The sequence below is a fragment of the Chelonoidis abingdonii genome, chromosome 19 (genome assembly GCF_003597395.2).
Source record: "Chelonoidis abingdonii isolate Lonesome George chromosome 19, CheloAbing_2.0, whole genome shotgun sequence".
NCBI lineage: Eukaryota > Metazoa > Chordata > Testudines > Testudinidae > Chelonoidis > Chelonoidis abingdonii.
The window spans coordinates 10,134,010-10,278,188 of NC_133787.1; the positions used below are offsets into that span (position 1 = coordinate 10,134,010).

At 41.8% G+C, this 144,179-nt stretch overlaps 2 protein-coding genes across 6 annotated transcripts in view; one reads left to right on the forward strand and one right to left on the reverse strand.

The window, feature by feature from the left end:
• The first annotated feature begins 30,204 nt into the window (after positions 1-30,204).
• ESRP2 (epithelial splicing regulatory protein 2) lies at positions 30,205-93,713 on the forward strand. 4 transcript variants are annotated; one of them, XM_075073700.1, is made up of 17 exons: positions 30,205-30,312; positions 30,498-30,650; positions 31,565-31,693; positions 62,072-62,185; positions 63,431-63,545; positions 64,286-64,384; positions 64,514-64,574; positions 66,159-66,269; positions 68,588-68,720; positions 69,129-69,171; positions 70,004-70,305; positions 73,556-73,777; positions 75,316-75,514; positions 76,830-77,025; positions 77,832-78,009; positions 88,797-88,908; positions 93,224-93,303. In XM_075073700.1, the coding sequence occupies exons 2-16, from the start codon at positions 30,516-30,518 to the stop codon at positions 88,884-88,886; spliced, it is 2,127 nt and encodes a 708-aa protein (XP_074929801.1). In that variant the 5' UTR covers positions 30,205-30,312; positions 30,498-30,515; the 3' UTR covers positions 88,887-88,908; positions 93,224-93,303. The 4 variants fall into 4 exon arrangements, with proteins under 4 accessions (XP_074929801.1, XP_032636841.1, XP_032636842.1 ...); XM_032780950.2 differs by having other exon boundaries at positions 30,205-30,304; XM_032780951.2 differs by having other exon boundaries at positions 30,205-30,304; positions 75,316-75,502.
• Positions 93,714-137,800: 44,087 nt separating this feature from the next.
• NFATC3 (nuclear factor of activated T cells 3) overlaps positions 137,801-144,179 on the reverse strand; it is a 163,502-nt gene continuing 157,123 nt past the window's right edge. For both annotated transcript variants that reach the window (XM_032780949.2, XM_032780948.2), the window contains one exon: positions 137,801-141,259. In XM_032780949.2, the coding sequence (XP_032636840.1) occupies positions 141,153-141,259 (107 nt within the window). In that variant the 3' untranslated portion in view covers positions 137,801-141,152. The remainder of the gene's footprint in view (positions 141,260-144,179) is intronic.

Sequence of the window (144,179 nt, forward strand, 5' to 3'; positions counted from 1 at the left end):
TATACAAAGAAAAGGCAAGTGTTCAGTCCAAAAGCACAGCTAAATATGTAGAGCCTGTTTCCTGTCCAGCTGCAAATGATTGCCCTCTGTCCAGGTCTGTTTGTGATTTACTTGGCAATGGACACTCAGACTTTAAGGTCAGAAGGGACTATTATGATCATCTAGTCTGTCCTCCTGCACAACGCAGGCCACAGAATCTCACCCACCCACTCCTGTATTAAGGCTCAGTTTGTTTTCTTCTGGACTATCAAGGACATGTTCCAGCAACTCTTATACACAGAGTTAGCCCTGCTGACTTAAACAGGATAATATTTTACTGCAGACTGCTTGCTTTAATTTGGTTACATGGTTCAGGCCCAATGTCACTTAACAGTTGCAGATGTCATCACCATTAGTTAGAGCCTGCAAGGTGCTTTGAAAATGTACAAGTCTAAGAGTGATTATAAAGAGATCTATGAGTATGTGTAACCAGGACATCATATGAGTTCATATATTTACTGTAAATATTTAGAATAAAGAATATTATTAAATAGCAATGAACATACAACCCATTTGCTAATGGAAAATTGGCTACCTCCTGTTTAATCTCATATAGCTTCTTCGTCTGTTGCTGTGACATATTTCCGTGGAATGAATAATTGATATATCTTTAGACTAGTACTGGGCTTAGGCCTGAAGTGGGAACGGAAAATGTGCCATAATATTTTAGTTATGAAACTTGCCTGAGGTCTGTTCTAGGTGTCAACCTGCATTCTGATATCATTCTTAGTCAATTTTATATTAGATTTCTGTAGAGCTGAATATGGGGGAAAGCGGCAGGCTTTTTCTAATATGATCATTTGGGTGTCCCTCTAAGATACTAAAATCATGAGGCTACCTAAAGTTTTTCTAAATAGACTCCCAATTCTACATGTGTAACCTACCTTTCATGTTCTAGATATAGTGAGATGCAATCTGAGTAATAATACTCTGCCACCTTTTGTTTCTGAGTAGTATCTTGATCAGTGCAGAATTCAGCAGTTCCATTTCACAGGGGTCTATGTAAGCCTTCCTTTCATTTCACTATCCACCCATGAAGTAGCAGATGAATTTCAGTGACCAGCTAACATTATCCAAATTCCCTTAATTACATCATGAAATCAAGCAAAATAGACACAGAAAAATACCTGAAACTGAACCTGCCAAGACTCTTACCATAATTTTACTGAACCTATTAACATGGAAAGGGGAAAAAATGAATGGAGTAGTTTACTATAATATTAAAGCAGGTGTTTTTATTTTTTATTTAAACAGCATATAAAGTACACGCACAGATTACTATATAAGACTGCCAAAGACGTTACTAGTCTATTAGTGGTGAAAATTAAGCTGTGTAAATATTCATCCAAGTACATGGAGTATTTTTATTAGAAAATACTTTCTACTGTTCAATAGTTGTACAGATTGCAAACTCTCCATTTACTGTTCCCAAAACCACAGACTCAAAGCGTAAAACAGATCCAGGTTCTCTCAAAAAACTTGAATATCATTTTAAACCAGCTAACATACAGACCATGGGCAGCAGGAGAGGTACATGTGGCCTCTTGTATCAGGTGTATTGAGCATCTGCTGTACAAGTTCCTTTACCATGTTAAGCGAAGACCAAATTCAAAGGTGGCTATAACACCCTAGTATTGGGTTTGCTATAAACCACAACTGACTACTGAAGGGGAGGTGGAAAGAGAGAGAATCCCCCTGAATCCTTTGACATCCCCAGGATTGTCAATCTATCATCGCCCATGTATATGAATGTCTCAAGTCTGATTCCCACAGCATTATTCTATATATAAACACAGAAAGAGAAATGTAGGACTGGAAGGGACCTTGAGAACTCATCAAGTCCAGTTTCCTGCTCTCTGGCAGGAACAAATAAACCCAGACAATCCCAGACAGGTTTGTTCAACCTGTTCTTAAAAACCTCCAATGATGGGGATTCCACAATCTCCCTTGGAAGCCTATTCCAGAGTTTATCTACCCTTATAGTTAGAAAGTTTTTCCTGAATCTCCCTTACTGCAGATTAAGCCCATTACTTTTTGTCCTACCTCCTTCAGTGGACATGGAAAGCAATTGATCACAGTCCTCTTTATAACAGCCCTTAACATATTTGAAGATTGTTAACAGATCCCCCCCTCAATCTTCTTTCCTCAGGATTAAACATGTCCAGTTTTTTTAACATTTCCTCACAGGTCAGGTTTTCTAAACCTTTCATCATTTGTGTTGCTCTTCTCTGAACTCTCCCTAGTTTTTCCCACATCTTTCATAAAGTGTGGCACTCAGAATTGGACATGGTACTCCAGCTGACGCATCATCAGTGCAAGCAGAGTGGGACAGTTACCGTCTGTGTCTTACATATGACATTCCTGTTAATACACCTCAGAATACTAATCTTTTTCGCAGTTGCGTCACATTTTTGACTTACATAGTTTGTGATCAACTTTCAGCAGTACTACTACCTCTCCAGTTATTCTCCATTTTGTAGCTGTACGCAGGGCCGGTGCAACCATTTAGGCGAACTAGGCAGTTGCCTAGGGCGCCAAGATTTGGGGGCGCCAAAAAGCAGCGCCCCCCAAAAATTTTTTAAATGGTTGCAGCGCCGCTGCGTAGTCTGAGCTGCCAGCGGCAGCAGCGCCTGCAGCCCGGCAGCTTAGGGCCGCCCCAGGGTCAGCGGCAGCCGCGCAGGCCCGGCCAGCTAGGGTGCCCTGGGTCAGGAAGCCGCGCAGCGGGCCCGGCAACCCAGGGCATCCCCGGGTCAGCCGCCCTGCCGGCGGTCCCAGGTGGAGCCGCCGCGCGTCGGGCCGGGCGCTCCCAGGTCAGGGAAGCCCGCCGCGCAGTCCGGTGGGCCCGGGGCGCTCCCGGGTCAGGGAGCCGCCGCGGCGGTCTGGCAACCCAGGGCGTCCCCCGGGTCAGGGAGCCACCGCGCGGGGGGCGGCGAAATGTGCCGGCGCCTAGGGCGTCAGAAATCCTAGCGCCGGCCCTGGCTGTACGTTTGATTTTTCCTCGTGAAGTGAAGTGCTTTGCACTTGTATTTACTGATTGTCACCTTGTTGAACTCAGACCAATTGTCCAATTTGTCAAGGTTGTTTTAAAATTGTTTGCAACTCTTCCCAGTTTGATGTCATCTGCAGATTTTATATGCACACTATCTACTCCCTTACCCAAGACATTAATGAAAATATTGATTAGTACTGGATGCAGGACTAACCCCTGCAAGACCCCATAAAATATACCCTACCAGTTTGACAGCGAATCATTGATAACTACTCTTTGAGTATGATCTTTCAACAAGTTGTCCATCCACTTCATAGTAATTTAATCTAAATCACATTTCCCTAATTTGCTTATGACAATGTCATGTGGGACTGTGTCAAAAGCCTTACTAAAATCAAGATACATCACTTCTTCTGCTTCCTCCTGTCCACTAGGCCAGTAAACCTGTTAAAGAAGTAAATTAGGTTGTTTTGGCATTATTTGTTCCTGACAAATCCATACTGGCTATTTCTTATAATCTTATTAACCTCCAGGTGCTTACAAATTGTTTAATAATTTGTTCCATTATCTTTCCAGTTAGGCTAACTGGTCTATAATTCCCTGGGTCTATTTTGTTCCCTTAAAGATAGATACTATGTTTACCCTTCTCCAGTCTTCTGGGACCACACCTGTCCTCCACTTCTCCTCCAGATAATTGCCAACGGTTCAAAGGTTGCTTCAGCTAGTTCCTTAGGTACCTTAGGATGAATATCATCAGGCCCTACTGATTTGAATACATCTAACTCATCTTAGGAGGGAGCGAAAGCTCAGTGGTTTGAGCATTAGCCTGCTAAACCCAGGGTTGTGAGCTCAATCCTTGAGGGGGCCATTTAGGGATCTGTGGCAAAAATCAGTCTGGGGACTGGGCCTGCTTTGAGCAGAGAGTTGGACTAGATAATCTCCTGAGGTCCCTTCCAACCCTGATATTCTTTAACCTGAACCCTATTTTAGGTTCTGTTCTTTCCCCCTAGTTGTTAATATTAATTGTACTGAGTATTTACCATTTTAGTGAAGACTGAAGCAAAATAGGCATTAAACCCATCCATTGTCTTGATGTCACCAGTTATTACCTCTCCTTTGCTGCTAAGACACCTTCCTTCATCTTTCTCTTGACCCTAATACATTTAAGAACCTCTTCTTCTTGCCTTTTACATCCCTTGCTAGGTGTAACTCATTTGTGCCTGAGCCTTTCTGATTTTGTTACTACATGCTTGTGCTACTCCTTTGTACTCCTTAGTAATTTGTCCACATTTCCACTTTTTGTGGCATTCATTCTTGATTTTCAGGTCATTAAAGAGCTCTTGATAAAGCCATAGTGGCATCTTCCTATTCTTCATATCTTTCCTAAAAATACAGATATGTAATTGGATGTTTCTGCTATTATGCGGGGTATGCTTTGTATTGCATGTGAAGGTTAACACAGCCATTTGAACACTATCCTTGTATTTTTTAGGGAAATCTACTTGTTTTGGTACATTTGGGTCCGACCCCCGCCCCCCCCCCCAAAAAGTTCTGGGTACCTGAAAACCTAAAAATAATTCTAATTCCTAGGTGTTATTTGACCATCTTCTTCCAAGAGATTGAGGATAAATCGAATGAAATAACAAGAAGGGAAAGTAAAACTCCAGTTGACAGCCCTTATGCAATTTTGAAGTATAAATTTCTGATATGATGCTTAATTAAATAAATAAAAATCACCGGATGCTGGTGTTTGCAATTGTGAATGATCTTTGGGCAGAGCAGTGGGCAGGCAATGACAAGGTAGGATAGGTGCAGTTAAGCATTGCATCCTTTAGCCATTTCATGTGGGGCTGTGATCTACTCAGAGCTCACAGGCTAATCTGGATTAATGTTTGGATGGGATAGTGAATTGCTACTGGTTATCTTCTTATATAAATATATATATAATTTGAATTTTATACATAATTTGAATGTTTGGAAATTTTAGCTGTGATGTCAACTTTGGAAAAAAGTACCACAGGGTTTCTTCTGTGAGGTGATGGCATCTTCCATCTGGTTTAGTAGTAAATTAGTGCCTGCAGAGTACTGCAGAGTACTGCTAAGGGGCACTGTGCTGCTACCAGTGGGTGCCATTTTTTGGATGAAATGTAAAAACGAGTTCATGGTCATGAAAGATTCCACTGCATTTCTCACAATCGGACGATGGCATCTTGGCCAAATGCCAATATAGGCAAATAGATCCTGCCTACTTAAATTCTTCTCCCTCCCACCCCACTTCCTGTACTAAATTGATATGTAGGGTTGTGTTGTGCTGTAAAATAACAGCAGCATTCCACCCAAGAGAATTCTGCCATTCACTGAATGGTAAAGTGACTCCTACCTATATAGTTTGAAGAGAGTTTTGGAGCTTCAGGGTGAAAGGTGTTGGTATATAAAATGGAAGTCATTAACTATTATTGATAACTTTGGTATATGCACTTAGTCAACCATCAGACCCAGCAAGGATGATCTACATTGACAAAGAAGAACTGGAAAATGTAGAAGACTTTGCCTATCTTGGCAGCCATCTCTCACAGAGGGCAGACATAGGCGTCAAGATTCAGCACAGAATCCACTACATCAGGCTTGCCTTTGGCAGACTGTCTCACTGGGGGTTCAACAATCACAACATCAGAACACACACTAGACTTTTAATTGATAAAGTGGGGGTAATCCCAACTCTCCTCTGCAGCTGCGAGACTTGAGTGACCTATAGAAAACACCTGAAAAACCTGGTATGTCAGCACCAGCCTTTTCTTTAGAAGATCCTTAACATAAAGTGGGAGCATCATCACACTAATGTCGTGTCCTCACAGAGGCCAACATCTTCAGTGTTGAGGCCCTGATTATCCAGCACCAGCTGAGGTGGAGTGAGCACTGTGTGCGCATGGCTGATGTACGCTTACCAAAACAACTGCTGCGTGCCCAACTTACCAAAGGAGAAAGGAAATGGAGAGGCCAAAAGAAATGCTTTAAAGACACCCTCAAGATAAACATCAAGAGACGTGGCATCGACACCACACGCTGGGAGACAGTAGCCCAGGACAGGGATAACTTGTCAAAGAGGGAACGTCCATTTTTGAGGGAAATCACCTTGGCCTGGTTGCAGAAAAATGCCAGAAAAGAAGAGACAGATAACTGTAACAGCCCAACCCTAACTTTCAACAAAATATGGAACATCTGCCCATGAGCCCGTGGCTCAAACATCGGACTTCTCCGTCACCAAAGGTCTCATAAAAAAACAAATACCTGTGAAAGAGATCATCCTCGACCTTGAGAGATCGCCAAAGATATGCACTTAGTGGTAAGAACTGACACTGCAAAATAAAATGAAAAGGAAAAATGAATAGCATGCACTCACTTTTGCAATACCTGCCCAGTGGCAGAAAGTATCTAAGATGCAGAAGTGTATGAGTAGAGTCATAGCATTGCTATTGTATATCTGGATAATGGAGGTAGGACACTATTTTATTAATTAGATTTAAAATAATTAAAATGATGCCTATCTAATACTCCTATGTGCTCTAAAATAACAATAAAATCCCAGCCCTATGTAAGTAGTAATTTCCAGAAGAACTCAAGAACTTGGTCTACACTACAGACTCGTGTCACTACAAATATTTTGCTCAGGGTGTGGAAAACCCACATCCCTGAGCAATGCAGTTATACTAACTGAACTGCTTGTGTAGACAGCTCTATGTCGTCTGGAGGACTTCTCCTGTTGACATAGCTACCACCTTTTAGGGAGATAAAGTAGCTACCTACTCCCGTTGACATAGGTAGCATCGTTACTAAGCGCTACCCTTGCGCAGCTACATCGGTGCACCTGCACCACTGCAGTGCTGTATGTATAGACAAGCCCACAGTCACTTACAGAAACTCCTTTCTATGCTTCATCATTGTGGGAACTGTATCCTGAGCCCTCTCCAAAACCCCTTAGACAAAGGTCTTTTGCCTTATGTCCAGAACGTCATCAAATTCAGGGCTATTTCACATCAAGGGATTAGTACATTCTAGAGCTCTCACAAAGAATGTTCTGCCACCTATCCCCTTTTTTATAAATTGGGATCAAGGTCAGTGCCTTTACTGGCTGCAGCTGAGACAAACACAGCCTGGAGCAAGAGGCCACCCCTGAGGTAGCCTGTTTATGGCTTTAAAGATCATATCCAATACGTTAAACTTCATTCAAGACTCATGGTCAGCCAATGCAGATCCCAGAGCAGTGGTATCACAAACAGTGTTGCCAACTCTCATGAGTCTCATGATAATTATTGTTTTTCTTAAAGCCCCAGCTCCTGGAGTCTAGTGGATGTGTGAGGATTTCAGCTTTCATTCTTAAAGAAAAAAATAAGTTTCTAGACCAGTGCACCCTAAAGGCTCACAAAAGTAGAAGGCTAATACAAAGAACACCAAATCTATTATTTTTACACAATCTCATGATTTAAAGCCAATCTCATGATTTTTGGTGACCCTGACTCATGATTTTTGAACATTTGAGGTTGGCAGTACTGCCCATACTGCCAGTGAAATCCCTTGGTCAGTAAGGAAGCTGCTGCGTTCTACATCCATGTTATTTTCCAAATGGTTTTAAGATGTAGTCTCAAACATAGCCCATTGCAATAGTCTAATCTAATCTGTTAAGGGCTGGACAATGAATAGCAGGTGCCTTTGTACTATTTCCCCAGATAGAAGCTGTTTAAATGCAGGAACATTAGTCATAGGGGGAAGGGTATTGTAATCAGGTGCTGCATGTAGAGGGAGTCTCTCCCTTGGAGAAAGTAATGTTGGAATAGGTACTGCTCCTAAGGCCTTGGCTACACTTGCAAGTGTGCAGTGCTGGGAGTAATAGCTGTCTTCGTACAGCTGTGTAGGGAAAGCGCTGGAGTGTGGCCACACTGACAGCTACCAGCGCTGCAGTGTGGCCACATTTGCAGCATTTGCAGCGCTGTTGGGAGTGGTGCATTATGGGCAGCTATCCACAGAGCACCTCGTCCATTTTGGCTCCATGGGTTGTGGGAAGGGGGCGGAGGGTGCAGGTCATTCTGCTTCCTGTCCCAACGCCCCGTGATGCATCGCTCACATCCCAGCAATCCCTGTTTTTCCGTCCACGTTTGGCACCATCTTGACTCTCTCAACGGTTTCTGTGCAGCGCGATTTCTGTGGGAAATGGAGCCCGAACTGCTGAGAGTATGCTGATGAGTCTCGCCAGCACATCACGTTTGGCAGTTGAGCTATTCCTTATGATCCAAAGTGATGAGGAGTCCGACGATGATAGCGAGTCGCCTGACGTGTACGACACGAAATTGCTTTTGCATTCACGGAAATGCTCAGCACTATGGAAACGCCGCTTTTGGGCTCGGGAAACAAGCACTGAGTGGTGGGATCACATCGTCATGGAAGTCTGGGATGATGAGCAGTGGCTGCAGAACTTTCGGATGAGAAAAGCCACTTTCATGGGACTGTGTGAGGAGCTCGCCCCCACCCTGTGGCGCAAAGGACACAAGATTGAGAGCTGCCCTGCGGTGGAGAAGCGGGTGGCTATTGCAATCTGGAAGCTGGCAACTCCAGACAGCTACCGATCGGTCGGGAACCAGTTTGGAGTGGGAAAGTCGACCGTTGGAATCGTGTTGATGCAAGTTTGCAGGGCCATTAATCGCATCCTGCTAAGAAGAACCGTGACTCTGGGAACATGCAGGACATTGTGGATGGCTTTGCACAAATGGGTTTCCCTAACTGTGAGGGGCGATAGATGGGATGCATATTCCTATTCTGGCACCACCACACCTAGCATCCAGTACATTAATCGGAAGGGTATTTCTCTATGGTTCTCCAGGCGCTTGTGGATCACCGTGGGTTTCATTGACATTAACACAGGCTGGCCTGGAAAGGTGCATGATGCACGCATCTTTCGGAACAGTGGCCTGTTCAGGAAGCTGCAGGCCAGGACTTTTTTCCCAGACTGGAAGATCACAGTAGGGGACGTTGAAATGCCCATTGTGATCCTTGGAGACCCCCTGCTTACCCATTAATGCCTTGGCTCATGAAACCGTATACAGGGAAGCTTGACAGGAGCAAGGACCGGTTCAACTACAGGCTGAGCCGGTGCTGAATGACTGTGGAGTGTGCTTTTGGCCGTTTAAAAGGGTGCTGGAGATCTCTGTATGGGAAGCTAGACTTGGGGGAAAGCAGCATCCCTGCGGCTTATATCCGCGTGCTGTACCCTCCATAATATTTGTGAAGGGAGGGTGAAACATTCAGTCAGGCATGGACCTCTGAGGTTCAACGCCTGGAGGCTGAATTTGCACAGCCAGAGAGCAGGGCTACTAGAGAGGCCAGCACAGGGCTTCAAAGATTAGAGATGCCTTGAGGGAGGAATTTGAGGCTGAAAACCAACAGTAATGTTTGGTGCCTTGCACGGAGTGAAGTGCAGTGGTTACAATGTTAGTAGGAATCTGTTTTTCCTAAGCTGATTTGCAATGCCTGTTTCTTTCCTGGGCTAAAGGTATCTTTTGACTTTCTGCAATAATAAAGACTGTTTTTCAAAGCCAAGAATTCATTTACTTGAAAAGAAAATAACTTTATTGACAGACTCACACACATTTTGGGAACCTAAAAGGGCAGGGGGGTGTGGTGGGGAACTGTACAGTCACAGGTTTGAATATGTCTGTCTGGAGTGCTGTGCAATGACTGCTGCACTTCAGGATGCCTATATACTGCATGGTGATGGGGGTTGAGTGCAGAGGGTAAGGGTCATAGTTCTCAGGGCTGGTTTGGTGAATGTACAGGTGTTGGAGGCAGCTGATGGTGGTAAGAACCTGGATGCTGGGGAAGGGGGTTTGAGCTGACATTGGGGCACAAGGGAAAGAGCTTTGGCACGGGGTGGGGGCCAGCTCGGTAGTGCTCTGCCTGCATGTCTACGAGCGCCTGGATAGAGTCCACTTGGCGCACCAGGATGCTTATCAGCTGCTTTGTGCTTTTCTTCCTGGCCGCTGCGTTTCTCTGGCGGATCCTGCTTTCCCTTTCCCTCCAGTCCTGCAGTTTTTGATTCTCTCTGGCAGAGTGATCCATAACTGCTTGCAGCAGGTTGTCTTTGCTTTTTCGCGGCTTCTTCCACGAGGTTTTGGAGTCTTTCAGCTGTTGATAACACTGGCATCCAAGAAGTCAAGGTTGCTTGTAGAAAGGCAAAAAAGGCAACAGTTAACAGAGGCAGCATCGTTTATATCTCAGACAGTTATTCTCACACAGTGAAGGAGTTTACAGTCTTCACAATAGCATAATTTTCCCATGCCAAAGAGAGCGCACATAACCCAAAGGAGCCCCGAAATGGTGAGTAAGGGGGACTGATTGCTTCTGGGCTGCACTGGGGTTTTTGTGCATTGGCAAAAGCAAACAGCTGCAGGGGGCACCTACACTGAACACTCTCCCAACATTTTCCACAGGAGCTGATCCTGGAAGATATCTCGCTGCTGCGGGTCACCTGGGAAGAGTGGAAGGGTCTTCTACAGCAACGCAGATTCCGCCCTGGCCCCTATGCAGCTTGCCTGTGTGCAGCAATGGTCCCCCCACCCCTCGCGGCACAGTGGCGCGGATGCATTAGCCTGACTGGGACAAGGACCACAGTGGCTCTCTCAATAAACTTGTGCAAGCGCATTGCCCACGCTCTGGCAGAAACTTTTGAAGAGATTACCGAGGCCGATTACCGCAACGTGATAGACCATATCAATAGGCTATTCCACATCTAGGCATGCATGCATGCAGCCCTGACCCTCCCTCCTCTCCCGAAACATTTCCATCCTGAAAATACAAGCTGCTTACTGGGAACCAGCTCCTGTTTGTCCTCCACCAAGTTCCAGCTGCTGGCTACCTTCCTACTGGCTTGAGAAGAGCTCCTGGCTGCACGCCTCCTGGGACTCCAGGGTGTCTCCCCCCACCCCAGTACCCTCACTCTCGGTTTCCTCCTCCCCCCGCTCCTCCTCCTCCCTCCCCACTCTGAAGTGTCCATCATGGTCCTTGGATTGGTGGTGGGGTCACCCCCAAGTATCGTGTCCAGCTCTTTGTAAAAACGGCAGGTCGTGAGGGCAGCGCTGGAGCGGCGGTTTCCCTCGCGGGCTTTGCGGTAAGCACTCTGCAGCTCCTTCACTTTAACCCTGTACTGCAGAGCATCCCGGTCATGGCCCCTTTCCAGCATGGCCCTTGATATCTGCCCATAGGTATCATAATTCCTACAGCTGGAGCACAGCTGTGACTGCACAGCTTCCTCCCCCCAAACACTGATGAGGTCCAGCAACTCGCCATTGCTCCATGCTGGGGCTCGTTTGGCGCGTGGAGGCATGGTCACTTGGAAAGATTCACTGATTGCACTCCACACCTGGCTGAGCAAACAAGAAGGGAATTTTTAAAATTCCCAGGGCATTTAAAGGGCGGGTCAACTGAAGCCAAGGCAGTAGAGTTAGAACTGATGAGCAGAGTGGCTGAACAGGCATTCTGGGATACCTCCGAATACCTCTGGAGGCCAATAACAGCGCTTTTGGTGGGCACACTGGCGGAGCAGCGCTGCATCACCAGCGCTGCAGTTGTTATTCCCCAGGCAGAGGTGGAGTACATGCAGTGCTGTAGCCAGGGAGATACAGCACTGTATGTGCCTTGCAAGTGTGGACGGTGAGTAAGTTGCAGTGCTTTAAAGCCACCACCAGCACTGCAACTCTCCAGTGTAGCCAAGCCCTCAGGGGTGTGAAAAACACCTCTCTGAGCGCAGCAAGTTACAGCGCTATAAAGCACCAGTGTAAACAGTGCCCCAGCGCTGGGAGCGTGGCTCCCAGCGCTGTAAGCTAATCCCCTCGGTGAGGTGGAGTACAAGTGCTGCCGCGGCAGCACTTTGGAGTTTCGAGTGTAGCCAAGCCCTTAGTAGGAATGCAGAAGTGTTCATACCAGAACAGACCAATGGTCCATCTAGTCTCTACTAGTGGCCTGTATTGGATATTTAAGAAGACATATAAACCTGGCCCACTGTGTAATATAGGAACATAGTATGAGTGAATTGTGTACGCAAGTTCATTTTAGATCAGATTTTTATAGATATGGCATAAAATAATCTGTTACATTAAATGTCCTGCTTTTATTTAGAGGACAACAACAGTTCCATTTTCCAGCTCTTTTTTGACTCCTAGCAATTTGACAATGAAGCCATTGCAATGGTTGAAATGTAATTTAAAGCAGTTTAGTATGTGTATTTTAGAAATTTTTCCAGAGATCCAAGTTTTAGGTTTTTTTCCTCCCGTTATCTTCCTACATAGACCATGATTTTAAAGTCACAACCCGTCTGTAGATCTTAATCAAAGACACTGGGCCAAATACAGTCATACATTTTATTCTATGTACGCAAAACTCCTGCTAAAGTCAAAGATGTAAGTTTCATATGGTAATCAAGGGTGTAAAGAGGGGCATCTAGGTTTGAGACCCTTCTCCCATGCAGCTATTGCTATCTAGAACAGCCTCTCTGTATCTCTGCCTCATCAATTGTCCATTTCCAAATCCTGCCAGAAAATATATTTTTTCCTTGCCTGTAATTTCTCTCTGCTATAATATATTAAATGCGGCAGTCCTGTTATTTATAGCAAATCTATAAAGCATTAGAGGATTTTTTTTTTAAACATAAAAGTCACAAACAAAACTGTAGCATTGTATGGACTATGACAGTGCTCTCAGGTTATCTGACCTTGATTTCCTACAGCAGTATGTATTGTGGGAAAGAAAAGTGAAAACTCAAAATCTGTAATAAATAGCAACTCCTGTCACAGTGGATGGCATTGTGGTTCAAGCATTAGGTGTGCAATACCCAGACCCATGGATTTGACTTACAGAAGGGTTGGCTTTCCTTTCCCGAGGCAGATTCTTACCTGGAAAAAAGAAAGAAAGAAAGAAAACACTTTATAATTTCTGTATGCAGTGTTGTTCTAGCCATGTTGATCCCAGGATACTAGAGAGACAAAGTGGGTGAGGTATATTGGAGTTTTATTGGACCAACTGCAGCTGGGGAGAGAGACAAGCTTTCAGCTCAAACTTACATAGAGCTCTTGTTCAGCACTGTATAAGCTTGATTGCTTGGACTGCTTGTCTCTCCCCCCAACAGAAGTTGGTCCAATAAAAGATTTTACCTCAACCTCCTTGTCACTTTATAATCCTATCAGTCTTGCACAAACATTAAAGATCCCAGGGAACTTTTCTAAGAATAGGGATTTTCTCCCGTGTGCTAGGACAAGAAGTTTCCCCTCCCACTGTTGTGTAGTGTGTTGTCTGATAGGCAGCAGAGAAGTGGCTGTCTGACTGATTGTGAGTATATAGTGGTTATGTAAATCCCTTTGAGTATGATCTTGGGAAAGAGAGCTAATCCCCACAAAAAGGTGTTGCTTTGCAGAGCTGGGAAAGTGATTTCTCCATCTCAACCATCCAGGCTCTTTGCACAACCAGGCCATAGGCCAAGGCCACCAAGAGTGGGTTCGGGCCCCGGTGAAATAATTTTTTCAGGCCCCGCAGCAAGATCATACTGGCAAAAGAGGGCCGACGAAGCAGGGCCCCAGGCCCCCTTCCAGACCACTGGACCCCGGTAATTTGTACCGGCTTCCCCCCACCCCCCTCTTGTCAGCCCTGACCATAGCCCCTATAGCAGGGTATAGCTATAGCACACAGGTAAATGCTGCCCGGTGCTTTCCCCCACCCTCTGGTTTTGGCCCAGTAGATCTATAATGTGTATAGATCCACTGAGCAGGATTCCCCCCACCCCACCCACTTAGAGATGAGCTGTGGCTATCCACTATGTATATCTCTGATGCCCTGGGGGATTTAAGATATCCTGTGTAGATTTGCTTCTGCTGCTTTTACCCCTATGTGGCTAACAAGTGACACTTTAAAAACATGGAACATTTTCCACTGCATTTGGGCCTATATGCCCAGAAAGGATGCGCCAGCATTTTGCCCATTGGAATCAAAGATCTTATATAACAGGTCACTTGCTGGAAGATTCTCTGCACCTTGAAGTCTTTAAACCATGATTTGAGGACTTCAATGGCTCAGACATAGATTCAATACAGGAGTGGATGGGTAAGATTCTGTGGCCTGCATTGTGCAGGAGGTCAGACTAGGTGATCGTGATGGTCCCTTCTGACCTTAAAGTCTATGATTCTGGAAATGGTGTTAGTGACACACCTAACGCAGATCTCTCTGGAAAGTCTGAGTAAGCAAATGTTCTTTGTGTGTGTAGCACAGAGCCTAAGAACAGGAATTTGTCTATACTTTACAGCAGTGCAGCTTCAGCGATTAATGAAGATGCTATTTATGCCCTCCCATCAACACAGCATTGTCTACACTGGGGGCTAAATTGGAATAACTATGTCGCTCGGGGTGTGGAAAATCTTGCAAGACGTAGTTATAGTGACATAAGTTCCTAGCATAGATCAAACCTACCAAAGTTCTCAGTATTCTAATATGCCAATTTTTAAATATTCAATTGTTTAAAAAACAAACAAAAAATCCTAGAGGCAGCATAAAAATGCTTCACAATTTTTAGTTGCCATGATTACAAAATACTTTCATCTTCATCAATTAAAGAGAATGCTGGATAAGTTCCTACCAAAAACAATTACTCATAGCTGCTCCACCTTACTCCCAGTTTAAAAAGTGTACCTCAAAATGAAATGTCTTTACTATCCAGAAGCCTTAGATGCTGCTGTAATTTGTAAAATGTATCATAAAATCACTTATAAATACCAAGGAATAACCTAAAGTCCTGGGTCTTTATAGGACTCATGGAATAGTAACCACCATTACCTCTTTGCTTTCACTTAAACTCTCTTACTAGCCCATCACAATAGGGAATGGCTACAAAGCAACCAACCATGATTTTATGCCTTGAATCACAGGGAGTGGTAAGTCTAGTGGTTGCATAAACTCTGCAATGATTCACCAGCAGGAGAAGCTTTTTAATATCAATACTTTGCATGCGTGGGGAATATTTGCACAGCTTCAGTTTCACGACTAAGGATTTCTGTGCTTGGTTTTTATAGTGTCTCTACGTGTTTGAAAAAATGTTCTCTTTCAATTTTACTATGCAACAGTAACTGCAATATTCATAAAAATTCCAGAAATGAGGCATCTTCCTATCTTTCAGGACTGACAACAGTGTAGACAAAGATAAGAAGTTAATTCATAAATGAACAGGACAGGAGCCAATAAAATGCGCAGCCCAGCAGCTTTACAGGCTTCTTTATGCTGCCCTGCAAATATATCTTGAACCTTACCAGGAGGAATCATTATTACTAGGAGTAAGCAGAGGAGCTGGGTTTGAACCTGTAAATGGGTTGCAAAAAACGCCCCCTCTCTCATTAACATTTCCCGGAACCATCAGTAACCCTAAAGAAATGTTATTAAGTGTTACACATCAAGACAGGCCAGAATCTCAGTGTGAACACCATTGGCCACAGCAGTATATACACAAAGACAGGTGACATGCACTGGCAGATCATCTGCAGGCCAAAGTCTTAAGATCTAGTTGTTTGTTTATGTCTTTTTTAAAAACCTCCAGTTACTCTTAGGAGCAGAGTCTCTATACTCATAAAGCTGCTCTACTCAGGAAACACTCTCCTGGTGTTCATAAAGGTGTGGCTTAGCTCCCTAGCAATTCCATGGAAACAGGGGTGTAGCAATATAGCCTTAAGTAAAACAAACAGGCTTTGTGGAAGTCAAAAAGCAGAGAATGCAAGCTGTTCACATCTCCTTGATTAAAGCAGCTATTCTCAAAGAAAGTAGGCTCCACCTCATCTCTCTACTCCCAACAAATGTGTCAGATTTGAATGTTTTAAGTCCTGTGCATTGGGATGCAGTGCAAGGCAATGTTAAAAAAACCAATGTTCTATGCAATCAATCATTTTTACAGGATATCTTATCAAGGAAATAATTTCAGAATTAAATCATCATAAAAAACTAAGTTAAATCAGGGGAACAGATCTACAGCCCTTACTCAGTAAACCCATTGTCAAGTGGCAGAGTTACAAGATAAAACCCTACCTTTCCCCTCCCCCTCAAGCACCCTTTTTTGTACTAATATCATTGGCCTTGTCTTCACAAGGAAAAAAGGTAGGGTTCTCACACTGTAAAATCCTGATGAATACAATGCAGTTTGTAGTTTACTTCAACCTGCTAGTGTGTTTAAAAACTACAAATTGTTTTCTCTTTGCTACGATTGTAGGACTTTATCAAATAATATTTCACTGTTTTAAAAGTGTTCAAATTTTTTTAGATCAGACTTGTTTGTAATAGTCCCTTCGAAACTTGAAACATCTTTTTCTACAACAAAATAGATTTTCCACCATCTTTTAGAGGAGCAATTTAGTAATACAGACTTGTCACATGTGGGTTACTCATAAAAAATGGGTGGTTATCTTGGAGTTTTGATTTTTTGAAGACTATAGGTCACAAACATTTAATTTTGGAAAAAAAATAGATATAGGTCCAAATTTATCCTTGGACTCCGTTGATGTACACCAAAAATGAATTTGCTCAATAAAAAAAGTGTTTTTGCCATCAGATAAAAGGAAAAAAAATAAAGGCAAAGAAAGTGCTAGGCTTCCCAATGTTACTTAAAATGTCACTTAAATTTACAATATAACACAACATTAGACAGATAAGGTGGGTGAGGTATAACACAACACTGGCAGGCTTTTCAGGAAGAGCAGGTATGGCAGAAAGTATGTAGCTATGTCACCATGTGTTTGGTGGCTTCAGGCTCTTGAATCTCACTGGAGCTGCTTATAGATTAAGTTACAGATCAGATGCTACATAGAGATGGACAAACCTGCTAAGAGAGAATAAGAACCTACCACAGTGTCATGGCCATCCCCATCCTTTGAACACTTGGGATGAACCTATTTGATGCCCAAATTTTGAATTATTTCCCCTCCTTTAAGAAAAAAAATATTTTACAAGCCTCTGCCTTCTCATTTATAGTTGGCACCAGAAGTAGAAATACCAAAATACAACCTGAGCCACTGTTCTCATGCTATTGCTAGCCCCACTGGAAACAAGAAGGAATAAAAATCTCACAAGAGAATGTTCTCATGATCTTGCATTCCAATTTTGCAGAGCAGGGGTTTGGGGCACCTCCACATTCTTTATTATTTATCAAAACCAGCCCTCTGAACCATGTGACACTCCCCATCACAAGTGGGATTAATGTTAGTGAACCATTGTAGGGTATTTGTAGAATACACCAGCCTTCAAATGGTTTGATGTGGAACCTATAGCCTTGTGGGCTGTTTTAAAAGCTTGTTACTAAAACTCTAAGAAGCCTGATAATTTTGGCTGGCAGGGTTTTTTCGGAGTTATTCTGGGCTGCAGAGCTTCAAATTCCAAATTTTGTTTTGAATGAAGCAAAAACACCTCAAAGTGAGTTTCAGCCAAACCTGCTAAGTTGTGCCTATGTTCCACATGAAGTCCATGCAGGCTCCAAACTGGGCCAGGGTTACCTGAAAAATCTGAATATTGCATTGAAACCATTCAGCAAACCTGGGCTGAGAGTCTGAGTTTTCAATCAGACATGAAGCTGGGCAAGTTTCATGTTGTGGGCGGTTTGCTTGCCAACACTTTCCACAGATCTGTTTGTCATACAGTGCTCGGCTTTGTAATATCAGGGATTACTATTAGTAAATGCAAAGGCATATCCTTTTCCTTTCCCCTGGTGCAGGGCAGAACACAGCCATGATCTAGGACAGACTGGAACAGCTACTGTAGCAATCCCTTTGGTTCTGGCATCCAGATGCCTCTGGTTCATATTCTGCAAGCAACTAGGTGGCTTCCACCTCCCTACTTACAGCTCCAGGTGCAGAGAGGAGCAGCTAGCGAAAGGTCAGCAATGAATGCAGGATGAAACATTGAGAAGAGAGGCCTCTGCAGCCCAGGCACTCTCCCCCGCCCCCAGCATTGCCAGGCACACATACTCTGCCCACCATGTAGTCTCAGGCTCTGCCAGACACCACACCCCTGCCATGGGGACTGCAAGCATTCCCCTGGCACTCCTTCCGTCTACCATCTTCCACTGATCCTCTGCACCAACACTCAGCAGACAGGGCTGTGTGTATAGAGCACTCCCACCACTTGGCTGTAGGGCATGTGGCAGTAGCCAGAGCCTCCCTAGGAAGAGTAAACCAGGCAGCAGCAGCCCAGTGTGTGTGGAGTAACCCCCCTTCACTTTGACATACTTTAGGCTTTCCGCAGTCATGCCTACAAGCCAAAAGGGACCCACTGTGAAGAAGAAGAAGTGGACTGTAGCCCACGAAAGCTTATGCTCAAATAAATTTCTTAGTCTCTAAGGTGCCACAAGTACTCCTGTTCTTTTTACTGCGAAATAAGTCCAAGAATCAGACAGCTTCTATGTGATAAGGGCAGTCTTTAGGTTTTTATGAAACAGACAAGTTGTAGTTTATGAATATTTCACATTGTAGTTAAAACACTTACAAAAAAAAAAATCAGAGAAACAACCTAGCCTATGTTGTATTTCCTGTCAAACAAGGGTATGCCAGGCTAGCAGGGTGGCAGAGAAAAGAGGTAGGCTGGCATTGGCAGGTGAAGCCACATAGAAGGTTTTTGTCATGGTATCTCCTTAGCACAGCTCCAGTTCACTAGGGACAAGACGGGTAGAACTCCCAGCACCTGTTCGCCTTTCGGTGAGTTATTATCAATGTTTACAGAGCAATTCTGGTGGTTATAAAGGGATAAAATGCACTGAATTGCATCATGTGACATCTTAAGTTTCAAATTCCTGCACTGCGCAATGTGAGGGCTCTGCACTGGCACCCCTACCTTGCTACATTTACTCACTATTCCATATATCATGCCATTGCTTGTGAGCAATTCACATCACCAGGTAATATCAGCCCACAAGTAGCAGTTACTAAATTGCACCTGGACTAGTATGCCATAATGGATGAAAGTCAGATGCCCACTATGAGAACTATACGTGCCCTGGACACTCTTGCATGTTCTACTCATGCAGATGTACAACAGAAGATAAGTTTCTATAGGCTTCCAGAGATGGATTTAGACCCATTCTCAGGGTCTGCTGGTAACCAGGCTGGTGAGAATGTGACCCAATACTTTTGGGACCACAGTACTTCTTTCAGCCCAGAGGTAGTAAAAATAAAAAAACAGATTGTTGCACATAGAGCAGTGGCCTGAAGCAGTGTGACAAGTTTTCCCCCATTCCCAACCAGACAGAAACCAGTGCAGAGGGCACCAGGCATGTCTGACAGTCTGAATCTCAGGTATGAGACCCAAAGCATGGAGCAGCTTCTAGGGGTGGAAAGGAATGAAATTAACATACTGAGGATGGATGATCAGTGAGTAGGGGGAACTACTGAGTGATAGGCACCCTCCTCAGGTAAACATCTTAGTCATGCCTGTTGGAGTTGCCCAAAGTTTCACTCCTTAGCACATTCTGAAATGGAAGTTCACTAAAGCCTAACAACTTAATGTGAGGATTAAGTTACATTTATATTTGTGCTACCCAGAGAGAGAGAGAGAAAATGAAAAATACCTTATTCACATAAAATCACATTAAAAACTATTAAAATAAATATATACATAAAAAGATATGAATAAAATAAAGCAAAATATGTCTTCAGCAAACGTAAAACATGGATCATTAAAGCATCATCATCACCAAGTTCACTCAAAATATTGTTAACACACTAATTTAACCCAAAAGTGTTCAAGTTACAAGTCAATTTATAAATGGTGTAATCAATCCACAGCCAGGCCACAATCAGTGTTCAGAATAGCCCTAGCACATCGCCTTGCTCATCTCCAGCCAATCTGTCCTAATGAGATTTCTAAATGGCTAATTTTGCTTGACTCATCAAAAAGTTAGACAGGAAGCTGGATGAATGAGCATGGTATCTCACTCTGAGAATTAACAGGAGCTTGGAGTAAACCAGTCTCAAACCCCAAAAGCTGCTGCTGGGGAAAAAAAAAAATAAAAAAATAGAAAGAGGAAAAAATGAAACACCATGTCTGAAGCCAAACAAAAAGGGGTCCTGTGCAGACACCCCAGGGATAATATGGTACACAAAACAATTGGTTGCTACCATGCTATTCAGGAACCTCCACTAAAAGTCACTGAAGTGCTTAGGAAGAAAAAGGTTGTACAATGTCCTTCAAGCTGGGGACACAGGCATCCTCCCAGCTGAATCAGGGAGTTCAGAGAAGATGGCATAGTGTCGCACCTTGACATTTATACCATTGAGCTGCTTCTTGGTCATGACTGAAAAAGGAAGATTCGCCAAACCCTTCCAGGCCAACCATCTGCCTGGTTGCACAAAGATCTCACCCACAGAAGAAGAGACAGATAATGGAACACAGGTTTCCCTCCTGGAAAAACAGTCTCTGCAAAAATTTTCTGCAAATACCGACCAGCCCACTGAGGGAGCACTGCCTGGAATTCAGAGAGGACCTTAACCAAGAAAACACATGGATCAGATTCTGGTCTGAACAGCAAGAGCTGTCACTGTCCAGCTAGGAACAATCAGATGGGACACCTTGGTCAACCCAGCCGGAGTAAAGGCAGAAAACAGGCTCTCGGAGGAGAGAGCTTCAGAGGGGAAACGTGGGTTAAAATAAAGCAACTCTCCCAAGAGTCACAAGATAGAAAACACCTGGGCTGGCTGCACACATTGCATTAGCAACCAGGCATCAAATTATAGAATGGAGACAAATTTAGACTCTAATCGACCAGACACCAACAAAAATAAGTGACTTTCAGGCCAGTGTGGAGTCAGAGTATATCAAATGCTGAACAGACTGGAGGCAAAAGGCCACCACCCCGCTGCCTAAATCAGTGAGCCTGGCCCCCATTATCTAATGGCAGGAACAGCAAAGCAGGGTGCAACAGTGGTAAGACTTCAAAAGATACGGTTAGAATACCTCTGAATCTGGTCATAATGGTCCACTGGAGGATCCAGAAACACTAGCTGGTGCCACAACATTGAGACCACAGATAATTGGCAATGAAAACCCATCCCTGAAAAAGAAGTTCAGGAAGGAGCCAGCAGCATTTCTGCACGTGGCCTTACACCTCCTCCTCAGACTTGTCCCAGTTACTTAGCACAGTACTTCCCAAATTTGTTCTGCTGCTTGTGCAGGGAAAGCCCCTGGTGGTCTGGGCCAGTTTGTTTCCCTGCTGCGTCCGCAGGCTAAGCTGATTGTGGCTCCCAGTGGCCGTGGTTCACTGCTCCAGGCCAATGGGGGCGGCGAGAAGCCATGGCCAGCACATCCCTCGGCCCGTGCAGCTTCCAGCTGCGCCCACTGGCCTGGAGCAGCAAACTGCAGCCAGTGGGAGCCGCGATCGGCCGAACCTGCCGACACGGCAGGTAAACAAACCGGCCCAGACTGCCAGGGGCTTTCCTTGAACAAGCAGCGGAACAAGTTTGGGAACCACTGCCTTAGCATATATTGTTCAGAACCAAAAAAGACTCCCCAACACCTTAATCATGGAGATGCCCCATTGCAGTTGTTGGGGCAACAAAGGGGGACCGCAACACTGCAAGAGTCCAGTAAGATCAAATTGCTCTTAGCCCAGTTAGAGCATACGGAAGAGGATTGTTCATACAATCGCAAAGTTCCTGCACATCCTGTCGGACATGATGAAAACTGAGATATCATCAACCTAGGCCATCAGACAAACTGGGAAAGCTCCACTGGCACAGTCAGACAGCTGAGGAGGTGCAGGAATGGCTCCAGACTAAGAGCATACAGCAGTAGTTTTAAACCTATGGTCTGCAAACCCCTGGAGGTCCGCAGATTATGTCTAAGGGGTCTGTGAAAGGTTGAAGATTGTTGTTATCATAGAACAGTGGTTTTCAACCTGGGTCTGCCTATTTTTGTCCATATTTAGAACACATTGAATTATAAGAAAGGGATACATGGGGGGAACCTGAGAAAACTATTCACCTCTGAGTAGTTAAATCAAATGGGAATGAAACAACAACAAACATACACACACCCTTTAGGATTTATCAGGAAACCAAGGCCTGAAAGAGGTGTGTAAAGCTTTATTTGACTGATCCATGTCAAGACAGTCTCTCATGATCACCTAGATCTCTGGCTTCATTGACAAGTGCTAAATTGCTATTTGGGTGTGGTACTTTTTAGTTGGGCAATCTTGACTTCAACTGCATGGATTTATTTATTCACTTGGGGCCTTTATTCTCCCATCACCAGCACACTGCAGAGCTTGTTCTTAGCCCTCCTTGGACGAAAGGGGCATATTACACACAGCTTTCAGGGAGATAGTGAGAGATTTTTTTCAAAGCTGCTTAAGAGATTTGAACACCCATTAGAAGTAATGGGAATTGAGTGTCCAGATTGTTGATGGCTTTGAATATCTCGGCATTCTGTTGTTTGCAAAAGGACCCAAACTGTTGAAACCTTTACATTTCCATAGGGGAAGGATGTGATCAGTACAGTGTAAGGATATGCTAAAGTGTGCGAGAACATATGCAAAAGTGAAAAACTTGCTGGACAAAGATGGCAACTTCTCACCTGTTTATCCATGTAATTAAACGTTCTAAATCTGTCCATTAAACACAGGGTCTGAAACTGCACAATCCAAGTTGTTCATCATAGGGACATCACCTGTTCAGGTCAATCTGATTTTCTATTCTATTCTAATATATATTAGAAGGGATATTGATCCAGCTGGTCTCTCAGCAACAGGATGTAAAATTTATACCACTGAAGTCCATTTAAATTGCACTGTTAATAGAGCAACGGGCTGGTGCATATTATGTTAGTGAATGAAAGTGAACGTTCTTTTTTTTGAAGAAAATGTACTCTTCTCCAAAAAGTTTAAGAAGTTAGAAATGCACTGTCCAAGTTTGTACTTGATTTTTTCATTAAAAGTGTAATAGTTAGGGGTACAGGTGGAAGCATGTGGGGTGGGGGGCAGATGTGGGGAACTGACGTTAAGTCTAATATACAAAGAAGCAAAGCAAATTTGTTTCTGTGAATCTGGTGTCAGATTCACAGCCCTAAAGGCTGATGTCCTCTATTTATCCAGAGAAAGAAAGAGCTTTCCCCAACAATTCCCCATTCATGAGCTTCAGTCCTGTTATGGAATTAACATCTTCAAATGATTTCCATTTTCCATGTCTGACCTGAAACCATCAAAGAGGTTACCAAATGAGCAATCTCACAAAACTATCACAACAAATTGTAATCTCTTTAAGGCCCAGCGGCTAAGAATGGGACTACACACCATCACTTGTTCACGTGGGTCACTGATTAGGACTTGGGCTAGCCTAGGCCACATTTGAACCTGTGACTTCGATATGAAAGGCTCAATTTCTGGTTTTCATTTTCCTTCTGCCATCTAGTTCCCACAAGTTTGTAGATGAAGGCTAGAAGACAACAGAGCTAACACTGCAAAAAACTAAATCATAAATATCTGTTCAACTGTATAAGTGAATTTGCTTTTGCAATGCTGGCCTCCATTTGATTTTGCTTTCCACAAACATTTATTTAATCAAACTTTACTAGCATGAATGTTCAGAGAAAGTGAATTTTCAAAATCAAATTACTGATTGATTATTTAATTATTTCAAAATCAAAATCATAATTACAAGAGTAATTATACAGGAAGTACTTATACACTTACCCAATCATGTAACAGAAACAATACAAACAGTACAAAGTGACTTGCCTGACCAAAGTTCAAATATGGAATTGTTTGTGAACTATTTGCAATCAAGCTACAGAGTAAAAAGACACCCAGAAAACTGTGCTGAAAATATCTGAATCATAAATTATTTAGAGCAGTATTTCCCAAACCTGGGATGCTGCTTGTATAGGGAAAGCCTCTATTGGGCCAGGCCGGTTTGTTTACCTGCCATGTCCGCAGGGCCGGCCGATCGCAGCTCCCACTGGCCGCGGTTCACTGCTCCAGGCCAATGGGAGCTGCTGGAAGCAGCATGGGCTGGGGGACATACTGGCCGCCGCTTTCAGCAGCTCCTATTGGCCTGGAGCAGCGAACCATGGCCAATGGGAGTCGCAATCAGCCAGACCTGCGGACGCAGCAGGTAAACAAACAGGCCTGGCTCAACAGGCGCTTTCCCTACACAAGCAGTGTCCCACGTTTGGGAAACACTTTTTGATTTAGAGGAAATTCTGATCTACTCACAGACATTGCAAAAGGAAAGGGAAAAGTCTAAATTCACTGAATAAAGTATTCATAGCAAACTATTTATTTAGCTCAATTATGTACCTATAAGAATCTTAAGTAAAGGATTTACTTCAGAAAAACAGCTTGCTGCTGGGATGTATGCCTGTTTTCTGTTGATAAACTTTCGATAAAAAGTGAAGATTCAAATCTGCCTGGTGTTCAACCCTGATGCCTTTTTTCATTTCCACTGGACTGATACAGAAAATAATGTGCTCAGTGTATAGTCAGACAGTGCACTCCAAAGGTAGCCAATGGAGCTATGCATGTGCATAAAGTTAACAGGAGGAAATGTTTCCAGGATCAGGGCATTACAATGTTCGTCTCCCCACACATGAGAAGGGAAAGGAGCTGTGTAAAATAATGCAGGAAATATTTTAGAATTTTTTTTTTTAAATTTTTTTTTTACAGTGCTAGTCACCCATTTTGTTTTATTACCGCAGTATTAGCATGCAAATCATACACTGAGTGAGCATATGCACCGTGCAGTTAGAGAATGTGTACACAGTGAGTGCCTGCTGTAGTGCTTGATAGAGAGCAAAGGCATCCAGTGCCATTCTCATGAGGAAGTCATGGTTCTGGAGTATTTCTATGTATTCATATACTTTTGTGAAGGTCTTGTGAAGGCAAGCATTTGGGAGGTCTCTACCTGCATTAATCATGGCAGAGCTAGATAGCACAGGGAAAAACTGATGTCTCAAAACATCTGAGACAGTCACTTAAGGAATACAGTTAAGGATTTGTTCTCATGCCTTCTTAGGATAGTTCCTTGTCAAAAGAAGGATGTCAGGAAAATCCTGATCATGTTGACTTGTCCACTAAGAATTAAACCAAGCGTTTGAAAAACAAAAACAAAAGACAAACCTCACCAGCACAGAAAGGCTCATCCTAGAGGCAAGACAATATTGTTACTGCCCACATTATCCTTGTTTTAGATAAATAACAAGACTTTGTACTTAATGAGTTTAGCACATTTTATTGATAGTCATCAAAGTGTTTTATGAGGTAGTATCATCGTCTCCCTTTTCACAGCTAAGTAAAATGGGACATAAATAAACAACTTGCCCAGTGTTACACAAATTGGGACTAGAGGACGATTTGAAAACTTGGCTTCATTTAAGTCAGTAGCAGGGTTACTGGCTCAATTTTTATAGTGGGTGTGCTGAAAACAAAAACCACATATTGGTTGTTATTACTACTTCAAACCGGGGGGTGCTACTGCACCCTCAGCACCCCTAATTCCAGCATCTCTTGTCAGTGGGAGTTTTTACATGAATTTCAAGGGGCCAGGATTTCATCCTTGATCTTGTCTCCTAGCCTCATGCTCTCTCAACTAGACCATAGGTACAAGAGTTCAAAGTCCTGGGCTCTCAATTCAGTACTTGTCAAAAGCAGTGTAACTTTAAAGAAATGTTTTAAACTTTCAAGGGAATGTAGAGTACATACTGTAAGAACTGAAGTTTTCAGTGCAGATTTGTCTAGTACATCATAAACCATCTAATAAATCTCTATCATTATAAACTCATGTGATAAAACTGTAAAACAACATCTCAATTTTCCAGGATTGCTTCATTCCAATTGCTAGAAAATAACTGCAGCACTAAACTTGGAACAACAGTTATGGGCTATCTTTAAAACGTTTTCTGCAGTCAGTAAAACTTGTGGGACATTATCCTTATGTGTAGCCTGCAAACAAGAACCTCTGCAAATATGACTACCAGAATTAAAGCTAAAGGTGAGCAGTCACTCTTTATTTCAGCCAGATCTTGGTTACAAATTAACTTTGCTGGCACTAAATGCACAAGGGCTTAGCACATGTGTTGCTTCAGGAAGTGGATCCTGTTGCTGTTTTCTGGAAACAGACTATAGCATTCCTCTGAGTTTTCAAAATAGATAATATTTTATAGATTATTATTTTGAGTTGTGTATGGAGATTGTGTGTAGAAGGGAAATGAGAAACTACCTACATAATCTGATATTTTGAAAACATCTGAAATGGTGTGGAAATCAGTGTTGTTTAGATGCTTTTTGTAAGACTGTTTGACATAAAATTAACTGGAAGGAGATAAGTGTAGAGAATGTTTTCTCTGTGAGTTGTGTGTCATCTGGCCTTAAAATGTATAAGATTTCCTTTAAGTCCATAAAGCAATCTAAGTCACTTTTGAAAATGGAGCTTAACTGCCTAAGTCATTTAGGCATCTTTGAAAAAGTTTTACCTATAGTTTTCTAATGATTTTATTGCCTGTTCCAACATCATCAAGCTACATGAAAGCTGGAGTTGAGGGGCTCTCATTTACACTGTTGTAAATCAGAAATAACTTAATTAATTAGGTTATTAGACAGATAAGGTATGTACAATGCGATAAAAACCGTGCAGCAGAGTCTCAGAGCCCAAGCTCAAACATCTATGCTACCATTTTATTGCTCCACAGTCCAAGTCAGCTGACCTGGGCCAGCTGCAGCCATGCCACAGGTCTTTTGTTGCAGTGTAGACACACTCAAAACTCTAACCACAGCTCGGACTATGTGTAACAGATTTGTGCACATGATGCACAAAAAGAGGAAACCCAAACATAAAAAAAGTGAGTATTCTAGCAGAAACTACACTGAATACTAGGCAGATGGCTCTTTTGAAGTGTCTTTCTGGAAAATCAATTCTGTCTATAACAATATCAACTTTAAGATTACCTGTAGCAGCTCAGTCAGGGTAGAAACATTAGATAGATGCTGAAGAGGAATTTTGTACAAGAGGTTTTGCTGAAGTGTTGTGTGAGTTGCTACCTTTCCCAATCTGGTTTCAAATGCAGTCCACAGCCTAGACTTTAGGCTCACTCCATTTCTGGAGTTGATTTTGCTAAAAAGAAATTAAAAATAACACAGGAAAGTTCAGCTCAAAACTTCTCAGTGGGCATGGCTATTACTAGAGTTCTTTCCATAGGGTTCCTCCGTCCACATACAAGAAATTTTCACTTATCCACCACAGCAGGACCAACACCTGCTAACAGGTAGGGCATTTCATGCAAACATTTCAGACAACCCTATTACTTGCTGGTACATCTTTGTTTATAACAACAATGGTTGGAATTAAAGGGATGGTCGGGTTGATTAGGTACTTACTGGATATCTGCATAACTGGAATCTTTCCCAATTGGATGTCTCTCTTCATAACCTACACTTTTTGTGTATAATTGTACAGAGATGGCCTGCCGCTACTCCCACTGAAAACAATAGAGTTTATAGTTTTGATTAATGATTTCAGTGAGAGCAGGATGATCCCCATGTGTACATACCCACGCAGTCTCAAATGGGATTCAGCCTGTAACTGTGCTCATATATTGCATACAGAGTAAATGATAGGCTTCTATCTGTCTAGAGCAATTATTTTCAACCTTTTTTCATTTGCAGACCCCTAAAAATTGTTGAATGGAGGTCGGGTGATCAGACAACAAATGTGAAAAAATGGGATGGAGTAGGAGTGGTGGTAATAGGAGCCTATATAAGAAAATGACACAAAAAACGGGACTGTCCCTATAAAATCAGGACACCTGGTCACCCTAAACAGAAGAGGTGTGGACCCCTTTGGAAATCTTAGACATAGTCTACAGAGGAGTCCATGGACCACAGGTTGAAAACCACTGGTCTAGAGGAGTATGCCATCTCATTGCCATAATATCTGACCCCCTGATGAAATTATGGAATTATAATTCTATTGCATTCTTGTCATGTACTAAAGTACAGAGACAAAGACAAGCACAACCCCAGAACATGATAGCGAAGATATGCTTTTTTCTAAATTCATATATTATGGATGCAATAAGGTTTTTAGACTGTTTGTCCAAAGATTTGTGGGTATTTATTTTCTTTGATGGGGTGGATACATGTCCTTAAGACTGCTTCTCAAATAGCAGCATACTTGATTAGCAGAAGCAGCAATGGCAGAGGCTGAAGGGTAGTCAGTTACTTGCTCTAACTGGTATATTTTGTAATTCCAGGAGTTAGTCCTGTGCATTGTGAGATTTCGCTGTCTGGCTTTTACTATGTAAATACTTGCAAACTAAATTATATACATAGGCCCCAATCCTGCAAACACTTAAGCAGGTGCATAATTCAACTTTATCATGGGCCATTCAATTTTAATCAATTAGAGTAAAGTTAAGTACAAGTTTAAGCATTTGTAGGCTGTTTCTGTCTTTTAAAGCCTAAAAAATATATAATAGATTGATTTAGATTTTTAAAGCTAAATTTTCTCTATACTTTAACAATCAGACAACTATGAATAAATGTACAACTCTGCCCTTTCCCAGTCAATTATCACTATAGCTATACCGTTGTCTTAAATAAAATTTATCTGGCACCCATCAACTTTTATCAGAGGGCAAATATAGTTTCTAACTGAAAACACCTTGAGTAGTCCTATTGGACTAAAGGGCAATCTTTGCACTACAAAAATGATCGTAGAACCACAGAATTGTAGGACTGGAATGGCCCTTGAGAGATCATCTAGTCCAATCCCCTGCACTCATGGCAGGACTAAGTATTATGACCATCCCTGACAGGTGCTTGTCTAATCTGCTGTTAAAAAATCTCCAATGATGGAGATTCCACAACCTCCCTGGGCAATTTATTCTAGTGCTTAACCACTCTGACAGTTAAGAAGTTTTTCCTAATGTCCAATTAGATACACAATTCACCATGAGCGCATTTCCAGCAGTGGTAGCAATAGCTGAAAATGTTGCTAAAGAGTTTGTTTATTATTTTAAAACTAGAGCAGGGTTAAGCAACAGGATGCTAAAATCATCTGAGTCCTCCACACTACAAATTCCCCAACTGCTACTAGTGGTAGCGAATTGTGCATCCAATTTTAGCCAGAGTAGACACAGTTAATGGAACTACTTACAGTGGCAAAGTTCTTCAATTCTTATTTTTGGTGTGTTTCCCTCAGTTTAAAAAGAATTTTTCCCAGTTTGTTTTCAGTAAAGAAAAAAAAAGTTACATATGGTTACACAGAGAAGAAAAACTTAACTATTGTAATCAGGCTGCAAGTAATAGTTACAGAACTGCTCAGTACAGGGTGGCAAGAAGTTAAAAGATTTCCGGAGTGCCTTACACTTCAGGCATATATCAAATTGTTCCATGCATACCCCTATGTCAATACAGAATTCTGTTGACTATATTGGGATCTGCCTTTGTGGACAACATTTAAGATCAGGACCTAAATGTACGATATTTCCTGGCTACAGTGTTACACCCATTCAACATCTTTCCCTTATAATATTGCATTATGAAATGTGTATTTATTTTTGTTAGCTGTCCCTGGATATGTGAATACACACCCACTGGTACATTGCTTGAAAAAACATCTAGATGTAAGTTGAAAGAAATGCTTCAGAGATCAAACAGCATACCATGTTAAAGCAGCTATATTAATAAATACTTAAGACTTCCACGTAGGTAGATTCAGCGCAAGTGAAAAATATCCCTAAACAAACAAACCAACAAAATTGTGTAGCCAAACACCTTTAGAACTGAGTGAACAAACCAGAGAGGCCTCATGTCTCTTTAACATTCAGCTGTATGTTGCATTCCACTCCCTGGTTGCTGATAAAGGAATCCTGTAAAACTGAAAGCAGGCAGGTAAAGGCACTTCCTGGAGGCAGAATTAAATAGAGAATGGGAGTTTTCCTCTGATCTCTCTGAAAAACCAATCAGGCAGGGTCAGTCAGGCGTTGATTCTCCCTATGTCCCTCCTACACCTTTTCCAAAGACCCAATGGCTTTGTCTCTTTGGGAGATTGACTTCAGTCACATGGTCCGAATCAAGGGCAGGTAACTTAGGAGAGGAGGAAAAAAAAAAAAAAAAAAAAAAAAAAGCCCAAGGCCGGGCTGGGTTACTGCCATGATGTTAGAGGGAGAGAAACCCACAGCTTGTTAATTTCACCTCCCAATCAGACCCGGGGAGAAGGAGATCATTGAGAACAGGTAGAGCTGTAAGAAGTTTTCTCCATTTTTGTCTCAGCCCCTCTTCCCCAATAGCGCGCTCTCTTCTCTTGATGTTATTACTCCTTGTCCTTTTATTTCCCCTTTGATCACTTGGAAGAAGGGGTGAGTCTCTGTGGGATTTATTTTATTTTCCTTTGTCTCTTTTTTTTTTGACCTGTGCTTTTGATTGTAGTTGTTTCCCCCTGTGGTCATGACGGCTTCGCACAGTGACTCTTTGGTGGTGTTGTTTGGGGCAACAGCTGGTGCATATGGGGCTAAACTGGGTTCGGATGAGAGGGAACTAATTCTCTTGGTGTGGCAAGTTGTGGATCTACACAGCAAGAAGGTATGGCTTCAAAGTCTTGATACAAGGTTGTGTTATATACGTACCCTGCAAGCAAAGCAGCCCCCCAGCCCTGGGTTGGCCGGGTGCAGGCATTATGGTCAGTATCACATATCCACCTCAGCTGGGGCTGTTTGTTCATTTCACAAATGCACCAAAAGGGAGGGAGTGGGGGGAAGTTAAGTCTACCGAGGCCTTTTGCTTTATTTTATTTTCCCCCCCAAGATTTTTTAGAATTAGGTTACTTGTTTTTCTTTAAACGTTTGTTTTTAATGTTAGATTTCCCCCTCCTTTTCGGAGGCTTCTAATCCTCTTTCCCTCCCCCCCCCCCCCCATGCACGCTTGGTATACCAGTCTGCATAGTTTAATGGAAACTGTCTCCATAAGGAAAACAGATCCTGAATGGCCTTGATTTTGTTTTTTTTTCCCTAATGATCAAGCTATTTTTTAAAATATGTATCTTATTTTAGGCCATGCCAAAGGTGTATTTTTTATTTTTAATTACTGTAATGTAAATGAGTCAGAAGCTGCTAGATGTAAAGTTTTGTTTTTAATCCCTACACACACAAATGTACACAATTGTCAATTTTGTTGAGCAGAGTCTTCAAATAGTGTAAAGCTATATGATCTTCCCACCAAAACTAACAACTATAGAAGGAACCAATGCTGAGTGGAAAACATGTTCTCCCCATGAATGTATAAGAACCCATAGCAAGTACTTAGTGTTGGGAGTCTCTTCTCCTGGGGCAGGAGAGAAGGAAAAGTTGAGGGGGACTTTAATTTGTGAAATTGACAAATACATCTTTTGGGAAGTGATACTGGACCTCTCCGACCTTTCTGCTAAGCAATTGAATGCATTGTAATAACGAACTCATTCCATTGCTCCTCACTTTTCTCCCCCGCTTACATATTTTCAGGTAGGGACATTGCACAAATCCCTGGTAAAAGCAGACAATTTGGAGCTAAATGACCAGTGTCGAGAAGTGAGTGGCTTAACACCAGAGGGACTGAGCAAAGCTGAGCCTCTGGACCGAGTTCTCCAACAGGTGAGGACCAACAAGGGCATTTAAGGGTTAACTCTGGGAACAGGCTTGAACTGATGCAATAAAGCAAATAGACTTGGTTTTGCCTTTCAATTTGAAATCCCTAGCAAACTGTTTCAAAACTAGCAATACCTCAGTCAAGGTTTGCCTCACAGAGAGATGTTGAACTATGTGAAATTGGATTCTCAGAGAAAAATGGGAATAGCTCAAGTACATTGTGGCAAAACTTTTGAGTCGGTGTTCTTGTTTCGAGAGTTTTGACCCATATTTTCAATTTATTCTAATAAGCCCATGTCCAATTTTTACACTAAAGTTCTCTTATTCAAAGGTTAACAGGATGTAGCAGAATAATTAACACATCAGAAATTATTAGGGTACTAACAAAAAATTTTCAGAGAAGTTTGATCAAAGAAATACCATTATACTAAAGATACAGATTCCTAAGATTATCAGTGCTAATATAAGACCTTGTCTTTCTCATGTTGTGAAAAAAAATTATTTACTATAAAGGTAATTAGTCGCACATACCAAATTATAGTTTCTGTAAAATACCACACATGCAGAGTGTGCATGACTTTTCTCTAGAAAGTTGAACTGAATGATCTTAAATTAATAGATAGTGAAGTGCTTAATTATAGTGAGAGAGAAGTTGAGTTTGGATGTCCAAATGCATAATACAAAAATCCCTGCCTTCTGTTTATAAGCTTGTTTCTGCTGTTGTTGAATTTTGCTCCTTGAAACATTCTGCATCACCTTAATTTCAGGCAATATGATAACCTGAAAATTCTTATAATCCTTATGGGTTAAAGAGGCAGCTAGTTACTTTAATTTTTAGTGTATATACACATGGCTTTTTTTGTCTCTCTAAAATATGATAGCTTAGTAAACTGAACTTGACTGGAAAAATACAATAGTGCATTTTTGTGGAGTATATGAAAACTGTCTTTCCACGCCTTGCTTGAATCATTGTGGGTGTGTTTTGAAAGAGAAACTTGCTTAGGCAGTAGGACAGGTTCATGTTGTAACTTCTGGTGACACATACATAACTTGGCAGAATAGGAACTAACCTTACTTGATACTGAATGGTTAACAATTCGCTGTACCCGGACTAAATAATTTCTTAAATATAAATACACAACCCTTGTGCATTCAACATCATTTATTTTTCAAAATTAAATATGGATTACACTCTTTGTTTTTTCTGTTACACAAGTTTCACAAGAATCCAGCTGGGAGTGCAAAGTGATTTGTATCGCTTCAAAATAACTCTGAGAAAATGTAAAGCTGCAGGTTTGAGCTTGTCCTAGATCTTGCACTAAAGGCATCTGGAACAGCTTAGCAAAGTACACCCTGTTTACCTTTATAGCACACCCTTTAATTATACTCGATACTTTTATGAGAGATTGTATCTTACTGCCGTAAACTGCGCTGTAGGTGGGTCTACTCCAGCATATAAAGAGAAATATTAGCTTTTGTGTATGGGTGTGGAGGAGACTCTTGCAAAGTATTTTTTTTTTTTTTTTTTTATTTTCCATTTTGGGTGGCATATCTTGGCAATTGAGGAAGAATGTTTTTGTGATTAAAGCATTGGAGTGCAACTGCTGGGCTCTGTCACTGTCTTTCTGTGTGATTTTAGGCACTTCACTTAATCTCAGTGCCTCAGTTTCCCCACCTATAAAAAGAGAGTGACAATACGTTGAAGTCAGATATATGTTATGAGGATATATTAATTCATGTTTTTGAGATAGTCATGTGCTATGGTAGCAAAAGTAGAATCTTTAGTCCACAATTACAGGAGCTGATCCCTGCATGTTGTGTTAGGTTCTTAAAAATTACTTGATGCCTTCTGGTACAGTAGGACCCTTATTGCCTGAAATAATTGGGGATTGAGTAGTTCATTAAATGGAACATCTCAAAATTATAGTAAATATGGTGCATAAATTGCAGTCAGGTGCACTGCATTGCTTTCTTCTTGTCCTTCAAACCACTCTGAAGTGATTTTTCAGTGTGTTCAAGGAATCAGAATGTGAAAGGATATCAACTTGCTCTTCAACATTTTGTTGTGTGTGGGTGTTTTTTTTATTTTTTCAACCCCTATCAAGAAAAATGGTTTGTGTAACTGGATATTCATATGATTGGTGTTTGTAAAATCAAGGTTCTATTGTATTGTCAATGAAAGCAGATTTTTAAAAAAAATTTAGATTATTTTTCTAATCAAAATGCACTTTTAAAAGTGCAATTAGACAAAGTGGTTATTTAAAAAAAAAAAAAATTATACCTAGATTGGAGGCCATGTTGTAGAGAACCTGCAATTGATCAGTCTACTAAACGCTATTCACCTCTGGAGACACTATTGCAAACTCTGCAGAGGGAGGGTGAGATCACAAAGCTAGTCGTCTTCATCTGGTCCCTCAGAAGCCCTCCCCACAACTTTATAATGACTGGCATTTGTTGCTGAAAGTAGCCCAGCGCTGCTGTTTCTAGTCAGGAGCATTGGCAGCACTGGGAAAGGGAAGCTTGCACAGTAGCAGCTTGCATTGTGAATGAGCCTCATCTGAGTGCCCTCAACTCCTACTGGCTTCAATGGGTACAGATAGGGTGACCAGACAGCAAATGTGAAAAATCGGGATGGGGGTTGGAGGTAATATGAACCTATATAAGAAAAAAATCCAAAAATCAGGACTGTCCCTATAAAATCGGGACATATGGTCAGCCTAGGTACACACCACTTCTTTAGACCAGATCCCAAATGCTCTGCTTGCAGAAATACAATACAATATAATATAATAGTACTGCACATTTATTCACTCACATTTTAAAAAGCATGTTTGGTTTTGAATTAGATGCATGGGTGGCTATACAACTTCTATTAGCAATATATTTAAAATAGAAATCTTGCTTTTTGGATTGTGACTGAAATAATAGACTGTTTTTCCAGTATACAAAGCCTACAGAGAGACTGTAGCTTCAGGGGAAAAAAAATCTTACACTGCACTGCTTCTTCCTAGTTTGAGATTTTATATAGTGTTTTTCATATATATAACTCCATTCTGAAAAGCTAAAGGTAAATTTAAGTGTCTTGCACTTAATTTGCCCTTTGCATAAATCTCAGCCATGTAATCAAGAGTGTCAGTGCTTGTTAATTATATACTGTTCTTCCATTGGATTCCCAATCTCTGCTTATATTGGAGAGAGACAATTTCCAACATAAGTATGCTGTATATTGTAACTTTCAGCCTTGCTTCAGGCATGGACAAAAATGGATGAATTGCAGGTGGCTGAGCTTTTTCATTAAGCCCGAAAGGATTATTTTTGTTGTTGTTCTAGCAGAATTCAAATGACTGACAGCAGTTCTCCTTCCAGCACTGACACATGGTCCAATAAAAGCATGTGTTGTGGTTCAAGTTATATATTACTAGTGGACTAGGCTTTAACAATTTAAGGAGATGTCTTTAAATCAAAATTGGACTTTATTTTTTTTTTATGCACTTAGAGTGGTAGTGCAGGAAAAACTTTGTATTTGTGTGGTCTTGAGTAAACTAGTTATATTATTCTACAAAGTTTTTTGTTTTATTATTTTAAAAACAGTATTTGAAGATCAAAGGGAATCTTCAAATAATGAATATTTTTAGTGTGCATGATATGTTCAATTTACACCGTGTCTCTCTAATTTATTTGTCCTTGCTCATAGTAACAAACTCCAATGCCTGTAGATCCAAGGGCTAGATTGCATTCTATGATGCACAGTAATATAGTGTATACAGGTATCTTTTTGTCTTAGTGGAGGAAATTCTGTTAGGGATTCCCAAATCCTAAATTTGCACCCTTTTAGTCAGTTTGCTTTGTGTAGTCAGTGAATTCAAAATGGAAATGATTCCAAAACATAACTTTTAAGTACGACATCCTTACAGTCTTGGAAAGCCTATGATCTGCTCCTTACTGGTTCGGATTCATTGTCCTAGCTTGAGAGTTTCCTTTCATATTCAATGCAAGTTTAGTATTAAGTCTCAAACTCTTCTAAAATAATAAATATCTCAGTAAGTTGAGTGCGTATAGAGATTAATTTCCAGGCCATATAAAATCAAACTGATATTTTGTTTTTAACTAAAATTGTCTTGCACTCTACAAATTTTTATCTTCCATACTAGAATCATATTGCGCAGTCTGACCTAATGTAGTTACAGTTTTAGGCAGTCATATGGTATAGTGGAACTGAACATCTCAGAAGACAAAACAGATTGGAAGCTCTTTGCACAATACTTCTTATCACAAATTATATGCACTAGATCCAGTGATGTAAGCTTTTAAAGCAGTCATTGCCTATAAAGAAATGCCCCATCAAGTACCTTTTGAAATATAATCAGGTAAAAAATAGCTGTAGCTCTCCTACAAAGAGGAAAGCGTCCTAAGTACCTGGTCTAGACATTAAAAGGAAAGTATGGCCAGCTGTGGACTTTTTCTTTGTCATTCTCATGCCATATTTCCAACCTCAAAAGTTCAAAATTTGTGAATTGGAACCCCCCCCCCTTGCAACAAATCATGAGTGGCTTATGAATCATAAGACTTTCCTTAAATAATAAATTTTTGAATAATTTTTTTTCCCTTCTGGTTTCTGAGCCTTTGAGATGCACTTACTTCATATTTTCAAGGTTTTCTTTGCAACCAAGAGAGCTAGATGCCTACTTTTGCTTGTAAATGAAAGCTGGGATTATCATGCAGTGTCCTAATTCCAGCAGCTAGGGCTTTGAGGAAAAAGGAGCTACTGTGAGAACTGGCGACGCTGCCAATATCTTAACTCCTCCACACCCCACTGAAGGCATGACCTAAGTCAACTTTATTCACCTTGCACAAGCCTTATTGCTTGTCATCCTGAGAGAGGAAAAAGCTGAAGAAAAATTAGTAATTATGGTGGAGAAATACCTGCGATATGAAGACACTTAGTGGCTTCCATTCTCAGTTACTGATTTCCTTTGAGCAGTAGTCACAAAGCAGGAGTTTTCATTGGGAGTTGTGTATGTGGCTCCTTTTGAAAATGTTCCCCCAAAATTCAATTATGGAACAATATGAAATCATCTTTTAGTTCCACTCAAATACTTGCCTACTGGACTGTCCTAAACTTGCTGGCCTTTCATCATATTATATATTGCAGCAAATAGACCAGGGATAAATTTACTTTATCTTCTCTGGCCTAAAGAACTTGGAATCAAGCAACATGCCAATTTCTTTTTCTCTTACATTGAGCAGAAGTTGAAAATACTGTGGGCTTTGCCATTAAGTTAAGTGGTCATGAAAACAAATTGCTTATTTTACACTTCCATATTCTTGTTCGTCAAGCAGTAGAATCACAGGGTTGGTATATTTCGCCAAATATCAACCAAGTCGGCAGGAAACAAACTAGTTGTTTGAGCCTTTAAAGGACAAGGGGTGATAGAACCAGTGGATTCCTGCAGCCTGATTAACCAGTTGGTACTAAACTTAAAGGGAAACTTGTTCTGCAGCCTCTTCTCCACAGTGTGGTGGTAAAGGTTGTTCCCATTTCATTGTTTTCAACTCTTGTGATTTTGTGATGCGTCTGGTGATACACCACTGCCTTGATATAACACCACCTGATATAACATGGTATAACACGGTAAAGCAGTGCTCCCGGGGGGTGGGGCTGCGCGCTCCGGTGGACCAAAGCAAGTTCAGTATATAACACAGTTTCACCTATAACGCAGTAAGTTTTTTTTTTTTTTTTTTTTTGGCTCCCAAGGACAGCATTATATCAAGGTAGAGGTGTATTTGGTATCTGTTAAAGCTTTCATTTTTAAGAAATTAGTTTTTCTAATCCATATGTTCACAGAGGAAAAACCTGAAAACATGAACTGATTTTTACTGTAAAGCCTCAGAGGCCAGAAAACAAATAAGAACCCCAAGCTACTTATATTGACAAATCTCATTTTTATGCCAATCTCTTGATTTTTAGGGATCTGACTCTTGAATGCTTGCTAGTATCAATGCTGATAAAATCTAAACAGATACATTGTTGTGGATTGTCTTTTCCTCAAGGCTTATCTAGCACCCATGCTCCCTACTCTTCATACCAAAATGGTATCAGTAGTGTTGACAAAATCTAATACCAACACTTGCTTCTTTATTTTTTAAGAGCAATTGCTATGGATGAAGGGAAATAGCAGCAGTGTTTAACTACTCTGCAATCATGTGATTGTTCCCCAGCCTTCGTTCTGATAAAGCATAGGAAAAGCAATGTGATGGAGTCCCCATCTCAGGTCTTTGCCTATATATGCAGCATATTCTGTTATTAAAATTGCAAAATAGTACTACTGCATGTGAGCACATTAGCTCTTTGGAGCAACTGGAAATCCAGGCTCCTCCAGGCTTGTCTTCATTGCAAAGTTAACATGAGTGATAACTTGAGCTTTGTCTTTAGCTCCACCTCAAGTGCTGTTAGCCCTGCGGTGCTTTCCCACAATCCCCCCATGCCAAGAAAGGACAGACAAGTTCTCCCACAGTTCACTGGGAAACAATTAATAGAGCTGCTCATCTTACTGCATTCCAAGAACCATGGAATATGTTCCCAGAAGTCTTAGTGCCACACGCAAGTGCAGTGTCAACGTGGACACAGCAGCTTAAGTGTTACTTTGCAGTGTGGCTGCTATCCCTCAAGCGAGGCTAACTCAATAGAAATAAAACCAGTGTAAATAACTCAAGTTAACTCTGCAGTGAAAACTTATCCTTAGATTGATTCCCTCAAGTGCTGAACTTGTAGCCCACAAAATCTCTAGTTCTAAAAATGAGATCTATGGTTTTGTGTCTTTTTTAACCTTGATTAATTTTGTGACCCATTTATCCAAATGAATTTGCTGTAGTTGGCATATCTGTATTCTAAAATTGTGGTGTTGCTCTGGATTACAGACCTGGTATTTTGGAGAGTAGTTGGCATAGATAACCAAGTAGGCTGTTCCCTCTACAGCAGATATTTAGATCTGCATCAAGAAGTATGTGGCCTTCAGGATGTCCATGCAAAATGAAGTATAGGATGTTACATGGGTGAGAGGAGGCAAAGGCAAATCTGAAGGCAAAAAATTCACCACTTCTGAGACATTCAGATTCCCATTTCCACTTCCTACACTAGCTCTATATTTTCTCCCACATAGTGACCTTTTAAAAAAAAAAAAATTTTAGGAAATGAGTGAATGAGAACAACTGTTCAAATGTCTTTTAAGCTGATGATGACCATATGTTGGCACTTACATGTCTGGGGTGTGCAGGGCAATAGGGGAGCAGAGTCCTATCCTGGCCCACTTTCTTCCCAGGACAGTGTTTTGGAGTCTGGCAGGGAAAGGGGAAAGGCTTTTAAAGAGGTGGTTTAATGATTTTAAACAAATGCATAATTTAAAGGCCATTTAAATAGTATTTCAGTTCTTTAGCCCAACAGAATGCATCTGTGTGGATATCTCTACACAAGGATAAAAAACCTGCAGCTGACCTGAGCCAGCTGACTTGGGGTTGTGGGACTTGATTCTGGGGCTGAAAAATCACTGTAGACATCCAGTCTTGGGCTTAAGCCCAAGCTCTGGGATCCTGTGAGGATGGAAGGTCGCAGAGCTTGCATTACAGCCTGAACCCAAACATTTACACTATATGCTTTTTAGCCTCAAGCCTTGGCCAGCAGCTACTGTGCCATGGGTCTTTTATCCCTGTACTAATGTACCCTAAATTTCTTGTCTTGTGTGCACCCTTGAATGTTCAGCAGCCATGACTCTGGCTAGTGTGAGAGCTAAGAGTTGTGATTTGCTGGTAAGATGGATAGGGAATATGCCATTTTTTATTTTTAAAGTACTGGTTGTGTTTGCTAAGAGCTTGTTGGGATGGTCTGCTAAACTGAGCACTACTGCTGGCATATCTACAGGATCTAGTTTTGTGCAGTACTCTGGTCCTGCATCTTGTCTTTGCTAAATTCAAATATAGCTAGTTAAGGTGAAGTCTTGCACCTAATCTTGGAGCTTCAGCAGTCTATAAAATGATTGCCTTTAGCTCCTCCAGATCTTTTATGCTTTTTGCCTGGTTCCAGGCTTTTGTTTATATAGTGGGATTTCGTATGATTAGCAGGGGAGATGGATGGTTAAACACAGTTTCCCCTAATCTAGCCCTGATTCTGTTTTTGATGCTGTAGGTAGAGTCTGATGGTTTTTTTCATTGCTAATTCTTCAGGCTGTCCAAGTCCCTGCAGGTCACATTTGGAACACTTTCTGCTTTACAGTCAGTTAGGCCATATGACAGCTCATGCCTAAGATGGCTTCTTCGAAAGCACCATTGTGTCACATGTCAGTGTGCAGTCTTGGCAAGGTTTATCCTCCACAGGGGCTTGGGGCACAGTAATATTTTTTTGCATGACTAAAAATCATAATATTTTCATCTGAAAGATTCAAGTGCTGTACAAATATTAAGCCTTGTATACCCCCAAGAAGTATATTTAGATACATTTTACACCTGAGTAAATTGAGACCTAGGTAGCTTAAATGACTTGCTTTGGGCTGCATCATGAGTGATATGCAGACAAGGAAATAAAACTCAGTAGTGCTGGCTACCAGTGCTGTCGTTCTTTAACCACTAGACCACATTAGTCGCTGTTGGTGAGTGTTCATAATGGCTTCATTCTAATATGGGGAGGGAGAATTTGGACATTCTCTCCGGATGGTGCTGCCTACTTCTGGTAAAGTTAAACAGTAACTTAAGCTTCTTATCAGATTGGGGTGGAGTAGCAGCTATAAAATAGCAAACCATTGCAACAACCTGTATAGCAGGGATTGGCAACCTTTGGCGTGCAGCCCACTACGGAAATCCACTGGTGGGCGGAGATGGTTTGTTTACCTGCCATGTCCACAGGTTCGGCTGATCACAGCTCCCACTGGCTGCGGTTTGCCATTCCAGGCCAATGAGGGCTGCGGGAAGCAGCGCTGGCCAAGGGATGTGCTGGCCGCTGCTTTCTGAAGCCCTCATTGGCCTGGAACAGCGAACTGTGGCCTGTGGAAGCTGTAATCGCCCGAATCTGCAGACGCAGCAGGTAAACAAACCGGCCCAGCCCGCCAGTGGATTTTCCTGAGAGGCCATGTGCCAAAGGTTGCCGATCCCTGCTGTATAGAGTCACCCAAACAATTCATATCTTCACATGGGATAGATGGATGTGCTTGGAAGCCAAGTAGCTTTTCACTGGCATATGTCACTAATGTAGTCTGACATGCTCATATTGTGTCAGGCAGAACTTGAGACAACATTTACTTCTATTTTTAAAAATAGCATTGGAATATGTATGAAATAAAGACTGCTGGGTGAGGAGCACATGATCCTAAGGGATTATTTGACTTTACCTTATTGTAGGTAGTTATGACGACTCATTATTGTATGCTATTGTCTGAATACCTCCTTACATGCTTTTGAAAATTCCATTCATAATCGAAAATCCTGGGTCTACCATCAGCTTTGGCATGTGGTAACGGAAGGAGTTTGAGAAACTGTTTCTGTGGATCTTGTAAATCTCTAAAGCTTCTGTTTTTCACTGCTCTCCTATGATCCTACAATCTGGCTCTTTTGTGGCAGCTGTCCAGAGGATTGCACAGCTCTCACTTCTGCATGTTGCTCTACTCAGCACTTTTTAAGAGTTTCTAAGCCTCATGCATGTGAACATTGGGTAGATAACTGCTGCTAGATGAAGATAACACCTTACTCAACAAGTTGTGGCACATCTAGGTTAAATAGTCTAAGAAAAGCATAGATGCTGACTCTGGCTATTGGCAGAGGTAGCAAGGCGGTATTAGAGAGAGAGCCCAAAAAAGGTTAACTGGAGTTTGGTTTTAGAGTAACTGCCCTCGTAATGCTTGCTTTAAGCAAAACCATTACATTTAATACTTTTTTATGTTTAATCTAGGGATAGTTCCATTTATTTTTCAAAGACTAATTTTGGTCCTTTGGCTCTTATCTTTCCTTTCCTTTTTTTAAGCTAAAAAACTCCCTTTATAGAAATGAAACCTCTAATTCTCTCTCTATTGCTTGCCTGTAATTACATGGATATTGGTGTGTCTCAGTGACAGACTCCTTTCATACAAAGATTCCAAACTTTAGTCATTTCCTCCAGCTTATCAAGTCTGCCATTTCAGGGACTGAGTGCAGCAATAAGTTGCTGGGTTTAGTGTGTGGGTAGAAGGTGAGACTAGATGATCTGATGGTCTCATCTTTTCTTAAACTCTGACTCTAATAACCCTGCACAGACGTTTAGGATGAAAAGCATAGAATACTCTATGTAACTGAAATTGCAGAGAGTATTTAGATGGGCAGAATTGTAACTACAAAATGTAACTTTATTTAATTCAAGAGGAACCTTGTGGTTTCTTTGAAAAAAAGTGCCATAGACTCTTAATGCCCACAAATGGGTGAGGGACTTGCTATCTAATATTTATCCTAAATCACATCCTGATCTGGAGGTGTGATTACATAGAGTTTTTAGCAACCTGCAAATATTTTGATAATCCACAAATGCAGACAAAGTACCTGATGTGTGACTCCCTACTTCTCTGGCAGGAGAAACTCTGCATAGTCTTAATGTGGCATAATTCTTTGACAATTGTCATGCTGTCTGGAGTGGCTCCTGACTGTGAGTGCATACCTCAGGGCAGACTGTCAGAAAACAGGACAGGCACCCCAAGCTGGTGGTGTGTTGTATAATTAGATTTCACTAACCCAGTAACAAATGTGAACTCTTGGATCATGGTACCAGTCTTATCATGGAGTCACAGAGAGTCCCCTTAGACTCTCCAGTATATTTTGCTTCCCAGACAAACTGGAGTTTGTGATAAAAAGTCACTGAAACCAAAAATCATACCACATCAGGTTGCTCTCAGTCTCCAGAGACCAGTCACTTACCCCAGATCAATTGGCACTCTAGATCTTACACCAAAGATAATGTTGGCAGCTAATTCTACAGTAAACTAAGTAAAGGAAGTGAGAGTCATTGAGCGGTTAAAGCACGTAAAATATATGTACAGGTGAGTCACTGTTTGTCATTCCAAATGATGGCAGTGATGTACTAAAATGCCAGTTTCCCAAAAGTCTTGTCAGGGTACTTGGATTCTCTCTGAGTATCTCCGCTTTCCATCTGGTTCACTTCCCTGTAAGAGTCCAAACAGTCCAGAGATCTAGGATCTTTCCTTGAATCCATACTTCTCACAGAAAACCAGCTGACAGTATCACTACTAGGGTGACCATATGTCCCCTTTTTAAAGGGACAGTTCCTTTTTTTGGGGACTCTTTCTTATATAAGCGCCTATCACCTCACACCCCCTTCTAGTTTTTTCACAGTTGCTATCTGGTAACCTAGTCATTACCCTTGTGGGCTTTTACTTTGACAGTGTAAGGGATGCATTTTGAGTCTTTGACCTTCAGTCATCACATATGCTGACCACTTGCTTTGAAATTGACTCTTTTCTGTTAGAGTTCTTCATCTGCATTCTACAAGGCTTCTTTCTCCTTTGATGGGATATTTCATTACATGGATATAATGTAGTAGCAAACACTTACATTGTGTATAACATGATACAGATAAATGAAAACAATGCAAGTAGCATCCCTTTAGTTTTCATGAAGTTTAAACATCAAATACATTCTTATACATTTAACAATCTCTTTGCTCTATACTTATAAACAAGTGACTTGGCCTGGGGCTTCAGTGTGAATTTCACACCTAGTCTGACAACATCACAACAATAAAAACTTGCTACTGCAGTCGGTTACCGGTGGAAGGATTAGGGATTACTAGTATATCAGTTATGTGGGATCTTTGGTCCTGACACATCATCATCAGAGAGAAATCTTGACTAACAAGTGTTTGCTAAACTCACCTAGTGTTCTTCCTAAAACGTCATAGGAGGATCAGAATTTTCTATCTTCTCCTCCCCATTAAGTCACTGGAAAAATAATAATTTGGGTTTCATAAATGCTATGTTTTTGTTGCAGATAGTGGCCCTCTTCCTCCCATATATTCCTGGAAACGCTGCTTTCCTTATAATTGCTGCCCTGCATAAAATCCCAGAGCCGCAGCCGGTCCACCATTTCTATTGGGCATGACTAGTTTTTCTTCTTCCTTTTATTGCAATTACCTCCTCCCTTCCGTACAAAAGGTATGGACTGGATTGTTTGAAAGCAACTTCATGTATCTATCATTGGCAGACACTGGATTAAAAAGATGCTCGCCTTGGTACCCTCCCTCTGGTAGCCTCTTTGCCTCACCTCTATGATACATTTGTCTCCTTGGGTTGATGTTCTTGAATCGGTTCCATACTCTACTCTAGTTTTACAGGATGATCATTCCACTCTTTTAGCAAATCTCTTGCTTTGTAAAAGAGACACAAGGTGGGTGAGGTAATGTCTTTTATTGGTCCAGAAATGGAATAGCTGCTTTGCCAAGCTGCTCTTCATCCCAGTGTATCCATGTGCTGGAAACAGACATTAGTAGTGCATTAAATAGTATACATAAAATATTGGGAATAGAAGCTTACATACTTAGTATTTGAGCACTTTATAATTTAATAAAAGAACAAACAAAATTTCCCCCATTCAGTTCTTGCAGTAGATAGATGATAAAAGGTTTTTTGTTTTCCCCCTCCCCCCTGCTTCTTCCTCCTCTGGTCCACCTGTGTAGATTGTGAAGAGCTAATGAGGAAGAGAAGCTGAAGAAATTGGCTTCGTACTTAGTTTGGAAAGCCGTGAGATTAGCGGTCATTCTTATCTCTTGTGGGAGTGAGTGCTAGAGTCTAAGTCTGGCTCCCATGAAAGTTCTGGATCTTTTGACAAAACACTCTACCACGTGAGCTTGAGGAGAACTTCTGTTAGCTGTCAGTAATATGGCTCTTAATCTTTCCTTGGGATAGCCCCAGAGGATGACATGACCAGGCTAAGGCCATGATCCTGTGAAGATTTATGCATGTGCTGAACTGTATTCACTGCGAACACAACATCTAAAGTTAAGCACGTACATAAGACTTTGCAGGAATGGGATCATAATGAGACATTCCCTTACACTGATATTCAGTGTACAACCATATAAAGCTATGCTAGAGCAATAGCAATCAAATGTGGAGACCACTGACTAAAGAAACATGGAAAACAGTGAAGGGAGGCTTTCCTTCTAGTGTAAATCTTTATATGTGTTTCCAGGGCCTAAATATTGGGATTGATGCTAAAGATTTTTGACCTCGCAGCATCTTCTGCAGCTGAGGAAAAAGCCTTATTCTTGTTCTTGGAAGTCTGATGCTTCAGGCATCCTGGGAGAGGATGTGTTCTGTATTGGTTGGGAGGGAGGAGAGTGTGTGTTCGTGAAGGTGGGTCATGGGTAGCGGTAGTAAGGACAGGGCTCTGAAGGATTGCGGGATGTAAGATTTTTGCCCTCATTGTATCAGTTGGAGTGTTATTTCTTATAGCAAATCAGAATTGTTAGAGAATGAACTCTTGCTTACTGAGGAACTTGTGAAAGGCCACCAGGCTTTGAAGGAGGAGGTAGGAAGAATGGGGAAAGAGAGGCAACAGCTGTCAGTGTGTACTTAAATTTATTGATAACAGCTGTGAGTAGACCTCTGAGAAGCTGCATGACTTACTACATATTGCAACAATATGGTACTTGATACCTGGTCTTTACATATTTGTGAATTAAATTTTGCCCTTCTCTAGGAACAACAAATGGTGGTGGCTGGTGTTATGGCCAGACACCACTGGACAACCCAAGTTGGAATGGAGTGGCTGGATGGGGAAGGTTCTTGTTTGATTCTTGAAGTGTTTGGGATGCTCCTGGCTGGTGGGTGGGAGGGAGTTAGGTCTCTGGCTAGTTCAGGGGAGCAGTGCTCCAGTTTTCCCCTGGTACCAGTTTCCCAGGCTTCAAGCTGGGGCTGTACAGGAAGGCCACCAGTGGGGCTATCCTGTAGGGCTGGCAATCAGGGGAACAGAAGCTTGCCCTGTCTTTCTGTCCCCTTCTGTATTGAGGAAAGGTGCAATGATATATGTGATGCATATCCCATGTGCTCTTTGGAGCACTTGGGGGAGGGGCAACACAAGAGCTGCCAGAGAAGGCAGAACATTTAGCAAGTAAAGCCAGCCTTACCATTTTTGTTTCTGAAAGGTATTTTGCTCTCTCCCTGTGATACAACTAATTCCTGTCCCCGAAGATCACACTGCCAAGCCCAGATCTGGGCTGAGGATTCTGGAGAGTGATAGTACATGATTCTTTGGGATGCAACCGAAACTTAACTGAACCATTTTGTTTTTTAAAAGTGTATTGAGCTCAGGGGAAAGGAAATCTGCTGTTGCCATAGCAGAGCCCAGCTACATTCTAATCCTCAGCAGGTTTATGTTTCCAGTGCTCTTCATAAAGAGTAGGGGGAAAAAATATTTTTTTGGAAAGCTATGTTCTTTCATGAACCCAACTGCTGGGTGTGTACCCAGGAGCCCCTTCTGCTCATGAGTGTTTTAGTTCCTTTGGCGAGATGTGAGGGGTGGCAGAAGCATGAGAGAATCCCTGAGAAGATGAAAGTATGTGGGGGCACTGTCTGAAGGGAGTTGAAAAGACCCATTCTTTTTTATCTTCTGATTTTAGAAAAGAATAGGGGGAGGAGGGAAGAAGGATAGAGAGATCCTTTAAAAACTACTGTGAGAAAAACATACTTGCGTTCTCCCTCATTACAGGTATTGGCTGTCGTCCTCCAACTGGTTAGGCTTGCACTACAAACAATGGGACAGTGTTGAGTAAACACAGCAGTACCACTATGCATTGCAATCAATAGACCCAGTGCTAAAGATCACATTGCTAATGAAAGTTTGTCCTTGAAACACAGATGGGTGAGGAGAGGGAATACTGAATACCATATGAGCACAGTTGTACTTAGCCCAAGACTTGACTTTAGCGGTATAACAACCAGAATATATTAACTAGTACACAGAATTTGGGGACTGTGTTCAACCTTGTCTTTCAGGCTGAAATAACATGTTCAGTGAGTACTGCTGATAATGCTAGGAGCCACTGGGAGCAATGAGATGCTATTATAGTGCTCGTAGAAATAGGTTAAAAGTTGGAAATACTACATAGGTTTTGCAGCTAAGGGACTAGTATTTAAAAAAACAAACAAAAAAAACCCGTTCCCTGGGAGAGGTGTCTTCAAGGATAAACAAAGATTTATATTGGGAACACTGACAGTATTTAAGACTCCCCACACACTGGAAGACTTTGAGGTTCTGGAAGACACCTCCTCACCCCTCTTTTTTTTCATTGTCTTATTCTTGACACACTTCTCAGTGCTATGGATTTTCAGGATTTTCATCTGCTATTCCTTATGCTCACGCCTTATACCAATGGGGATTTTATCCCTTTTGTAGTGAGTAGCTTGTCTCCTGGTTACTGGTTTTTCCCTGCTAGGAGTAGTTTTTGTAGCTGAGTTTTTTTGATTAACTTTTTTTAGGCCTTGTTCTTAGAGTGTTGCCACTTTAACTATGTCAGCATAGTTAAAGCAGTAAAACTCCCCTAGTGAGGGCACAGTATAAAAGTGCTTATGTCCATATAGCTTATTCTGGTAAGGCACATTTATACTGATATAACTGCATTTACAGTAAGGCTTTTAATGGTATAACTATGTTGGGGGGGAAAAAATCACATCACTTAGGCAATGTCTACACTGGCACTTTCGTTGCTAAAACTTTTGCACCTCCCTTGCCCCCCTTTTCCCCCCGAATGACAGCTCTTCGTCAGCAGGACCCACATTCCTGGTGATGAAGCTATCGCTCTTCGTTGGAGGTGATTTTATTTTTCGCTAGGGGAGCTCTCTCCTGGCAATAGAGTGGCCACACAGCGCAACTTACAATAGCATGGTTGCAGCGGTACAGCCGCACCGTTGTAAGGTGTGCAGTATAGAAATAGCCATAGCAACATAATTATGCCAGTAAAACTTTCAAAATGCACACTAATCCTTAGATTTTTAAACGTGTGGTATTAGGGGGGCGGGATTTCTTTTGTATGCTGTTAGACCATTCAGGTCTCCTCTTAAATAAAGAGGTGACCTGGGAGCAGGCTATTGAATGTGATTCTTAGTTTAGGTTTCTTTGTGTGTGGATAGATAATTGCATATGAAAATGGATCAAGCATGAAGTAGTCATCATAAAATGTTATTGTTTCCTATTGCCTTTTATTGGGAACTCATTAAGGGTGTGTGTGTCCCTGTGTAATCTGCATGCAGCCTTCAACAGCTAACTGTGTTCATGCTAGAGGGTAGTATTCAATAGAGCATGTATCATCATGAAACTGGAGGGAACTTTGAGAACTTTTATGGAGAAGGTCCTTCCGGCCACCGTTCAGGAGCTTCAAATGCACTAACCCAGCCTGCTTCACTTCCTAACCTTAAACATTCTTAAAATATGTTTTTGTGGGTAAGGTTATATTTCTGCCCCCGTTTAAACTTTGGCCCATGAAGGCGAAAGGAATTAGTATTTTGATACTATGTATAGCTCTGCAGTGGTGATTTTCCAAATATTTGCAGCCGTGGGAAGTGGAATTATCTTGTTCCTGTGGGGTGGGGGAGGGGGCAGACAGAGAGAGAGAGAGAGAGAGAACCCTTCCCTCCATCAACTTCCATGTTAACCAGGAAACTAACCTCACTTTCAGCACATGGTGTTTTACCAGGGTGTGTGAGATTTTTTAAAATTTTTGGGGGGGGGGGGGAGGTGAAGGCAAGTCCATAAAGACATGTACTACAGTTTTCTCTTCTTCCCACACAATATGTTTTACCCTCACTCCTTTTATGCAAAGTTTATGAGCTTCATTTCAGTCCTATGGGGTTACCCTTTCTCACTATTTTTTAGTTTCTGTCCCAACAAAAACCTTCCATTGTGTGTATCACTAAGACTAGAATACTCAAAACTTCTCTGAAACTTGGTGTTGAGCCTAACTTCTCTAGCAAATTTGTGCAGTAGCTTGTTTAGCTTCCATTACCTGATCCAACAAGAGAGAGAATTAGTTTGAAGGTAGGAGGGATTTTTTTCCCACCTTTCAATAAGCAAACATTTCGGTAGTTCTCAGTTGCTTCCCATCATGATAGTACAGTAGCAAAACAAGACTAAAAATAATGGAACATAACCCTGTTGTTTTATAAACCCTTGGAATGTGTTTGTCTTACGGAAGTAACACGTCAAATGACTCATCATTTCCATATATATATTTTCAACATTAGATATTAAAATAACCTAATTGTGTGTTTTGAATTTTGATTGCCATGAAGTTCTGGTGGCCTGAACCATAATTTTGCCTTTTGTGCTTTACTGTGTTACCTGAGCTGGATGGGTGCCATAGATGACTGTAGCTGACAGGCATGAAAATATTCTGGTTCTTGCAAACTTCCACCTAAGAAATAATTAATCAAAATTGGCTGTAAATATTCTAGAGGGGCAGGACTCAGGCAGTTTTTTCTCTTGGGTAGTAACTTAAAAGCTAGATTGACACTGTTTCCCAGAAAGAATTAAAAGCTAAGCAACCAGCTGCTGTTTACTTTCGAGAACCATATAAAACCCCAAACTGTTAAAATGAAGCAAGAAAGGTATACACAATGGAAGCTCCTCTGGTAATCTTATTGCCTTATGCTGTTCGAGTAACAGTAGATTTACAGCAGCAGGTAAACAATTAGTTCATACAAAATGGCTCCTTTCCCCCACATTTTCCATCAGTCTCCACTTTGTGCTACCCTACTTCTCCCCCTTGCCTATCTATACCCAGCAAACTAGTATTACATTAGCCCCCGGACAGTTCAATTAACCTTTCAACACTTTTCAAATAAGTTTCCCTTCATAATTCTACGTTTTTCTACCTTCTGTTGTTAACTGAAGGGATCTGACAAAACTTTATTCTGGGTAATGCCGTTAATAGCTTTTTCCTTGGACTTTGTCCCACCATTGTAAGAGCTACATGTGCTTTTTATTTATTTATTTTTATTTTCCCCAAGACTCCATAGTTACTCTTTCCCCAGTACGTAAGGCATTGTGATGTCAATCATATCAACTCCTGAAACGTTGGTTTCTTGGCACCTGACCATGAGGAAAGAATGGAAAATTTAAAGGGAGAAAGTATCAAGTTTTTTAAAACTGACATTGAGAAAAATATCCATAAACAGAATTTTTTTAATTAATTTGTCCTGAACTTAAACAAAAACTCCTCAGACAATTCTTCTTTTCACTGAAGAAAATTTGCTGCTGTTTGTTAGAATCTATAACATCAGCTCTGTAACTCTACTCTAATTTTTATAAGAATAATGGTTGAGCTGTTTATTATCCCTAAGCATATGCCAGTTATAAAGAAAGATGAAATGGGTTTTCACAAATAACTGATAGCATGATATGTTAATCCAAGGGTTGGCAACCTTTCAGAAGCGGTGTGCCCAGTCTTCATTTATTCACTCTAGGTTTTGCGTGCCAGTAATACATTTTAACTTTTTTAGGTTGTCTCTTTCTATAAGTCTATAATATATAACTAAACTATTGTTGTTTGTAAAGTACATAAGGTTTTTAAAATGTTTAAGAAACTTCATTTTCAATTAAATTAAAATGCAGAAACCCCCGGACTGGTGGCCAGGACCCAGGGCTGTGTGAGTGCCACTGATAATCCACTCACATGCTCCCTTTGGCACAAGTGCCTTAGGTTGCCTATCCCTGCGTTAATCATTTTGTCTTTCATATGAACCCTGGATGTAGATGAAATTGACTGGAAAGGAGAGCAGAAACTCCACTGCATGCTAGCTATTTTACTGAAATTGGAGTGGCAGGAAATGGAGCTGGAACAGTAATACAAGATAAGGTTAATATCTATTAGAAAGTGACAATATTTTTCAAGGAAGATATTTATAATGGCTGGAAACTCAAAAGCAAAATTAAGCACTATCTGAGATTAGGATAACGTTTTACTCTAGTTTAATTTATTAATTCTGATATCAACCTACTGTATGCATGTTTATGGCTACTATTACTGTATTTTCTGAACGCATCACAGTTTTTATGTATTTCCCACAACACCTCTGTGAGGTAGAATGGGAAATGAGGCACAGAGTGATTAAATTGCCCAAAATTACATAGGAAATCTGTGGCAGAAAATTTAACCCTCATCTCCTAGTTCCTAGGCTAGCACCATATCCCTCTGGAGAGTGCTTCCCATATTTCTGTGCAATAGGGCAAAAGCAGGGCATTTCCATATGCAGAATTTCTTTTTTAGCTCTGAAAAGGAAAATCTGATATAAAATTTCAAGTGGGAGGATTTGAAGGGTGTGTTTTCTCCCTATAATTATGTAGTTAATATGAAGTTCCCCCTTGTGGGGGACTGTAACCACTAGAACATTTCTTATGCCAGGGAAGCCCAGAGTAGTATTCAGATACAGTAGCTCTTCTATATTGCCAGAAGCAGAAAGAAATTAGCAACAGCTTGATGGATTACACTTTTTGCACATGGTGATTTCAATACAAGGTCACTATGTACCCTTTGTCAGCCGCATGGAATAACAGTTAACAGACGAACAAAGGAAAAGGCTTACTACAGATTCTGTTTAAAAAGTTACCTAACATAATAAAGGTTTATCATGCCTGCAAATACTATTGAAACACTAGCTACACGCCTCTTTATAGTATTGACATGCTTTAAATTCCTCATTGCAGGGATAAGGCAGAAGTAGTTAACATCTGAAGAGTAAAGGAGCAGAAAACTATTGGTTCAGATGGTATCTGAAATGTGGATCCCTCATGGAGAGGGGTCCCAACACACAGCGTCCAAATGGGAATATTTCTGAAGTCAAGGAGTGTTGGGATGTAGAATATATTCATACCTCTGTCTAATAGCAAGCTGATGAATTACACATAGAGAGCTTAGGCATTGCCTGTAACTCTAATTGAGTCCTTTAAGGGCCACTGGAATTTGAGTTGTTGCTGCTTTCCTGTTGGAAACATCAGGTCTTGTATTGGTGACAAGCTGTGGAAGACTCTTTTTGAGGTTCTTATAGTGTAGTGAGTTGTTTGCTTGTTTGTTTTTTAAGTCTTTAAGTGCTGCTGGCATCCAAGAATGGACCCTTGTCCTAGCTGGAGCATGAGCAAAATGCACAATGGAGGGAGCAAAGGAGGGCTCCTCGTAGGACCTCAGTACCTGTGACTCCGTAAACATTCATTTTTTAGCAATAGGAGTTGTGGTTATTTGGCCTCTCTCAAGATTAGGCTCTGGCGCAGGGATGGGCAAACTACGGCCTGGAGACTGCATCCAGCCCTCCAGATGTTTTAATCCAGTCCTTGAGCTCCTGCCAGGGAGCGAGGTTGGGAGCTTGCCCCACAGCGTGCAACTCTGGGAAGCAGCAGCATGTCCCCCCTCCGACCCCTACACGTAGGGGCAACCAGGGGGCTCCGCACACTGCCCCCACCCCAACCAACAGGGCAGTGCACACTGCCTGGCCACACCTCCACATAGGAGCCAGAGAGGGGACATGCTGTTGGCTCTGGGAGCTGCTTGAGGTAAGCGCCACCCGGAGCCTGCTCCCATGCCCCAACCTCCTGCCCCAGCCCTGATCCCCCTTTTGCCTTCCAAATCCCTCAGTCCCAGCCCGGAGCACCCTCCTGCACCCACAACCTCTCATTCCCAGCCCCTCCCCAAAGCCCAGTTTCCCCCCACCCCAACCCCCAATTCTGTGAGCATTCGTGGCCCACCATACAATTTCCATATCCAGATGTTGCTCTTGGGCCAAAAAGTTTGCCCATCCCTGCCCTGGCACAAGGGCTGTGTTAATTTGGCTAGCCAAGCAGAAGCTGTAAGATTGCAATGACTTTCTTATCTCAGAGTTTTTATATTAAAATGCACACACTGTGCAATTGGTTACATAATACAACATCGTACTTCATAACACTATCAAAATAGGTCTGTCTTATTGCTGACATATTTTAACATTTTGATTCTGTTCTTTCACACTTCTCATTATTGCAAAAGCAGACAATACATGAGATGCTACAAACAAAAAATGACCCATGCTGAAGTTAGACTTAAAATCAAAATTACTAACATGCACATTAAAGGATAAAGGTACATGCTTTTAAATGAACTTGAATGTAGGTGGATATAATCACATGGTTATCTTAAATATATGATTATTTAAATTATTCAGTTTGCGTGTGTGACATTCATTCCTGTTCAAGGTCCTATATTTTACTGCATTAAGAGAAAAGTTGAACAGTTATTGCGTGTGTACATATAAAACCATGGGTTCCATGTCTGCCTCCAGAATGAATTGATTTAATTTGGATTCCCCTACCCTTCAACTGCCAGCCTAGGAAACTTGTGACATATCAGTTACTGTTAATGATATGTATGCAGTGAGGTGCAGAAGCACGTGGCTCCAGCCTCCCAGAGGCAATGTGCCTGACAGCAACTCATAGAGGCAAGGTGTAGGCCAGAATAGCCCCTGCTTACACTCTTTCGCAGGGTACAAATGTGATCCCGCTATCCAACTGCACTGGTTGGTGCATGCAGAGCCATGTCCATTGTCCTATCTTTCACCCTCACCATTGTCATAGCTAGGTTCATGAGCTCAGAGTGCAGGGGAACAAAGGCTGCGCACTTCTGGGAAGGCTTGTTTACACCCTGGGTGCACTTACAGAGGAGTAGTCACAACCTAGCTGAAATTTAGAACACAAGTTGAGTTTCAATAGCTTCTGCCTCTTCCTTGTGTCCCATGACGGTAAAAGGTTCTACAGCCCCATTCTACTCTGGGTTATACCAGAGCACAGAACTCGGCCTGGAACTTTTGTTAGCAGTTTTGTTTGTGTGAGCTGGAATAGGACACAGCTTGCTTTGCTGTAGTTGTGTTGGCTCTGTAGGGCTAACAGGCATGAAACCAAAAATCTCCTGTAGACATTCAAGCAAGTAGATCTAACTCTGAATATGTGCAGGAGCAGATCTGGTGAGTGAGAAGCTGATGTATTTCCTGCCATTCCTTAGAATAGAACAATATGTACACCATTGGGATAGTGTCTTACTGCTAGATATGGTTCACTCTATTAGACTGGGCTGGATGGATTAAGCAATTGAACTATGTCTTTACAGTTAGTGTAGAAGTGCTGCAGATGCTGCATGAAACTGATGCAGATGCCTGGTGGCCTTTCAAGGAGGAGTAATTTTGGGGGTGGGGGAGAATCTTATATTAGTTCTTTATCAATCATAACTATGGAAAGGGGCCTGTTGAAGAATTCTCACGTTTCTCTAAGATCCATAGCTTGTTTGTTCAGTCATAGGTAAGGCAACATGAAGGGGGCTATGTCATTTCAGCCACTTAGGATTGGTTTGCAGAAAACATCGCAGTCTGTGCTGGCTCCCATCCAGCATGCTGCTGGCTAAACATGTCTCTCCTCTTCCCTCTCTCCTCTCAGCTGATTGACCAGAATCCTGTTCAGCCAGTTTTTCAATCTGGCATTCAAACACTCTCCCTCCTCCTCCTCCAAGAACAGTCTTGGCTTCAGAGAGGTTAAGTACAAAGCAGCTTGTTTGCCACAGAACTTATTTTTGTTCAACTTTGAAATAAAAGTTGAACCACTAAATGATTTCCCAATGCATGAAATGATTTATTAAAGCACCACCGAAGTGACTGGCCCTGCACAATACACACTACAGAGATGCTCTCCTTGCTCTGAGTAGCTTACAATCTAAAAAGACAGACTGGCTGTGAAAATGCACTGAGACACCCAGATGATGATGTAATCGTAGTTGTTTTATAATAGTGGGGTGCTGGAACAATTTGTATAGAGGGGGTGCTGGGAGCCCTTGAACCAAACTGTAAACCCTACTTCAAGCCAGGGGGTGCTGCCACATCCCCAACATCCCTTGTTCCAGCACCTATGGGCATCAGCATGTTGCCAACAGACACTAGTGTTTTGTGAGACTCAAGGAAGAAGTGAGTTTCAAGGAGGGATCTTGACATGCAAGGCACATACCCTCTCCATTAAAATGAAGGCGTGCCAGCTATATGGGGCATCATGAAATAAAGTGTAAAGATGAGTGAAAGGAGATAGAGGTGAGGTGGTTTTCGTTACTGGAGCCGGGGACACAGGGGGAAAGTGGTAAGAGAAGCAGAAGTCAGCATTTTAACTGGAAGCCTGAACTTCTTGGCCTTTATTTCAGTGTGGTTTGATAACCATTTCTACACTGATGTGCTCCAACTCCATCTGAAAAGAGTTGTACATAATTGTTTCCTTGGAGCATTGTCATTCCCTACATGAGTCTGTGGTAACAAGAGCTGGGATTGAGCTAGGGTGACCAGATGTCCTGATTTTTATAGGGACAGTCTTGATATTTGGGCCTTTTTCTTATATAGTCACCAATTACCCCCTGTCCTGATTTTTCACACTTGCTATCTGGTCACCCTAGATTGAGCTATGCAGTTCATATTCAAACTTCCCAGACCTTGGTGCCCCTTGGGATTGTTATGGGTAGAGGATAAGGCTCTGCTACCTTTTGCTATTCCTCTAACAGTTGCTTAATGTCTTCATTAAATTAGTCTTTTAATCTGATAACTATCAACTTTCCACATGAGGCAGTTTTTTAGCCAGTATATTATAAACCTCTGTTACAGTGGCGGATTTAGAGTTAGTGGGGCCCTGTGCGCAGCTTCATTTTTGGGTCCCCTCTCCCCATCCCTCAGGACCCAGCCAAGAAAAATAATTCTCTTTTGTCTCCCCCTTGTTTTTCTTTCATTTTTCCTTCATCCTCTTCCTATATAATAAGTAATGGGAAGTAAAATAAAGGGAGGTGCCTTGACTGGGGCAGGGGGTTGGGGTGCAGGAGGGGGCATGGGGGTCGTGCTCTGGGAGGGAGTTTGGGTGCTGGCTCTGGGCTGGAGCAGGAGGCTGGAGTATGGGAGGGGGTGCAGGGGTTGGGCTCTGGGAGGAAGTTTTGGGTGCAGGGTGTGGGAGGGGGTGAGGGGTGCAGGCTCTAGGCTGGGGCAGGGGGTTGGGGTGTGGGAGGGGTGTGGGAGGAGTGAGTGGTACAGGCTCTGGGAGGAAGTTTGGGTGTGGGTGCAGGCTCTGGGATGGTGCAGGGGGTTGGAGAGGGGCAGGGGCAGGGGCTGGTGCTTACTTCGGGTGATGCAGCTCCCAAAGTGACCAGCACCCCCCACCACCCCCTGGCCACAGTTCCTAGGCTGGAGGTGCCAGGAGGTCTCCATGTGCTGCTCTTGCAGGTGCTGCCCCCGCAGCTCCCATTGGCTGCAATTCCTGGCCAATGGGAGCTGCAAAGTTGGTGCTCATGGCGAGGGCAGCGCATGGAGAGGCGACCACCACGGCCCCCGCCCCCCTCCCAGGCCACAGGGACCTGCCGGCCACTTCCGGGAGCAGCGTGGCGTGGAGGGAGGGAGGGCGGCAGAGTGGGCAGGGAGCTGCCTTAGCTCTGCTGCTGGCACGTCTCTGAGCACCTCTTGTGGCGTGGGTGGCAGTGGGTCTCCGTGCGCTGCCCAGAGCGGGGGGCAGCATGCAGAGCCGCCTCCCTCTCACCGGGGTCATGCAGAGATGAGCCAGCAACCGGTCACTTCTGGGAGCGGCGTGGGGGCATGGCATGCAGCCAGCCTGCTTGCCTGAGCCCTGCTGTGCAGCTGGCCAGGACTCAGGGGCAGATTGTCAGATGAGATTTGTCCTGCATTTTGGTGGGCCTCCTGTCATTGGGCCTCCACATGGTTTGTGTCATGGTAAATCTGCTCCTACTCTGTTAATTAGGGTGGGTGATTTTATCAACATATGTCTAGCATAGACACCGGTGCTGCTACACTAAATGTCACTGTTAATGTTTATAAAGATGCAGTGTAAACACCCTGTGATTGTTTTAGAAAGACAACTCTCCAGGGACTTGGTTCAACCCATTTTGCAAATACCGCCCCTACTCCCTCCCTTATCTCCTCTGCTCATCTAGTATTGGGCCTATCTGTCACTCTATATGACCACTCCTCATTCTTAGTTGGAGACCCTTCTCCTTAAAGGCTCCTGCCACATAAAATCGCTGTCCTGCATTTGTCTCCTTCACCAACTCTCCATTAAATTTAAAATATCTCCTGCTTGCACTTCTTTTGTATGGACTCTGTGCATCTTTGGAAGCATCAGGCACACAGCTCATTGTTGGTGTCTTTTCATTGAGAATCTGTAGTTAAACCCTACAGCTATTTCTAGTCCTCCTCGCCCCAGCTTTTTTTTTTTTGTGCAAATATTTGTTTGCCTTTTATTGTATCTATCACAGAAAATAGCTACACCAAAACGTAAGGTGCTGCATCTAATGAAAAAACAGACAGCTCCCCACTTTCCATTATTACAGGGAAGCTCTTTGCTTCTGGGGTGTGGATGTGGCAGTCTCCAGAGCTGCACCTCTGAGGGGCTTCCATCCCTCTGGAATTTGCTTGTCTTTCTGGTGTTTATATTGCAGTTGAGGTATTTTGAGCACTCTTAGATCTTAATCTCTGGGTTTATGCAGTGGCTGAAAGTCTTCCTTAAACAATAACCTGCTGTGTTGTTTCATGTTCTTCAGACCTTTGACTCTCATCTGCTCTGAACATGAATTCTTAAACTGCAGGCTAAATATTTTAGGAGAAGACAATCCTTCTGAGCCCTTAGTGGATCGAGCTGGTTAAATTTTTGTGCATGTATGAGGGTAGACAGAGGGACTATTGTGGAAACTTCAAAATAAAATGTTTTTGTTTTGAAATTTTACAATGAAGAAATATAACTTTTTACAATGAAAAATCTTTAATTTTGAAAATTTTGTTTTATATTTTTTTTTTTTACTTTCTCTCACTTCTTGTGGTGATGGTGGCAGTAGTTGTTTTTGTTGTGAGAGAGTTATTTCTATTTTGTTCCTATGAAGAAAAAAATAGTGATGGATGTGTGCGGAAATGTTCTCTCCCTTTCACTTTTTTTTATAATATGAAAATTGAAAGACAGTAACATTTTCCCTTTGCTTTCCCCGTCCTCCCTTCCCCTTCCCCCCCCTCCCCCCCTGTGTGTATGGAGAAAAGCAACACTTACCTTTTTTTACTCTGGAAAAAGAATTACTAATACTCTTTTCCCATGTAGATTGGGGGCAAAGGGGAAAAAGTGAGAAATCTAATACTATCTTTCCCAAACTTACCTTCTCATCCTTTTCCCTCTTTTTTTATACTGCAAAAGTGTGGGGGAGGAGGAGTGCGAGATCTTTTTTCACTTTCTAATCTTAAACCGTGTACTCCACCTTTTTATTTTTTTTCATTTGTTTATCTATCTATTTATCTTCCTTGGAGGGGAAGAGAGAGTAATTTGAGAGATGGGAGAATGGTCTTACTGTTTTAAAAAAAAAAAAATTTTCTCAAAAGAAATTGAAAATTGTTTTTCAAAATAATTTTTTCCCTTTTATCAAATGAAATGTTTTTTGATGGAAGTTTCATTTGAAAAAAAATAATAAACCTGCTTTTGTAACATAACCTTTTAACTGGTTAACCTTTTGTTGATTTGATTGCTTTAGTGGATAGTGAGACTGTGCTATTCGTGCAAAATGTGACAGAACCATCTTAAGATTTTGATTAATTTCTTTCCTGGCATAAATTTCATTCAGCTCTACCTGAATGTGGAATTCAACAGAACACAGTGAATATTGCGGAGGAGGAGGACAGAGCAGGGCAGGGCAGAGATTTTAGAAGCTTCAGGCATGCAATTCCTTGTACAAAATGTGTGCAAATTTTGCACACAATTTGCTTGTGCAGTTACCATTGTGGCAAGCAAAATTAGCTCAGTACATGTATTTTCACAGGACTGTGTCTTTGTGTGTGTGTGTGCGTGCATGCAACACCTAACAAAATGGAACCCTGATCTTTACTTGGGCCTTTGGGCATTGCAATTCAAAAACCAAATAACTTGGTTTGGGTGTAAAATTATGGTACTAAGAGATGTACTTGCACATGTAAAATATCTGAAATGCTGGCCCTAAAACCTTTAAACTGCAGTTTCCAGTGGTTGCCATGGATTAGTAAATGCTTAAAATAGATATGTGTTGGGTGGGAATGAAAATCTGGGTATTGATGCTGAATAGCCTTTGTATTCCGTGGCACAAAGATACATGCGTCAAAACAGTAGTGACAGTTCATGAAACAGTTATGTTTGTTGACTTGTATAGGTTTTGCAGAGTGAGAGATTCTGTGCAGTTTGCTAGACAGAATCTTACTAAGCAGATCAGTTCATATTTTGAGAGGGGATTCATATTAGTCTTGAAGCACAGAGTACGTGCCTCCTGTGCCACTCTAGCTCTACAGTAGCTTTTGCCCCAATGAACTCTTACCCCTGGATCTCTTTCTGTGGTCACAGAATGAATCAAATGTTCACTGTGCCATGCTACACACCTATAAAACAAACTGTAGAAGAGTACAGCATCTCCAGTCGTATTTGTTTGTTAAAGGGGAGGAAGTTTATCATTTTGCTTCTTTCAGTAGTAAGTGTGCATGAAAGGTAAGTAATTTGAGGCTACTACTGTGGCAGCTATCTTGCTGAAGTAGCAATTTTAGGTCAAAGTAGCATGTCAAAGATGGAAACTTGTACTTTTTAGGCATGAGAACCAAATCCCCGTCAGACTCAAACCCCCAGTTGGATTGGTGTGATTTTATTTTTTGTTTGTTTTGTTTTCATGAAAGGGATTAAAGAGTCAATTTTGAGTTCCCAGATGCCATCTCCACGTGGTGCCTAGATACTGTATAATGAGCACAAATGCATCCTGGGATGAGAGAAGTACTAGGAGGGAGAAAAGCATCATTAGTGACCTGGCTGCTTTGCTAGGAACCTGCCATTGTACAGTTTGAACATGTGGAAGTACTTAATCTTCTTCCTTTGCCTCTAATGATCTATCTGTGCAAGAGAGTCTTGGACAGGGCAGAATACTGGAATCTTGAGTCTGCTGGACAGTAGGGGAAACTGAGAGGAGACTGGGAAGGGTGCAGGCCTGCCTACCTATAGCGCCTGCAGGGGGAAGGAAATAAGGGAAAGGAATGTTTGCAGACTTGTCTCCTTCCTTTCTCTCAGGATGCAGCACACTTTAGTTATTAGTAGAGGCGTCCACAAACTCCTCTTCCTGTGTCCCTCCTATTCCTTCCCCAGAGGAGATGTGTGGATTAGGAGAGGTGCTCTGCATCAGCAGCCTCTGGAAAAAAGCCAGTGAGACCTGTTAGTGAAGTGCGCAGCTCTGAGGGAGAGGAAGTCTATGAAAGCCAGCATGGGGGATGAAAAGCTTTTCCTGTGGCTGACTCATACCAGTTAAGGTTACCATTCATCTGGGTTTTCCAGCCTATTGCCTCTCTCTTGAGCCACGATCCTCTTTCTGGGTGGATTTTTCAAACAGCGGGAAACGTCCAGGGTTTTTGCAGGGCAAAGGCTGCAGCTCCAGAAATAGCACCAGTTGGTTGGCTTCCTGATCATTCCCTCCCCTGCATCAGCCGCTGAATTGGTCCATTCACCTGCAGCTACAGCTGCGGGCTCCTAGCCCTGGGGAGGGGGTCCCGCAGGGAAGCACTGATTGACAGCTGTCGCTGTGTCCTGGGCTTGCGCCAGCCCCCCTACCACTGTGACAATGAGTGACACCCTCCCCCACCTCCAGTGAATAACCCCATTTCAGGTACCCCCTTTATCTCCCCCAACTGTACCTCCCCTTCAGCTCCCCATTCCCCACAGTGTCCTCTTTTTGGAAATCTGAAATATGGTAACCGTATTTCCCCTTCCTTCAATAAGGCTCAGTGACTCTGACTTTGCCCTCTGCTGGGCACTCAGAGGAGAAGAGCCTGTCTCTCTCTTTTCAGACAGAGTCTCTTGGCAGAACATATCCCAACATATAGAGCAAAATTCAGCCCTGACATAAACTGTTGAAACTCTCATAGAAATTGATGGAAGTTGCACCCAAACCTGAACCTCTAATCTGTGCACAGAAGTAGCCCTCATGTTAATCTGTAACACCTTTATATTAACAACCTGCCCCCTCCTTCCAGTTCACTTTCAATGTTGTCTGACTCAAATTAATTAAAACATTAAGAAAAAAAAAAGTTTATGACCAAAAATTGGACCTAATGAGGGTGCTACAAAAAGTACTCTGCCTTAACCACTCATATCCTCTGGCCTTGTCTCTCCTTGTTGTATCTTACTTGGTCACCACGTTGATCTCATGTGACTAATTGCTTGTGTGATAGTTGCAGAATCAAGCCTTTAAGCTGTAACATCTGAAGAGCAGAGACAGATTGTGGTTCTGTATAGTGCCGTGTGTGCTTGTCTAAATGAATGGGGTGCAGCCATAGCACACAGATCACCACTATTCTACAAAGCAAACTGCAAGAAAAAGCCATTACTGAAAGAAACGTGTAGATGCTGAATCATGCTATTAATTATTGCTTTGTTTGTGGTACGATACAACCCCCTCCCTGCAAGAATGTATGCATTGGGGGAAATTGAAACTAATTATGTTTGTCCCCTTGAAAATTATCTCTGCTTATCAAATCTGTAAATAGCTTTTTAGTTATGGTAATCTCTATGTCAGGGCCTCAAGCACTGATATAGATTGATCAGAAGGATAGAAATTTATGTACAAGGATGGAAAATAACATTTAACAATCCAGAAATTAGGTGCAAACAATCCTTTTCCTAGTGAGGCTCAACACTGTTAGAAGCCTGAAAAGATGGGATAGCTTTGTGTTAATGTTTACTGTACCATATCTCTAACTAACATTCTTTTGCTTTGCATAGACTCTTACAAATTCATTACTCAAGACATCAGACCTCAATTTGTTTGGTTTTGATTAGCATGCAGTTGTTAAAATACCAATAAACCCTAAAGAGTAGCGTCCTAGCTCTTCATGTTTTTTTTCAATTGAGCTTAAAAACAAAATAAAACTTGGGTCCAATTTAGTTCTAGAAGTGGTGTTGCAAAATCAGTGTTATGCTTGGTCTAATATTCTCTTGCTTTCAACAGAAAACCGATAGTAAGGAGTCCAAATGTTTGAACCTTACTGTTACAATGACAGCTTCCAACAATTTTAACTCTGCTGTAATGCCCGCTTTCTGGTTTTAAGGCGAGATTTGTCCTTGTGGTATAAATCTCTGTCCTGTAATTGCCTAATAGCTGTCTGTCTGCTCTTCAGATAATAGAAGAGAATGGGGTTCCCATCAGTTGTGATCTTTCAAAGATTATCATTGTGTTTAATTTCCTTTTTATCTTTGGAAATACATTTGGTAAATAAAATTTATAAAGCAGCAAGATGGACTGACAAGCTGAACCATCAATAAAAATGATCTTTACCACTTTATTTTTAGTTTAGCCAGCTGGTCTCCAGTGATTTGAAGTTATTGGGAAGAAGCTCTTACACACTCTGCACAGATGGCCAGTTGCTCATTCGGCAGGTCCTCCACCCAGAAGCATCCAAAAAGGTATGAGAGCAGAGCTTGGTGTGGAAGAAAGGCAGTCCTCTATTTCAAATCAACAAAGAAAATATCCTGCATGTTACTCAGACACCTGAGACACACCATCCTGCTCTGGGAAGTGAGATGTTTCAGTAATATTAATTGGTGGTTCCTGTAGCTAATAAAATAGTGGCATTGACTGACTCCAGGAAGTCTGTTTCTTGGCTGGGAGGATGGTGGCTATAATAATGGGGCACCAAAGGTGTGGAGTGTAAAGCACAAAAAATATAAAACCCTCAGACCCTGGCTTTTGTAACTTAACAATAGGGTAGTGGTCTCCCAAGTGGGCTGCACAAGAGGATCCTTTGGGGTGCACAGCAGAAGGAACGCTGCCAGAGCAGCACCGCTCCCCCCCCCCCCCCCCCCGCCAGTTCAGCCGGGCGTCCGAGTGGCTTTTTTTTTTTTTTTTTTTGGTTTTGACAGTTCAGCAAGGAGCAGGGGGTATGTGCTCAAAAAATGTTTTACTGATGGGGTATGCGATCAAAAAAGTTTGGAGACTACTGCAATAGGGTTCTCATGACTTTCCTTAATGATTCAATCCGAACAAAGGTGAGTGCTATTTTGCTTGAATTAAAATCAAACTTCACAAAGCACTAGCAGAGAAAGAGACTGCTGAAGTAGACCTAGATTACCATCTGTCCACTTAGCTTGTTTATTTGTAGGAAGGGAGGAATAATGTTTAATGCAGCACTTATTTCCAGAAATCTGTTTTCTCCTATATTGGATAAAGTGATTGGAAAGTATTTTCTATACTATTACAATTTTCCTTTTTCTTTTCTTAAATTTTTTTAAATATTTTAACCTGTGGTGTTTACCTTTTGGAGTCGTCTTGCTTTTGGCAAGAGCACAGAAGAAAAAGATACAATATCCTAAATAGGAACCTTAACGTAACAGCACCACTCAGTTTTTAAAACTAGTAAGTGTTTTGCATGGACTTACATCTGAGAAGCTATCCTGATTTGCTACTCTAGGAGCGTATATCTTTGCAGTCAGCGACACCAACTATTAGAAGTTGGTGATAAGAGAATTAAATTGCAGGGCTGTAATCAGAGAGGGAAAGAGTAGATCTGATATAAAATAAAAATTTATGATAGATATAAAATAAACTGTGGCCAGGTAAGGTCCTTGTTCAACCACAAAAAATCCTAATTGTCCTTTGCTGGGATGTGACATTCATAATGTTAGTTTATTTTCTCCCTTCCTTCCTTGTAGAACTTCCTGCTGTCAGACTGCTTTTATTCATTTTATGATCTACGCAAGGAGTTTCACACGTGCTACCCCAATTCAGCCCCCGTGAAGGATCAAACTATCAAATCCATGGCAGAGTGTATCCTTTTGATGTCACTTCTAAACCGTAATTCTCTGTTGAATTGTTTATAGTTTTCATCTCACTAAATTAATTGGAAGCTGGTTTTAAAAATTCATCTCTATATAGAGCTGAAAGAGTTTTTAACATAACGCTGAAGATAGTGTTGCAATCTTCAGCTGTTAACATATTTTTTCACATTTAGTCTTCTGTCTAGTAATGAGATTTAGAATGAGTTCGGTACACTTACAGGGTTTTTTAATTCTTTGAGATATTGACACAAACTTCGCCTTGTAAGAAAATGCTTATCTAGCACTTGAGTAAAATGATCTTCTCTAGAACTGAGCACCTGAAGATACACATCCAAGTACATTAGTACTTGCTGTTGGTAATAGTTCTGAGAGTCCGAGGGAGGCTAATGTAAAAAAAACAACAACCTAATCTTACTCCGAGGGAGGAATTTTGTGGTCCAGATGAATACAGCAAAAGATCAGGTGTATTTACCACGGATAGTAGGAACGACTCCCAGTTTTGTAAACTTAGGCTGAGATGATGTCAGCTATCAGTAGTTTTCAGAATGTTGACCAGTAAAGTGAATATTAACCAGTTTAAGAGCAGAGTGACACATATGCAGTGGTCACATGTTGCTGTTAAAGTTGATCTAATTGGATCGTCAGTTTTGTGTTGACAATAGCAAAGCCTTATAACTTGTTGACAAATGATTGTGAAATCCTTTTTATTTTCTTTGACACGCTGTATAGATATAGGCTTAGAGACAGATGAAACAGAGGAGGACTTTGGTGTATGGCAAGTGAAAACCATGGTGGCTATTATTTTCAGCATGCTTTCTGAAACCTGCAGTAAGTGGGATATTTGTATGGGATTCTCTTTGGAAGAGGCAAAATATCTTATTAAATTGTCAAGGGCATTTTCACTGCTACTGAAATAGCTGTTGTTCAGGACTATATTTAAACTTAATCTCTTATTAGTTACAGATTGCAGATTTACTGACCCTGAAACTGTGAAATACAAGTATGAAACAGGTCCCTGGTAAGTGCCTTTGTTGTGGCAGTTTTTAGCTGATGTGGGTTTTAGCTACACTAGGAACACTTTACAAACCTTTTCAATCATTGCCAACCAGTTCAGCCCCACTGGTGGTAGTAATGTTGGGAAGCCCCAGTGTAGACAGGTTGCCACTGATATCTTAATCACTGTCATCTAGGCCTGCTCTGAGTATGTGCAATTGTTATAGTGCATAAAATGCTGGTGGTCCATATACACTAGTGATGGAGAAGACTAACATCAGTGGAGCTGAAACCGTTTAGTCAGTAAAGATAAATATTTAGAAACTGTCTTTAGCATGGACTGGGATAGTATCTTGTACACGCTAAACCAATATAATCTGTCATGCAGTATATCATTTTCTTTCTTTCAGTACAGAGGGATGGTAAAAAGGAGCAATTGTACTGTACACTGTATTGCAAACTGTCTTACAAACTGCAGTTGAAGCTAATGTAAGGAACAGAAGATAACTTGAGGGATTCTGGGACCTTAGTAGAAGGAAGCCTTTGCACTCTTTTATGGCAAAAAGAGTGAGAGAGCTGCGTGATTACTTGCTGTCCAGTCAGAGACTATTTAGAAATCTCTTACAGATTCTCTGTCCTCTGTGGATTGCTGCTTTCACTCAAACTTTTAAACAAAAGTTGTTGATTAGCGCCGATATAAAATGCATCTTGGCTCTTTCTCACTTTAGTTGCTGGAATCACTAGCAATGTGCATTTAGGTTCATATAATGCCCTATTGTGTGGTGTATTGTGTTTGTTAATGAATGGGTATTCAGCATCTGGTGTGGATAATTCACAGGTGACCAGGGAATTATTTTTCTCTTTCTCTCTGCTGGAGTTTTTCAATCAAGTTATAGAAAGGAAGAGACTGGAAGGGATGGGGTAAGGAAAACCTCCCTCCCTCCAATCAAAAGGGGCAATTAAGATGAGCTTGCCCTTTGTAACTGTACCATGAAATGTCTCAAGGATACCATTCTCTTTACCCAGAGATTCTCAGTCTATATCTCGACAAACTGTTCCTAAATTAATGCAATTCCTTCATTTTCCTCTGAGGAGTTAAGCTTTATCTCTTTGTGCTATTCTAAATTGTGGCTTGAGGGGAGAAAAGGTGGAGATCTAAAATGTGTTTTGCTTTTGAAAGAGATTACAGTAACCAGGAGTTCTGCTGTCTAAAACCTGTTTAATCAAACTTATCATTAGTGATGGTGTGCAAACCATCTTCCAAAGGATTGTTGACCCTAAATCATCTCTAATAATCCCATGAATCTAATTCAATTCCCTGCAGACTTGCTACTGTACGTTCTGGCTATTGAAAACAAAACTTTTTTGCGTGATGAGATGGCCTCACAGCATATTTCAGGGTAGTATATAGGTATTATTCATAGTAGCTTGCGTCTCATTTCGGTCAAGAAAGGGAATGATTAGAAAAATCCCAACAGCAAATATCCCAGTGGTTTTAAAACATTCTTTCTGATCCATATGCTGAATTAATACTTAGAATGAAATTTGATAGTAATAAAAGAAAGCGTGGATTAATTACCTTGAATTTTACTATTCTCTTTTTCTGCAGTAGTAAATCTGAAGCAGTAGACAGCGAAACAGTAATACGTGCTAGAGGTTTGCCTTGGCAGTCTTCAGATCAAGATATTGCCCGTTTTTTCAAAGGACTCAATATTGCCAAGTAAGTGCTGTATCCGGTCTAATGCTGTTGCTTTGTTTTTATCATCAGCCTTTATTTTGTAAAGGAAGTGCTAGCCCTGTGTGGTCTTCCTCATCCGTGCAGTTCACAAAATTTAGGAAAGGTTCCAATAAAAGATTTTTGCCCCACCTTTACTAATTTGTTCTTTCTAGTGTGCACTAATTAGTACAAACTTGGAGCTATTACCAGCCATCATGTTCGGCAAGACACAATCCCTCTGTGTCCAGTTTTGTCATTGTTGAAATAGATATGCGGTAGGCAACCTATGGCACGCATGCCGAAGGCGGCACATGAGCTGATTTTTCAATGGCACTCTCACTGCCCAGGTTCTGGCCACTGGTCCAGGGGGCTCTGCATTTTAATTTAATTTTAAATGAAGCTTCTTAAACATTTTAAAAACCTTATTTACTTTACATACAACAATAGTTTAGTTATATATCAGACTTATAGAAACAGACCTTCTAAAAACATTAAAATGTATTACTGGCACGTGAAATCTTAAATTAGAGTGAATAAATGAAGAATCAGCGTACCACTTCTGAAAGGTTGCCAACCCCTGAAATAGATTATTCCTCACACAGGACTTGTGGTAGAGTGAGGAACTAATCTAGGTTTTCTGACTCCTATTCTTAAGGTTTTAGCCTTTAACCAAAATACCCATCTTCACCCTCCTCACAAGACTATGAAGCAAACGAAACATTTCTTGAACAAGTAAATGAAGAGGGGAGATTTCTTTCATTAGAACATGGACCACAAATTCACTTGTTGCTATCACTACGGGTACAAGCTCTGAGTGCAGTAGTCAGGGTTCAGTCAAATATTAATATGACCTAATTGGGAAAGAATTAATTTGGGGCTCATGTTTCAGGATTCTAGTCTAGCTCTTAAGAAGAATGGGCTTGGAAGCCCACAAGTATTGTTTGGAAGAAATGTTTGTATAATTCTAACTCACAGATATGCTAATTTAGCATAGCTTCCAACTGTTATCTAATTTACATATTTAGAGATGACTATATATACTTAATTATGCAGGGGTACCAGCATATTTCCATCTGAAAAAGTGAGGGAAATTCCCAGACACAACACAGTAAGCTGGAGGAGGGAGTTAGTTGTAAATATAAATCAGTTAGAAGCAGAAAAATTTTGAACCTTTTTATTAATGATGATAAAGATTAGAACGTCAGGAAGTGATGCATTAAAAACAAAATTTAAACTGGAAAGGTCTAGAAATGCAGAGCCAAGGTACCCAGAACAACCTTTTCTTTGGTTCTGCAGCATCTCCTTACTTTCATCTTCCAGTTGGTATACTCTTACCTAGTTTGTAAGATGTGATTTTTTTCCATTAATAAATTAACAAAGCTCTGAATAAGTTTTCCTAAAGATTTCAAAATCTTATTTACATTTGGAAAACCTATTTTATTTCTACAGTTTGAATATGAAGGGTAGTAAATCTACAGTATTAGTTTGATACAGAGGTTTAATAGAGATTGAATGTACAATTTAATGCACTGTGACAGTCATTAGAATGCCCAACAGTACTGTACATGAGATTTCTGTTCGGAAGCGTATGCATAGATAACACAGCTGTGTGTTGAACAATATTTCTCTATTGAGAAGTACATGGCTTTGGGGAACAGTGTAGAGTAATTGCCCCAATATGTTGTGTGTGGTTTTTATTTTTATTTATTTATTTATTTATTAAATAGATGAAGGGGGCAAGTCAGTTGATTCCATAATATTCTGGTTGGTTGTTCCTGGGCTATAGCTACCAGGATCTGAATTGAAGTTGTTTGGGTGTACTGTAACTCTATATTTATACATTATTCTCTAAAGTTTGCAAGTTTATTTGTTTAACTTGAATTTTTTTGGCTTTTTAACTTCCATATTCTTTCAAAGATTTTTCCTAAGTTACCAATATGAATTTACAGTTCTAAATCCACCTTTTCAATTCTTTGTGAATTTAATTCACTTTTTAATGGTACATCAAGCAGTTCTGCCTGTGGGAAGCACGGTAAAGTATTAATGGTATGGTATGGTGTGGTAAAACACTTGTCTCACTAATCTACCAAAGAAGTGGATTATATAGCAGAGCCATTTTTTTTTTGTTTTGTTTTTTGTTTAAATGATTTTTAGGTCAATAAATGTTGTTAGTGGAAAAACTTTGAAAGTACAGGCTTTTTCTTAAAGCCTGGCCTCTGTATTTTCCTGCTGAATAAAAGAGTGGGGAATTATATCAATGATGTATTATAAGACATTGATGATTCAAGCTTAGCTTTTACTTTGGGTTCTTGCCTTTTCAGAGGTGGTGTTGCCCTTTGCCTGAATGCTCAAGGAAGGCGAAACGGGGAAGCCCTAGTGCGATTTGTCAACCCTGAACAGAGAGATTTGGCATTGGAAAGACATAAGCATCACATGGGTAGCAGATACATTGAGGTAAAGAACTGCAGCATGACAACATATCAGCCCCACTATGCTGGGAATGCAGCCAGTTTTAAACTAGTGCAGAAGGTTATCCCCCAGTGCAATACTGTGCTCTACTGACTTCTATAACTAGAGGGGAATTGTCTTTCACTAACTTTGGGTTGGATATTCAAAGGAGACTAAGGGAGTTAGGCACTCAGCTCCTATTGATGGTCACTGGGAACTGAACCTCTGCCCTCACTAACTGTTTCTGGAAATCCTATCCTTGATTTGAGTTTTAAAAGTTACTTTTGTTGGTTGTTTAAAAAATGAGACATTCTGAAGTTTTACAGGGCTCTGGAAAATGTTACTTTTTAATTTTAGTACTGACCATTGAACGTTTTTCTGTTTGTTTAAATATAACCATTTTCTTGGTTTTAGGTTTACAAAGCAACTGGAGAAGAATTTTTAAAGATTGCTGGAGGTCAGTAATTTTAAGATAAACCTATTTACTAAAGTGTAATGTTTATTTCTACTCTTCGGGTGGGTGAGAACATAAAGGACTAATAAGTGACTTTTTCTCTTTGCACTTCAGAAGTTCATAGGGTCAAATATCAGGTGCTTCCCAGCACAAGTAGACAGACGCGCGCTAGCTCTGCTTGAGCTGGTGCACTAAACTTAGCAGTGTGGCCACAGACGCTCAGGTGGCAGCTCAGGCTAGTCACACAAGTACAAACCCACCCAACCTTCAGGGTTTGTAGTTGGGTGGCTAGCCTAAGCCACCACCTGTGCTGCCGCACTTACACTGCTTTAGCAGAGCTAGTGTGTGTCTCTCTCTCAGCGCTGTATACACACCCTTAGAGGGAGAAGAGAAACCACAGTTGTTTCTGCTGTGGGAGATTTCTTGTATCTTTTATAAGCCCTTGGTTCTCGCTAATGCCAATAGATTTATGTGAAATACTCTCATGCACCTTTTGTTTTTAAAATGTGGCATTTTTAAAGTTATACACCCAGGAGCACGAAGGGGGGAGGGGAAAGAAGTATCCATGCTTGTCAGTTTTGTTGCTTGGTGCCAGCTACTAATCCTCCTCTCTTGTTCCTGAATGGTTTCATGTTGCTCTAAGCAACCAGTCAATGTACTTAGGGGTAGCTTCACATCAAGATGTGGTTACTGAGCAAGTCTCTGGTACCATGGGCTGTACAGAATGGTTGTTTATCAGGAGATGTCCCTGCACCTTGTGTTGCTAGGTGTATTTGTGCTGGTTCCTCACTGTTTCCAAACTAAATGGACACACTTTTATTTCCTGTCCTGCCAGGCACCTCCAATGAAGTAGCCCAGTTCTTGTCCAAGGAGAATCAAGTCATCATCCGGATGAGGGGTCTTCCTTTCACAGCCACTCTGGAGGATGTATTAGGGTTCTTGGGGCCTGAGTGTCCAGTCACAGGAGGGAAAGAAGGACTTCTTTTTGTCAAGTACCCAGATGGAAGACCCACAGGAGATGCATTTGTGTTGTTTTCCTGTGAAGAATATGCACAGAATGCACTTAGAAAGCACAAGGAGATCCTTGGAAAACGTTACATTGAACTCTTCAGGAGCACAGCAGCAGAAGTCCAGCAGGTTGTAACTACTGGCTATGAAATCCAGAAAACTTACCTTTTCCAGTCATCTTCTAATGTTATCCTGTACTTGTAAATGCTGACCTTCACTTTAGGTCTTGCAAAAACAGTATAGTGGGAGCAGCTTTTCTATTACATAAATCAAGTATCAAAGAAGACATTTTGATTATTGACTGCATAGTTTTTACACTTTTGTTGCATTGATTTTTTTCTTCTCTCTCTTTAACACTGCCCATATCATTAGATAGAGATCATCAGATATATGTCTTTTCCTCCGCTTGCCTGACAAGTTTGAGACTGACTTAATTTTTTAACTTGTATTTTTATATTCAACAGAGAATACCTAAGGGGTTGGGCTGCTTGAAAATCTGCAGCGTTTTTCAAAAATTTGGGTGCCTAACCACAGAATTCTTCCAAACACATTATATTCTGTTTACCTTTATAAATAGATTTAAGAGTTGATAATTATTGATGTTTTACTACATGGTTAATCAATCATTAGAATCCAAGTTGTTTATAACCATTTATTACTCCCTCTACTTATAACCCATCTATAATACATACTGCTCATATCTGTAGCATGTTTGCCCACCCCTGTTATAAACCATTTACAAATGGATGTTACAAACTATGGCCCGGGGACTGCATCCCGCCCTTCAGATGTTTTAATCCAGCCCTTGAGCTCCTGCTGGGGAGTGGGTCCAGGACTTGCCCCGTTCCATATGGCTCCTGGAAGCAGCAGCATGTCCCCCCGGCTCCGGTTCCTATGCATAGGGGCAGCCAAGGTGCTCTGTACACTGTCCCCACACCAAGCGCCACCCCCGCAGCTCCCCTTGGCTGGGAACCGCGGCTGATGAGAGCTGAAGAGGTGGTGCCTCTGGACGGGGCAGGGTGCAGAGTCGCTTGGCTACGCCACCGTGTAGGAGCTGGCGAGGGGACATGCCGTTGCTTCTGGGAGCTATTTGAGGTAAGCGTCACCCAGAGCCGGTGAGCCAGCCCTCTCCAGCGCCCCATTCCCCTGACACATCCCTGATCCCCCTCCCACCCGCTGAACCCCTCTGTCCCACCATCCTACACCCCAGAGCCCACATTGCCAGCTGGAGCCTTCACCTCCCCCACATGCACCCCAACCCCTTGCCCCAGCCTGAACCCTCATTTCTGACCTCACCCCAGAGCCCGCACCCTCACACAGAGCCTTCACTCCCTCCCACACCCCAACCCCCAATTTCGTGAGCATGTACAGCCCACCATACAATTTCCATATCCTCGGGCCAAAAAGTTTGCCCACCCCTGGTTTATAAAGAGCTATAATAGAACTGTAATATGGTGTGTGATTAAAACTCAAGTACAGTCAAGGATCTTGTTAAAATTTGGTCATTTTAGGGACATCTAGAGTTTTTGAGAAGTGCCTAATAGATTTTTGAAGAATAGGAATGAAATTCTCATTTTCCCCCACAACAACCTGACTTTCCTTCCTTCCGCTACTCCACTTCCTTTCTCTCTCTGAATGTACTCATAGATATCTAGTAATATTTGTAAAAAAAAAAAAAAAAAAAAATTAACCCTGGCCCATTTCAATTAAACATCACTTCAGAAAGTAACAACATTTCTTGTCACCAGCAAGCTGAGCCTTTGAAATTACCATATTTAAGGAGATATGGCAGACTACCTGTTTTGGGATACTGTATTCATAGACTTTAAGGCCCAAAGAGACCATTATGATAGTCTAGTCTGGCCTCCTGCATAACACAGGGCATAGAATTTCATCTAGTAATTTCTGCATTTTTTTTCCTGTTTGCGCTATATCATATGGTATACTCTTGTCCAAGTAAGCAGTGAGGCAAGTGGAAGAATGTCTATGCTACATGTTAGTTGCTGGTGTTTATCAACACCACTGTGCCCATAGACGTAGCATAGTCTATTAAACCTGACACACAGCTATAGTAAAACCCATTTTGTAAATGAAATGGCATCGGCTTGTGGTGTTGCTTATTGTTGTGTCCTTGAGGGAGGATAATTCCAATGAGTGCCTAAAAATTCATGTCCTACTACTCTAGTCTCCTTGACTAAGGAGAACTTCATAGGGCTGCATTCAAACTAGATGAATACGCTGCTGCTTGCTTTACCAGAGGGGGTCTCTGAAGTGAGGCACTCATACATCATGCTGATCCAAGGAGCAATAGTCCAGTTCTGGGAATTGGAGCCCAGTTGTTCACATGGCAACAGGGAGCCCTAACTATAGAGCCAGCTCACTGGCAAGTGTTAAGATAGACAAAACTGCAGTAGCCAAAGCAATAACCGTCTGATAGTTGAGAAATCTTCCCTTTAGTAATGTGTATATTTAGAGCATTAGATTGCTCCTACTGTTTCTAATGAAGCACAACAGTCTTGGCTGAATCACTGCTGACAAAATTAAAGCCTGCTACTGAAGTCTGCCTCTTATTTGCTGCACCTACCAGTTTAACTTGTTTGTCCGTCCTAACTTATTTTATTACTCATACTCTGTAATTAGCTTTTGAACAATAAGTCCTGACAGCATCTTCTGGCAGTGCAACATGTTTCCAATTATCTCTTTCTCTCCCTCTCTATATTTGTCCTTTGGGAGAGATCAGAGAGCAAATAAAACGTTAACAATGGGGGACTGAGAGCGTCCACCGCTTTTACTGTTCTTTTTATTCAAGAACTCTACGTGGTAGCTACGGGAGCATTGACCAAGCAGTAGTAATATTTAGTTCTTGCAAAGTGCTTTACTATGAAAGCGGGAGAGTAGAACTTTTTTTTTTTTAAAAAAAAAAAAGTCTTTTTTAAAGATACATAGGTGTATGTGAAGTACCTTCATTAAATTAAGTATCTGTAACTGGTAATTGTACCAATTTGGGTTTATCAGCGAGCCTGATGTTTTCAAATGCTGCATTTTGGGATCCTGTAAAATAACTAACTATAATCTACTTTTGTCTTCTATTTAATGAGGTTGGTAGAAACCTAAATGGACCCTTTTAAATTCAATTTGTCAATGGCTCTATTTAGATCTTCCCCCTATTTGAAACTGAAAAGTTCCAAAACAGCACTGCTACTCTCCCTGCACTCCCGCTAAAAAAAAAAGAAAAGAAAAGCTGTGCCTATTTCATATATTCAACATTTTTTTGCCTGTTCTAAAACAGTTGGTTATGTTTCAATGAATGCTGAAGACCTATTTGCACCCCATAATGGTTTTTAACTCTTATCCATTCAGTTATGTTTTTTGCCATTAGGTGCTTAACAGATACTTGTCAACACCTCTCATCCCTACTCTTCCAACTCCCATCATTCCTGTCATCCCCCCGCCTTACACCATTGCTGCTGGCAGCATCCGTGACTGTGTCCGGCTCCGGGGCCTTCCTTACACAGCTGGCATTGATGACATCCTGGAATTCATGGGAGACGCAACAGCAGATATCAAACCACATGGAGTCCACATGGTCCTTAATCAACAGGTAACAGAACTTTGCAAGGAGGCTGGCTCACCTTCTGATTAAAGACCAGGTCTAGGAGTCAAACCCTGATCTCTCTTCCTGACTCTACCTCTGATCTTATGTGACCTTGCAAAAGTAGCTTCTCCTCTTTAATAAAACAGGGCTAGTGCTTACTGTGATCTTAGCACTGTGATGCTTTTAATAGCGACCACTGATTCCTGCCGCATGAAGTCAGACATAAGGGTGGCAGGGGAGAGGGTTAAATTAAATCAATGATTCTGAGCTCTACTCCTTCCAGGATTGGTAGGGGATGGAACTGTGATCAGCTATCTGTACTCTTCACTGGTGGCTATCTTTAAATCTTCTCCCATAAGTAGGTCCAGTGCTGTGGGAAACATAGAGGGTAGGAATGAGTCTTTAAATAGCATCCCTGCTTAGCTACTGGGTTCACTGAACTGCAATGGGAAACAGTGAGCCTGGTCTGGCTGCCTGAGCAGCAGCAGCACAAGATGGAACCGCAAGCGGCTTTGCCCTGTCCCAGGGGGTTACAATAATATCCCTACTTTTGGGTGTGGTCCACAGTAAGCCCTTGCTTTTATAGAGCAGCTAAATTGGAACTAGTTTGAAGATTAAATCTTAGCTTTTGTGAAACATTTTGGAAGAAGGAGAACATTTGTAGTTTGGTTTGAAAAGTCTCAAGATTTTGGAGGGTTTTGATGGAAAAGTGCTCATTTCTAATTCAAAAGTTCTGTTTGTTTTTTGGGTTCATTTTAGAGGTTTACATTTTGTCTTCCCCCTCCAGCTTCTTCCATTTTTCTTTGTACAAGCAGAAAACTGGGAAAATATTTTTTAAATGAGTGTCTTACTTCCCACCCACTTTTTTTCTACTAAAGGGGAGGGAGTATGAGAGAGAGAGAGAGAGAGACACACACACACACCCCTACAAATCAAAATTGAACAAACTTATTTTTTAAAAAAAGGTGTTGAAAAATATTTTTCTTAATGAAAACAAATTATTATTTATTTGAAAAGCCATTTTTCATCACGGTTTTTTTTTTTTTCCCTGTCTCTGAGAACAGCAATGGTGTTTGTGCTCCATAGCACCACAAACCTGGGAATCAATTTGTAACATGGCTTTATGGTTTACTGAAGTAAGGCTTTAACTGTACTTTTATTGGCAAAGGAATTGGTAGTGTGGTGTTTTTGCTTCCATTACTAAATATAACCAACAATTTAATGAAGTAAGTTTGGCCATTCACTCCTTGAAATTATTATGCTGCAGGGTTTCAATAAACACTTGGTCTTAACATTTTGTCTGAAATGCAGGCATACCTTATGTTTAGGGTGCCAACTATCTAATCACACAACCCCAAACACCCTGGTCCTGGCCCTGCCCCACCCCTTCCCTGGGGCTCCGCCTCGCTCACTCCGTCTCCCCTCCCTCCATCGCTCACTCTCCACCACCCTCACTCACTTTCACCGGGCTAGGGCAGGGCAACCCTACTTATTGCTCCGGGAAGTTGAATGACTCTGTGCATGATCTGTTCCCGATTCCACAGGGACGACCATCAGGTGATGCTTTTATCCAAATGAAATCTTCTGATAGAGCCTTTTTGGTGGCCCAGAAGTGTCACAAGAAAATGATGAAGGACCGCTATGTGGAAGTGTTCCAGTGTTCAGGAGAGGAGATGAACTTTGTTTTAATGGGTGGCACTTTAAATCGTAGTGGCTTATCCCCACCGCCATGTAAGTTACCATGTAAGTCTCCAATTCTTCTGCTCTATGCTGCTAAAGGCTGATATGTGGTAGGTGCTCAAGCTCTGTGGCCTTTCATCTTTTTGACTTGGGTTTTGCCGTGATCAATAATCATCCATCTGTATATAGCTGAGATTGGAAGTTGTTCCCTTGGGCAATAATGGGAGTGATTGAAGCATTTTTATTATGTTTTCGGTGGTGAATAGATGTCAGAGATGCCTTGCCAGTGAATATGTTGTGCACTTTTGCTTTTATGGGTATACTGTTCTTCTGAGCTCTGCAGTAGACTTGCCTGTAGTGAAACCTGTTTGAAATTGGATTATTTTGTTTTCAAATTGGAAGACATTCTTTACTATAGCTGCCAGTGAATGTTCTTGCTATTCTGCCTCTGAGCATTGAGAAGGTGCTACTCTTGGGGATAGCTTGTTTTTGAAGGAAACATCCATTGGGATATATTTCTAATGGAGTGTGTGGTGGGGGAGTGAAATTGGATGGATTTTACTGGCTGTCATCTGTGAACAGTATTACTATCCCTACTATGTACTGAACACTTCCAGCAAATAACAATTTGTCTTTTTCTTAAGAATATATAAATACTACAATGATTATAATTTAACATTTGGGGCTTTACTGTGGGCTGATGATTTCCATTCAAACTTGTTTGATTCCCCAATCACAATGCGGATATGTTCAAAACATTAAACTATAGATGGCCAAATTAAAAAAATAAATAAAAGCAAGGTGTGCAGTCGCATGCTTAATCTTTATATGAAAAACAGGTATATGTGCTTGCAAATGAATTTAATTAGCCTTTTGTATTCACAATATCCTGATAAGCATATCAGTCTGCAGTAGTTGCATGCAGACTGTCGGTCGAGAATTGAAGGCACACTTGTGTACCTAGCTTCTTTGAAAATCTGTCCCACCGAGAGCAACTTCTGCTAGAAGGAACAGAAGTATAAGTGTGCGCACATGTGCGTCCAATACCCTGCATTATCTGTTCACGTAGCTTCATACTTTCTTTGGCTAACTGTGCAGCTTTCTAGTATCCATTTTAATATGGCTGAGGCAGCTCATCTTCATGCACTTGGTAGGTATTGTTTATTCCAAGTATCCCAGAAATCCTGTCATTCGTGTTGACATGATAGGTGTTTCCACTGAGAGAAGGTTTAGAGCAGACGTGTGAGCTTTAGTTCATTGTGGTCAGATGCTCTTAGCGTGGATAGTAATCACTAAATAAATAAATCTTCTCCCATCTTGTTCCCACCCCAGGCCAATTCCTGTTTTGATGGGTCTGTTTTTCTGGTTTGTTTTTTAGGTCTTTCTCCACCAGCGTATGCTGCTTTCCAAACAGCCGCAGCAGTGATCCCAGCAGAAGCAGCACTTTACCAGCCACAAGCCCTGTTATCAACAACTAGGACTCCCCAGGCTTCTGCTGCTGCCCCTCCAACTGTTACCTACTACCCGGCTCAGGCTGCTCAGCTTTACATGAACTACACAGCTTACTATCCCAGGTACAGTGGGGCTTGGTTGCCTTCTGCTACTTGATCTCAGAATCCATTTCTTTATAGGAAGGAAACTGTTGGGTCACCTGTGCGTCCCTTTAATTTGTACTTCTGATCTTGACAGTCCTGAGAGTTGCTGATGTTTATCAACAGGGACAATGACTGCGTAGGTGGCCTCATCTAGGCCTCTTAATGGGGCTTAGCCTTTGCCAGAGGGAATCGAGCCTCCTTCAGGCAAGCAAGGATGTTTTAGACACTTGGTATGTCTACAGTTCTATGTGAGATGTGATTGCAACCCAGTAGTCATACCGGCGCTTGCTTTAATCTAGCCAGCGTGGCTAAAAATAGCATTGAACACATGCTGGCAGAGCCTTCAGCATGGGCTGTACAAGCCTACCCAGAACGCTGGGTACATACTCGCATTCATAGCCCCTGCCAGTGTCCATGACACATCACCTTCATAGCTATTTTTAGCCGTGTCTGCTAGGGGGTAAGCCTACGGAAGCTGCAATCCCATCTCCAGTTGCAGTGTAGACATACCCATGGCCAGTTTTTTAAATAGACAGCTTATTATACTAGGAAGAGCCATTATCTGCTTGCCTGATGGTTTAGAACTATTGATTTGTATTTACTCTGATGTAGCACTTCCTAGGTTTGCGGGAGGGTTGGGAATGAAAAGCATTCAGGAGCTCTTCCCCTGAGCTAATACTGAATCTTCAGTGAAATTGACCCACTTCAAACCTTTCTCCTACCCCGAGTCCTAAAGCCACCCATTGGTCACTGATAACCATTCTGCTTCACTCTTTCCTTTTCAGTCCTCCAGTATCGCCTACCACGGTGGGGTATATTGCAGCTCCTCCTGCAGCGGTAGCAGCTGCTGCCTCAGCCACACACACTCCAATGCTGCCCCAGCCTGGAGCTTTAGTACGTATGCAGGGCTTGCCTTATAACACAGGAATGAAGGAAATTCTCAGTTTCTTCCAGGGATACCAGGTTAGTATCCAGTCCCTGTCATCAACATCTACCTTTCTGGACTTGGACTTCTGATAGCTATTGTTCTGTGTCAGTCTTAGTAAATCTTGGCTTTGGGAAAAAGAGGAAGGGACCTGCTGGCTATGCATTCATTGTTGTATGGGCCACAGCTGCACTGCACACCACTGGTGGCAGGGGGTGGGGTGCATGTAGCTACACGCCGCAGTGAAAAGCCTGCTGAGGCTACACTGCAGTGTGTAGTTAGTTACATGTGTCAATAAAAGGCTCTGGCAGAGAGGAGGCTGGAGGCTCCTCTGGCCAGGAGCTGCTGGAAACTTTCCCCGCTGCCAAAGCCTTTACCCACCACCATAGTCTTTCCCTGTAGTGGGGAAAGGCTCTGGCATCAGGGAAATAGCAGCACAGTGCAGAGTAGATGTACCCATGGTCAGCCAGTGGTGGTGCGTTGCATCGTGGGTAAGGCAAGTTTTTCAATCAGCACATCCCAAAATATATTCATGGACATTTCATTTTTGTTAATTATAGCAGTTCTGATTTTTTTTCTCTTCAAATGTTAGACGCATGACCTAGTGGTCGGAGCACAGGTGTGAATGATAGTTTCAGCATTGAAAGGCTCCCTCTGTGACCTGGGGGGGAGGAATTGAGATGTATCTGTAAAATGAGGGTGATACCAATCTACCTACCTACTTCAGAGGCATTTTACAAAGCCTAACATATTTTGCTATTGACTGGAATTAATCCTCCAAACCATGACTTACCTTGAACAAATGCTCTATACGCCATTGGTAGTTATCTAAATAATTATCAAGTGAACTGAATTCCAGTTAATGGGCAAGTGAGCATCAATCTACCATATATCTTTTTTAAAAGATGAAGAACCTGAGCTGCATCCATGGGATATCCACATATTTGAATGTGTAGATTAGTATTCCCTGCATCTTCCTGCACACGTCAGATGAGCTTTGTTGATATGCCTGCTATCTAAATCTCTCTTCTGTAGCTGAATACTTGCAAAGGCAAAAATAAAATCATTCAGGAGATAATTTAATGTCTGTAAATAGCAATAAATGGTACAAATTGCAAACCTTTGATAGTAGGGATTAAATTGTACTGAAACATTGGAAAAATGAAAAATTTGATGTAGGTTACGTTAGGTCTCAAACTACTATCTGTGTGGCTTATAAATAGACTGTCCAGCCATACTAGCCCTGTTTCTGACTTTTACTCTCCTTTAGAGACTGCAGTGCAGATGGGTTGGGGGGTTTTCTTGTTGGATAGGGGCAAACTTCAGGCAAGGAAAACACTCAGAATAAGGAGACAATCATTGTACGTTAATTTCTCCAAGATTCTTCTAAGTCTATAGTAGACTGCGTTTTTTGTAATGCATGGTATCACCTATGTGATCTTGTCTGGGCCACAGAAAACACTTAGCTATATATCCTAGGAGAGATCTCTCTAATAATTAGGATGGGAAGAAAACCAAGTCTTCTCCAGAACTGGTGTTGCTTAAACAGTGGAGATGGCCTCTTTGGTGATATTGAAATCATATTGCTCTGGTCTTGGTAATTCAGAAAGAATTTTGCAGATTTTACACAGTTTGGGGAATTAATGGCTTCAAAATCACAAAGCTCTTGTGTAAATCAAGCACAGCCTCTTGAATTCTGCTAAGAAATTAATCAGCTGTGTTTTTCATTTTGTCTCAGAAATTTTCTTCTAAGGAGAAGTTCAAACCAAAGTAATGTGTTTTTTGAGATATGACAGTGACTCTTCAGCTACTACTTATTCATTTGTATTGATTTTAATTAACTTTTTTAAACTACATTTATTTTTATTTTCATTTGTTCCCTGCTAGCTTTTAACGTGAGATTCTATTTTGAGAATGTAGAATTATGTCCTGCATCAAAACCTCAGGTGGAAAAGTAACAAACAAGAAAATATGTGAAATCAGACCTGCCTCCATTTGTGGATGGGACTGCATAGGCAATTGTTTGTAGATCAGTGAACTTCCCACTTCTGATAGCTGGGTGTAATTAACTAAATCTTATATTTATAGTTTACAGGTTTCAGTTCTGTTGCTTAATTTGCCCCTTCGATCTCCTTAAATGGAAAGTAGCTTAAAGTGTGTGTGTAGCATAATTAAAAATTTTAAATGTATAAGAATGTGTTTTATAAATCAGAACTAGATGTATACTCCTACTTTAACCTGTTCTGTAATCACAAGAAATAAATCCCTACCCTACTCCACCCAAAAATAATTTTAAAAGTGAAGCTTAGTCATTGTCATTTAAGAAGCTGGTTTTGGGACATTCATTTGCCCAGTTGAATTATCTTTCTAGAGTTTGAGGTGAGGAACACAGCAAGATATTTAAAAGTTTACACATTTTACTGTCATCAGCTACTGCTGATCAGAGAGTGACTGATTGAATTAAGTCTTTAGAAAATGCTGCCCTGAGTAGATCAGGGATCAGAATCTTGTGAAGGAGCTGAGAAATCACTACATGATACATGTGCTAGTCCAGGTTTTTTATTTATACACGCCCACACACACACTCACTCCTGCAGTAATCTGGAAAAATACTTTTGTAAGTAAAAGGTCTGATGACTTATTGTGTTGGGACAGTGTTTTGTCTCTGGTAAGAAAATCTAACATTATCTCCTCCCTCCCTCTCCCACTCCCCCATTTCTTCTCTTTCTACTGCTACCCAGAGGATGTATTGAACGATGCTTCTGGTCCTTTATAAAGTGAGCCCTTGTTAACCACCATTGGCATGGGTATGATCTTAATCCCTTTGTGAAAATAATTGAAGTTGATTTTCAGTGGATGCGGAAATTGGATCTGAGATGCTGAGAACAAAGGGTGATTTTTATCTTTTGTGTATTCCTGTCTGAAAAGGATGAGTTCAGTTTTATTTATTTTCTGCTGTTTCCTTGTCTGAATTTCTTTGGTCTTCAGGGGCTTCATGGACTGCATGTATGCACATGTTGCTACTTAACTGAAAGCAGCTTTCACACCAGACCTGCCTCATAAGGGAGATACTCTTGGCTTATCATGTGCTTGAACAAGCTGGTCTCAACATCAGTACATGCTTCCAACAGTAGATGATGTTAAAATTATAATTCAGTATTTTCATCAGTTTGCCTATTAGTGTTGGCTTCTTTTATTTAATAGCCCAGTAAATTGGTTTCATCCTTATAGCACCATCAGATGCTCCTATGATTTTTTTAAATTAAGAATTCCTTCATCACAGTTAAACATATATGATGCTTTCAGTTAACCTCACAAAAATCTACAGAGCAGTTAATATAATTGTTGTTGGAGATGCTTGAAAAAACTCTCTCTATTGTATTGCAATGTGCGATACGCTTCTGAATGTAAACATTTAATGCTAGCATGTTACCATCCAATAATTCATGATGTAGCTTCTAATGATTATTGTATTGCAGTAAATCCTGGGAGATCCCATCATGGCCCAGGTTGCCACTGTGCTAAGCATTGTACAGTTAACAAAAAGACAGTCTCTGCCACAGATAGCTACAGTCTAAGACTATGTCTGCTCTAGCACTCTTGTTGGCAAAACTTTGCTGGTGAGAGGTATGAAAAAAAAATACCCCTCTGACCGACGTAAGTTTCACTGACACATGCGCTGGTGTGGACAGCACTACGTTGGCGGGAGAGGTTCTCCCAACGAGGCTGTCGCCACTCATTGGGGGTGTCTTAATTATGCCAGTGGGAGAGCTTTTTCCTGTCGGCAAAGAGCACTACACAGGAGACCTTACAGCGGTGCCACTGCAGTGGTCTGTAGTTTAGATGTAGCCTAAGTATAAGACAAGAGCCAATTGGAGGATTTAGACAGACAGATGGGGAAACACAAGGAAATAATGAGATCATACCGGTCAGCATGATTGGCAGTGGCCTCAGCACATCAGCACCCTAATTATTTGTTAAAATTTTTGAAGGGATTTGGAAGAGGACTATGAGTCAGTCTGGATATTTACTGCAAGCTCCTATCATAACTTGAAAATCTTCTACTTCACGGAGAACTGAATTTCTGGAATTTATTTTTTAAAAATAAAAATCCACTCTTCAGCTCCTGAAAATGTCTCTCTATCAGGGAGAAGGAATGGGGGAAACCTGGGTGGTTGACTATATTCAGCATTAGTAAACTGTACAGTTACTTCACTGCAGCACAACACCCTAAACAGCTGTCATTAAAGTTGAGAGGAATTAAGGAAAGGGTAAGTGAATGATTGGAGAACAGCTATTAGCACTTGTAGAAACAGTGATGTTTTTATGCAAGGGTAAATAAATACCAAATAAGCAAAGGTACTTTTTGCCTCTGTCTTTAGTTATTTATGTAACATATATTTGCTAAATCTGCTGTGTATTGTGCACTTTAGCCTTACATTTGCTTATTGGTTAATTAAGCTTCTCATGATTACTAACTGAACCAATGAGATTAAGGGGAATGTTCCAAGATGCCAAGAATAATCCAAGCTTTTGATGCTTGCTACTTTCATAGGAGTGTGTGTGCCGTTAATAGAATTGTGGTACTCTGGAATAGAAAGCAGATTTATCAACCTAGTTAGCCTGGATGTCAGTGTAGTCCTGTTCACTAGGGCATTGTGTTTCATTCAGAACTACAGTCAGAAATGATATGAGCTGGGAAGACTGACTTTGAGGGATCATAGTTAACATTTGAAAATTGCTTAAAGCTTGTGAGAGTTTTAGTCCCTACTTGCTGAAACAGGGCCAGGTTGGAAACCTGGTGCCTGTTTTACTGTTTTTATATAGGATAGGCTTAAAATAAAATGAATATCTTTTAAACCTATACTGGGTTTATGTATACCATTCCTCCTGGGAAGCTATAGAGGGTTTTGCAATGTATTAATCCTCTGAGTCTTCATAGACACAGAATTCAAGGCTAATTGCTTTTTTTAAAAAAGCAGCGATGAGTGGCAAAATTCCAAGAGCTTTAACAATTCATCTATCTCTAATATCAGGACAGCAGACTTCACTTTTGCTAACTTCCCCTGGATTAAGCTTTGCCTGACGTATGTTTGAACAAAGAAAGTATTCTCTGTTTCCTATGGGTCCTTTTTGAAATCTGACACCTTTCACAGTCCTAGGGGGATAGCTTCTTCATCCATGTCTGTTGCATCCTCTAGCTGCCAATTCTAGTCACAAAACCGTCTGGGGTGGGGGTGGGAGGGAATAGTAGGGTTGGGAGAATAGCCTCAATTAGCATAGCTTTGCAGAAAAGCTAGCAAGCAGTAGACAATACACCTCTACCCCGATACAACGCTATTCTCAGGAGCCAAAAAATCTTAATGCATTATAGATGAAACCGCATTATATTGAACTTGCTTTGATCCGCCAGAGTGCACAGCCCCCACTCTCCCCTGAGCACTGCTTTACCATGTTATATTCAAATTCGTGTTATATCAGGTCGCGTTATATTGGGGTAGAGGTGTATTGTATCACTTTCCCCATCTAAAATGGAATACAGCTGTAGCTCACAGACATATACTGCTTTGGTTCTGAATTTAGATTGATCTTTCAGTTGGACGCACTGTCCACAAGGAGAGAGCCTCTCTCAAAATTGGGATAGTAAATTTTGCGGTTTACCATTGCTGTCAACTAGCTGCTTGTCACACTTTAAGCAATTCAGTTAATGGCACCACTATTGTAGTGGGTAATTGGAATGACACAGGTCTCTCCTTTTACTACCTCTTCCACCAAACATTTAAGCTTGTCTCTGCTGCTGTATTATGGCACTTTGTTTCAATACCAAATAATCTAGACTGAATCAGAGTCTCAGACATTTAGGGATTCCTCCCCTCCGTAGGACCTATTCTCTGGTGTGGGTTCATATTTTCAGAGGAGACTTTCCTAGCGAACTTTTCTGGTGACTTGCCCTGTAAATCCAGAATAGAATTGCTGCAGCTGCATCTCTGCAGTGGCCATTTCGCCTCTAACGACTGCAAGTTGCACCTCCTTTCTAGCTGGAAACTATTCTTAGCTCCTCTTATGTTTCCCCTTAATTTCCCTATTTCCTTAGGGCTTAACTAAAATCACTTTCTAAACCATTTAGTTAAATCAGTGCACAAATGGTGTGTAGCCAAGCCCTTATTCCTGTTTAGGTGGCAGATACTTGCAGAGGCACTAACATAGGGTGAGGGGAAAATGGAATTCAGGAGGGCTAGTAATGCAGTAACTTTTTTGCTTCTGAAGATTTAGGTTCAAATTAATTTTTTAGGAAAGGAGTGAAAAAGCAGCATGATCTCCTCAGGAAGCAGCACAGGTGATCTCTGCATAAGATGATAGGCTAGCACAGCAGAATTATTGCAGGTCAAAAATTAGTAAATGTTGGAAAAGCTGTGTGAAGGATGCTTGTGATGTTGTTTATATATCATGTGTCTCAAACTAACCTTTGAAACAGTAGAGGGAGTATTTTTCAGCCAGAGAATGTGACTCTTGGGATGGACTGAGGTAAACCAGGAAATGTAATAGCCCCTTGGTTACTGCTAGTGAGGGAGAGGTGACTCCACCTAGACGGTACATGGGTTTGCAACTCTTGGTTCAACTTTCCCTTGGAACACGAAGTACTACTTACAGTGCTGTAACTTGCTACTCAAAAACCATAAAACCCTCTTATTGAGGAACTGCAAGAAAACAGACGAACATGGAGCAGAGAGAATGTCTCTAAATGTAGAGTGCAGGATCAAGTAATCGTAGAACTCTACTTGTTTAACAATACGGACCTGAGACACAGAACTTAACTTTTGACAACCAAGGGATGGATTAACTTTCTTTTCTCTCTTTTACATTTACATTTTTGCCAGTTCAAATTAGGACACTAGAAAAGACCTACTGAGTCTGGAAATCCTCTTGATTTGATAAACAGGTTGCTTCTACATCCTCCCTCAGCCTTCATAAATCTAGATTTCTGACGGCGACTTCTCAGTGTGAAAATCCTACTATCAGTCTCATTAGTCAATAAGAGATTGATCCTGCTCCCATATAAAATGATTCAGCCTCACCTTTGCTTTCCAAAAGGATCAACTTGTTCCCCCTATTCAAACCGGCTTTCTTACTCACCGAGCATCCACTCCCCTTGGTACCAGTACTCTATTCCTACCAGATGCATTTTCCACCTGCTCTCAGTCTTTTGTCTGTGGCCACTCTGCAGTGTATCTTGCCATTTTTTTTTCTAGCCTGTAAAGATTCACCACTTGCTATTACTTGGCATTACTTTCTGCTTCCAAGCTACCCTCTTGGTGCAAACTTTACTCTATACCTGGCTCCAATCCTACCTACCCAATGGAAGACCCATAGTACAGGTGGGCACACCAAGTACCATTTCCTGCTGCCCTTGAGATGAGGGTCAGATGAGGAATCCTTTAAAGAAACCCCCACAGTGGTGATGTGTGTGCGGCCTCTTCTTGGCTCTTTTCATGTGCCTCTCCCCACTAACTTCAGTTGGACTTGATAGCCACCTCAGGGTGAAAAAGGAATCATTTTGTCACTGACTTAAGAAAAATGTAAAGGAAAAATCAATCTATCTAAGAAGCAGCTCCCTCTGCTTCATCTATATCAATAAACTAGCCTGTTCTGTCAAATAGAAGAAAAAGAGACACTGGTTGACGGAAAAACATCTTCGATGGATGCTTGGTTTTTTGATGAATAATTGGATAAGAGGGGTCAGCTGCTGCCGCCAGGCAGTTAACAATAAGCTCTCCTCAGAAACTTGCAGTTTTCTGAGTGAGTTAAAAATGCTCACTGAAGAGAATGCCTTTGAAAATGCAACATCTATATTCATTCAGGTTGGATGTGTTGAGGCCAAATTTGATATGTCACTGGATTTATAAAGCTTTTCAAAATGACTTCTGGTTTTGTGAGTTCACAGCTGATTATCTTATCTGGGATTTTCAGACTGGCTTATCTGCCATTGATTGCAATGGAAGCAGAATTTTTGAATTATTTGAAAATTTCACCTTTTGCCCATATGAATGAACAAAGGTAAAGAACATGCTATTGTACACTCCAGCTTTTCAACAGTAGGAAATGGGGTTTGGCAGTAGTTTTTTAGCTATCTGCTTCTGAGTTGCGGGGGAGGGATAGCTCAGTGGTTTGAGCATTGGCCTGCTAAATCCAGGGTTTTGAGTTCAATCCTTGAGGGGGCCATTTGGGGATTGGTCCTGCTTTGAGCAGCAGGTTGGACTAGGTGATCTCTTGAGGTCCCTTCCAACCCTAATAATCTATGATTCTATGTAGTGTTGCTTTTTGTCATCTGTACAATACGTGGCATTGGATGACTTCTGGCAAATCCATAATAGTGCATTTTTACATTATTGTATAATTTTATTTCACAATCTCAGATTGGTAGGGGACTGGTAAAGCAGAAATACTGAGCCTAAATTAAGAGGCTTAATGCTAATTACATGTCCCTGCATTAAAAGCTAGCAACACTGATATTCCACTTTGGACACTTGAGCTGACCTCAGGTTCTTCCACTTTTGGTCATCCAGTCCAATAGTAGTGTACCTTGGCCTTGCTCATTTAGGAGGCTTCTGCAATATAGGCAACATCTGAAACGCTCATTTAATGCTCTATCTCAAGTCTTTTGGAGTAGCTGTCATTTTCTCACTAGAGACCTAGTTTCTTGTATGACCTCACCTGTTGCATTATTTCCTTCACTTGATTTACAATAATGCCTTTTTGTAATTTTTTTTAAGCTGGAGCTGTTCAGAAGCACTTACTGCTCCACAACCTCTGTTTAATTACCATAACTTAATACAATCTCTCCTTTTACATGTCTGTCCTCTAAATAATAAACTCTATAAAAAACCCACCACAATAGTTATTCAAGTTTCCTGCACACTTGAGCTCATGCTTTATACCAATCTATCTTCTTGCCATTTCTGATACACTGTAATTTTTCCATTCCTCGTTTTTCTTGTTGCTTATGCATACCTTTTAAAAAAAAAATACTCTCACTAGAGGCTACAGGGCTTTACCTACTGCAAATCTGCTGATAATCTAGTATCTAAAGTATGTACTATATTGAGACATTCCTTCCAAAGAACAAACTTACTTTTTGTAGATTGGTTTCAAGGGCAGGTCTGGTAGCTGATAATTAATATTTGCTCAGCCTGGTTGCCCTGGTAGAGACTATCTAGAAAAACCTTCTTACGTTTGTTTGTACTTAATGGAGTGGGTCTAGATGTGAAGGCGGCTAGAAATCCATAGTGAAGATTGTGGGGGTTCTTTCTCTTATGGTGTTTGGGCTCTTGGATGTTGCTCTGTGTGGTAGGTGTATTATGTGTTCTTTAAATTTCACTATAGGTGGTTATAAAGTGTCTTTTTTTATTTTCTTTTATAAATACAATATTTATTCTTCCCTATAAACTGGCAGGAGACATTTTCTGTATCAAAAGAAACAAAGGGCAGCATAGCAATAGAACCTTGTGTGCTTGGGGATAGTGTAATGTGCCAATGCATGTAAAGGAAGCCATTTCAAAAAAGAAAATTCTGCTTGTTATTGCAGAAAGGACATAATGTAAACCAGATTAAGTGTACCTCTTTGCTGCAAAGTAGCATTCCAGTAGTCTCCACAACATATTCAGGTGTTCTCTGGGATTTGTTTCTTTCCGGTATGTGTGCTTCTGGAGACATTCTGTATAAACCAGCATTTGGTCTCATCAACCAAGATCTGTTTTCTGACTTTAGACACAGACTTGCACCATCCCCTATAACAACACGCCCTTCTCATGCATGGTTAAGATCTTTGACCTTATTCTTCTCTCTCAGGCCTAGTCTATACATGGCTTTTGTACTGGGGTTGCCAATCTTGGCTGGATGTGTTCCTGGAGATTTCATCACCTGACATGATCTTTCATCTTCTGGAGACTCCAGGACAATCCCAGTGGGTTGGCAACCCTATTTTGTACTGATATAACTTTATTGGTTAGTGATGTGATTTTTCTTTTTACCAAAATGGTTATACTGGCACAACCCCTGTTTGGACTCAGTTATATCCATATAAAAGTGCTTTACACTGATATTGCTTATTCTCCTTCCTATATGGGGGTAAGCTTCACCTATACAAGCACTTTTATACCTGTATAAATGCATCCACACTTGGGAGTTGTATGGCTTTAGCTATACTGGTGTTAGGCACAGAGGTACAACTTTGGCTTTTGTGTGCGGACAACGCCTCCCGCTGGCTTTTCACCAGGGTAACTCTCTCTACTTCAGTGGAGTTAACTTCTTATTTACACTCCTAAGTAAGATCAGATTTCGGACCTTGGTCTCTCCTAATCCTTCCTCTCCTCACGTCAATTTGTGCAGTCTAGAAAGCATGTGCTCCAATTCCTATGAGATTCTCTGCTGTAACATAGTATCGCTCTCTCCGATACATAGACTTTGTCATTTGTTACCTGGCACATCATTTCAATATCTACTTGCTGCTGTTCTATGAATATTAAGGAAAAAAGGGTATTTGGTTGTTTAAATTTCCTTATTAAGGAAGACTTGCATTACAAAAAGCTAGTATAAGCAGTATATAATTTCCTCCATATTTCTTCCATAAACCTATCTCCAACCAATTCTTCAAGTAGTGGATTTTACTGATTGCATATAAGCTGTGTGTGTGTCAAATTCACTTTGTCTCCTGCCAGTTACTGTACCTGATGCTCTTAATTAAGGTTGCAAATGTAGTCTGTGTGGCTTGCTGTACAAGAACTGTACCTTCTCTTGCTGATTATCATGTATCACACTTGTACTGTAGTATGCACCTGATGACTACAATGGCCTTATTCAGCTGAACGATCAAGCAAGGAGTGTGTTACAAGCACCGAAAGAGTGGGTCTGTTTGTAACTGTTTGTAACTTCCAAAGAAGGTAAGATGGGACTGGCAGAAGCTGGGTCTCCAATGGTGAACGGGAAGGGAAATGAAGGGCTTGGTGATGTGGAGACTGTTTTTCCTTCCTAGCTTGTGTTTGGGAACCTTACTCTAACCTTCCCTGCTCCTGTCCTATTGGAAAAAAAAAATCAACTAATCTGGTGAAACTGAGGCTACTCCTGTGATCTGTGGCTGATGGGACAGCAGTGGTAAATGGTGGAGGTTATGTGACAGCTTGGCTTTGTGCAAAGAAATTTCTGTTAAACTTTCACCGTGGTTTATTACCATTTGCTGAGTGCTCCATCTGAGGCTTTTAGCCCAGGGCTTTTATTCTTGTTTGTTTGAACATAGCAAGAAAATTTCTACTAACCTTGACTTCAGAAAAAATAGGAAGACACTCTTTTTTTTTTTTTTAAACCCTCTCCCTGCCTTTCTCCATCTTTCTTAGACTGCAAAGTTGTCTAGAAATGAATGCTTCTCTGATTTCTCCTGCTCACTTTGCACCAATGAGATCCCTATTCTTTAGAATGGGTCTGGAATGTTGCTCTGTCAATAAGGGTGTTTGTTTTCTTTATATGTGTGAGTAAACTTGCTAATGGTGAACTATCCCAGTTGTCCATTGCAGTCTGATCCCGGCTTTCCCAATACACGCTTACACTTTGGCCTCTGAGCTGGGACTTTCTTACAAATCATTCACATATAGTAAAGGTAACAGACATTTGAAAAGTGTAATGGATATTGATTAAACTACTAAATCCTTCAATTAAACTATTAACAAAGAAGAGCATATAATTTTTGAAAAAAATTGCAATTTGAGGGCACAAAGCAATATTAAGATAACTTTATTATTACACTGTAGGTTCAAAGTATTCTTCTGATTTAACAGTATGAGTGGAACAACTTCAGAAATTAAAAGAAAACAAAGTAGAAGAGGGGAGGCAGTTTATCTCTGGAGCCTGGAAACTTTGGTTACCACTTCATGATGAAATTCACTTTTGCCCAGGGCCTACCCAAGATATGTATCTCTTAAGCCCTCAGGTCCATAAGCTTTGTACAGGCTCTCTGTTGAATGCTAGAGCGCTAAATTATGTATTGCTTCATTCCCATGTAAAAAGTTTGCTCCTGAGTCTTAAATACTAAGTTAACCAACTTTATTTTTCCTTAAGACGTGTAGATTTCTTTTTAAAAATAATTATTCTAGTACTTTTTGGAAGAGAAATCAAAGGAATCATTTGAGAGCTCAAATGGTACTATTTTAAATTATGCATTTAAATGTTCTGCTAATGTCCAAGTTTTTTCAGTGCAGTAACAAGTGACAAAACGTTATGCCTCTGCCTTGATGTTAATTATAATGACAATAATGAATTTTGGCATTTGTGTGGTTGTAATGCATAATTCTAATATGACCTAGAAAGTATTAATGATTTTCATAATATCAAGTCTCTCCCTTTTAAAAATCCAACTGATTAGTTCTGCTGGTCCCCCTTCCCCCATAGGTATAATATCATTTGGAAACAGATGACTTACAAAGAGTTGAGTTAATAGGTCATTAGGTTAGAGCGGCTTTTCTGTAAAGCTATTTGTATCAAGACATTCATATGTGTGTGATTTCACTATAAAATATCACACCTGCTGGGGAGCAAGTCCCCTGAAGGCTGTGTAGTGTAGTGTCTAGAAGAGCTGGGACAGGATAGCTGGTTCATTCTGAGCAGATATATAGACACTCACTCACTGTGATCCTGGGCAAGTTATTCACCTGCTCTCGTGTTTCACTCATATCATCTGGAAAATGGGGTTAATAACTGGGCCTTGCTACAGCCAGATGGGAGCTGAGTTATCTCAGACTAACAGACTACAAAACGAGTGGCGTAGCCTTGGGTACCGTGGTATGAACATCTCTGGTGCAAACCACCCAAAGAGAATAAATATTTGCCACGATGTGTGAGTACCTCATTCTCCTCCTCTGAATGAATCTTCAGCTGTAATTCCCAAAATGAATGCATTTACTTAAGACATCTACATTAAAACCAGAGGTTAGTGTCTTAAAGTGAACATAAATGAGTTCGGAAAAGACATAGGCAACTGTGCCTCTTGCAGAACCTGCAGCCTGTTCTGTTGGCCTTCCATACAGTTTTTCCTGCTACTGATATTGCTTGTTTAAAAAAAAAAAAAGGGGAGGGGGAGAAGCACACTCCCTACTACCATAACTACACTATTTTTTTTCTAATACATTGATTTAAAAACCAAAGCTGCTACAGAAACTGCTTTTTGCTGTCTCCTGTGCTCAGTGGTGTAACCATACTTCCCATATGCTCTCGTTGCATTTGGGCCTGGATACTAAAACTGACTGACCTCGATATACTGTAGCCGTGACTGTAGCCAGCAGTTAGCAATCACAGGTGTAGGTGCAAAAACGTTTTAAAACAGACCCAATACAATTTTGTCAGTGGTTCTACCCAAATGAAGTGCTTTTTCCTCTTTTAAGTGCATTAGTAATCTGAAATCTATTAATCTGATTTCTAAAACTAATCTGGGCTTCTTACAGGAATTTTTGTATAAGGTTCTTGAATATTTTTCGGCATGCTGCTTTCCTAATTCACTTTGTTTCTGGAGGGAGAAATGTACCAGTATTATATGGATCTAATAGCGTCTGTGCTCACTGCCCTATTAAGTACCTCTAGTTCCTAACATGATTTGTTGCTTATAACTTCAGACTGCTTTTATTGCCTACCAAGCGTTTGGGTGAGTGAAGTTCTGGTATGTGCTGGCTTTACTTCTACATGTGAGAATATAAAGTTGCTCAGAAATTAGTATGGGAGGTAACCAAAAAGTGAGCATTTTGCCATTTATCTTACTGTAACAAGCATATATGGTAGCATCATTTTTTGGGGTGGGTGGGGGGGAGGGATGCAAATATTTTTCCTCTTTAAATCTGAAGGATGTAGACTCCACAAAGCAAGTATTACGCTTGATCTCTCTCCCACCCCCCCTCCCCCTTAAACTGTGGTGGTCTAACTTAGCAAGTGTTTGTGTTCTTTCTGGCAATGAGTTGACCCCATCTTAAGTTTCCAGCAAATGAATCTCTTGTATTCAGAGTTTTTGCTGCTTCAACTTTTGATTTCTTAGCTTGGTTCAGATTTATTAAATCAAATATACAAATGAGATTGCCAAATTTACCCTGCAAGGGCTTCCAGGATGTCTGGTATGGGGGCACAGACAAGCTCGGGCACATCTGCTGAGTGGATTTTATACTCGATATTTTGGGGTTAAATCCTTGAACACACCAGGGCCCGGGTGTCACCCCAAGTAGATTAACTACATTGACAGAACAGTATCATTTCCCACCACTCTTTCCGCCATCTTCCCTCCATATTAACAAAGGCTCCTTTGATTCAATTGAAGTACTACAACTTTTTCTTCTCTGGTTCTGGGGGCTAATTTAGTTCTGTTAATTCTCATGCATCTTCTCCTCTCATGCTGCTCTATCCATACTTTCTGGTGTCACTGTCTGCCTTATTTTCTTTTGGGTTAGTATTCATGATGCTTTAATAGCCCTTTCTGTTTTTCTTGGCCAATAAGCCAGGTAGCACAAGCATACTTCACTGCAGGCTGAGGTTTCCTTCCTTGCTTTGCCTATTATTTACTAAATTTGATACCTCTTCTGTCTTGGGCTAGTCCACACTTCAAACTTAGGTCAACATAGCTACAACGCTCAGAGGTATGACAAATTCATACCTCGGGTGCTGTAGCTATGCCAACTTAGCCCACGGTATAGATGCAACTAGGTCGATGGAAGAATGCTTCTGATAACCTAGCTACCATCACTTGAGGAGGTGGTGTTCCTACAGCAATGGAAAAACCCCTTCTGTCACTGTTGTCTGCATCTATACCATGTGGTACAGTGCAGTAGCTATGCCACTGTAGTGCCCATAATGTAGACACATGGTCTTGCTAACCTTAAATCTAAGTAATCTGCAGTACTTCTGTACTGGACTCTCCTCCTGGAGCTACTTTTGAATCTTTCTGACTCGTACGCCAGCAGAATTCAAGTTCCTTCTGCTATGAACTAAAAAACAGCTCTCAGTTCAGTCTTCAGTCCTTTATTCTCCTCCAGACTTGGCCGTTTGTAGCCACGATGATTTGAAGCTTGGCAGATGAAGTGTTTTTATGTATAAAACTCGGAACTGCCTTTCTGTTGATCTAAAGCAATTAAAGAAACCAGCAGGAGTACATAGGGTTAGGGACAGAGCCTACATCTGTGGTCTTAGCTTTTAAGTTTCTCTTCCCCCTCCCTTGTGTTCTTATTCCTGCAGCTCCACACAGATTCCATTCTCGTGCTTTACAACTTTAGTGGCCAGCCCAGTGGAGAAGCGTTGGTGACTTTTCCAAGCCTGGACCTGGCTAAGAAAGCAGTGGCTGAGAAAAATGGACGGCTCCTGGGAAGTCGCTATATAGAACTCTATCTGGTCTAACCAAAAGACTCTTGAGGGGAGGGGGAGGGAGAAGAGAGGGAGGGGAAGTAATACTAAACACTATGCCTTTTAATAAAACAAAGTCTTCCCTTGCTATCCACACAGCAGTAAATGTGCCTTCTCAGCCTGCATGGTAGGTTGCAGGAGTGATACTTGTTCCTGTATTTAATTTGAAAAATCTCCTGCCCTACACCAAAAAGAGAAATAAAAACTATATCACTAATTTCCTTAAGAAAGAGCAGGAAGATTGATTTCAGGGTACTTGTTGAAATGCTGTCACCCAGTTAACCTGTGAGGCAATCCAAGAGCACTTCAGCTATCACAGCCCCGGGGGGGCGGGTGAGAGGGGGAAAGGGAGACTTAATTTTTGTTCTGTAGTGTTTGAAGTGGAAAGTGAAACTTGGTTTGTTCAGATTCTTTTGTTTTAGGTTTTAAGAATTTACTCTTAGCAAAATGTCTCCAGAAAGGGCTGCTGAAACTTGCAGCTTTCCCGAATTATAGCATAAATCCTATTGGATTTTTTGTTGTTGCTTTCCTTAACTGGAAAATACCCAGGATGCCATATCCAAATGGAATAGGAGAAGCTGCTTCTTGTCATTGTGTTGTGTAATGCAAAAGCCATATCAGTCTTTCCTATCAACATACATGCTGCCAATGTGTGAAGCAAAAAGAACCCCAAACTTTTAATTTCTACAGGACAAAAAATGGCACATAAACATTGAGTACTAGTAAGTTATATTTTTTATTTAAGCATAATAGCTTTCAGATACTGTATTAAAGATTTTGCTCTAGTTTATGTGCATGCAATTTGTTTACATCTTTAAACTACTTTATTTGTATATTATGAAGCAACAAAATTGTTGAAATCTAAGCCTTCTAGTGCATGCATTTTCCCTTTCTTTGTGTGTATATACATAAGCTAGAAAAACTAGTTTGTCATGTAGCATGTGTTTAAGACGACATCTGCTGTAGAAGCACTAAATGATTTTGTTTTTACTGTGCCTTAATTCAAGCCTATTCAAAGTGCAATACCAGCAGAGCAAAATGTCATGAGTCCTGTTGTGACAGGCTCATGGATGTCTGTGTACACTGACCTTTTTTTAGTTGGTGTACAATTTGAGTTGTACTGAAAAGAATGAATGATGTATGCTTCTTTATATTACAACAAATAAAAGAGATGCTTACAATGTGTGTTGGCTTATTAAGTGCCTCTGTTCCTTCATCCAAACACATCAAGGTGATGTAGACACCACTAAAGTGTTGGTGGTGTGACTGTTGCTTAGGATATCTTGCTGATTAGAGAATACTGAAATACATCATGTGTATAAAAGGTAAGCTTGTTTGTTTATTCTGCAATAGCTAATCATAGCTCACAGTGGGGACCCCTAAACTAAGCCATAGAACGTGGCTAGTAGTCATCCAAGTAGTTAGCTCAGAAGTCATACAAAACAGTCAGGCCCAGTCTTGTGTAAAAGAAACAAAGCAGAGAGTTGTTGGCAAGTAGCTGTATCTCAGCCTTCCTGTGTTCAGATGGTGTTTTGAAAGAGAACCAAAATCAAAAAGGTGGTTTGACAGTATCAAATTCATTAGTAGTTCATTGCAATTGTACTGTAAGTATCTAACATCTCACTGCCATAACTGGAGTTGCAGGAAGCTTCTGATGCAGTTGAGACATCCAGCTTTCTACCTCTTAATAAATGTCATTAACTCAAGTTGTGTAGCCCACCAACAAATTATTTTTCTAAGTATACCGTGTGTATGTATATTTTGTAAAACAAATTCAGATTTTGCAGTCTTGGAATCAAGCATACATGGATTTTGTAAAACAATTCATTTTCTAGATGTATAACTTGTAGTACAGTTTCATGAAGGCACATAATGAGTACATAGGAAATTTAGACCTTTTCAGTTAATCCAGGCAGGTGAAATCTGGCTGGCAGGTGAAATCTGGCTAGCAGCAAAACAGGTGAAATGAGAAATTGCAAATTTGTGATCATTTCCCCCCTTGCTCTTACTACTTAATACCTTAAATAAGTAACAGTTAATGTTGAAAAGTCTCTAATTTATTTAGCCCTTTACTTTTTCTATGTCTCTGCTTACATATCAGAGGGGTAGCCGTGTTAATCTGGATCTGTAAAAGTAGCAGAGAGTCCTGTGGCACCTTATAGACTAACAGACGTATTGGAGCATGAGTTTTCGTGGGTGAATACCTGCTTCGTTGGATGCATGCTTATATAGAGAAACTAGACTGTTCGCTTTAACATTCTGGTTCTTAGCTGCTTGATCAAGATAGCTTGGTTGTTGCTTGGATTCCAGCACCACAGAAGAGGCTCTAATTGGGAAGCTGGTGTAATCCAGGAGTGAGTCAGGAGACCCGAGTTTTATTCCAGCTCTGTCACTGACCCACCCTCTGTAACTGAGGTACAGAGAGGTAAAGTGACTTGCCCAGTTTCCTCATTATAAAATGCTGATAATTGCACTTGCCTTTTTTCTTTTTGTAAAGCACTTTTGTGATCTAGAGATGGACAGCAATATGTAATATTTACTAAGTATTTGTTTTTTTAAAACTTAAATGAGCTGGGACCTGTCTGTGAGATTGCAACTGTGAGAAAGGGGCAATCAGCTGAGTATGTGAGTTGATGTCCCCTCTTTCTTTTAAAAGAAGAAACTGGTGGTGGTCCAGCAAGTCCCATAAGAGTTCCCCTACCCTCTTCCCCTGATCTGACCATCAGGATGTGCTTCAAAGTTTATCTAGTTACTTGGGCTTTAGGGGAAGAAGGGGCTTGATGTGGGCTGAAGTGTGCATGCGTAGCTGTGTGTTCTGTTGATCTGGTGAAGGTCAAAAATTGTTTAGAGCTGTTGGGGTCACTGATGGTTTTATTCATAGACTCTAGGATTGGAAGGGACCTTGAGAGGTCATCGAGTCCAGTCCCTTGCCCTCATGGCAGGACCAAATACTCTCTAGACCATCCCTGATAGACATTGATCTAACCTACTCTTAAATATCTCCAGAGATGGAGATTCCACAACCTCCCTAGGTTTTAACCATCCCTGACAGTTAGGAAATTTTCTAAATGTCAAAGCCTAAACTCTCTTGTCTGCAGTGTTAAGCCCATTGCTCTCTGTTTTATCATTAGAGGCTAAGGTGAACAGAAGTTTCTTGGCCCTCCTCCTGATGATACACCCTTTAGATAGCCTAAAAACTGCTATCATGTCCCTCTGTCGTTCTCTCTTTCCAAGCTAAACAAAACCCAGTTTTTTCAGCCTTCCTTCGTAGCTCATGTCCTCAATACCTTTAAGTCATTCTTGCTTGCTGCTTACCTGGACCCTATCCAATTTCTCCACATCTTACTTGAAAATGCAGTGCCCAGCACTGAAACACATATTCCAGTTGAAAGGTCTAACCAGCGGCAGAGTAGAGCGGAAAAAATGACTTCTGCGTATCTTGTTTACACACACACCTGTTAATGGCATCCCAGAAATCAGGTTGGCATTTTTTTTGCAACAGCCAAAATCGCAACTGTTGCTCAGATGTAGCTTGTTGGTCACTATAACCTCTAGAGTCCTATTCTGCCAGAGCTCCTTACTGACAGTCTCTTCCATGCTGTATGTGATGAAACTGATTTGATGTTCTTCCTTAGTGGAACACTTGGCATTTGTTTTATTGAAATTCCATCCTGTTTTACCTCAAGACTCATTTCTCCAATTTGTCCAGATCATTTTGAAATCATGACCCTGTCCCAAAGCAGTTGCAATCCTCCCAGTTTGGTATGTCGCAAACTTAATAAGCGTACTTTCTATGCAACATCTAAGTCGTTGATGAAGAATATTGAACATGAGCCGTCCAAAAACAGACCCCTGCGGAACCCCACGCGTTATACCTTTCCAGGGATTGGGAGCATTAATAACTACTTCTCTGAGTACGGTTATCCAGCCAGTTATGCACCCACCTTATAGTAAGCCCATCTACAATTGTATTTGCCTAGTTTATGTGATAAGAATATCATCTGAGACCAATAATCAATGCCTTACTAAGAAGGCTAGGTATTACCACATCCGCTGCTTCTCCCTTATCCACAAGACTCGGTTATCCTTCAAAGAAAGCTATCAGATTGGTTTGAGCATGATTTGTTCTTACAAATCCATGCTGGCTATTCCTATCACCTTACCCACCTCCAAGTGTTTGCAGATGAGTTCTTTAATGTACTTGCTCCATTATCTTCCCTGGCACAGAAGTTAAACTAACTGGTCTGTAGTTTCCTGGGTTGTTTTTATTTCCCTTTTTATAGATGGGCACTATAGTTTGCCGCTTTTCAGTCTTCTGGATCTTCTCTCCTGTCCCCATGAATTTCCCAAAGATAATAGCTAGAGGCCTCAGATACCTCTCTCATTAACTCCTTGAGTATTCTAGGATGCATCATCAGGCTGCGTGAATTGCGAGGCATCTAACTTGTTTCTAAGTGATTTTTAACTTGTCTTTTTATTTTCTTCTAAACTACCCTTCATAACATCCTATGTTGCATATCAGTCAGATTTCAGTGAAGAGAAACTAAGAAGTCACAATAAAGCATTCTGGCATTCAATTCTGTTACTGTGCCTGCCCTCCTCACTGAGGTCAGTGGCACACCGTCCTTGGTCTTCCTCTTGCTCTAAATGTATTGATAAAAAGTTCTTGTTTCCCTTTATCATAGCTAGTTTGAGCTCATTTTTGCCTTTGCCTTCCTAACTTGCCCTGCATTCCCGTTGTGTTCTCTTGCTATATTCATACTTGTAATCATGACTCTAGTTTCAATATTTTTTTGAAATCCTTTTATTTGTAGGTATGCAGTTCTGCTAAGCCAAGGTGATTGCACATTTTATCTTTCCTTATCATCGAATAGCTTGCTTTTGGCCTTAATAGTTCCTTGAAGACACACGCAAGTCTCCCAGTGTTTTCCCCCTCCAAGTCTTGATTCCATGCCGGATTACTATCCTCTCTCTGAGCTTAACAATTGCCTTCTCTGAATCCATTGTCCTATTTGGCTGTATCGCCCTACACTTCTTAGATGCAAATTATGATTTCAGACCACTTTCACGACCAGCGTTCCTTTACTTTCAAATTCCAGTGAGTTCCTCTCCTATTTGTTAAAATAAGGTTTAAACAGTTTTTTATTCGATCCCCCACGTACTACTTGTTTTTTTTTCTTTTTTTTTTTTTTTTTTTTTTTTTTTTTTTTTTTTTCTTTTTTTTTTTTTTTTTTCTTTTCTTCTTTTTTTTTTTTTTTTTCTTTTTTTTTTCTTTTTTTTTTTTTTTCTTTTTCTTTTTCTTTTTTTTTTTTTTTTTTTGTTTTTTTTCTTTTTTTTTTCCTATACCTTCTGAAACTAAAATAGGTTGTCCAGTGCAATGAGTTCCAAGAAACTTATTGGATAGTCTGGTATTGGCCCGCGGTGTTATTTTCCAACATTTGGATAGTGAAGTCCTCAACAATCTTGGCTTTGGCATGTTGTTAAGTTGTTTAAAAGCCTCATCACCTACCTGGTAGGTTTTTTTTTTTTTCCTAGCTTTTTTTTTTTTTTTTTTTTTTTTTTTTTTTTTTTTTTCTTTTTTTTTTTTTTTTGTTTTTTTCGTCTCTCTTTTTTTTTTTTCTTTTTTTTTTTTTTTTTTTTTTTTTTTTTTTTTTTTTTTTTAGCAAACTATACCCATCCACACCAACATTCCAATCATGTGTATTATCCCACCAAGTTTCAGTGATGCTAACAATGTCATAGTTGTATTTATTTATTAGCACTTCCAGTTCTTCCTGCTTATTACCCATACTTCTCGCATTTGTATATAGGCATATACTGGTTTGATCTTGCCTCCCAGTTTTGCCCTGACCCTCCTTTCTCTCTGCCATTATCACCCACGCTCCCTCTTGTTTTCGACCCATCTCCCAGGTCTTTATGTTCCCCACCTACCAGTGGGCTTTGCTCACCTGTCCCCGTCGAACCTAGTTTAAAGCCCTCCTCACTAGGTTAGCCAGTCTGTGTGCAACCTAGTGAGGATATTTACCTGCCGCATCTGCAGGTTTGGCTGATCGCGGCTCCCACTGGCTGAGGTTTGCAGCTCCAGGCCAATGGGGGCTGCGGGAAGTGGCGTGAGCCGAGGGATGTGCTGCCGGCTGCTTCCTGCTGCCCCCATTGTCCTGGAGCGGTGAACCTTGGCCAGTGGGAGCCACGATTGGCCAAACCTGCAGACACGGCAGGTAAACAAACCAGCCCGGCCTGCCAGGGCCCTTACCCTGGCGGGCTGTGTGCCTACCGATCCTTGCACTAGCCAGTTCATTAGTGTGTTGCATCCTGCCATAATCCAGGTGGCAAGAATCCGCCATGTCGTGATTTTTGCACTCAGTTAAAACAGCTTAATTTCTTCTTAACTTCCTTTTTATAAAACTTCTGGCTGTAAATTATGTGAACCTGATGCTTAAATCTTGTTTATAAACAACTTTACAGCAACTTCCATTGTTGTCTGTGTGCTATTCCACTCCTCCCTTAACAGGTTAGGAAATCTGAACCATAGCTCAGATACTGTAGCTCTCTACCTTCCTTCAAAATAACCTGTTAACTCCTTGGTAGTTTTGAAGTACTCGTGGAAGGCCAAAGTGCTAATCTACCTCCTTCCACTGTATATGAAACACCATACTGTAATGATCTGGAAGCTAATGCCAAACCCTTTGCTGTCTGTAAATGCCTCACAGTTTGAAATGTTGTTAGTCTTTGATTTAAAACCCATATTATGAGACTCCTGCTGCCAGCCATCTCTGTGAAGTGGTAACATTTTCTCTTGGAATATTTAAGCCACTGGAATCTGGCTGACATAAGCTGTAGTTAGATGTGACTCAAGCTTGTTTGTGTCTGCTGGGTGTATAAATATTAAACACGTAGGGCTTTAGATAGAGTGGTAGTTATGGTTGCCAACTTGGTAATATTTAAAATCTGGACTCCCCAGCAGGAGTGCCAGAACCTTCCCCAAGCCCACCCCTTCCCTCCGAGGCCCTGTCCCTTCCCTCTCAAGGTCATGCCCCCATTTGCTTCTCTCCCTCCTCCCTCCCCATCACTTGCTGCTTTTCCCCTTTCCCCCATTCCCCTCTGCCCGGGTCAGGAGGAACCCACCTGCAGAGCCAGGGCTAGGAGCTGTGGCCACCTGATGGAGATAAGAGGCAACCCAAGCTGAGCAGGGGCTGGCGTGGGTGATGACCCAGCACCTCCTCATATCCACTAACTGGGCTTTGGGTGTCAGGTCAGTAGATCTGGCCGGACACTGGTACACTTTTCAACTGGACTTTTCAGTTGAAAAATGGGCACCTGGTCACCCTCGTGGTAGTGGTGGTTTCTTTTAAAGATGTTAATGACAAATAATCACCTTTGCAAAAAGAGTGAATGGAAAAATATCTATACTAGGGTAAAGCTCCGGTAGCCCAGTAGAGAAGAGAAGCTACTTGTGAATACACTTGTACTTCGTTCTTTGGGTTGCAGACGACACACTGTCTGGTCTTGTCTAAAATTATCCAGTTGCTGAAGGAGGGAGAGAGACTATGGTAAACCACAGGTAGGGGAAGCAACAACTTCTCAACTAAATGTATACTATGTAAAATATACCCTCTCAAGCTTAACTAAAAGAATGTTACTGATTTTGTTCTTTGAGGGATGGTTCTTATGCATAAACTCTAGAAGGTCCTTCCATGCATTAAAGGCAACATGAAGATAATTAGAAGAAGCTGAGTATTGGGCAATAGAGACAGGCACCTTTGGAGGAGCTGCTAGTGATGGTTTCTAATTCTGACTCTTTGAACTTCATTCTGCATCTGCTCTTCCAATATTTCTGTAAAATGTTTCTGTATGTGTCAATAGCAATTCATGACTCTAAAGAGTTAAGAACGTTCTTTAGTTTTAATCTGTTTGTCTTTTTTCCACCTCAGCCATTCCCATATAATATTTGGCTTCTCTGCACTTGTTCACTGATTGCATTTGATATAGCCAAACCGCAATGCTGATGGATGGTGTACTTTGCTAGTGCCAGTTATAGCAAGATTGCTTTATACCTCTGTTTGTTCCTGAAGCTTGGAACAAAGGGAGGAGAACTCCTCAAGTTTTTTCTTACATTACACATCTACCAGAAAGAACTCCGCCCCCCAGTAGAACATAAGAATGACCATACTATCCCGGTCTTATGATGGTGGCCAGTGCCAGAAGATTCATAGGGAATGAACAGAACAGGGCAATTTTTGAGTGATCCATTCCCTGTCAACCAGTTCTAGCTTCTGGAAGCAAGAGGTTGGACCCCCGGAACATGGGGTTGCATCTTGGCTAATAGCCATTGAGGGACCTACCCTCCATGAATTTATCTAATTCTTTTTAAAATCCAGTTATACTTTTGGCCATCACAATATCCCCTGGCAACGAGTTTCATGGGTTGACTGTGCATTGTGTGAAGAAGTATTTTCTATTGCTTGTTTTAAACCTGCTGCTTATTTATTTCAGTGTGGGACCCCAGTTCTTGTGTTATGTGTAGGGGTAAATAACACTTCTTTTTCATTTACGATTTTATAGACCTCTATCATATTCCCCACTTAGTCATCTCTTTTCAGACTGAAAATTCCCAGTCTTTTTAATCCTAATATGGAAGTTGTTCCATACCCCTCCTCATTTTTGTGGCCCTTCTCTTTTTCAATTCTATTATCTCTTTTGAGATGAAGCAACTAGAACTGCATGCAGTATTCAAGGTGGGGGCGTATCGTGGATTTATATAGTGGCATTATGATGTTTTCTGTTTTACTAACTATCCCTTTCCTAATAGTTCCTAACGTTGTTAGCTTTTTTTGACTGCTGCTGCATATTGAACAGATGTTTTCAGAAAACTATCCATGATGACTTCAAGCTGTTTCCTGAATGGTAACTACTAATTTAGATGTTGTTATTTTGGAAAACATAATCCCAACTACACAGATAATGTGCATTACTTTGCATTTATCAATACCGATACCTCAATCTGTGACAGTTCTTCAGATTTGTCACTTAAAAAGAATGTTTCGAGTGTGGGAATGTTTCTCGCATCCTTTGCAGTGAAGAGTGACGCAAAGAATTCATTGAGCTGCTCTGCAGCAGCCTTGTCTTCCTTGAGGAGTTCTTCAGCACCTCTATCATCCATTGTCCTACTGATAGTTTATTTGGCAGGCTACCTCCTTCTGATGTACTTAAGAAAAAAAAAATGCTGTCAGTTTTTGTGTTAATTGCTCTTCAAATTCTTTTTTGGCCTACGTAATTATACTTGACTTGCCAGAGTTTATGCTCCTTTCTATTTTTCTCAGTAGAATTTGACTTCTAGTTTTTAAAGGATGCCTTTTTGCCTCTTATTCTGCTGTTTAGGGAGGCACTTTTTTAGGCCTCTTACTTTTTTTTAATTATTTGGGGTATACATTCAGTTTTATCTTCTATTAGGGTGTTTTAAAATAGTGTCTATGCAGCTTGCACAGATTTCACTCTTGTCACTGTTCCTTTTAATTCCATTTAACTAGCTTCCTCCTTTTTGTGCAGTTCCTCTTTTTGAAATAAAATGCTAATGTGTTCGGTTTCTTTGGTGTTTTTCCTCCCTATATGGATGTTAAAATTTAATATTTATGCTTGGTATTACTGAGCAGTTCAGCTGTATTGACCTCATGGACCAGATTTTGTGCTCCACTTAGAACTAAATCAAGAACTGACTATCCCTTTGTGGGTTCCAGGGCTAGCTGGTTCAAGAATCAGTCATTAATGATGCCTAGAAATTTTCTCTGCGTCCTGTCGTGCTGTGTGACATATATCCAGTCCATATGGGGGTAGCTGAAATCTCCCATTGTTTTTTTTTGTAGTCTCTCTAATCGCCCTGGACATTTCACAATCACAATACCATCCGGGTTAGATGCTCACTAGTATATTCCTACTGCTATACTCTTGTTATTCAAGGATGGAATTTCTGTCCATAAAGATTCTATGGTACAGTTTGATTAATTTAAGTTCTTATATTTGATGCTACGCTTTCTTTCACATATAATGCAACTCCCCCAGGTGTGTGACCTGCTTGGTCATTCCTATATATTTTGTACTCTATTATTAACTGTATCCAGGGCTGGCTTTAGGCCGATTCCTCCAAATCGGGCCTCGGGCCAAAGAGGGCCCCGTGCCCTAAAGAAGAGCAGCCAACTTAGTCGCCTTTTTAATTGTTACTCACCTGGTGGTGCTCTGGGTCTTTGGCAGCATTTCAGTGGTGGGTCCTTCAGGTGCTCGGGGTGGGGATGTGGGGGGTGCAAGAGTCAGGGCAGAGGGCTGGGGGCATGTGAAGGGGGTGCAGGTGTCAGGGCAGATGTGGGGGCTGGGTATGTGTGGGGGGTGCTAGAGTCAGGGCTCTCTGTCCCCTGACTGCCTCCACCCCTTACCCAACTCTGGACCCCTTACCATGAGGCTCCAAGCAGAGCCAGATACACTGCCCTGTGACAGCATGCAGCCTCACCCCTCAGAATGCTGCACACACAGCAGCAGGGTTCTGGTTGAGCGGGGAGCATGTCTGCCTCCTCATGGAGCCAAACACTGCCCTGTGGGAGCACGCACTCTGGCCCCCAGAATGCTGCACACGCAGCGGCAGGGCTCCAGGGGAGGAGGGAAGGCAGGGGAGGGGCCAGCAGCTTGCTGCACTCAGTCGGGTGCACTGCCCCGGGAGTGCGGATCCCGTGGCTTGCCGTGCCAGAAGAGTGGAGCCATTTGCCTACTCCATGTGCACGCCTACGCTTCTGCTCCCTGCCCCTGTGGGGCGAGTGGAGGGCAGAGGACAGTGGGTCAGGCTGGGCAGGATTTTTAATGGCATGCTGAGTCCTGGCAGGCAGCAGCATGCCATTAAAAATCGGCTCACGTGCTGTCTTTGGCATGTGTGCCATACGTTGCCGATCCCTGGTATAGAGTATCTCCTTCAATAAAATCCTCTCCTCAGGGGTGTGTCTGTCTAAACTGTGTGCTCCTCTACACCTGTTGGATTTTCCCCATACCTTAGTTTATACACTCCTCTGTGAAATGTGATTCTGTTTTGGTTTAAGTAGAGCTCATCCTTCCCCTATAATCTCCTCCTTTCACAAAAGGTTTCCCAGTTCCTAATAAATGTAAATCCCACCACCATTGTCTTATCTACGCATTGAGACCTTGCGGTTCTGCCTGTCTTACTAGCCCTGTGCGTGCAACTGGAAGCATTTCAGATAATGCTACTGTAGAGATCCTGGACTTGAATCTGACCTAACCATCTAAATGTAGCTCCAGGACCTCTCTCCTGCCTTTCCCTATGTCATTGGTATATATAGGCATAGGTGATGTGACCTCTCATTTTCTCTCTCTCTCACACACACACACACATAAAATTTCTGGTAGAGTAGAGTTGGGCGGAGCGTGGCAGAAGGGACAGGCCTGGGAAAGGCACCAGCACTGCGCACTCCTGCTGGTGCCTAGAGTAGGGAAATGAGAGAAGGCTGGCAGCACAGCTCTCTCCCAGAAAGGTCGCCGGGAAGCCTGCTGAGACCTATCCCTTTCCTGTCAGCTAGCAGCCAGTTACCTGCTTGAGTGTATGTCTGGACTAGTCTGTCTGGGGTGTGTAGAAGGGAGCTTGGAGAATCAGTTGCAGTGATGGGGGAAGGCGGTGGGGCCCAGGGAGCTGGGGAGGAGCCTGGGGAAGCAGCAGGGGTTACAAGTTTGCCCAGGGTGGGTGATAGGCCCATGTGCCATGGTCAAGAGGGTGTTGCTGGAGGGTGCCTAGGCAGTCACTAGGGAGTTGACCATGGCTCCTGTGGTGAGAGGAGGCTTGCCATTGTGCACTCCCAGCCCCGCTATCAGCAGTTACCAGTCTTCTCTGTGTACTGCAATCACTGACTCCTTCCCTGCCCTGCACATACATCTGTCTAGCTATCTTGAGAGGTTGGTAACCTTTTTCACCTGACAGGCAATTCACCCAGCAGTTCTCCTGCTCATCACAGGCCCAAATATGTATATTTATAATAACTGAATCCCCAATTACTACCCATTTCTTCTTATAACAGGTTTCCCCTGCCCCAAAGAGGTATCCTCTGTGTGAGAGATACCATGACATCATCCAGAAGGGGAAGGTCCTACCTATGGGATCATTTTCCTCTGCTCCAGCTTGGTGTGTTCCTTCCCCAAGACTTACATCCTCCTCAATATCACAGAGCCTGTCAGACTAAATGGGGGAAGGAGGTCCTGGAAAATCACCTCTACATACCTTTCCATCTCCCTTAGCTCATCCAGTTCTGACACTCTGGTCTCAAGAGCCCATCCTCTGTCTCTGAGGGCCATCAGTTGCTTGCAACAGATGCAAGCATCCCACATGCCAGGTAATCATATATGCAGCATTCAGGGCAATACATGGGATAGCCCTCCACCCCACTCTGCTGCTGAACTTCTGCCTGCATTAACAAAAAAAAAACCCTTGGGGGAGTAGTTATTGGCCTAAGTTTTTTGAGTATGTTTGTTAGGTGTATCTGCCTCTCTCACACCTTGTCTAAAACCCCCTCTTCACTAGCTTCTTGGGTTGCATAGGAGCTGTTTTTTTAAACCCCTGTTGTGAGTTAAGCCTGCGGGTCCTAAAGGGATTAGGGATGAAAGGGTAGCACATTGGAACTGGTTGGTAACCTCTCGGCTTGGCTAGCAAGGATCTTGGCTTAGCACACAGCCCCCCCAACCAGACCACCTATAAACTGCAAGCAAGCAGATAATGCACTCAGACCAGGGGTTCTGCAGCACTTCTCCTTCACCTGGAGAACTCCCTCACAAACTCCTTTTGCTGCTCTTTGCAAGGGGACAGTTAAAGGGAAGATCTCACTCACTCGTGTAGAAAGCCTGAAAGGTACTTCCATGCTCCCCATTTTAATCTTGATTTGTAAATATTCAGTACCACATTTCCTGTCTTGGAAGCAAACAAACTTTGCAAATATTATGCACCCCTATAAAATCTGGGGGGGGGGTTAATGTTAAGGTGTGATTGAAAATGTGTATGGCAATGGAATAAAGGAGACTGTTTACAGGGAGATGAATGCTCTCTTACTTCCCTTGTGCCTGTACCACTGTATTTACGGCTAGACCGTTATGGCTATGTTTTTTCAAATGGACTTCTGCTTGGCCTCTGTTGCAACCTGATGTAGCACACAGGCTTGCATGTAGAGTTGTGGGGAAGTGCAATATTGCATGTGAGCCCTCACCCAACTTCTTTCTTATAGCGCCATGGTTTTCATTTAAGCAAACAAGGAAATTAACTTGCCCCTTTGAGGTTTTGGAACCCTAAAAAATGGCACCGGTGCATTGTTACAGCAATAGCTGATGTTCAGGGCTTCCATGAGTCGCAACATAGATTGCGGGGGGCGTGCACGAGGTACGTGTGCAGGACTGCGAAGCCTGTAGGAGAACAGGGTTGCCAAAGTTAGGTTTTCACGTGGCCTGGTGCATTCAGCTAAGCACAGAAAATTGGCTGAAATTTGCTTGCTGAGGGCCAGCAAGAGGTCTTCCACTAGTCATGGCTACCAGGGCTAGGTGACTGCAGGAGGAAGAGGCAGTTGTGCGGTTTGTCACCCAAACCTGTGACCCTCAGCAAGACACCCAGCCTCCCCGAAGCCCCCTGGGCTTGCCCGCAGACACCCAAGCAGCCCCCACCTTCATGCAGTCTCCGCCCCACTCCCTATGTTCCTTACTGCGCCTCCACTGACACAGCGAGCCCCCAGTTCCTTTGCAGCGTTCGCCCAGTGAGAGAGTTGTGGACATCTAAATGAAAGTAACACGGAACTGGATACAAGATTGACAGGTTGTGGGTGGAAAGAATGCAATGCAATCAGGGGCCGGCTTTAGGATAATTCCAACCAATTTCCCTGAATTGGCCCGTGCCGTGGTATCCCTCCCTGGCTAGAGGTTGCCTTTTATTTTACCACTTTTGGCGGTGCTCCGGGTCTTTTCAGCAGCATGTCCTCATTTGTTCTGGGTCTTCGGCGCAGGGCCTTCAGTGCGCCTGAAGAATCTTGGAGTGATTGAAGACGGTAGCGCCGGAAGACTCAGAGCATGCTTTGAGTGCAGTACAAGACCCACGTGTTTTTTTTTTTATACGTGTTTTTTTTTTTTTTGGTCTTCCCTAACCAGGACCCCGTCAAAACTGTTTGAATTGGGCCCTCACACTTCCTAAAGCTGGCCCTGAATGCAGTTAAAGATGGGGAGTTGCTGTAGTGTAGCCCAGCAGTTCTCAACCTTTTTCTTTCTGAGCCCCCCACCCCCAATGCTGTAAAAACTTGAGGGCCTTGGGGTGCCTTGCTTCAGCCACTGGAGGGGGAAGAGCCTTGGGGCTTCAGTCACATGAGTGGGTGGGTGTGTGTAGGGGGGGAGGTTGAGGCTCCAGACTTCAGTCAGTGGGTGGGGGGTAGGGAGCCTCTGCACTTTAGACCCATGGAGGTCTGGGTTTCAGCCCGGTTGCTTCTGTCCAGGCTTTAGCCCTGCAAGGAGCTCTGTCTTTTAAGCCTCACAGGGGGCACTGGGACTCTGAGCTTCAGCCCGATGGCTCTGCTCCTGGCTTCAGGCCTGTAGCAAGTGCCAAGGCAGATAACTCAGTGGTTTGAGCATTAGCCTGCTAAACCCAGGGTTGTGAGTTCAATCCTTGAGGGGGCCCTTTAGGGATCAGGGGCAAAAATCTGTCTGAGGGTTGGTCCTGCTTTGAGCAGGGGGTTGGACTAGATGACCTCCTGAGGTGATATTCTATGATTACACCCCCTCTGGCTTCAGCCCCATGAGGGTGCTGGGCTTGGGATTTTATCCCTGGGGGGACTGCTCAGAGTCAGGGCTCCCCTCAGCTCCACTCCTGGTTTCAGCCCCAGAGGGGCTTGAGGCACTGGCCTTCATCCATACGGCCCTAAGGCCCCCTGAAACTGGCTCATGGCCCCACAGGGGGCTGCAGACCCTGGTTAAGAACTGCTAGTGTAGAGTAACACCTTCATACTGAAACTAAACCAGCCTGCCCCCCCAACTTGTGAGCCCCTCCACAGAGGCCGAGAAAGTCAGGAGTGCTAACCCAAACTATTAAATCATGATGAGGTTAATTTTTTACTTGCTGTGCGGTTTGAGCAGCTAGAGGTCACCTAGGTTGTATTTTCAAGTTTCTCCACAATAGGGTTACCAACCTTCTAACAGCACAAAACTGAACACCCTTGCCCTGCCCGTCCCCCGAGGCCCCGCCTTCCACTCACTACATTCCCCCTCCCTCAGTGATTTGCTCTCCCCCACCCTCACTCAGTTGCACTGGGCTGGGGCAGGGGGTTGGAGTGCGGGAGGGGGTGAGGACTCTGGCTGGGGGTGTGGGCTCAGGGTGGAGGATGAGGAGTTTGGGGTGCAGGAGGGAGCTCCAGGCTGGAGGGTGGGGTGTGAGTGAGGAAGGCTGGGTGACCAGATGGGATGAAGAAAATATTGGGACACATGGGAGGGGGGAGTCCTGCTGGCGGAGCAAAAAAAGGAAAAAAAAAAGTGAGGAGTCCCGCAGTCCTGCCGGCAGAGAGAGAGAGAAAAAAATAACAGAATCCTGGAGTCCCACCGGCAGAGGGGGGGAAAAAAAAATTTGGAGTCCCGCTGGAGGAACAAAACAAAACAAAAAAAAAAGGAGTGCGAAATATCGGGACAAATTGCATCCCGATCAAACATTGATGGGGATGCGGGACAAATGCCATGAGGGGAAAGGAAAAAAAAAAAAAGCTGAGATTTTCTCAAAATAACACGAGTCCACTGGCTGAGGCTTTAAAACACTTACTATGAGAGTTGGTGCTGCTGTGTAGATGGCTTGTACATCCAGTATCATAGCACACTGAAAATAGTGAATTTCACTCTGTAACAAGACAGTAGTGCTCCCTTTCCTTTTTGATATGTTCCTCTTAAGATCTATATTCACATTTGGTATTTGAACGTTCCTTTGTGTTGTAAAGAGTTAAATGTTGTGAAATGAAGCAGTCCCATTTAATTGGGGCTGGTGCAGCTTCAATTAAACTGGCCCATCCAGGCAAATGTAAGTCAGCTGTGTATACCACTGCACAGAAAAGGGTCTGCTAAAGCACAAGGAAGAGTGTTTGTCATTTCAGAGCAACAGTATTTTAAGTGCCAGAGATCTCAAGTAAAAGTAATGAATTCTGAAAGTTGAAAGCCTTTTTGCTCTAATACTTTTCACTCAATTTCTGGAAACAGCATGTGTTGGAAAAAGTACCAGGTATGTCTTTGCCATCTTCCCTATTCAGGCTTGCATTCCAAATACAGTACCTGGCAGTTTGTTGCTTCTCTGGGATTTATTGATAGATTTTATGGATGCTGTGCTTGCTTCCAAATCCAACTGCTCTCTTCAAGGAATGGAATATAAACATGTTCATCACACTTCCTTCCAGCTACAGTTTACATCATTTGAAAAGGTCAGCAACTTGGAGGTAAGGCCTAAATATTTCTCTTTGAGGCATGAATTTATTCTTTGCAACTGAATTTCTAGACTGTGGAAATTTGGGGGAAGGCTTTTAAAGACATTTCTTTCTGTACCAAGTATACTGTACACTAATATCTTCTTGGAATAAGGTTATTAGTTTACACAATTTTGTTAACTTGTACATCTCTCTACCACTCCAAAACAGGAACTGTCTGTGGTGAGGGTGTTGGGTTTTTGTTTGTTTTAAATGCAGTTTATCTCATGTTAAAAAAGATTAATTCAGATGTAATGTTTTCATGTATTAAAAAGGAAAGTTGAAGTATGGGAGAGAATTGTAGTTCAGACAACTACTGTAATTTAAAGATTTACAGCTGCTGAAAGTTATTTTTCAATCTTATGCTTTTTAAAAGTCAGTTTAATCTTCTCGGGAATCACAAACACTAAAATACCTTTAATCAGGTATTGTTATTACTTGACATCTCTGTGACAGAGTTATGATTGTTTTAGTGGCTTGACTGCATTTCTTACCTTAACATATTTGGATTTCTTTACCCTTAACTCTGAAATTCCTAGATTTATAATACTTGGCTTAAGAAAGAACACATTGTAATTATTCTACTCTGGAATGCATGATGCATACTCTCAGCCTTAAGGTAAATTGTTCTTGTTTCGTTGCATGTGGGGAATTCTGTAACACAGTGCCCACGAACAATGCTTAACCCATATAAAGAGAAGTTCACTTTAGGATGTGTTGCAGTTTAGTCTCTTACAAGGCTGAGAGAGCATCTTCAGCCTTAGCCTGGTTAAGAATCTCGGGGAGCAGAATACTTAACGCCCCAGTGGAATAGTTTCACTAGAGCTGCATGCAACACCATGTTCTGCTTCAGACTCTTTATGAGGTGTCATGCCAGGCTAGAAATGCTTGTTCTCCCTCGTGTTCCTCACAGTAAAATCTCATTCTGGAACAACTCAGTTTGTGCAAGCAGGCAAAACTTCAAGTCTCTCCCCAACCCCCAAATTAAACTATTTTGCTCAAGAAATTATTCTTTGGGAAATGGTGAAAAAATTAAGGTAAAACAGCTTTTTGTAAAATAAAATAAAAGAATTGGACACTTATTCTGCCTCCCCATTAGTCTCTCACCATGTTAATTAAAATGGAACTTCCAAGAATTGCAATTCAGCCAGCTGTTTCCATTGATTAAAAAAGTCTCATGGGACTGAATCCCAGATAGGTCTCAGGTGTAGGACAGTGTATTGAAAACCAATTACCCTGTATAAAGATTCAGATAAAACACACACTGCTTGACCCATTTTGAATAAGACTCTGCCTTCTGTTGCTATATTACAGCTCTCCTTCTTCCAGTTTGCTTAGTTAGTCAAGTCATTTTACTGCATACACATTCCAACAAGCATCCTGTTCCAAGAAAGTTGATTGTAGTATAAAAGGAGGGTTCTGATATAGAGTGACAACTCACTAACTAGAGTCCTGGGAAGTATCTTGGCAACTTTAGCTGCTGCTTTAAAATAGAAAATGACAGACCAGTGAGCTCTCTTTTAGTGAGGGAAGGGAAAGAGGACTGACTTGCAGAGTCTCTAGGACAAGCAGTGGATCTTTAAGTTGCATTGCTCTAATTTTCAGAAGCTCTCTTACAGTTTTGTGCTTCTTGCTTACATTAATCTTTGCTGCCAGTAGATGTCCCCTTCAGACTAAACTTAGCAAATAGTAGGGCTGTTGAAATTAAAAGGGGTGAGCTTTAGGCAGAGACTCCTGAAATAGTTGTAATTATAGCAAAAAGAATAACCTCCACAGGAGATGATGCACAGTAGTTTTAGTATAATTCTCCACTAGTCTTAAGGGAAAAAAGGCAGCAACTTTCTGGGAAATGCAATTCTTTCTAATTTTTGCATTTTTCCTTGTGCCTCTCCTCCTCATTCAAAAGGTACATTTGGCTGCAAGCTGGAGAAATCTGGCTGGCTGCATGTGGGAGCATTGGCACATTCATGCATATTTGGTAGGAGTGCTCTAGAACTTGAAAGTTGTGGTCTCAGATTTTGGAAATTGTTAGAAGTACTGACTCCTCCACTTTAGCCCCAAATGTTTGGCTTTGTTAAAAAATAGACGGTTACGGTTAAGAGCTAGCTGCACCTCTCTCCCCCTTTTTGGAGTTCTTGAGTGCACCCCCCTCTGCTGTTACCTGGCCTCTACCTTTTCCAGGGTGGGATTGCACAGTTCTCAGACTCCTAGACTTAAGGACCAGAAGGGACCATCATGATCATCTAGTCTGACCTCCTGCACATTGCAGGCCGCACAACCTCACCCACCCACTCCTGCAATAGGCCCATAACCTCTGGTTCAGTTACTGAGGTCCTCAACTCCTTGATTTTAAAGACTTCAAGTTATAGAGAATCCACCATTTGTGGGCACCTTCCCCCTCCCCCCGCTGCAGACTGGGCTAAAGTACCCTGTGTATCAACTCTTCTTACTCCATAGATTTGATTTTCTGGCACCTGTGGTCCTTTCCTTCAGGTGCCTCTTGAGCAATGTCATACAGTGACAAAACAGGCTTCCTAAAACAAAAGCAGTGTTTACTTTGCAGTAGGAGTAAAACCCTTTTGCTGTAAATGATTTAAAACAACAAAAATTCTGCAGGCATGTCTGTCTTGCCTTAAGCTTTGCCATCCTCTTAACCGAGGAAGGCCTAACTTCTTCAGACCCCTCCAGTTAGGGGCAGATGTGTCTGAGTCTCCCAAACAGCTCTCCCCTCCCCCACACCCCCCAAGAGAGTGAGTTCCTTTTTAAACACCACTATAGTAGGCTGTTTCTCTTGTGTTGTTGTGTTCCAAGGTCTCTTTCTCACATGGCATTGTTCCTTAACAACCTTCAAGAGCTGACAGAAAAGTTGCTCATCTGGAGCCATTCTCTTGCCTGCATGTTTTTCCTTACACCCCCCTATTAAATTAAACTGCTGCATTCATACAGTAAATATCCAATAAGCGGGTCCACATAACGTGTTCCTAAATTAGAGTAGCTCTAAATCCACAACAACAGCTTTTACAAAAATAAAAGCTGGGAATTTTAAAACAAAAATCCAATGGAAAGAGTGGAACAAAATAACTCAGGCACTGTTTGCAAGTCTTGGATCTCGAAGAGCCAGATCTAGAGATTGTGGGAAGGAAATAAAAAGACTAGGAGAAAAGTCAAAGAGAACAAAGCGGTAATTCTTCCTTTCCTCCGCCTGCCCCTTTACTGTTGCATGCCCTGGGTTTTTATTCAGACAGATGATGTGGGATGGCCAGCGTGGTGATCCCTGACTGAGGAGTGAGATTTGGGTGTCTTCTCTGTCCCCTTTGTCCTCAGTATCTATTCCATGCACTTCCACCCCACCCCTGTCATATGTCTCTTGGTTTTTCTTTGACTGACTATCTAGTCCTGCTACCCAGATACCGTTCTGCCACAGAGCCACTTGTCTCTGGATTTCCTACCTAATGCTAGACAGATACTCTTTTTACATTGGAAGTAAACAGACTACCTGTCTCCCCTCCAGCAGACCTTTACAGTGTGGTTCTGTCAGTTATGGGGCACCTTCTGATGGATGACAGATTCAAAAGGGAAAGCGCTTCTTACACTGTGTGACTCCTGTTCTTGGAGGGTATGAAATGACAAAGTGCAAGAGACCTGATGAATATACTGTCATGCTCCATTTTGATACAAAATGTAAATGAGTTCTTGAGCCTGTGTTTTTGGACCCTGGCCTTGGTGTAGTGGCTGCATCATCACATGATTCACACACCTCTGTAATCAGAAGTCCTCTTCTAACTGCTGAAAATGAAAAATAAGTTTTGTTTTACCTGCCAGTGGCTCAGTCTCATCTTTTTTGAATGATCCAGGACACTTGAACTTAAAGCAAGGAGAACAGTTGGTCAAATAATGGTAAAGATTTTGCAGAAACCTTCAAGACTTCCACTCTGCTGGTTTTGAAAAGAACAATATTTCATTTTAAAAAATGTTTTTCGTTCAACCCCGTTGTCACTGAAAAGGGGGGAAAAACAATTTTTAGAGGGTGTAAAAATAAGTTTTAAAATAAACTGATGAAAACTTCATTTTTTTTTTTTTATTTTTAAAAGGCCACTTTCCTCTCTGCCCCCTCTCTCTCCCACCTGCCCCTGGCCAATGAAAAATGTTGGTCAGTGTCACTTGGGGACTCTCCTCTCTGGTGGGACCAAGGTGGTTCTGCACCATGGAGTTTTGTATTCCTCTGTCAGGAACTAGCAACAGTGAACTTGTCAGGAAGGCCAGCCAATGCTAAAATACTTTCCTAATGTCTTTTGTGCTGTCTTGCAGCCAGGAATCTGCCTCCCAAAGCCTGGCATGCACTGCCTCCCTCATGGATGGCAGAACATACACAATGACCTGCTGTGCAGAAGAGGTAGATGCAGCTTAACTATTGAACTGAAGGAACAAACTAGCAATAAACACTTCCTCTCACCACCGTTGGACAAAAGACACTGATCTAGATGCACTATTGGGCTTTCTCAAATAGTCTAATTCCTGTGAAATGCCAAAAGCTTATTTAAAAATCCATACCAACTACCTTTTTTCTTAAAATGCTACTTTACAATTATTTGCAGTGTTGAAGCTATGTGGGTCCCAGGATATGAGAGAGACAAGGTAGGTAAGATAATATTTTATTGGACCAACTGCTGTTTGGGGGAGAGGGGGGAGGTCCAAGCTTTTAAGCTACACAGAGTAATTTCTTCATGTCTGGAGAAGGAAGCAGACACTTTCTTCCCCAGACATGAAGAGCTCTGTGTAGCTCAAAAGCTTGTGCCTTCCACCAACAGCCATTGGTCCAATAAACAATATTACCTTACTCACCATGTCTCTCTCATGTTACAAGTAACTCCTCTTAAAGGGACATTATACCTTCTTCAAGATAGTAGTCTGCTTATTGTAAGTGGTGTAAAGATTTTTAAACTTTGTGTACATTTTTTTTTTTTTTTGGTATCAGAGGGGTAGCCGTGTTAGTCTGGATATGTAAAAGCAGCAGAAAGTCCTTTTTGTCGGATGCCCAACGAAGTGGGTATTCACCCTCGAAAGCTCATGCTCCAAAACGTCTGTTAGTCTATAAGGTGCCACAGGACTCTTTGCTCCAATTTTTTTTTGGTAGAGGACAGTACTGATCATAGGGAGATATATGTGAGGAAAGTATGATAGGCCTCTAAAGGCCTGGGTAAATTATCCTCTAAATACCATAAACTATTAGTCTATGTCTGACACAGTATAGAGTCACAAGATCTCTTCTATCACCCAATATGCCATGCGCAATAAATACTTAAAATCCCTTAAAAATTGGTAGAGTTGAAAATCAGTTACTTGGTAACATTGATGGAATCTAGGGGGCAGCTAGACAATGCAGACATGTCCTAATCCAGTAGTGAGAAGAAGCTGATGTGACCGTAACTCTCAACTCTGCTTGCACCGGTAACGGGCCTTTTCTTTCTCTATATTTCTTTCCTGTGAGTAAGAGAGGGCTAAGAGCTACAGTAGCTTGTGTGTTCTAATTGAGGGGATGACTTCCCTGACCTTCAGACTTGCAGCTTGGTCTCTTCGCTTTCAGTAAAAGGATGTTAGCGATTGAAAAGGCTTTCAAATGCTGCAGCTTCTCATTAGAGAAAATTGGATTCCTTTCCATCTAGTAGACATGAGGCAAAGTGAGCATTCTATAACATTTCCTAACATAGTGGCTCCTGACACTACCTTTTTCTGGAAACTGGGCCCGTTCACTGTGCTTAAGTCTGGTGTAGAAGCCAGCTTCTGCAACTGCTGCTGCTCAGTCAGTTGTGCTATCTGCTGTGTCCCACCATAGAGGGTGGACTGTTTCATATTCCAATCTCTGCTTAGCAGGACTGGGAATCTGAGCGCAACAAGCAAAATAATCTGGAGGATTCTCTCTGCTGAATGAGACATGCACCACAGCAGATAGGGTCAATAAATATGGAAGGCAGGCAGACAAGTATCCATCCTGGAACCAGCACCAGGCTTTAAAATCATCATTTACGGCAGGGGTGGGCAAACTTTTTGGACCGAGGGCCACATCTGGATGGGGAAATTGTATGCAGGGGTTGGGGTGTGGGAGAGAGTATGGTGTGCAGGAAGGGGCTCAGGGCAAGGGGTTGGGGCAGAGGAGGGGTGCAGGGTGTATGAGGGGGCTCAGGGAAGGGGGCTGGGGTGCAGGAGGGGTGTGGGGTGCAGGAGGGGGCTCAGGGCAGGGTGCAGGCAGGGTTCGGGCTCCGGCTGGCACCGCTTACCTAAAGCGGCCCTGGGGTGGCAGCGGCGCACACCAGGGCAGGCTCCCTGCACGCTTGCCCTGTCCCCTGGCCCCACATCACTCCAGGAAGCTCCAGGGCTCCATGTGTGCTGCCTTTGCTGCGCCTCTGGGTACCTCCCCTGAAGCTCCCATTGGCTGCAGTTTCCTGTTCCCAGCCAATGAAAGCTGCGGGGAGGGCGGTGCCTGGGGGCAATGCACAGAGCCTTCTGACACCCCCACCCCTGCCCCGCTCAGGGGCCACAGGGAAGTGGTGCCGGCCGCTTCTGAGAGCAGCGCGGGGCCCATGGCGCTACGGGGGGCAATCCTGTGGACCAGATCCAAAGCCCTGAGGGGCCGGATCCAGCCCATGGGCTGTAGTTTGCCCACCCCTGATTTACAGTATGTGCAAACAACTTCTCTGTAGTGCTTCCAGTGCAGTAACCCAGCATGAAGGAGATCCCACGCAGCACATGTAACTAAACAACCTTCTAGTTACAATACTGGAAACTTCTAAAGTACATTCGTTTTAAAAGAAGACACCAACATGCTTATGAAACAACTTGCTTACCAAGTATGAAGTGACCTCAGAGAGAGAGAGAGGAAACTGAAGCACTCTGGCTTAGCACTTAGCTTGTAGGCCTCTAAATTCATTGTGTTGTGACACATCCATGTGTGGTAAACATTCCTCTGTAAAAATCACACATTAGACCAGAAAGTTAATCAGCCCCCTCAGATATAAGCTTCTATTACTTGAAGTAAAGGAGATCTCCTTTAGCTAACAGTAGTTACAGGCCAGCATTGTTTGCCTGAGGAGCCTCACTTTGTCAGCAAGCATTGATTCTACTGAGAGAGGGACAGATTCTCCTGAGAAATGGGTTTTGCTGACTCCTTCGTGCAGGTGACCCATTGAATCATATGGCTATAAGGGAAGTGAGAGCAGGAATATCCAGTGTGTGGGTTGAGCAGTCATGAGGGAGGAACCTTAGAAGCAGCCAACTTTGAGGAGAAGATGAGCGAGAAATTCATTTTAATTTCTCTGGTATTAATGTTAAGTCCCAGGGAGTGGATGAGTTTGACTCTATGCAGTTTGAGGACTCTGGTCCAGATTTGAAATCAGCTGGAGTTAAGCACCTAAGTACCTCTCTGAGGACCTGTGCCTCTGTTTTAGAGCCAGTTTTGATGTCTTATATCTGTAGTTTCAACCACTAGAGAGCAGCATCACACAAAGTGTGTTATAGTAGGGGAAATCCTGGCCGCATTGAAGTCAACAGCAAAATTTCTATTGACTTCATTAGGATCAGGACTTAATCCAATTGTGATTTCGTAAATGAATTAAGCAAGGGGAACCAGGTGAGGATGCAGTCTAGTTAACTGAGGTGGGCCCAGACACTTCCAAACTTTGGCAGAAGCTGAGTTCTGAACACTGGGGCTCTCAAGCCCACTAGACTGTTTAGGTGAGCTATAGAGACAGACATCTCTCACAAAGCTCCAGAAGATTATATGCATTTCTGACACACTTTGTGTTAAGAAAATAGGTTACAACTATGCTGAGAGGACGTACTACCCTGTTTTGGAATGGGATGAGGGCATTGCTGCCAAGGAGGTAGATGTCAGAGCATTTCTGGCTGGGCGAGAGAGAGACAATGCAGAGTCATACAAAAAAGTGAGGTGAAAACGAAGTCAACTAAATGTTTTTAGCTACAATGGTGAGCAGTTTGGCACTAGCTCACCTACTCCTCCTTCGGTGGGAGAAGAGATTCAGTCAAATTCACCTATTTACAGAGCTGGACTCGAACAAATATCCCTGGATCCAAACATCCCTGATTTTTTTTTTCTAACTGTGTGACTCTGACTCACTGCAGCATTTGATAGAACAATTACCAAATTAATGAATAACTTCAAATTCTAATTAGCAAGCGATTTAGAAATACTTCAGATTCCTAAAGGATTGTTACTATTGCAAGAAATATTGTAGCCATCTACTGTTGCTTATAGAGGTGCTATTTCTGAAGTATAAAGAAGAGCATTTCTATTTAACAGCATATACAACTTAAAATTAGGCTTTACACAACTCTTTGTGTAAGAGGGCTTGCATTTTTGTGCTAATAGTTAAAACCACAGCCTTCCCCCACACAAACTTGAATGTTTTTTCTCTTTTTTCCCCGTGTGCAGTAAACAAGACGTTGCGGTTTACCTTTCTTTTTTTTTTTTTTTTTTTTTTTTTTTTTTTTTTTTACCTGCATGAACCACAGGGTAGAGTGTTCTTGAACTTTATTATTTAAAAAACACCCAAACTCAACAAATCTATAGGAGGAGATCAGTATCTCAAATAGTTACTAGCTTTCTTGCTTTGTTACAGATCTGTTTTGATAGATGTTGATAGTGCAGTGACTGTGTAGTCATTAGGTGCTGAGCAACAAATTGCATGCGACTGTACATGTTAGAACCTGTCTTGGTGCAAGGGATAGTGTTGGAGAAAATATCCTAGTTATCCCTGTTACTCTCTTCAAAAAATTCTGTGGGAGCTTTCAAGTGCTCTTATGCTTTAAAAAGTAACTTTGTAAAAGTGGCATTATGAGGTTTCATGCTTTTAGCCCTCTAGCAACTCCACAAATCTGGCCCATTTACAAGCAAATAATTTTTCACAATGGCAAATGGGCCCTGGGACCTGGAAATCAAGTTGGGCTGTTTCCGTCCCCACCAGTGTTTAAGTTCTGCAAATGGAGCTTGAATACAAATGTTGATATGTGAACTGAAAAGAATCCAGCTCGCTCCCTATGCTGGCTCTGAGGTATTAACAGGAGTAAAATGCAATAACTTACTTTTTACCTGAATATGCACGTGATAGAATATTTTCAGAAAGCAGTACAGTAACTGTCCAATATGAAGTGAAAGCTATTGTGCCGATCTTCCCTGTGGGGTTTCTGAGTAAACCCTCTTAAATGATGTTCAGTTACATCACTGATGTACTAAAACACAAAAATATTAATTACGTTGCTTAACAATAGTGGTGCCACCTCATCCAAAATTAAATTTTCCCATCTCTTTGAGTACAAATGTGCTTATTCTCTTCCATCTAAAACCTGCCAGCTCTCAACCCAACTTATTGTTCTATCTACTGCCCGACTTTTCCTCTTCCCTTTGCTTCTAAATTTGCTGAACAAAGCTGTATTTTAGTGTTTATCTTCCCTTATTCTCCTTGACCTTTCCCCTTACTCCAGGTTACTGTGGGCCCAGTCCATACTTGTGTCAATCTAGCTACATCGTTCAGAGATGTAGAAAAAGTCATATTTTTGAGAGACTTAGTTAAGTCGACATAAGCCCAAGTGTAGACAGTGATAGGTCAGTAGAAGAATTCTTCCTAGCTTCTGCCTTTGAGAGGTGAATTCACAACAGCCACAGAAAGAACCCTTTCTGTCATTGTAATAACTGTCTACACTACAGTGGTGCACCTGCTGGAATGTTTCTAGTGTAGACATACCCTAAATATCAGATGGTTGGTTTGTGCTACAGAGGGCTTTGAATACTGTCTTGACTTTCATTTCCTGTCTCCTCTCATTTTGTATTTCCCTGGCCTTCCCTTTGTGTGTACTTACCCTCTTGTGTCTCACATCTTTAGAAGGGATATTAACCCTTACATTTCAGGGATGTAGCCAATCTCTAACTTTTGGAGGTTTGGGGAAAATATTTCCCTCGGAGCTGGTTATCTGGTTAGCCCCAACTGCATGGTTTTTGCAACGCTCTCCGAATCAGCTGGCACTGGCCATTGTAGAAGACAGAACAGTGGACTAAATGGACCATTGGTCTGATCTGTAGGACTGTTCCTACAACTGAGCTCGGATCATGAACTCTCCAGAGAAAGGGCCAGTTCTCCTGTGAGCTCTAAGGGTGTGTCTATACTGCCCCCCCTTCCCCCCCAAAAAAGCAAAAACAAAACCAACCTTGCAACTCATGTCAGTTGATGTGTGCTCCTGGATCTACAGATAATAGCGTGGATGTTCTGGCTTGGGCTGGAGCCTGGGCTCTTAAACCTGGGGAGGGGTGAGGGTCTCAGAGTCCAGTCTGAATATCAGCATTGCTACTTGTTGCCCTGCAACCTGAGCCAATTGTCCCGGGCTCTGAGACTTGGTGCCCTGGGTTTTTCTTTGCAGTGTAGATGTACCCAATGATACTTGCTACACCTAGCTGGGTATAATCTAAATAAATAACTTAAATTTTAAATTACTTTGTTTCTTTTTCCATGTGATTGGTTAGGGCTGAACATTTAATCCTTCAAGGCTGAATTAGAGCAGAAAGGTGCTGTTGTATCTCGTTGCCTTCCTCTCCCTCCCCTATTACATTACTGTTCCATATCTTTTCAGATTTTCATCTGCACCCACAAGGAAAACGGTTATTTTGATGTTTTCAAGGTGAATACAGTAAACCAATTCCATCTCAAACTCCTGGTCAAACCACACATGTAACCCATTGACTCCACTACTTTTGAGTACTGGAGATAATGTCCTTTTAATGACGCACTGTGGAGGAAAAACATTCCTTCCCTTTTAGTGAGCCCCTTAGCATTTAATTTATTGTAGGCATCATTTGTGCTAATGTAGCTTGTGCTAAAAATGTTGCTAGTGCTGGAACATTATAAATAACTATCACTCCATACCTATAATAGTTTAATGGACATGTCTGTGGTATTGATAGGTAGTAGCAAGGGACGACTCAAGAACAAAGGTGCATGTTTTGACTTTTAAGGGTTTCTCATTAAATGAAGCACAGACCTGAATGCTCAAAATACTGGGTGTATGGTACATTGCTATGCAAGCAAGAGCACACTTTGTACCTACTGTTCCCAGCCCCTCCCCCCCGGCTCTGAGAAGCCTCTTCCTTGAAAGGGTTGTAAATATTGCTCCAGCTGTGTGGAAACCAACAGGGAAGCTACAGTAGCCACTGGAAAGCCAACCCTGGTAGTGCAGACTTCTCAGATAAAATAATTGAGACCTCTCCAATTCTAAGTGAACAAAGCAAGATTCCCAACCCCCATCTTCCTCTGCCTCTTTCTTGTTGCCAAGCTCACCCTAACCCTTGAACCCTTCCTTCACTTCAGCCTGGCTAGGGAAAGGAGCTGCTTTCTGCAGTCTAGGGCTTTCCTGGTTGAATGACTTCTCTTAATGGAAGCCATCCCTAAATATTGGACCTTGCCTAAAATGTGGTGCCTGTGACTCTAGCCACAGTTACTTTACATTTTCCCCTTAGAAAGCTGACTTCCCAAGTATAATTCTGTGCTACCTACTTCAGCTACAAAGACTAGATTCTTCTGACACACATCTCATTTTTGAGGCATGCACAACTTGGTAAGCTTTAGGACACATGAAGACTGAGGACGTTGTGGGCAAGATTTTTCAAAAGACCCAACTCTGCTGTTTTTGCAAATGCAATTTGCAACCCCAGTCTATTTCTAAGTACAAATCAGGAAGTAAGAGAGAGGCAAGCACGCTGATTTAAACCCACAATTAATTTTTCCAGGGATAAGGCGTGACTAAAATTTTGTAGCTATAAAGTGCTTCTTCAAACAGGGAAGAGGGCCTTTGAAAATCCTATTCTCCCCCCCGCCCCGTATTTTCTTCTCCATTTCATATATTTATAACCTATGCTGTAGACCACTCTTGAAACCAATATCTCCAGCATGTGCCCCTATCCTGGTGGTGGTAGGCTGACAATCTATCCTAATAGTTTTTTTAGTGTGCTGAGCATTTGAGACAAGTGTTTCACAAAATTGGGTTGGGTCAGGCACTTGCATAGCAGTAACAGGAGGGAAGATAGGCGACTCAGTTGAAGGCATCTCTCTCATTTTATCATGCTTGGTACTGGGGATCTGTGTACTGGATGGAGGTGTTGTCTCCATTGAGGCATAAAATCAAGGTCATGAACATTTATTTTTAAGTGAAGATCATAAGGTCTTTTTGTTTTCGTTTTTGTTTTTTTTAAATGAGAATGGCGTTTGCCCCAGTTTCTTGGGCAGATTTGAGCTTGGATAATTGCATTTTACCTACCTGAAATTTTTTCTGTATTTCAGTTGGTTATGGCATTTCTTCACTTCCTGTCCTCAAACTCTGCCAGCATGTTGCTGTGTTCCAGTCCAGAGGTGGCTGAGCTTCAGCAGTGGTTTTATGGGAATTGTGTACAAGTCTGATATGTCAGAGGTGGCTATCAATCAAAACTTGACCTGCATAAATTGCCTCACTGAAAAATCACTCAGTTACTGTGGTGATGGGCAGGGAGGGGCAACACCAAGCCATAAGATTGATACATTGTTATCAAGGTGGCTTGTTAAATATTTAGTAGGGCTCCCTAGCCTGTTTTTGTTTTTAAGCCCAGTATATCCCCATCTGTTACACTTTTTAGAATAATCATTCTCACTTGCTTACCTGGAATCCTTTAGGTGAATGGATGCCACAAGGAAGGATACACTAGAAATGCTTCACTGAGGATTTGCTATTAGGTGGAAGTATTGTGTCTTGTTTTAAAAACTGTTCTAATGGTCTCCTTTGGGCAAGGGTCTGCTTCACTGCTATTTTTACCCAGTTTAAATTTCCAACCTGGATGAGGGTCTCAAAATGAAGTAGCTGTTTACCCTTTAGTGGAGTGGTTTTTTTGTTTGTTTAGGAAAATTGAAGAGGTTTACTAATCCATGCCATGTAAATATCAAAAATAAAACATTACAACTGTGAGCTATTTAAAGAGGTAATATAGTTATGATCTATTTATTTAGGAGGTTGGTCATGTAAGGTGCCCTGACTCTGAGTAAGAGAACCTAGATGGAACAGAATAATCTCTTCCCCTTAAGAGGAATGGCCATGAATAAAATCTGAGCGCACTTGCATGCTCCCCCACACTGTTTGTACGTGCGACTGGCAAGCTTTGTGCATGCAGGTGGCAGGAAAGACATCTGTTATGCTGTATGCATGCACATCTTCCCTTCTTTCAGTCACAGAAGGCACATGAGAAGTAGACATGCAATTTTCTATATGAAGAACAGGCCCAGTATACTGAGAGATGAGCCTATAATGAAGTCTGATACCAGCCACTAGATGACTATAATTTAATATTTAAAAAGTGGAAGAATTGTTTCGTTGTTTGTTTGGATTGGATCCTATTGTTACACATTTTCCATGCTTCCTCACGGTCTCTTTTACCAATCCTCGCTCCTCACCTTAGTGGAATAACTTCCCCTCTGCTTTGAGCATTGAAATCTTAAAACTGCCCAATTTAGTGGGGATGGGAGCCAAAACTATAGTGCAAAAACTGAACACAAAGTGGAGTACAAACTGATTGATTGATTTAGTTGGCTGTGCCAAACTGCCTGCTTGTTTTTTTCATTCATTCATTTTCAAGGCCGGAAGGGGCCGTGGTGATTTAATTGGACCTCCTGCTTGACACAGGTCACTGAATTTCAGCCCTAGCTTCACTTTTCCTGGCCTGCTGTCCCAGTTCTAAAACATATTACTCGTTTCCTATTGAATAGGCTGCTGAGTGGTACTTTGATAGTTGTGCTTTCCTAATGAGTAGCTAAGGTAAAATGGTGCCCCTTGCTGCATATTCATGATGGTTTTCCTCAACACAGGAATGTGAGTGTTGTTCATGCATTGACCATGCATGTCCTGATTCAGCTTTGATAGAATAGCTAGTTAATATTGGCACCACTCACTTGAAATTGACAAGATGCCAAATGTAACAGATTGCAGGAGCAGGTATTGCAGACAAGCTAAATGGCTTCCCATGGTGGCTTTTCTGCATGCAAGATATTTCACATTGGAATCCTGCTGCCCACATTTTAAAACAAAGACACCATTAGAAGGTTGTGTGTGACATTTATCATCTAGGTAAACTCTTCTCTATGCAAAAGAATTTTTTTTTTCCAGGCAGTATTTTGCTATGAAAGAACAGGCAGATGTCAATGGGAATGTAGTGATTTCAAATACACAAACATCTATCTTGTGTGCCCTAAATCTCCCTTCTCTTAGTTGGGAATATTAAAGCTAAAACTGGTATGCAGTACAGTTTGTGAAGAGAGGTGTCTGTTTTTTTAAAAAAACCAACCAACCAACCCACACTGATTTCAAGCTGAAAGGAAATGCAGCCAGATCTGTTTCATCTCTGAATGTTTGTGTGTGGACAGCAGCTCAGTTTTCAAGCATCAGGCAAAGTGCCCTCTCACAGTAATTTCTTGCAAAGATAGATAGATATTGAATTTTTTGCTGTCTTGTCCTGTGCCACTGACCTCTGCTTAGCTCTGTGTGAATACCAAGGGGGATAATTGTTAGTTCCTTCCTTCATGCTTCCATTTCATGTAAACTGTCCTTTCATCCTTTTAAAAATTCTTTATATACTCTTGCAAATCTTTTTGTATACTAACAAAAACACGAGTGTGTGGTGTTTGGGTAATAATCTCCCTCCCAGAACCCAGTACAGTGCCAGGAACAATATAAAGAGAGAACCATTTAAGTTTGGGAATAACACTGACCTATTTCTAAAGCTACCCCATCAGTGAGTGAGTGGGAGACATGGTTAACTGAGCTATCTGCAATAGCACAACCCTCTTTCCTCCTCCAAGCAATATGATTTCTGGAAGCCTGGGCTGTTTATGCAGCAGTATCATAGAAATGTAGGGCTGGAAGGAACCTCAAGATGTCATCTAAGTCTAGACTCCTGCGCTGAGGCAGGACCACAGTAAAACTACATCATACCTGACAGGTGTCTGATCCACGTGTTTCTAAAAACCTCCAGTGATGGGGATTCCACAACCTTACCTTGTAAGTCTATTCCAGGGCTTAAACCACCTATACAATTATAAAGTTTTTCCTAATATCTAACTTAAATCTCCCCTGCTGCAAATTAAGCCCCTTACTGCCTGTCCTACCTTCATTGGACGTGGAGAACAATTGATCACCATCCTCTTCATAACAGCCCTTAACATATTTGGAGACTTATCAGGTCTCCCCTCTGTCGTCTTTTCTTTTCTCCAGACTAAACATGCCCTGTGTTTTAACATTTCCCCACAGGTTAGGTTTTCCAAACCTTTGATCATTTTTGTTGCTTTCCTCTGCACATGCTCCAATTTCTCCATATGCATGGGAAGCCCAAGCCTTCCCATAGACACCGTCTGCTCAGCCATGCATTCATCTCCAGGATTCGTGTGTTCCTGCCTGGACCCTCACCCTCAATCAGAAGGATGGATGATAACACAACTTGTGCCCCAGCTCCTTTACCCTTACTTCCCGAACACTGCAGCCACACTGATCTTCTCTGGATCAAGCAGCATGGAGTGGTGGTCAGAGGGACAGATGAACCTTAGCAATGTAGTGGAGACTGGAGGTGACCGACCCGAGTGGCAAAGCATGCTGCATTCAGGTTCCAAAATGAATACTACTGGTGCTATTGAACTAAAGCAGAGTAACTGCTGCATTAGTCACAAGAATAATTACAGACAAGCCAGAACCAAACGCTGGATGGAAATACTTCTGAACATTGGGAAGGGGGATAAATCTGGATCCAAATTTAGCCACTTGCCTCTACCTCCAGCTCCAAAGACTTCATGGTGTATAAGATCCAGGTCTGAATTTGGCTGTTTAGGCTCTTCTCTATTAATTACTCTGGACAAGATTTTGTGTTTTGGCCTTCTGGTTGTAGGTACACTGGCCCAAGATAGGTCGGAAATAAGCACAGTCAGGTTCTAGTAACCAGATTTTAATTGGTTGAGTAGAAGGAGAATGTAGTGGCCATTTTAATTTCAGTCCTGATACTTTGTTTACGAAGGATTAAGTTACCATCTAAATATTTGGGATGTAATTAATATTGTACTGCTACAGCAGTTAGACTGCATCCTTTCACTCAAAAGTTAAACCCAACTGGTACTAATATTAATCTATGTATTTGAAAAATATAGAACCTGTAACACATGCATGTGTATGTAACATGCACAATAGTGGTGCTAGAGGAAAAGGATTTATTGAGGCAATAGATTTCAGTTCCAATATTCTAAAATAAAACATGGGGAGAAAAATGGCATAGAAGAGCAAAAGAGAAAATATTTAATGGCCAGTGTCATCTTTATTTTTGGATAAATAAACTGAGATAATTTGCCCTTTGTGCTTTCTAAGAAGTAATGTTGGCATCAGGGTTTATAATAGTTATTTCTGCTCTCCACCATAAGCTAAGAATAGAGGTTACACTTCTGTAGTATTGCAGTACTGAAATAGGTGACTATTTAATCTGTCCTATAACCAAATTTTGCTGGCTGCCTTTTGAGTCCTCTTTCCTTTCCACTTCTAACTAATGAAACCTTATTCTCTGGTATCTTTATCCTTGTCATTTCAGGAGCTAGACTGGTATCAAGGAGTTTATGTTCAGCCAGTCAGCATTTCAAACTCTGACACTCTGCTAACAGCCATAAATGTATACTTCTATACACATCCTCATGTTGTTCAACCCAGTAACTGGTCAGTGCTGGATCCTCTGCTCTATTGTTCATGCACCTTTTCTCTGATTATTCATGCAACTTTCCTATTGTATCTTCTGCCAATCATCTGATGTGACCTCAGATGCCATATTCCTGGCATAACTGCTTTTTCCACATTCTACAAAAAAGATCTCATAGAAGCATTTAATTCATTTTCAACATTGCCTTATTTGTTGTACTGGTCCAATGACTTACACTCCTGCTATGACTACAGCCCGGCTAATACTCCACGGCAATATTTGCCAACAGTCACCCCTCCTCCTCCCTGACTGATTTTATTCACTTCCCATGAACATTTTATGAGCAAATTTTTGTTCATGGGAACAGAAAGTGTCAGAGTAGGGAGCCACAAATTTTTGCACCAGAAGGCTAAATGTGTGGCAATCATCTAAACAGGGAGCAGAAACAATACTCTGTGAACTTAGCCAATCACACACCACTGTGAACTGCAGCTGTTCTAAGTAACAGTCACAATAGATGATTTGTGAGCCACTCATGCATTAAATATATTTGCCAAACCACTTGGTGAATTCAGTAAATTAAACAACATATTTGTAAAACTCAACACCCACAGGCTTCTTAAGAACCCAAAGAGGGGCTCAAATTCATCGAATAAATTGTTCACCCATCTCTAGCTATTACATGCCTCTCATTGCACCAAACTATCAATGAATTCTAGCTCACTTAGTAAAAGAGTAGAAAACCAGTGCTCTGTAGCAAGTTATATCAATGTCTTCTGCTTTTTGCATAATGAAAATAAGCCTGCTCTGGCACAATACCTGCAGCATTTTCCATCTAAAAATATAAAATGAGAAGAGATTTAAAAGCAGTTGATTCATTTAGAGAGAATCTCCATAGCACTCATGCCATAGCTTAGCCATTGTAACCAGTATGAATTCCTCACCATTCAGCAAGGATACCAACCCTGATTTGCATTTTCGTTAGATCTATTGTGAAGGAAGATTAATAGACACGTTCACTGATCAATTGATGAAAGACTTGCAGGGAATTTACAGCACTGGGACCAATCTACATCAATCTTCATGTTAGTGGGAGAATGCCCAGATATCCAAGCTGCCCTGATCCTAAATTTTCAGGGTTAGTTCAAGCTGGAGTTGATCATGTCCAGTGTGGCATGTTATATTACACTCAGGAATGCAGCCATGACATTTCATACGATAGAAATGCCATAAACGATGTTCTAGATTGGATTAAGTTCTGCAAACTGGTAAGTTCAGCACTCGACCAACTTTACTCTTGGTGTCTGTACATCTGTTGGTCTCATGGGCAGTGTGCTAGGAAATTTAGCTTGGTGACATAAAAAGATGAATTTGTCCACTGGTAGTTGAGAGCTGCCAGGCTTTGTAGTTAGATATTTGGGGAGGGGGTGGGGTGCAGAGGGAGAGTTGGTTGATTTTTAAATGTAATGTGCTTCATTAGTTTCTACATTCATTAGGTACAGAGTCCTTCACAATAGCCTTCTGGAAATTCCAGTTCCTTGCCTTTTTGAGTTATTCAGAGCCTGTTACAAGAAAAGCCCTTCCAAGTTAATCATCTCTAACCCAACTGACCCAGAAATCTTGAACTCTAGAAATATTTCTCACCTCTTTCCAGGTGAGGTCCAGCTTCTAGCATCACCTCATAGTCATCCCACAGAAGACTTTGTTTGGCATTGCTAATGCTGCTTTCCCCCTGCTCCCCCCTTTGAGTTGCACATATTTCACTGCTTTCCTTTGAAAACTAGGTCCCTTTCTGTAATATTTGATCAACAAGTGGCAAGGCGCAGGGTGGTTTCCTTCTCGTGTGATTAAAAGCAAAGGTGGTAGGAAGGAGTAGGAGTGAGAGGGGGAGGATAAAAATGTATTAGTACAATTAGAAACAAAGCCGAAGGCTGGTTAACGAAGCAGCTAGGGTGTGTATAAAAGTGGTGATTAGGCAAGTGGTAGGAACCTACTGCAATGAGAGTAGTGCTTGCTGGAATCCACCTTTCAATGTAAGGGGCAGGAGTCTTCTCAGAACAAAAGTCCCCAGAACCATGCAAGACTTGGTCTTTAAAGCATTACCATCTTCCATCCCTGATCTGCTGGGAGCTAGTCTTCAGTATATACCTATTCCTCTTCATCTAAACTATGGCTATAGTCCACACCTTTTCTGTTCACTTCCAGCCTCCGTGCCCACCCCACTTTACATCCCTTAATTGGTTTTTCATTACCAAATCGAGGTTCTTCACTGATACCAGGTCTATGGTTAATTTACTAAGTGCCTACAGCACCTGAATGTCTCTGCATGACATTCGTGTTCAGATGGTACATAATTTTGATAGAATTAAGTTATTTGCTTTGTAATAAATGAGAATTTAAATAACTATTCTTCAAGGGAAATTAAATTGGGCTTAAAAGCTGCCCCTTAAGGTAGAAGCCTTAATGCCAGGATTTACTTTCTTTGTGTCTTCAAACTAATCCTCCAGGCCTGGAAACTCCTCAGCCCTCTAAAGCTGGGCAGGAATAGCTATTTTTGAGGGTCTGCTGGGGAAAGGTATATGCATTCACGAATGTGCTTACTTCTTGTAAGAAAATAGAAAGCTTTCAAAGAAGCTGGAAAGGCTTTTAGTCAGCTCATTTGATTAGGGATTTTTGCACCAGAGTATACTGTTACCTTGCATTTACCCCAGGTTTTAGGATCTTTACATCTTAGTTATTTTCTCTCCCCCCCTGCTTTACTATCCACCTTCTCAAGAGTTTCATGGCTGTGAGAACACGCACTGAGGCTCTCAGGCCTGGGGGCCTGTAACCAAATCTTTCAAAGGTTTTCTTGTTGGAAAGTCCCAATTCTGCTCTCATACCTAGTGGAGTGTAGCTCAGGCATAACTCCACTGAAGTCAGTGCAGTTACACTAGAGCAAGACTGGTGTGAGGCGACTGAGGCCCAAAGTATTGTCTGTGACTTGGTGCATCTTTAGGCATGCCTAGCTTTTCAATGATTTCTTAGGCTTTTTTCTACCCTTGTTATGCTGTCTTTAATTAGACACATGCAGGTTAAATGCTAGAAAGGGAAGAGAAGGGACATGGCACAGAACCAAATATAGTGAGCCCAAGGACCAAAATGCTTGGTACACCACTCAGTTTGCCCTTCATCCTCTCTCCTTTTTATAATCCTGATTTTTAAGAGTCAGAGGAGAGGCTTCATAGAGGTTAAGGCCAGAAGAAACCATCGACTCAGCTAGTCTGACCTCTTATATCCCAGAGCAGGGCCAGTGCAATCATTTAGGAGGGCTAGGCGGTTGCCTAGGGTGCCAAGATTTGGGGGTGCCAACAAGCAGCACCCCCAAATTTAAGTGGTTGAGCGGCCGCTGCTGCTGGGATGGAGAGGGAGTCTGAGCTGCCAGCGGCATCGGGCAGCCCAGGGGGGTCCCCTGGGTCAGCACGCTGCAGGGCCGCCTGGGGGCGGGGCAGAGGGACAATTTGGCCAGGGGCCTCCATGAGTTTTTTTGGGGCCCCTGGAGTGGGGTCCTTCATTTGCTCCAGGAGCCCAGGAAAACTCTCGCGAGGCCCGGGTCCTGGAGCTTCTTCTGCTCCCAGTCTTCGCTGGTGGGGGGTCCTTCCGCTCTGGGGCAGAAGGACCCCCCGCCGGTGAATTGCTGCTGAAGCGGGACCCGCTGCCGACGTGCAGTCTGGTCTTCGGTGGTAATTCAGCGGCGGGGGGCCCTTCCGCTCCGGGACCTGCCGCCGAAGTGCCCCGGAGACCTGTGGCGGGGGCCCTCCGCCACCGAATTACTGCTGAAGACCTGGCTGCACTTTGGCAGCAGGTCCCGCTTCGGCGACAATTCGGCGGCGGGGGGTCCCTGCGGCGGGTCTCCGGGGCACTTTGGCGGTGGGTCCCGGAGCAGAAGGGCCCCGCACCACCGAATTACTGCCGAAGCGGGGGCCCCCTGCCGCCGAAGACCCCAGGCCCCCGGAATCCTCTGGGTGGCCCTGGCGCTCTGCCGGCAGCCCAGGGGGTCCCCTGGGTCAGAGCGCTGCTGGCAGCTGCCGGCAGCCCAGGGGTTCCACTGCGCAGTCCTGCTTGGAGAGGATGCGGAGCAGAGGTGAGCTGGGGTAGGGAGGTACTGGAGGGCTCGTCGGGCCAGGGGGTGGGGAGCTGNNNNCACTTCAGGGTTGGGGGGGGTGGGCTGCTGCAGGGTTGGGGGGTGCAAGGTGGAAGTTTCGCCTAGGGCGTGAAACTTCCTTGCACCGGCCCTGTCCCAGAGCATTAGATTTCACCCTGATAGATCAAAACATTTCAGTCCTCAGGAAACTAAACTGTGTCATACGCAGCAAACAGAAGAGACCAGAGTGCCACCACTGCCAGAAGCCTTGCAATAGCAGAGAACTGAGTGAGATGATCCCAGCAGGCAAACAATGCCCTACAGCAGAAGGCAATCCCTCCCCAACCATCCCCCCCAACTCCCTGTCAATCTGAATTTGGGGGAAATTCCTTCCTTAGTCCTAGCACTGGTGCTCGGTGAGACCCTGAGCATATGAGTAAGACACTCCAGCCAGGTATCTAGAGAGGATTCTCTACCTGCTCAGAGAACTGGTCCACCTTTTTTAGTGTCTTATCTCCAGCTCTGGCCAATCTTTGATGCTTCAGAGGAAGTCCCCACTCCCATTTAGCCAGTTTGTTCTGTATCTGTGGGTAGGGGAGGGATGCTTTCTGATGGTTTTCAGGTGACCAGTTGAAGCCCTGAAACATGACATTTGATTTTAGTTATGTTAATACAGAGCTGCATATCTTCTGAGCATTCTGGGGTGAATTAAGCAGTATATTTTCTCTCTTATAAGTAAAGCTATATACATGTCTCTGGTGGAAGTAGAATAGGGTGACCAGATGTCCCCAATTTTTATAGGGACAGTCCCAATATTTGGGGCTTTTTCTTATATAGGCTCCTATTACCCTCCACCTGGGCCCGATTTTTCACACTTGCTGTCTGGTCACCCTAAAGCAGAATGATGGAAATGTGTACACTGCCTCATCTTTGCATATTACAGGCAAGGGACATACAACTTTTCTAAGTGTTTGACACCTTCATTTAGAGAGTGATTTACCTGAGAACAGGCATAAGATTTTTTTTTCTATCAATACCAGGCAGTATTGACTGCAAATATCTTGTTGTCCCAGTCCTTTCCAGCAGATGTCGCTACTGTGACAGTTTCCAAACAGGAGCTAAAGATAGTAAATGTAAAAATGAACAAGTAAGCATGACAAGCTCTCCTATACAGCCAGAATCCACTGAAACAGCAGGAGGAAATCTTAACTGCAACTCTACTGTGTAAAGTTTAGCTCTATTGCTGTTTGGTAGGGATTAACTAAGGCTAAGGTATTTTTTTACATCATTCTTTGCAAAAGAACTGAGTTAGGTAACCACTGTCAGAAATTAATAACCAGTGCCTCCTTCAAGGACAATCCTAGAATGGCTAGTTCTATAGTCTCCCTGTGCTGTTTTTGCACTTCATGCCTAAAATAGGAAATGAAAAGGAAATCGCTTTTTCCTCATTCTAACTGAAAGGTGGATATGAAGCTGTTAATTTCCTGTGTACACTCACATACAGAGATATCTCCTAAGATATGTCCCATTTTTCTCACTATCAATAAGGTCAGATTTTTTGACTAAAACTACTATGAATTTGTATTTTAAACTGAAATATTTTAGAAATTGCCATTTCTTAGCCATCACATCTTTTGTAATGGCTTCATATGGGAGTGCACTGGGAGCATATAAAAGTTTCCCATCTCTTCTTAACAGATGACAATTCATGCAATATAAAGTTAAAAGAGGTTGTGGTGTCAAACCACTGACAAAGGGTGGAAACTGGGTTATGAATTAGACAGCAGGCTTCAATGCTAAATTCAATCAGTGAAGTCACCATCAGGTACCTGTTGGAGTCTCTCAAGTACTTTTCAGTTTAACAATAGCAAGAAATTCTTCTCAGCACTGCTTTCTGCTACACTCTGCTAGAGAGCCTGAGTGTTAATTCATGTAATCCAGTACTTAATCACATAGTTAACATTTTAATATCCTTGTACTAGGAGCTTTCCAAACATGGTCCATTCCCTGAAGAGCTAAATATAAAGATGAGAGCTTGAGCAAAGAGCTACAACATACAAAGTAATCAGGATAAGGAATGGAGAACAAGTACGTGCCTTAAAGTATTATACAGTGAGAAGAAGACGGGAGATACATAAGGGAGAAATGGGCTTTGAGGCAGAGAGGCTGGCAATGGAGGAGTTGGGAGGGAGGGAGTGAGTAGCCAGTAAGGTGAGAGGAATGAATGTCCACATTAAAAATGATTAAAGCAGAGTCAGTGGCACCCAGGGCAGCGGGAAGGGTCCCCTGCTTAGTTCAGTGCACAAGCAAGGAGTAACTTTTTTTTTTGAATGGGAGGCAGGGAGAGAAGGATGTGTCCAATTTGTGTCCCACAGGCATGCTGTTTGTCTCCCTCTGCTGAGGAGCCCAGGCCTGGTGCTCTTGGGGAGGATGTTGCATCATAAGTGTGTCATTGCTGTTGTCATGGTATAGAAGGGCCTCCCTTTTGTTATCATTGCTCCAGATCCTGAGTCACAGAAAGAACCCAAACCACTGACTTCTGGTAAAGGGACTTTCCTCAGCAGGGTTGCCACCGCTGTCTAGTTATCTGGAAAGACAAAATGCTCCTTTCACAGCATTGCCATTTTCATGATGCCTGGAATAAAAATTGGGTCCAACTATGCCACAGAACATGGAACAGACCTGAAAATAGGTGTGTTAGCTTGAGTCCTCAGGGTTAGTTACCATTTTCGTCATTTAGTTTTCCCCTGGCTGGAGTACATATTCCCTAACCCCTTAATGAACCAGTCTTCAGCTGTCTTAGATCTTAGTTGTATGCAATGGTGGTGGAGCTGTGGTATCTCAGGATATTAGAGACAAAGTGAGGTAATATCTTTTATGGGACTAATTTCTGTTGGTGAGAGATGTTTCCACGGAGCTCTTCTTTCAGTTACCTGAAGAAGAGCTGTGTGTAAGTTTGAAAGCTTGGTCCAATAAAAGGTATTACCTCACCCATCTTCTCTCTCATATCCTGTCAGTCTCCACTTTTTTCTTGAAGTAGCTATAGCTACAAAGCATTGATCTATATTGCTAATGTTACTGTACACTAATTACATACCTGCTAATTATAGTGGGGAAAATGGGGAGTATTGTTCAAACATCAAGCACTGTATTTAGTAAATCTCATATATAATTACTTAGCATTACATCATGGGCAGAGTGGCCAGCCTTTCTGATCCATAAATAGGGACCATCAGTAAAGATAAACAGGCCATACTCTGAATAGCTGACATTAAATTGATCAATGCTGTCATAGTGCCATGTGATTTTGAGATCCTTGCCTGCCCCACCTGGACAGGTGCACCATTGCCAAACAAAGACTAAAGATCTAGCCTAAACTTGGAATCTGTTTAACTGAGATATGGGCTTAATATAATTACACATATTATCTCCTAGGCAGCTAGAAAACAGAGTTCATAACCAATTAATCTTTCTGCAGCTCATTAAGCTGCTTGGAAGAGACAATTTCTTCAAAATCAGTAGCCTTACTGAGGTTCTGACATGCTACACTGATTTCTTGGATTGATGCACAAAATCACTGCATTATTTAAGCTCTCCATTAGGACTGTATCTGAACCCCCTGCACAGTAGGGAAAGCGTCTTCCCTCTACAATGGGGAAAGGAATCACTTCAAAAGCACCAGTTCCAAGGACGACAACAGGGGTAGGGGCGACTGGATCTGTAGTAACAGCTCCAGAAGCCTGAATACACAGTGCAAGCAGTGCAGATGGACTACGCGCTTCCAAGCATCTGTAATCACATATTGGTTGATTACTCACTTTGTGAGTGAAGTAAATTTCACTCACCAACTCGAATTCCATAATAACTTTAATACTTTCAGAAATTTAGAATAATGTGCAGGTTGGGACATCGTGTAGAAATACCATTTCGCTCTTGACACTACTACTTCTAGTTTTTATATTGCATTTGTCACCGCAGTAACACACAAGCACCTCTACAGTATAGTGAAACTGGGTATACAACAGGTGCTAGTGAAGTGTCTCATTTAGATACAGACTTCCACAAGGTCTAGGAATATTTTAACTGTGGTTCTTTGGCCTGGTCTACACTACGCCTTTAAATCGATTTAAAGAGCGTTAAATCGATTTAATGCTGTACCCGTCCACACTACAACGCCCTTTATATCGATATAAAGGGCTCTTTAAATCGATTTCTGTACTCCACCCCGACGAGAGGAGTAGCGCTAAATTCGATATTAACATATCGGATTACGGTTAGTGTGGACGGAAATCGACGTTATTGGCCTCCGGGCGGTATCCCACAGTGCACCACTGACGCTCTGGACAGCAATCTGAACTCGGATGCAGCAGGCAGGTAACAGGAAAAGCCCTGCGAACTTTTGATTACAGTTTCCTGTTTGCCCAGCGTGGGAGCTCTGATCAGCACGGGTGGCGATGCAGTCTCAAATCCAAAAAGAGCTCCAGCATGGACCGTACGGAGATAACTGGATCTGATCGCTGTATGGGAGAACAATCTGTTGTATTCAGAGCTCCGTTACAGAACATGAAATGCCAAGCGTTTGAAAAAATCTCCGGGCTACACAGCGCTGCGTGACAAGCGTAACGGGAAGCCAGAGACTCAAATGGATGCTCATGGATGGAGGGGGTACTGAGGACTCCAGCTAAATCACAGTCCAGCAGTCTCTGCAAAAGTATTTGCATTCTTGGCTGAGCTCCCAATGTCTTATCTGTAGGTTCAAACACAGTGTCTGGCGTGGTTCAGGGAATAGCTCCTCAGTTCCCCCCCCCACCAAGTGAAAGAAAAGGGAAGAAATCATTTCTTGACTTCTTTCAATGTCACCCTATGGGTGTACTGAATGTGCTGGTAGACGCGATGCTGCAGCAGTGAGAGCAGTATCCGCTCCTCTCCCCCTCCCGGTGGTAGACGGTACAATATGACTGATATCCATCGTTGCATCAGCCGTGAGTGTTCCTGGCTCAGGCCTCAGGTGAGGCTGGCCGGGGCGCCTGGGTAAAATGGGAAATGACTCCCAGTTACTCCCAGTAGATGGTACGAATGGCTCAGTAAACTGTCTTCAAAGCATAGCAACTGGGGCTGAGCTTATCAGCCCCCTCCTTTCTGTGTAAGGAAAAGATTCCGTACTGCTGGACTGTCATAGCCCCGGGAGGCTGCTCCCTCTCATTTTATCTCACTAACATAGTCTCTGTTTCTTATTCTGCATTGTTTAAACTTCTGACACAAATGGGGGGGGGCACTGCCACGGTAGCCCAGGAGGTTGGGGAGAGGGGAGCAACAGGTGGGGTTGTTGCAGGGGCACCCCCTGTGAATAGTGACACAGAGCAGCTGTGCTCTGATACACTGGTCCTCTAATACACTTGCCCTATTCTAGGCAGGACTGACTCTATTTTAGAAAAACCAATAAGGAGGGATTGACTCAGTCCCAGTGAGTCAATCCCAATTTTGCTTTTGCGTTGTGCCCCAGCCGATTTCAGCCAGGGGCACTATGAATAGCAGTAGACAGTACAGAGGGGGAGAGATAACCGTCATCTCATTGCCAGTTTCTCCGGCAGTACGTACGGTACAGAATGAATCAGTAACCATCTCTGCTATCATTGCAAAAGCAAGTGAATGCTGCTGTGTAGCGCTGGAGTATCGCCTCTCTCTCCGCGCATCCAGTACACATACGGGTGCGGAAAAAAACAAAGCTGAATGGGCTCCATGGTTGCCGTGCTATGGTGTCTGCCAGGGCAATCCAGGGGAAAAAACGGCGCGAAAGGATTGTCAGTTGATGTTTTCCGGAGGAAGGAATGACTGACGACATTTACCAGAACCACCGTGACACTAATGATTCAACCAGGATTTCCAAGGGGGCGGGGGAGAGACTGCGGGAACTATGGGATAGTAGGAAGAGCTACCCACAATGCAACGCTTCAGAAATCGATGTTAGCCTCGGACCATGGATGCACAACGCCGAATTACTGTGCCTAGTGTGGCCGCGTGAAATCGAATTTATAATAGTTTTATAAAACCGATTTTAGCTAATTCGATATTATCCTGTAGTGTAGACATGGCCTTATTAGACTGTCAGTTTTGGAACACTTCCATGCTGTCCATGGAACTACTTCTCTCCCCTTGTTGAAGCAATGGTTAGTGTTTACACAATGATGGCTGATTTTAGCCTAGTCCTGGACTACTCAGGTACTCTACTATTGCCCTATCCACCCTTTGTCAATCACCTCTTTGCATCCTGCAAGGCAACAGTTGGTTGGTCTTTGTCAGATGTTTCTTTGGCATAAATTCAGGAGTAATCAGATTTCTGGATGAAACAAATCAGAGGAATCCAACATGTATGAGGACAGAAGACTGCAGTTTATGACTGCAAGCATTGAGCAGGTTCAGTGCTGAAACAATGTTGTACAGGGTGAGAGAGGAAAGATACAACAGATTCAAAGAGCAGATGTAAACAAACAATTCAGCCCACTTCAATATGCTAGATGCATGTTCATTTGACATTCTTAGTCCTATTCTAACATCCTTACATGCAACCAAGTGTGTGTGTGTGGATGTGGAATCAGGAGTTGAGAGACTGGAGGGGAAGAAAGAGAGGCACAAAAGTTAGAACTGATGCATGAAATTGAATATTCACCACCTTTTGATAAAATACTGAAGAAAGCATCTTGCCTCTAATGACAAGGCTATAATTTTATGAATGAAGATTACTGTTTACCATGGAGAAAAAGATATACAATAGTGACTAGTATTTCATTGTTAATGGGTGAGCTTGATACTCAAGTGATACCTGAGTGATTAGTAGCAGTTTGTGTACTCTCTCATTATGCTTTAATTCTGAACTGCAAGAGTATTGCTATTTCAGTCCAGGGTTAGTTTGTACCAAAATACGCAGCCATTTGGTGATATTAACAAGCATCATACATTTGGTACTCCACACAGCAGTGTAAGCCTAGTGGATTAAAAACAATTTTACTTAACTCCTACATAGGTGATGTATTTCAACAAACAGTGACACATTATGTATTTTCTTATTTATTTCAACACTATGATTTAAGAGCCTAAAATACAAGTTCTTCCCTTTGTATTTCTCAAATAGCACTGCAATCATAACTTACAAAAATGTTTAAAATACAAAATGTACATGAAATTACAATACAAGGCTCTGTAAACATCTAGAACTTAATCTTTAGTCAATGTTTATTGTCCCATTTTTAAATATAAAACTTTAATTTGAACAATTTCCAAACCTCAAGGAATGACATCCATTATGTGTATCAAAAATAGAGTTTCAAAGCTTTGTTTGCATCAGAACAAAATTGTCATTTTTCTCTTTGGTTTACAAAGGATGGCAGTTCCACTGATATAATTATAAGATTTAATAGAGGAAGTCTGATTGCCAGGTTTGTGGTTAAATTCGAAATTTAAGTTACTTTTTCATGGCCCACATCTAATGTGCCCAATAGTTCTCAATCTTTATTCTTAACATTGATCCTCCATAGAAGACAGACTACTATTAAGGCTTTCCTTCATGTTTAAAATCTAAACATCAGTATGGAAAGCAGGGACTGAGGAAGGGCAAGAAAGTGGATGCCAACAAATTATCAAATCACAAGGTATTGTTGTAAAAATAAATTTGCATAGTCCAATGGAGATTGTGTGCTTTTAACAGTCTTTACAGTATCACACAAGCCAAAATAAAATTAAGACCCTTGTACTGAAGCTTTTACAAGGCAAATACAAAAACTGGCTTTAGTATCCAAAAGCTATATTTAAATAGGAAAGCATCTCTAGGTCTACAGGCATCAAGGTATTTAAAGGCATCAGAAGATTTAGTGCATAGCAACTCTGGATTGTATGGGCTCGCATATTTTAGGTACAGTATGAATTCCAGCTACTCACTCTAAGGACTTACAAGGAGAAGAGGCTGTACCAGTCATTAGGAGCACAAAACCCACACAAGTATGAAAAGCTCAAAATTAGAGTCCTCGCGCACACGCTGATACAACAGACCCGGTACATTAAATGAAAACTGGAACACACCTTGCACCAGCACACAACCTAAAGACAGTGACACAGCTTACAGTGATTTAAACAGTGTTATAAAAACATAACTAGCTGTATTTCTGAACACTTCAGTGTTTTAGCATGTTTAACCTTAATGTGAGTAGGCATAGTAACTAAAGCACCTGAGGGACAGTTACAATTCTTTTCAAATGATAGAACTGCCAAAATAACTATTTTGAGACATTTACACTAATGTACAGTATATTAACTGAAAGGATGCTTAGCTTCCCAGAATATATAGTCTGTCAGAAATGAATCTACCTGTATAGTGGCCTTACCATAAACTTATTTGAAAAATAATTAAAATTTACCACCATGGTAGTCCCAGATAGCTTAGAAGGAAGTTCCATTTCCACCAACTTTTCAAATGTATGTTTTTTCTAAAGCTCCATGATCCAACAAATACAAAGAGATTCTATATCATTTAACAGTATTGCTAGAACATTATATCTAAACATGTATAGCACACTGGTATTTCATATGCAAGAGGTTCTATGTAAACTTCCCCCTGCTGCGCTGCCAATACATGTGCTACCACAAAACCTATATTTACTATAGTGGGTTTTTATTCCTAATGACCTCAATAATGGAGTCCATTTAAGACTTTCTTTGTGTGACTGTATCTTAAGAACATGTATAGACAAAACAGCTTCATTTCTCTAAAACAAGGGCATGTCCTGTACATGTATTGATTGCAATGAAAATACCCTCAAATATCTGAACTAATTCAATGTTATCATCCCCTTATAATCAAAGTTGAATGCTTTTCATCGTAACTAGAATGAATAATGGTTATTTCAACAGAAGAACAGAAATCTGGACTAAACAATTTCAAGTATGAAAGCGTACTTCTGATCTTCTCTTGCTATATATGCCTCTCTTTTTTTGGTATACCCTGTATGTTCCACATCAGACAGGTCTGTAAACTACAACCTCTTGGAAAATACTTAACATGGCCTAAATTAGCGGTTTCAGATTCTCTCCTAGGTTTTTTATCAGAGGCCCGAGGTTTTAAAAGCCATGTAGTGTAAACATTACTATCTGATGAAGTGGGTAAGGTAAGGAAAATACATAATTTCAAACAAACTGTAAGAAATTAATACCACAGTTATGCTCTCATACACTATTTTCCTCTGAAATAAATTCTGCTTTATAAATTTACCATTAACTATGGGCAAATTACTCAAATGTATTTCCTTTAAAGCACTCACTCATAGTAAGTTTCTTTTTAGTAGATAAATGTTCATAGTTCAAATTTAAGACATTGCAATGTCAAAGTGGCAGGATTTAGGCAGATGAACGTATAGAATAGGGATATAAGCAAATGATTTCCTGCATGGAAAATATTAGAGCTACTGAAGATTGGTGTATTTCATAGTGATAAAACACTTAAATCCTCTGCAAATATCAAAATTCCCCCTTATCTAACATGGCTTTGAAATTAAGGTTCTTTACATCAAAATCCTAGTTTTTCAAATTTGACTACAAATGTATAGTTTCTATGAAAAAGCTATTTCAGTAAGGAATCTGTGCTAACAAAGTACAGGAAGATTATCCATATAGTTATAAAAGTTAAATTTTGGAATGTCATTTCTATCCCAACACTTTCATGATGGAATGGTCTCTTTGCAGCCTATCAAATAACATTTTCAGTTTATAAAGAAGTGCAGATCTACATTTGGCTTGGCTTCCTATGAATCAAAGAAAGAAAACACTAAAGTATTTTTATACACAGTGGCTTCCAAGGCATTGGCTTAAGATGACAGGTTTGTTTGTTTTTTTGCCTCTGGAAGATTTCATTATGAAAAGTTATCTTTTAAACAATATATGCTTAAAGGCTGTTCAGAATGACCAAAGGTGTACAAAACCGTCAATTACAATTCTACTACTTCTAAGGGAAAGCAGCACACTGAAGATGTGTATTAAATTTTTCTCCACATTCAGTACTGTGAATATTAGAAGAGCAAAACTAACATCTCCACACATTTTAAGCACTTACAGTATAAAAAGTATTCTATTTAAATGTAAAACAGCAAAGCTCATTTGTAATTTTTAACCGGTTAAAATATCTTGTCTTGCTTCTTGGTGTCCATTTACTCAGTCATTTTTTACAGCACTCGAGAAACTAGAACTAGAAATGCTCTCTCTCTACAGCAAATGTAACCCACTTAAAGGCCGATGCAAGGATCCATTTTTCCAGTCTATAAAAGGCCACAAGAGTTGGAAGCACAGTGTGTAAGAGAAGGGGCTGAAGAAGAAATATTCAGAGAAAACTTGAACGATTTCATGGATGCTTAGCTGCTTTTAGACTCCATCCGATATTCCTGTCTCCAGAGATCCAGGGCATGTCTGTGGAGATTGGCTGGACACTGTTGCTCCATGTGACATATCTCTTCCTATGATTTCATTCACTAAAAAAAAAAAAAAAGTATAAAAAGTTATACAATTATAACTGACAGCTACTGTAAATACACCAACCTAATGTCTGAGTGTTACTTTTTCCATAAGTGCAATATTCATTAGTATACCATTCTGAAAAATCAATCCTATAAACTAAGATGCAGTCAGTAAGCAGAAGGTGAAACAGAACATAAACTACAGTAACATTAACACATGAAAATTAAAGCATATTTGTAACACTATGTTCATACCAGACAGCTTCTAAACACCCCTAAGACAATGACTTTTAAAAAAACAAGTCTGTGTGGTTTAAAGAAATAAGGGACTAAAAAGAACTGAGGCACAATGTAGGCAGGCACAGTTCAGGTGTTCTTATGCAGTTGTTCTTGTTGCAGGCCTCACCAGACCACAGACAGCAATTAATTCAAAGTACATTAACTATAGTTTTGGGGTCTTCAGTCCAAATTCTGAGAAAGTTCTGTAAAAGTAGAAATTAGCTTGAGTCAATGCTCTCACGCCTCTAAATCTATTGTAGCTCTCAGACTTAAGAAATGAGACAAGGAACTAAAACAACTAATCATCTAATAGCAAAAATCCCCTTTCCTCCGAAGATTTGTCCCTATATTATGGAAGGATTAGGTCTGATATAAGATGCAAGCCCAGCAGAGAGAGCCTTAAATTCAACTGGAAGACTAGCTTCCAGGCTATTGTTAGAAAGACATTATAGTTTGCTTTTATGATAGCAATAATTAAGTATGTGTTACAGGCTACATCATCAAGATGGGATAGGCACCAATATAGCTGATTGTTACATTGAAAGTTTGAGAGGGAATATGGTAGTTTACTTCTAAGACACTGATATTCTCAGTTCATTTATGAAAAACTTTAATTTAAAATTATGGCATTTCTAAAATATTGAGCTCTAGACAAGTTTCTCTTCCAGCAACCAATTTTCTTCAATTTGAATTTTAGTTTAGTAAGAACAGCTGAGTTTACTCCCAAAGTATGACACTAGTTTACAGAGAGAAGCAGCACTGAAATAATCATAAAACTCAGCACCAGAAAATGTCAGGTGCGTTATTTTGACCCACTGGACTCTACATGATATAACTGAGGTCAGGGTTTGGAAAGCCTTGTAGAAATATTTATTTTTAATAGGCAAATTTCAATAGTCTTACAAATTCAGACCAATATAGTAACACAAGAATATTGGATTAGTAATATTCCAAATGTCACTACAGAAAAACAAGGTCTGGGAGTTCTGTGTAGCTCAAAAGCTTGTCTCTCTCAAAATTGGTCCAATAAAAGATATTACCATATCCAGCTTGTCTCCAAGATCCTGGGACTGACAAGGCTATACCAACCCCCGGGTAGAACAGAAAAAGCATACAAAAGCTGAGCACAAAAACTATACTTAGTTTGGAAAACAGACAAAAACCAAACAATTTAGTGAGCACTTGTAATGATAAACATATACTAGATGTTAAAATAAACCATGAAGCCTCCCAAACATTATGAAGTTGGCATGACTGGTATTAGAAACTAGCACTCTAAGAGGACTTCAACAATCCCCCCCGCCGAAGCATCAGGTATGCACTAGAGTGACATGTGAACTTACTATATGAGTTCTACAGTTGACACTTTCTTTTGTTATATTTCTAATAAAAAGACTTTTAAAAAGTATGTGAAAAGTAGAAAACTGCTGAATGTTTTTTATACAGATACCTGGGTAGAGCAACTGCTCTTCAATGATTAAACAATTATCCAAGACAGGTTTCAGTCTTCACTAAGCAATTCGATTCAGCTTAAGCTGACAACGAATGCTCCCATACTCACACAGAAAAATGACAGAAGGCAAGAACACCATTTCATCTGTTGGTGAACACTTTTCATAAAGCAATCACTATCTGACCTCTCAGTCGTTATCTTCAAAGGAAACCTGAACAAGTTTCAAAAGATGAGCCTTGGAGCTTAAATTCAGAACTGCTAGACACTAAAAATCATGGGGCTTGTCTACACTACAAAATTAGGTACACAAGTTACGCCAGCCTACAGCCACCACAGTAATTAAACCAGCTGCTGATGTCCACTACCCTCCTCCTGCCAGTGGTGTGCATCCTCAGCAGGCACGCTTGCACCAACTTAAATGGGACACTGACAGCCATGCAGGGCTCACAGCTGGAGTCCCCCAACCCCAGGGCGGACAGCCCCAGCTATGAGCCAGGCACCAGGTTCAATGTCACAGCAGGGAGCCTACTAGCAGTGAAACTGATATCCTCACTCTCCTCCCCAGCCCCCACTGGGAGGTGGCAGCAGGGCTGACAATCAACAAGCAATGCAAGTAACTCAGTGTCTATACAGACAGTGCATTGCCCTAATTACATCAACCTGAACACTACACCTTTTCTGGAGGTGGAGTTATTAGAACTATGTAGTTGGCATTTTACATCTGCAGGAGCACCATTCTAGTGTAGACACTTGCTGCCTTACATTGACCTTACTCTGTAGTGTAGACCAGGCCATGGTCTTAATAAGGATGCTGAATTTATGGCTTATTACAACAATCTGCAACCCACTAATCTGCCTTTTTGTCTAGGACTACAAGGGTGTTAGCACACATTCAAAGTGGTTGGTTAATTACTTGCTAAACTATCTGTTCAATCTTGTATTTAGCTGTGACAGTCTGAGTAACTTTCCCAAACCTGGGGAAGAGCGTTGTGCAGTTCAAAAGCTTGTCTCTCTCTCGCCCACAGAAGCTGGTCCAATAAAAGATATTACCTCAGCCACCTTCTCTCCCTGCTAGCATACTAGACATTTTAATTAATGCATCTGTTTAGTATTTGAGTAAATTTTCTGTATTCTGTCATTTGTTTCCAATATAGCTTATTAAGCTCAATAACTGAAAGTATAGCATGAGTAAGACTATTGGGG

Excerpts from the sequence above, each read along its gene's own strand:
- ESRP2 (XM_032780952.2), top strand. The coding sequence starts at position 30,516 with ATGACGGCTTCGCACAGTGACTCTTTGGTGGTGTTGTTTGGGGCAACA. Across the intron at positions 63,546-64,285 it reads TATCAAATCCATGGCAGAGT|ATATAGGCTTAGAGACAGAT; the intron begins GTATCCTTTTGA and ends CACGCTGTATAG. Across the intron at positions 69,172-70,003 it reads ATTTTTAAAGATTGCTGGAG|GCACCTCCAATGAAGTAGCC; the intron begins GTCAGTAATTTT and ends CTGTCCTGCCAG.